General features: G+C 60.2%; 10 protein-coding genes across 15 annotated transcripts in view; 7 read left to right on the top strand and 3 right to left on the bottom strand.

The window, feature by feature from the left end:
* The window catches only part of LOC123350559 (interleukin-11-like), a 30,581-nt gene extending 9,879 nt beyond the window's left edge, over positions 1-20,702 (bottom strand). Inside the window, exon 1 of the mRNA XM_044989191.1 lies at positions 20,610-20,702. Within this exon, the coding sequence (XP_044845126.1) occupies positions 20,610-20,702 (93 nt within the window). The remainder of the gene's footprint in view (positions 1-20,609) is intronic.
* A 4,621-nt stretch (positions 20,703-25,323) lies between these two features.
* Positions 25,324-27,871, top strand: TMEM190 (transmembrane protein 190). 2 transcript variants are annotated; one of them, XM_044988517.1, is made up of 5 exons: positions 25,324-25,778; positions 26,035-26,070; positions 26,325-26,450; positions 26,962-27,046; positions 27,539-27,871. In XM_044988517.1, exons 1-5 carry the CDS (start codon positions 25,703-25,705, stop codon positions 27,702-27,704), a joined length of 489 nt encoding a protein of 162 aa, XP_044844452.1. In that variant the 5' UTR covers positions 25,324-25,702; the 3' UTR covers positions 27,705-27,871. The 2 variants fall into 2 exon arrangements, with proteins under 2 accessions (XP_044844452.1, XP_044844453.1); XM_044988518.1 differs by lacking the exon at positions 26,035-26,070.
* A 270-nt stretch (positions 27,872-28,141) lies between these two features.
* Positions 28,142-31,300, bottom strand: LOC123350558 (transmembrane protein 238-like). Its single transcript, XM_044989189.1, has 3 exons — positions 31,290-31,300; positions 29,770-30,318; positions 28,142-28,443 (listed from the first exon to the last, which is right to left on the bottom strand). The coding sequence occupies exons 1-2, from the start codon at positions 31,298-31,300 to the stop codon at positions 29,772-29,774; spliced, it is 558 nt and encodes a 185-aa protein (XP_044845124.1). The 3' UTR covers positions 28,142-28,443; positions 29,770-29,771.
* A 163-nt stretch (positions 31,301-31,463) lies between these two features.
* LOC123350557 (mucin-19-like) lies at positions 31,464-43,639 on the top strand. Its single transcript, XM_044989188.1, has 14 exons — positions 31,464-31,554; positions 31,900-32,057; positions 32,309-32,496; positions 32,847-33,081; positions 33,293-33,459; positions 34,013-34,062; positions 34,427-34,515; positions 34,865-36,360; positions 36,973-37,022; positions 37,192-37,280; positions 37,644-38,667; positions 38,704-39,325; positions 43,127-43,176; positions 43,411-43,639. Exons 1-13 carry the CDS (start codon positions 31,464-31,466, stop codon positions 43,167-43,169), a joined length of 4,302 nt encoding a protein of 1,433 aa, XP_044845123.1. The 3' UTR covers positions 43,170-43,176; positions 43,411-43,639.
* Positions 43,640-45,386: 1,747 nt separating this feature from the next.
* LOC123350131 (cytochrome c oxidase subunit 6B2) lies at positions 45,387-47,377 on the top strand. Of its 4 annotated transcripts, none has more exons than XM_044988531.1 (4): positions 45,387-45,578; positions 46,436-46,573; positions 46,805-46,875; positions 47,204-47,377. In XM_044988531.1, exons 1-4 carry the CDS (start codon positions 45,575-45,577, stop codon positions 47,255-47,257), a joined length of 267 nt encoding a protein of 88 aa, XP_044844466.1. In that variant the 5' UTR covers positions 45,387-45,574; the 3' UTR covers positions 47,258-47,377. The 4 variants fall into 4 exon arrangements, with proteins under 4 accessions (XP_044844466.1, XP_044844464.1, XP_044844463.1 ...); XM_044988529.1 differs by having other exon boundaries at positions 45,395-45,572; positions 46,805-46,905; XM_044988528.1 differs by having other exon boundaries at positions 45,395-45,578; positions 46,805-46,905.
* Positions 47,378-48,250: 873 nt separating this feature from the next.
* LOC123350556 (ras-interacting protein 1-like) lies at positions 48,251-59,976 on the top strand. Its single transcript, XM_044989187.1, has 13 exons — positions 48,251-48,396; positions 51,100-51,254; positions 51,822-52,399; positions 52,795-52,970; positions 53,023-53,169; positions 54,540-55,160; positions 55,662-55,699; positions 56,038-56,189; positions 56,386-56,501; positions 56,872-57,112; positions 58,762-58,934; positions 59,243-59,390; positions 59,688-59,976. The coding sequence occupies exons 2-13, from the start codon at positions 51,121-51,123 to the stop codon at positions 59,885-59,887; spliced, it is 2,724 nt and encodes a 907-aa protein (XP_044845122.1). The 5' UTR covers positions 48,251-48,396; positions 51,100-51,120; the 3' UTR covers positions 59,888-59,976.
* A 1,911-nt stretch (positions 59,977-61,887) lies between these two features.
* LOC123350083 (MEF2-activating motif and SAP domain-containing transcriptional regulator-like) lies at positions 61,888-72,685 on the top strand. The gene is made up of 13 exons (XM_044988442.1): positions 61,888-62,027; positions 65,349-65,402; positions 65,653-65,711; positions 66,238-66,313; positions 66,677-66,826; positions 67,659-67,810; positions 68,036-68,149; positions 68,570-68,817; positions 69,620-69,746; positions 70,390-70,752; positions 71,312-71,440; positions 71,540-71,594; positions 72,048-72,685. The coding sequence occupies exons 2-13, from the start codon at positions 65,363-65,365 to the stop codon at positions 72,461-72,463; spliced, it is 1,929 nt and encodes a 642-aa protein (XP_044844377.1). The 5' UTR covers positions 61,888-62,027; positions 65,349-65,362; the 3' UTR covers positions 72,464-72,685.
* Positions 72,686-74,618: 1,933 nt separating this feature from the next.
* LOC123350103 (izumo sperm-egg fusion protein 1-like) lies at positions 74,619-79,414 on the bottom strand. Of its 2 annotated transcripts, XM_044988488.1 has the most exons (9): positions 79,180-79,414; positions 78,987-79,061; positions 77,902-77,988; positions 77,709-77,729; positions 77,043-77,123; positions 76,494-76,594; positions 75,592-75,742; positions 75,120-75,300; positions 74,619-74,921 (listed from the first exon to the last, which is right to left on the bottom strand). In XM_044988488.1, the coding sequence occupies exons 1-9, from the start codon at positions 79,412-79,414 to the stop codon at positions 74,846-74,848; spliced, it is 1,008 nt and encodes a 335-aa protein (XP_044844423.1). In that variant the 3' UTR covers positions 74,619-74,845. The 2 variants fall into 2 exon arrangements, with proteins under 2 accessions (XP_044844423.1, XP_044844424.1); XM_044988489.1 differs by lacking the exon at positions 77,709-77,729.
* Positions 79,415-83,713: 4,299 nt separating this feature from the next.
* On the top strand, positions 83,714-117,806 carry LOC123350087 (netrin-1-like). The gene is made up of 7 exons (XM_044988454.1): positions 83,714-83,887; positions 108,833-109,800; positions 110,165-110,353; positions 110,501-110,650; positions 112,000-112,053; positions 113,328-113,408; positions 117,126-117,806. The coding sequence occupies exons 2-7, from the start codon at positions 108,864-108,866 to the stop codon at positions 117,452-117,454; spliced, it is 1,740 nt and encodes a 579-aa protein (XP_044844389.1). The 5' UTR covers positions 83,714-83,887; positions 108,833-108,863; the 3' UTR covers positions 117,455-117,806.
* A 6,632-nt stretch (positions 117,807-124,438) lies between these two features.
* On the top strand, positions 124,439-129,418 carry LOC123350110 (sulfotransferase 2B1-like). Its single transcript, XM_044988494.1, has 7 exons — positions 124,439-124,583; positions 125,222-125,370; positions 126,620-126,828; positions 127,015-127,141; positions 127,384-127,478; positions 128,183-128,363; positions 128,512-129,418. The coding sequence occupies exons 2-7, from the start codon at positions 125,226-125,228 to the stop codon at positions 128,625-128,627; spliced, it is 873 nt and encodes a 290-aa protein (XP_044844429.1). The 5' UTR covers positions 124,439-124,583; positions 125,222-125,225; the 3' UTR covers positions 128,628-129,418.
* Positions 129,419-131,417: the final 1,999 nt, after the last annotated feature.

The raw sequence follows: 131,417 nt of genomic DNA, 5'->3' as shown, positions 1-131,417 counted from the left end.
CCACACCCAAAACAGACAAGACTGTATGTGATCAATATCTGGTACCAGCCACACAGGGGGCAGGGGGTGTGTGGGGATAGATAGATAGATAGATAGATAGATAGATAGATAGATAGATAGATAGATAGATAGATAGATAGATAGATAGACAGAGGGGGTGGCTGGGGATAGATAGATAGATCAGGGGGTGTCGGGATAGATAGATAGATAGATAGATAGATAGACAGAGGGGGTGGCTGGGGATAGATAGATAGATCGGGGGGTGTCGGGATAGATAGATAGAGGGGGTGGCTGGGGATAGATAGATAGATGGGGTGGCTGGGGATAGCTAGCTAGATCAGGGGGTGTCGGGATAGATAGATACATAGATAGATAGATAGATAATGGAGTGGCTGGGGATAGATAGATCGGGGGGTGTCGGGATAGATAGATAGATAGATAATGGGGTGGCTGGGGATAGATAGATAGATAGATGGGGTGGCTGGGGATAGATAGATAGATAGATAGATGGGGTGGCTGGGGATAGATAGATAGACAGAGGGGGTGGCTGAGGATAGATAGATAGATAGATAGATAGATAGATAGATAGATAGATAGATAATGGAGTGGCTGGGGATAGATAGATCGGGGGGTGTCGGGATAGATAGATAGATAGATAATGGGGTGGCTGGGGATAGATGGATAGATAGATAGATAGATGGGGTGGCTGGGGATAGATAGATAGACAGAGGGGGTGGCTGAGGATAGATAGATAGATGGATAGATAGATAGATGGGGTGGGTGGGGATAGATAGATAGACAGAGGGGGTGGCTGAGGATAGATAGATAGATAGATAGATAGATAGATAGATAGATAGAGGGGGTGGCTGGGGATAGATAGATAGATAGATAGATAGATAGATAGATAGATAGATAGATAGATAGATAGATAGATAGAGGGGGTGGCTGGGGATAGATAGATAGATAGATAGATAGAGGGGGTGGCTGGGGATAGATAGATAGATAGATAGATAGATAGATAGATAGATAGATAGATAGATAGATAGATAGATGGGGTGGCTGGGGATAGATAGATAGATAGAGGGGGTGGCTGGGGATAGATAGATAGAGAGATAGATAGATGGGGTGGCTGGGGATAGATAGATAGATAGATGGGGTGTCTGGGGATAGATAGATAGATAGATGGATAGATAGATAGCAGGGGTGGCTGGGGATAGATAGATAGACAGAGGGGGTGGCTGGGGATAGATAGATAGATAGACAGGAGGTGTCGGGATAGATAGATAGATAGATAGATAGATAGATAGATAGATGGGGTGTCTGGGGATAGATAGATAGATAGATAGATAGATAGATAGATAGATAGATAGATAGATAGATAGATAGATAGATAGATAGATAGATAGATAGAGGTGGTGGCTGGGGATAGATAGATAGATAATGGGGTGGCTGGGGATAGATAGATAGATAGATAGATAGATAGATAGATAGATAGATAGATAGAGGGGGTGGCTGGGGATAGATAGATAGACAGAGGGGGTGGCTGAGGATAGATAGATAGATAGATAGATAGATGGGGTGGCTGGGGATAGATAGATAGATAGATGGGGTGGCTGGGGATAGATAGATAGATAGATAGATAGATAGATAGATAGATGTGGTGGCTGAGGATAGATAGATAGATAGCAGGGGTGGATGGGGATAGATAGATAGATAGATAGATAGATAGATAGACAGAGGGGGTGGCTGGGGATAGATAGATAGATAGACAGAGGGGGTGGCTGGGGATAGATAGATAGACAGAGGGGGTGGCTGGGGATAGATAGATAGATAGACAGAGGGGGTGGCTGGGGATAGATAGATAGATAATGGGGTGGCTGGGGATAGATAGATAGATAGATAGATAGATAGATAGATAGATAGATAGATAGATAGATAGATAGAGGGGGTGGCTGGGGATGGATAGATAGAGGGGGTGGCTGGGGATAGATAGATAGATAGATAGATAGATAGATAGATAGATAGATAGATAGATAGAGGGGGTGGCTGGGGATGGATAGATAGAGGGGGTGGCTGGGGATAGATAGACAGAGGGGGTGGCTGGGGATAGATAGATAGATAATGGGGTGGCTGGGGATAGCTAGATAGATAGAGGGGGTGGCTGGGGATAGATAGATAGATAGAGGGGGTGGCTGGGGATAGCTAGCTAGATGGGGCTGTCAGAGGACAGATCGATCAATAGGGCTGCACGTATCATTCGAACACAAGCACCTACTCTGGATGAAACCCCTCCCCAGATACAGAGTGGGCCAGGTCCCAGCCCTCTCCGTAGCTTCGTCGGCTCACACCGGCCGAGGAGGAGCTGGTCCACCCAGCTACGAGCCGCGTATCTGCCCACGTTGGTCCGGCCCGAGCGTTTCCCCGGCCTGCCCCCCAGCGCGGGAAATGGACCCAGCAGGCTACTCCATCAACACGCCGTGCCCCTCGGTGAGCCAGCCACATCTATGGGGCAAGAAACTGACCCACCGCGCGTGACCCATAGAGCGTGTCAGATCTGCATGGCGTGGGCCTGCAGACATATATATACGCAGCCATCGATACAGGAGGCGAATCTGTCTGTGCATTAAACATACCCTGAGCCGTACAGAGGAACAATAGGCCCAGGAGACCCACACAACATGCTGGCAATAGCATCGCTATAGACGAGGGCTGGGCAAACGTTTTGGCCTGAGGGCCACATCTGGGGATGGAAATTGTACGGTGGGCCATGAATGCTCACAAAATTGGGGGTTGGGGTGCAGGAGAGAGTGAGGGCTCCAGCTGGGGGTGCAGGAGGGTGGGACCGAGGGGTTCGGAGGGCGGGAGGGGGATCGGGGCTGGGGCAGGGCTTTGGGGTGCAGGAGGGGGTCAGGGGTGCAGGCTCTGGGTGGCGCTTACCTCAAGCAGCTCCTGGAAGCAGCGGCACATCCCATCTCCGGCTCCTATGTGGAGGCGCAGCCAGGTGGCTCTGCACGCTGTCCCATCCGCAGGCGCTGCCCCTGCAGCTCCCTTTAGCCCTGTTTGCTGGCCAAAGAGAGCTGCAGGGGTGGTGTTTGGGGCAGGGGCAGCGTGTGGAAGCCCCTGGCTGTCCCTACGCATAGGAGCCGGAGGGGGGACTTACCGCTGCTTCCGGGAGCCGTGCAGAGCAAGCCCCTGACCCTGCTCCCTGGATTTCATCTCGACGTATTTCCCCCCCATTTAAATTTGCACGGCTGTGCACAACGTTGGGGCTCAAGCATCTTTGAAATCCGTTTCACTATTCAATAGTCCCAGTCGTAGGACATTCCCGCAGGGAGGAGACACTAGACATTTGATAACAGAGGCCTGCGGGATCCCAAAAGCGAACGCCTCATCACACAAATTGTCCAACGCCCGAAAAATACGCCCAGCAAATACCCTTAAATCAAACTCGGCTACGTTCTCAAGCAGAAGTTTTCTGACTTTGCTGTCAAGTTCAATGGCTACCAATGGAAACATTTTTTGGTTAATCCCGGCATTTACTGATAACAATCCCATCCTCCCAAGTCTCCGCAGAGACAGATTGCCAACGTAGCGCAACGGATACACGACCGGCTTCAGATAGACACAGCATGCTAATAATATGCATACAGAGAGAGACAGAAGCATCAATCTATGCATTAACCATCCACCTACCGATTGCAAATGATCAATACAGATACCGCCTCAGACATGCCCAGGGCGTGTCCATACACACGCCTGCGCATAAAACACACCATCGAGCGGTACATCAAGCCATTGTAACTGATCAGCACAGCCCATGAAACATACAAAGCACATGCATCTTGAAAGCTCGAGATCCATGTGCACACAGGTATCGCTCCGTGCACACACAGGGTCTAGTTACACGGCTCGGGCTAGAAAGAAAGAGAATTGTAAAGGAAGAAATTACTTCATGAAGGAGGAAGAAAAAAAAGGCAGCAACATTTTTGGAAATTGAGGCAAAAAGGAAAAAAAAAACAGCAAAAAATCAGAACTTACTTTTCATGTTTTTAGGGTTGGCCGGGCTGAGTGGCTTTGAGGCTAAGGTGATTTTGTGGGGTCCCTGAGTTTTAACGCTTTCTTCTCCCGCAATATTTTGTCCTTTCTTCTGCTTTGGATTTTAAAGTTTGTGGTTCGCTTTGCTTTGCTTTGATTTTTTTTTTTTTGGTCAGTTGCTTTTTGCATTTGTTTGTACAGTTGGGTGATGGCTTTTTTCTCTCTCTCGCTCTCCCACTTTGGTTGGGTTTGGGGGCAAACGTATTTTCTTCGCGGCCACCTGCTTTCCAAAAAAATCCCTGGGCTTTTTTGATTACTTTTTTGAGGTAGATTGGAAAAAAAAAAAAGGGATCGTTCCCCTACACTTTCTCTACCAACACACACACACACACTCACACATACACGCAAAAAAATCAACACACGCACACACCCCCCCCCCCGCCCTCCCCCCCCGCAGGTGAAAAAAAAAAAGAAGTGCCACACAACCTCTTCCCTGTACTTTGTGTGTGTGTATGTGTGTGTGTGTGTGCGTGCATGTCACACCACTACAAATTGCTCTTTATATACCAGGCGCAGGGCCCTCTCTGTAAGTGTGTGAATGTTTTTTCAAAGGATGACACATCTTGACTCATTCCTTTCCATTCATAAAAAAAAAAAAAAAAGCAGCGCAAGAGGGAGAGGGAGAGATCACCACTCGAAAATCTCTTCCTCTGACTTGCAGCGCACGTTTGAAGTGGGTGGCGTGCAATAGGGCAAGAGATGACACACATCTCTAGAATGCATTGCCAGCCGGCGCGCTCTCCCTTTAAAAGTTTCTTGGGGGGAGGGAAAGGGTGATGAAGTCATGCTCAAATCCCACCGCTGCCACCACCACTACCGCTGGGGTCTCTGGGAGAGGCGTCACCCCCCACCACACACACACACACACACACACACACACACACACACACACACACACACTGGTGAATTTCTTTTCTTCCCCTTCATGCACACACCTGAGAGGAGAGCTGGCTGCTGGGGAGACTTTGGGAAGGATGAAGGGGTATGAAAAAAGAAGGGGGGGAGGTGACTGAGAAAGAAAGAAAGAAAGAAAGAAAGAAAGAAAGAAAGAAAGAAAAAGATGCAGAGGACCAGCCAGAGATATGGCTATCGCAATAGCTAGTGACTGACGCAGGCTGACACAACGGAGATCTGGCTGCTCCTAGTTGTTTTAAGCCCAGTCGAGTGAGCCAGGCCGCAGTGGGGATCTGGCCCTGTATCTCTGGCACTCTGGGGAACCGACTGACCCAGTGCTGCTGGACGCCCATTATAGGCTGGCTGGGAGACGTGTGATGCACTGGCTGGCTGCGGTCACTGGAATGCAGTGGGGGTGGGGGGGGGTGAGATAACCTCCCCCATAGCCCCAGAGGGACAGCCGTGAAATTGATGACCAGTGTCCTTGGGACAGTGCTACAGCAGGAACCGTCACCCCATCTCCACTGGCAGTGATGGTCCAGGGTCTGGGGCACAGCGGGGTCCCCATGAAGGGGCTCACACTGCATCACTGGGGCACGGCGGGATCCCCATGCTGGGGCTCACACTGCATCACTGGGGCATGGCGGAATCCCCGTGCCAGGACTCGCACTGCATCACTGGGGCATGGCGGAATCCCCGTGCCGGGACTCGCACTGCATCACTGGGGCATGGTGGAATCCCCGTGCCGGGACTCGCACTGCATCACTGGGGCATGGCGGGATCCCCGTGCCGGGACTCGCACTGCATCACTGGGGCACAGCAGGGTCCCTGTACCTGAGCTCTCACTGCATTACTGGGGGCACAGAGGGGTCTCTGTGCCGGGGCTCACACTGTGTCACTGGGGGCACAGTGGGCTGTCCGTGCCGGGGCTCACACTGCGTCACTGGGGCGTGGCGCGGTGTCCGTTCCCGGGGATCGCGCCGCGTCACTGGGGGCACAGTGGGGTGTCCGTGGAGGCTCCCTCCGCGTCACTGGGGCGTGGCGCAGTATCCGTGCCGGGGCTCGCACTGCGTCACTGGGGGCACAGTGGGGTGTCCGTGCCGGGGCTCGTGCCGTGTCACTGGGGCGTGGTGGGGTGTCCGTGCTGGGGCTCGTGCCGCATCACTGGGAACCGGAGCTCCCTCTCCCCTGGGTCCGGCTCTATTATCTCCAATGCTCCCCTGGGCTTTCAGGGGAATTTTGGTGAAATCTCCTTCCTTGTTTGCCTCTTAAGCAAGAGCCAGGCCCAATCGATCCTCCCACACATCCGGCTCCCCCACCCTGGGCCGAGCTGCCCCTCCCCCCCGGCTGCTCAGGGGGTGAACAAGGGACAGCAGGGGGCCCCCAAAACACTTCCGAAGGCTCTTCGGAAACTTAGTGTATCCTACAGCACCAATGCGGCCCCTCTGGGGTGGAGCGCGGGGGTTGGTCATGCAGGGAACCTCTCACGCAGTGCTGAGATGCAGCCCCTCTGGGGTGGAGCGTGGGGGGCTGTTTAGGATGGAGCCACGCACTGGGGCATGGGAGCCAGCACTGATGGCTAGGGGAGAGCCCCTCCCTACTGAGACCCCGCCCCCAGCACAGCACCCCCCTAGCGCCGCACTGGAAAAAGCACCCCAAGACCTGACTCCCAGCTCCCCCCAGCTCTAACCACTAGACCCCATGGCCTTGGGGGGGAATAGACAATCAAGGAAAATCCCCCCCAGAGCCTCAGGTGGGGTCACTGCACTGAACTGAAAGTTGGGCTTTTCAGGGTTAAAAGGATTTTTTGGTTCCTTTGTTTTCCTCATTACATGTGTCCGTCTGGCCCCAAAGCTACCTGGGAAGGGGAGCCAGGACTCCTGGGTTCTATCCTGGCTCTGGGAGGGTCTAGTGGTTAGAGCAGGAGGCTGGGAGCCAGGATACCTGGGTTCAGACTCAGCCCCACGTAAGAGCCCAAGTGGGGGGGCGCCCCCTAGGTCCCCTCCCCGGTGCATTGTGGTCTGGTGGCCAGGAGATGAAAGCTTTGGCCTTCTGCTGGCTTGGGAGACGCTGACTGTGCGGCCCGGGGCCCTGTGTGGATTTCACAAGCCCCCCCAGCCCAGGTGTGGCCCCCCTCCCCCGCCGGACTGAGAGCTGAGTCAAAGCCACGCTGGTCAGTTCGGAGTCACCCCTGGAGCCGCAGCTGCCGTCAAACTGGACTTGACACGCTCCGAGCCCCCTGGCTTCCGTCTCCTCTGTGGCTGATGTGTCAGCCGGCCCTCCCCGCTCACAGGCACCATCGCCTGGGGCCCCGACTCAACCTCCAGCCCCCACTCCCCTCCCAGAGCTGGGGGAAGAACCCAGGAGTCCTGGCTCCCAGCCCCCCTGCTCTAACCACTAGACCCCCCCTCCCCTCCCCTCCCCTCCCCTCCCAGAGCCAGGGAGAGAACCCAGGAGTCCTGGCTCCCAGACCCCCTGCTCTAACCACTAGACACCCCTCCCCGTCCCTCCCCTCCCAGAGCCAGGGTGAGAACCCAGGAGTCCCAGCTCCCAGCCCCCCCCCCCGCCCCCCACTGGCCTGCTCTGACCCACACTCCTCCCAGGGGAGGGTCCCCTTTGCCTGCTTTCTGCCTTCCCAGGCGCCCAGCGGGCAGCCGATGACTCTGTGTCTCTCCCTAGCCGGTGTGTGTCACTGGCGCCCCGATTTACAACCCTCCGGTCCGTCTCCAGGCTGCCCCCCCACCCCCCGCCCAGCCTGTGGGGCAGCTGCTAGGCCAGAGCAATGGAGAAGTGAGAGGGGAGCTCACTTTTCTCCCCCAGAGCTGCCCCCCTGAGGGTTGCCCCCACGCCTGGGGTAGCTAGGGGATCCTATACCCACCAGATGGCTCCCAGCCCCCGCACTCTCCTCCCATAGCTGGGGAGAGAACCCAGGAGTCCTGGCTTCCCGACCCCCCCCCTTGCTCTAACCACTAGACCCCACTCCCCTCCCAGAGCCAGACACCCAGGTGGCCGGGTCCGGCCCCTCTGTGACCCCAACTCTATGGGAGCCGAGCTCCCAGCCCACAAGCCCCATTGACAACCCGGCAGTATAAGGGCCCCACTTCACAGCTGCTGGGAAGGCCGCCCCCTCGGCCTGCTGGGAAAGCCAGCCCGGGGCCGGGGGAAATATAGGCCCCATTGTGTCTGGCCCTGACCTCACAGGGCCATGGCCCCCAGGGGGCTATCAGCTGTGTGTGTGTGTGGGGGGGTGCCCCGGTTATCCCAGCCCCTCCTTTCCCAGCAGGGGGCGCTCTGGGGCATGGGGCAGGGGCTCTAGCTGGGGGGGTCCCAGCTACCCCAGTGCCTCCTTTTCCAGCAGGGGGTGCTGTGGGGCATGGGGTGGGGGCCTCCTGGCTACCCCAGCCCCACCTGTGCCAGCAGGGGGCACTGTGGGCAGGGGGTGGGGGCTCCTGTTGGGGGGGGGCTCCCAGCTACCCCAGCCCCACCTGTGCCAGCAGGGGGCACTGTGGGGCATGGGGTGAGAGCTCCAGCTGGGGGGGGGCTCCCGGCTACTCCAGCCCCACCTCCGCCAGCAGGGGGCGCTGTGTGAGCCTGGAGTCGCTGGGAGCTGTCCCCTGCCCCGCTCCCTCCAGCGCCCCCTGGTGGGACAGGCCAGCCTTGCAGCTCCTCCGGGTGGGGGGGCGGGTGGGAAATGAGCCTTTTCTGCGTTAAGCAGCAGCGTATCCGGCAGGGCCGCGGCCCCGGGCGGCGTGTGAATGGGCCCAGTGTGCGCCGGGCTCGGTGCCAGCTCCCTCGCCATAGAAACCCCCAGCCGCAGCTGTAAACAGGCCATCAGAAATTCCCCTCCCGTGCCCGAGGGGGGGGGGGGCAGCGCGAGCCAGTGGAGGGAGCGGGGAGAACAGGAGGCAGGCAGGGCGAGGAAAGGTGCTGCCGGGGGGAGGGACAGGAGGGGGCCGGGCTGCCAGGGGTGGGAGGATGGGGAGATGCCCCCAGAAGCCAGCTACCAGGCTGGGCTTTAGCCTGCAATATCTCCGCCCAGCGCTAGGGGGCGCTGCCCTCCATTTCCCCCCCCCCCCAGCAGTGCCCGGTCCCCACCCCCTTGCCGGGGATTGGGAGGGGTTGGACACACTGCTGCCCTCTGCAGGATGCACTGAGAACTGCCCTGTCAAGGCCTCGTTAGCACTAAGACAAGATTCCCCAAACCATGGGGTGTGTCCGCCTGGGGTGGGTGCAAAGGACTGTTGGGGGGGGCGCAGCTGGGGTGCAGGCCAGCCGCCTTCGGGGATGGGGAGGGAGCCCCACCCAGCTCTGCTCCCAGCCCTGCCCCCACCCGCAGCCCCCTTACCCCATCTGCGTCCCTCCCCCATGGAGCCGCAGCCCCACTCCCAGACCCGGCTGGGGGGGCGGGGAACTCAGACAAGGTGGGGGCGTGACCCTGAAAAGTCTGGGGACCATTGCGCTAAGAGCTGGGGAGAGAGTTAGAGAAACCTGTTTTACCAAAGACTGGGAAACTGAGGCACAGTGTAGGGAGAGTGATGGACTGAGATCACATGGCAAATCAGAGGCAGAGCAAACCCAGGAGTCCTGGCTCTTAGGCCCCTGCTCTAACCACTAGACCTCACTGTCCTCCTAGAGCCAGGGAGAGAACCCAGGAGTCCTGGCTCCCAGCCCCCTCTTCCCACCCCATCTATGTGTCTGGCACGATGGGGACAGGACTCTTATCCTAATGCACTTCACGAGACCTTTACTAGCTCAGGAGTGAAAAGCTCCGTTACTCGTTTTTATTCACTCTATTAACCCGGGAACATTAACATGGCGAAGGGGAAATATTCTTCTCTGATATGGAGCCAAGGGCTAAATGACTGGGGTAGATGGGCCTGTGGGATCTGATACGGGGGATGGCACGATACCGGGGTAGATGGGCCCGGGGGCTGATCCGGGGGGATGGGAGGAGGCAGGATACCGGGGTAGATGGGCCCGGGGGCTGATGCGGGGGGATGGGAGGAGGCAGGATACCAGGGTAGATGGGCCCGGGGCTGATCCGGGGGATGGGAGGAGGCAGGATACCGGGGTAGATGGGCCCGGGGCTGATCCGGGGGGATGGGAGGAGGCAGGATACCGGGGTAGATGGGCCCGGGGGCTGATCCGGGGGGATGGGAGGAGGCGGGATACCAGGGTAGATGGGCCCGGGGGCTGATCCGGGGGGATGGGAGGAGGCAGGATACTGGGGTAGATGGGCCCAGGGGGCTGATCTGGGGGCAGGGAGGAGGCGGGATACCGGGGTAGATGGACCTGGGGGCTGATCGGGGGGGGGAATGGGAGGGGGCAGGATACCAGGGTAGATGGGCCCGGGGGCTGATCCGGGGGGGGGGAGGGGAATGTTTCTCAGCCGGTTCCCTGCCAGGGTGATGAAATTCTGGTATTTTCAGGGACAGCCCCGGCCGGTCAGTTCCTGTCCCCCTCCCCCTTGCCATCCCCCCCCCCACACACCGGTTTACAAAACAAACACTTGGAAATCCTGACCCGCGTCCAAGACAGGAAGGTCAAAGGGGGGGGGGCGAGGCGGGGGCGGGCTGGGGGCCGCGACTCACGTCAGCACCTCATTGTAATGGAAACCGGGGCTGGGCCCGCAACCACCACAGGCCTCACCGGAATAACACCCCTCCCCCCCCAGTGCCCCCCCGGCCCCCCAGCCAGTGCCCCCTCCCCATGCCCCACAGTGCCCCCTGCTGGGACAGGCTGGGGTGGGGGCAGGGCTGGGGACGTGTATCCCGGCTGGGGGGGTACAGGGTGGGGGGGGTCAGGGCAGGGGACGTGTATCCCAGCCGGGGGGTACGGGGCTGGAGGGGGCAGGGCAGGGGACGTGTATCCCAGCCAGGGGGTATGGGGCTGGGGGGGGCATAGCAGGGGACGTGTATCCCGTCTGGGGGGTACGGGGCTGGGGGGGGCAGGGCAGGGGACGTGTATCCCGGCTGGGGGGTATGGGGCGGGGGGGGACAGGGCAGGGGATGTGTATCCCAGCGGGGGGGTATGGGGCTGGGGGGGGGCAGAGCAGGGGACGTGTATCCCGTCTGGGGGGTACGGGGCAGGGGGGGCAGGGCAGGGGACGTGTATCCCGGCTGGGGGGTATGGGGCTGGGGGGGGCAGGGCAGGGGATGTGTATCCCGGCTTGGGGGGGAGGGGGGGCAGGGCAGGGGATGTGTATCCCGGCTGGGGGGGGGAGGGGGGCAGGGCAGGGGACGTGTATCCCGGCCGGGTGGGCACGGGCGGGGGGGCAGGCCAGGCTGGGTGTGGCTGTGCCTGGAGCCGGGACTCTCCCTCCTGCCCCGTCCACACGCAGCAGCAGCAGCCAGGCTGGGCGGTCGGTTTCCCTGCGTGACTCAGGACAGACAGACAGACAGACAGTCTCAGCCCCAGGCCAAGGTGTGTGTTGTGGGGGGAGGGGAAGAGGGAATTGGAATGTTGGGATCAGCTGTTCAGCCCCCCCCCTCGCCCCCTCCCGAGAGCTCTGACATCAGGACGGGTCACATCCTGCCCAGCCTCCAAGGGGCTGCGGGTCACTGTCTCAGGGGATGGGGACTGGGCCCCCTGTGTAGCCCAGGGTGGGGTCAGGGCTGGGGGGGGCAGGGATCAGTCCCCCTGTGTAGTCCCAGGGCGGGGACACTCGGGGGGGGGGCAGGGGTTGGGTCCCCCTGTGCACTGAGGTTGCTGGAGGCACCGGGCAGGGTGCGGGGGCTGCCAGGCTGGGATCTGCCTGCGTGGACAAGTGAAGACAAAGCCGGGGAAGGAATGTGGTGCTGGGGGGTGGGGGGGGGGCTTGCTGGTGCCAAGGAAAACAGCCGTTGGAAGGGTAAATATTTAGCTCCAAGGTGACGGGGGAAGCGGCTTGGCCCTGGCTCCCCGCCCGAGGCCTGTGCAGCCTCACCTGACACCGGGCTGGGGAAGGTGAAAGCGTCGCAGTGCCGGGCGGTTCCCCCTTCCCGCCAGTGCCCCGGGGCCGTCCCCACACCTCCAGCTGCCCCAGGGCGGGCGGGCAGGGCTGGGGCTGGCAGGGCCTGGAGAGGGGCATGGCTAGGGGACTGGGACAGAGACACACGGCTCGGGGGGCCCACTGCGCTGTTGTGCACCCTGTGCACTGAAGACGTACACTGCACAGCTTCGCACACTGCATAGATTCATTGCAGGGCTCTGCACATTGCATAGATGCACTGCATGGCTATATACACACACCGCACACTGCAGGGCTATGAACACTGCACACTGCATAGACACACTGCATAGTTCTGCATACTGCATTGTTATACTGCAGGACTATACATAATGAACACTGCAGGGCTCTGTGCACCACACAGATACACTGCAGGGTTACACACTGTATAGATACGCCGCAAGGTTCTGTTCACTGCATAGGTACACTGCAAGGCTATATACATACTGCAAACTGCAAGGCTACACACTGCGTAGATACACTGCAGTGCTATCCACACTGCATAGACACACCACAATACAGTGCACTGCATAGATACACTGCAAGGCTATACACACCGCACAGATACACGGCAATACTGTTCACTGCAGAGATACACTGCAAGGCTATACACACTGCATAGATATGCTGCAAGGCTATATACATACTGCAAACTACAAGGCTACACACTGCATAGATACACTGCAGGACTATCCACACTGCATAGATACACCACAGTACGGTGCACTGCATAGATTCACTGCAAGGCTATACACACTGCATAGATTTACTGCAAGGCTATACACACTGCACACTGCAGGGCTATACACACTGCATAGCTACACTTCAGGGCTTTGCTCACTGTCACTGCACAGCTCTGCACCCTGCACAGCTCTGCACACTGCACATTGCATGGCTCTCTGCACTGCGTAGCTGTGCCGCACACACTGTCCCTGCACACGGCCAGGCTATAGACCCTGCCCAGTTAGCCACGCCGCGTACATGCACTGCACACACTGCCCAGCCCTGCACACGGCCCGTATAGCCCCTGCTCACTGCCCCACCCCACACCCCGCATGGCTCTGCAGGCTGCTCACTGCAAGGCAGTGGACAGTGTGTTAACAGGCCGTGGTGCACACACAATGCCCACCACATGGCCTTGCCCACTGCACCTTGGGGTTCAGTCCGCCTTGGGGTCCTGCCCCAGCAGCTGTCACCTTCTCAGAGGCCACCAAGGTCTTGGCCTCTGGCTGGTCTGTGCCAGGGAGCATGAGCCAAACAGCTCGGGATGGGCCGACTCGGGGAGAGTGTCTTCCCCAGGAGCCTGTTTGATGGCGAGTGTGTGTGTGTGTGTGTGTGTGTGTGCGTCCTGCTGCCCTGGCTGGGCCCTGCGCTGTGTGTGTGTGTGTGTGTGCGCGTCCTGCTGCCCTGGCTGGGCCCTGCGCTGTGTGTGTGTGTGTGTGTGTGTGTGTGTGTGTGTGTGTGTGTGTGTGTGTGTGTGTGTGTTGAGGCCAGCAGAGACCGCTAGATTAGTCTGTCCTCCTGTCTTGCACAGGCTGTTACATTTCACCCACACACCCCTCTGGTGAGTTCAACAACAGGTGTTTAACTAACGTATCTTCCAGAAAAGCATTGTCTCCTTGGGCTCTGTGTGTGTGTGTTGTGTTGTGTATTACTGTGTGAGTGTAGATGTGTTGTATGTTCTGTTGTGTTGCATGTGTTGTGTGTGTGGTGCGAGTTATGTGTGTAGCTGGGCTGTGTCTGGTTTGGGTGCATAGGCCGGGTTGTGTGGGTTTTGGGTTGCTGTTTTGTGTGCATAGCTAGGCTGTGTGTGTTGCGTGCTGTGTGCCTATTGTGTTGTTGTTCTTTGTGTAGCTGGGTTGTTGTGTGAGTGTTGCAGAGCTTTGTGTGTGTTGGGTGTGTGGTATTGTGTGTTGGGTGTGTGGTATTGTGTGTTGCATGCCTATTGTTTGTGGTTGTGTCTGTGTGTATCTGGATGTTGTGTGAGTGCAGCAGGATTGTGTTGGGTGTGTGTGGTGTCCCTATTATTATGTTGTGTCTTTGTGTAGGTGGGTTGTTGTGAGTGTAGCAGGGCTGTGTGTGGTGAATGCATGGTGTTGCTTGTTGCATGTTGGGTGCCTATTGTAGTGTGGTTGTGTCTGTATGTAGCTGAGTTGTTGTGTGAGTGTAGCAGCATGGTTGCATGTGTTGTTGTGTGTTGCATGCCTGTTGTGTGGTTGTCGGTGTGTAGGTGGGTTGTTGTGTGAGTGTGACAGGTTGTGTGTGTTGCGTGTTGTGTGCCTGTTGTGTTGTTGTGTCGGTGTGCAGCTAGGTTGTTGTGCGAGCGTAGCAGGGCTGTGTGTGTGTGGTGTGTGTTGTGCGAGTGTAGCAGGGCTGTGTGTGTTGTGTGTTGTTGTGCGAGTGTAGCAGGGCTGTGTGTGTTGTGTGTTGTTGTGTTCTGTGCTCAGTGCCCCCCCCCCGTATTTTGCCCTCCGGGCCCCTGGTTTTCACAGCAGCGGCTGTTTCCTTAGTAACTCCGAACCCCCTCCCCCGCGGGGCTGGGGGGGGAGGGAAGGCGCCTCCATGCCGCCTTTGCTGGGGGGTGCACCTGCAGCTCTGCCGGTGCCCCTCCCTCCCGGCCGCGGCTGGGGGGTGGCACTTCGCCCCCAGTCCACCCTTGGTGCCATTAGAAACTTGCTGGCCAGAGCCATGGACGGAGCCTTTGGGTCGGGGCAGCGTCAGACTTGGGGTTCTCGCTCCTTCCCCCCCAACCACACTCCCGAGGGCTCCCCCTCCCCTTCTCTGCCCCACAGCAGCTTTCTAACCCTCCCACGCCCCTCCCCCAGTCCAGTCTAGAGGGAAACTGAGGCACGCGGTGGCCTCATGAGACAGAGGGTTCCCACTTCATCACAGGCTAACTCCCCTGGGGGGTGGCGGGGTGAGGTGGGGGGAAGGGAGAGGCAGATGAGGGGATGTTGGAGGGTATCGGGGGGAGGGTTATTCCAAGCACAATTAGTTCAGGGCGCTCGTCCAACCCCCTCCCCCCGAGGCCCCACACGCTTCCATGGGGCAGGCCAGTGGCCTCCACAACTCCGAGACAGCCCCCCCTCCCCGCCCCCCCGCGGCTCCCTGGGGCGAAGCCGGGCCCGTGGGAGGCTGGCCCAGGGCCCAGCTCCAGGATCCGCCTGGCCTTGGACTGGCACAGATTGGGGGCACCACGCGGCCACGGCCCCCAGCTGCGGCTCCGTCTCCTCTCCCCCCCTTAGGACAGCCCTTACCCCAGCCCCCTTGGGGCTCCGGCTCCGGCTCCGGCGCCCCTCGCTCAGCCCTCAGGGGACTCCCCACATCCGGCACCTGGGGGGCTCCGTATCTGCCGGTGGATTTGAGCTCTTCTCGCTCTGACGCGGCTGGAGACCCGGCCTTTCGCCCCCCAGGCTCCCAGGGCTTTAAGGCCCCGCTCCCCATTCGGTCTCCGCCGGCGCCCCCCAGTGGCGGGGCTGGTGGTGGTTTCCCGGGGTGCCTCTCCGCCAAGGCATTAGGCCTATGCCTCTTCCCTCCTCGCCCCGGCCCACCCTGCTCTCACCCTCCTGGCTTTATAATCCCCCCTGCCCCCCTGCAGTGGGGCATCTTCCGCAGCCATCCCGCCCTGGGACCGTAACTGGCCTCCCAGCCCCACCTGACCCCCTCCAGGGCCTGTATGAAGCAACCCCCCCCCATCACAGCCAGTCATTCCCCCCAAGCAGCGGGGTGACCCCCCCACCCCCGCCAGGTCTCCTGGGCGGCTCCAGGAGCAACGTTCAAGGCTTCGGCACCCACCGGGCAGCCGTGCAAAGTGCAAAGGGAAACTGAGGCAAGCACCGGCGTCATCAAAACATTACAGAAAATTCCCCCTATGTCACAACCCCTCCCCCCCCGAACCCCAGCGCCTCCCTGAAGCATCGGGGCTGGGACTGGCGCCAGGGAGAGTGTCCCCTGCCGGGGCCCCACCCCGATCCTCGCAGCTCAGCGCCCCCTGCCGGGGGCCCACCCCGATCCCCGCAGCTCAGCGCCCCCTGCCGGGGCCCCACCCCGATCCCCGCAGCCCAGCGCCCCCTGCCGGGGCCCCACCCCGATCCCCGCAGCCCAGCGCCCCCTGCCGGGGCCCCACCCCGATCCCCGCAGCCCAGCGCCCCCTGCCGGGGCCCCACCCCGATCCCCGCAGCCCAGCGCCCCCTGCCGGGGCCCCACCCCGATCCCCGCAGCCCAGCGCCCCCTGCCGCGCCCCCCCCCCCGATCGCGCAGCTCAGCGCCCCCTGCCGGGGCCCCACCCCGATCCCCGCAGCCCAGCGCCCCCTGCCGGGTCCCCACCCCGATCCCCTCAGCTCAGCGCCCCCTGCCGGGGCCCCACCCCGATCCCCGCAGCTCAGCGCCCCCTGCTGAGCCCCCCACCCCGATCCCCGCAGCCCAGCGCCCCCTGCCGGGGCCCCACCCCGATCCCCGCAGCCCAGCGCCCCCTGCCGGGGCCCCACCCCGATCCCCGCAGCTCAGCGCCTCCTGCCGAGCCCCCTGCCCCCTCCCAGCAGCCCAGCGCCCCCTCCTGACCCCCAACCTCACTCCCCGCAGCCCAGAGCCCCCTGCCGAGCCCCCTGCCCCCTCCCTGCAGCCCAGCACCCCCTCCTGACCCCCAACCTCACTCCCCGCAGCCCAGAGCCCCCTGCCGAGCCCCCTGCCCCCTCCCTGCAGCCCAGCACCCCCTCCTGACCCCCAACCTCCCTCCCCGCAGCCCAGAGCCCCCTGCCGAGCCCCCTGCCCCCGCCCGGCAGCCCAGCACCCCCTCCTGACCCCCAACCTCACTCCCCGCAGCCCAGAGCCCCCTGCCGAGCCCCCTGTCCCCTCCCAGCAGCCCAGAGCCCGCTGCTGAACCCCTGCCCCCTCCCTGCAGCCCAGCATATCCCAGTGCCAGCTGAAGGGTTTTTCCCTCTGGAAATTCATGTATGTCGCAAAGGGTTTCTCAATAATCTTTGTCGGCTGAGTCGCCCCAGCTGGGGTCATTGTGCAAGGCAGAGAAAACCAAGCCGAGCTCACAAGCGAATCACACAAACGCAACAAAGGGCAACCGGACGCAGGGCGCGGCAAGGAAACCGGGTGGCGCCGAATCTCCGGCAGGAACGTGCCACGCGATGGGGCCAGAGAATGCAACCCCAGTGCAATGCACTAGCCCAGGGGTCGGCAACCTCTCAGCGGTGCTGTGCCGAGTCCGCATGTCCACGTCCTTCGCCTGCCAGTCATGCACTTGAACGGTTTTCAGACGGTCTCTCTGTAAGTCTATAATATAGAACCAAACTACCGTTATATGGCAAGTAAACAAGGTTTTCAAAATGTTTCAGAAGCTTTAGTTAAAATTAAATTAAAATGCAGATCTTAGTTTAGTGTGATCCTTGCCCTCGCTGAGTTTTCCAATGCCTGGCGGCAGGTATTTGGATACTTTATGCTGCACACAGGCTCCTGAGTTATGTTGATAACCGGCTGGCAGCAGGGCCGCCCACAGGATTCAGGGGGCCGGGGGCAAAGCAATTTCGGGGGCCCCTTCCATAAGAAAAAGTTGCAATACTATAGAATACTGTATTCTCGTGGGGGCCCCTGCGGGGCCCGGGGCCTGAGGCAAATTCCCCACTTAATCCCCCCTAGGCGGCCCTGGCTGGCAGGAGGTCAGCGGCTGGAGCCCCAGATCGGCAGCTGAGGTGAGTGGAGCTGGCGGCTGGTAGGGCAGAGCAGGGCTGGAGGCCTGGATCCTGTCTGGCAGGAGGCCTGCGCTGGAAGCAAGGTGAGTGGGGCTGCGGCGGGGACCCCAGCTGGCAAGGGGCCAGCAGCGGGAACCCCAGAGCGGCGGTGAGCTGAGTGGCTCAGCCTGCCCCGCGTGCCGTCAAAAATTGGCTCGCGTGCCACCTTTGGCACGCGTGCTGTAGGTTGCCGACCCCTGCAATAGCCGTCAGTGCCATGAAACGGGACAGAGAAAACAGAGGTGAACACAGCGCTCTGGCAGGTGATAACGCCCAGGCCAGAGAGCGCCACAGAGTCTGACATCGAATGCAGAGGCAAATTACGTCCGCGAAGAGAACGCGAGAGCGCCGGAAAAGCACTGCTACCCCCAGGAATACCGCGACACACTGCGCGTGCAATGCAATCGGAAGTCACGCAGTAAAACGTGTGAGGAAAATGTCCCATAATATAAAGCACCACCATGCAAAACCGCAACGAAATGTCTATTGCGATAGGGTGCAACAGAACGTAACGCACTGAACTGCAAGAGAGCAGGTGGGAGGAGACAGGAACGCAAGGCCACGCCAGGCGATAACGCAGGACAATCGAACGCGAGAGACCACAGCGCAAGGCATCGCAGTATCACACCACAGAATATTTGCCACAGTGCAACCGAATGTGATGCCGTCCGAGGCTCCGATGCAATATTATCACTACAGCACACCCCACCCTGCCCCTGTGACATCACCAACGCCCGTGCCGTACGGGAACCTCGCACGGGCCGTGCACCAGCCCCATGGACTCAGGCACCCCCCGCCGCACGAATCCAGGACCCACCCACACGGCGCAGGGCCGGTGACTTGACACATCCCCAGAGAGCGGGGCCCAGCCCCTCCAGCAGGGGGCGGCAGGGACACACACACACACACACACACACAGAGGCTGTGCTGGGTTGGGGGAGGCTGCTCCTCGGCGGCGGGGGGGGTGTGTCTGTCTCCGCTGACACAAGGGTTGGAATGCAGGCATCGCAGGCCGGCTGGGGGGGTGGGGGGTGTCCAGTCTTGCACCACCCCCCAGGGGGGGAATTACCAGGAAGCGGCTGCAGGTGCAGGCAACTGGCCCAGCCAGGTCTGGCTTAGAGGTATGAGTCAGACAGGCCTCCAGCCGGCAACCCAGCCCCCACGCCTGACCCCCAGCCCCCTGCTGGCCCCCCAGCTCTGCCGGTGCCCCTCACTCCCGACCCGCAGCCCCCGCTAGCCCACCAGCTCTGCCAGTGCCCCTCACTCCCGACCTGCAGCCCCTGCTAGCCCAGCCCTGCCTCCCCCAGCTCTGCCAGTGCCCCTCACTCCCGACCCACAGCCCCCTACTAGCCCCCCCCCCCCAAGCTCAAATAACAAAGGTGTCGGGTCGGCCCTGACACACAGATTCCTGGGGCGGCCGGGACAGCGGCGGAGCCGGCGCTGGAGCTTAGACAAACACATGGTTCATATCCTCGCCCCCGCCCGTCTGCGCGCACACTCACACTCTCTCTCTCTCTCTCACACACACACACACACACACCCGCTGAGTACACAGGAAGCCGGGGTCCCCCTGCGTGGGGCCAGCCTTTGACGCAAACGCCCCGTGTCACGGCAAGCCCAGGCAGCCGCAGTGCGGTGGGGCTGGCACCGGGCCCGGGCTGCGGTCTGGCTGGGCGCACGGGCAGCCGGAGGTGGGAGCGCGGACGCACAGACAGAGGGGGCAGTGATCCACACGGAGACACTGACACACACACGCACCGCGGCAGCCTGGAGCACGGACACGCGCCGCGTGTGTGTGTGTGTGTGTGTGTGTCCCTGCCGCCCCCTGCTGGAGGGGCTGGGCCCTGCTCTGTGTGTGTGTGTGTGTGTGTGTGTGTGTGTGTGTGTCCCTGCCGCCCCCTGCTGGAGGGGCTGGGCCCTGCTCTGTGTGTGTGTGTGTCCCTGCCGCCCCCTGCTGGAGGGGCTGGGCCCTGCTCTGTGTGTGTGTGTGTGTGTGTGTGTGTGTGTGTGTCCCTGCCGCCCCCTGCTGGAGGGGCTGGGCACCAAACAGCTCGGCTCTGCTCCGGCTCCTACACGCTCCAATGGGAGCTGCAGGGGCGGTGCCTGCGGACTGGGCAGGGCGCAGAACTGCCTGGCCGCGTCTCCGCGTAGGAGCAGAAGGGACATGACACAGCTTCCAGGAGCTGCTTGAGGTAAGCGCTGCCTGGAGCTTGCACCCCTAAGCCTCTCCCCACGCCCCAGCCCCCTGCCCCAGGCCTGATCCCCCCCACACCCTCCAAACCTCCCGGTCCCAGCCCAGAACACCCTCCTGCACCCGAAACCCCTCAGCCCCAGCCCCACCCCAGAGCCCGCACCCCAACCCCAATTTTGTGAGCATTCATGGCCCGCCGTACAATTTCTATTCCCCGATGTGGCCCTCAGGGCAAACTGTTTACCCACCCCTGGCTGGGCATGTGTGTGCGCGTGCGCGCTGCCCCCTGCTGGAGGGGCCGGGCCCTGCTCTGCGTGTCAGTCTCATGGGTCCTGTGCCCTAGTGGACCAAGAACCGGCCTGGGCCTCAGGACTCCTGGGTTCTATCCCAGCTCCAGTGGGTGACCTTGGCCAGGTCCCTTCTTTGTTGGGTGCCTCAGTTTCCCCACATGTGTGCAAGGGGGAGGGTGCCCCAGCCCCTCCCTTTGGCGAGCCCGGTGAGCTGTCGGGGGTTGAGCACCCGGGATTGTGGGTATTAGAGGGGCTGGGGGGAATCCTGGGGCAGATCCCGGGGGGGGGTCCCCAAGACAGACAGGGGCCCAGGCAGCTTCTCCTGTTTCAACCACTGTGTCAATGACGCCTGGCTCAGCTGGGCATCGGTCCGGCAGGGGTCAGGGGTCATGAGGAGGGCAGGGGTCACGTACAGAGTTCACAGTGGGGCCTATCCACCTGCTGCTATAGGCCCAGAGATCGGGGTCATGGTGAAGGTTAAAGGTCATGTGGAAGTTGAGGGTCATGCACCCAAGGTCAGGGGGTCACTGGGGGGTCAGAGGTCACTGTTATTTCCTGGAGGACTCCTCCCAGGATCCTTTGCAAGAAATCGCCAAGGCTGTACGGGGTGGGGTGATGGGGCAGGGTGACGGGACGGGGGTGACCAGGCAAGGGGTGCCTGGGGGGCTATACGGGGCAGAGGCTGTACAGGGCAGGGGGACGGGGACGGGGCTGTATGGGGTGAGGTGACGGGGCGGGGTGATGGGGTGGGGGCTGTACATTGAGGGGGATGGCCAGGCAAGGGATGCCCGGGGGGGCTATACGGGGACGGGGCTGTATGGGGTGAGGTGATGGGGCAGGGGCTGTAGGGGGTGGGGGCTGTACGGGGTGGGGTGACGGGGCAGGGGCTGTACAGGGAGGGGGCTGTATGGGGTGAGGTGATGGGGCAGGGGCTGTAGGGGGTGGGGACTGCATGGGGCGGGGTGACGGGGGCTGTACAGTGATGGGGGTGACCAGGCAAGGGGTGCCCGGGGGGGCTATACGGGGATGGGGATGAAACGTGAGTGGTGAAGGCGATGGGGCTGTATGGGGCGGGGTGATGGGGCAGGGTGACGGGGTCGGGGCTGTACAGGGAGGGGGGTGACCAGGCAAGGGGTACCCGGGGGGGCTATACGGGGATGGGGCTGTATGGGGCGGGGGGACGGGGCAGGGGCTGTATGGGGTGAGGTGACGGGGCAGGGGCTGTAGGGGGTGGGGGCTGTATGGGGCGGGGGGACGGGGCAGGGGCTGTAGGGGGTGGGGGCTGTACGGGACGGGGATGGGAGCTGTACAGGGAGGGGGGTGACCAGGCAAGGGGAGGTAGCTGGCTCTGGGCGGGGGCACTTGGCACACGAGGCAGCAGGGCCGGGGATCGGGCCCCCAGGGCAGACCCAGGCCGCTCCGTGGCTCCAGCCCTGCGGGCAGAGGCGGGGCCGGGGGAATCCCAGACAGGCCGGGGGAAGCCGGCAGCGTCTGGCGGGCAGGGCGGGCGGGCGGGCGCTGCCCTCCTGGCTCTGATGAGTCGTTCTGGCTGAGCTGGGTCATTTCACGCTGGGATCTGGTGGCTGGGAAAGATTGGACGCAGGTGGGGGAACTGAGCTCCAGGAGAGGCAGGGAGAGAACCCCGACCCCCCAGCCCCAGCCCCCTCCTGCTCTAACCACTAGACCCTACTCCCCTCCCCGAGCCAGGGAGAGAACCCAGGAGTCCTGGCTCCCAGCCCCCTCCTGCTCTAACCACTAGACCCGACTCCCCTCCCCGAGCCAGGGAGAGAACCCAGGAGTCCTGGCTTCCAGCCCCCACCTGCTCTAACCCACTAGACTAGGGGTGGGCAAATGTTTTGGCCCGAGGGCCACATCCGGGTCTGGAGATTGTACGGCGGGCCATGAATGCTCACAAAATTGGGGGTTGGGGTGCGGGCTCTGGGATGGGGCCAGAAACAAGGAGTTCAGGGTGCGGGAGGGGGATCCAGGCTGTGGCAGGAGGGGGTGAGGGCTCCAGCTAGGGGGGTGGGCTCTGGGGTGGGGCTGTGGATGAGGGGTTGGGGTGCAGGAGGTTGCTCCAGGCTTGGATCGAGGGTTTTGGAGGGCGGGAGGGGGACCAGGGCTGGGGGGTTGGGGTGTGGGAGGGGCTCTGGGGTGCAGGCACTGAGCGGCGCTTACCTCAAGCAGCTCCCGGAAGCAGCAGCACGTCCCTTCTCCGGCTCCTACGCGGAGGCACGGCCAGGTGGCTCTGCGCCCTGCCCCGTCCGCTGGCGCTTGGGGTGGGGGCAGCGTGCGGAGCCCCCTGGCTGCCCCTGCACGTGGGAGCCGGAGCGGGGACGTGCCACTGCTTCCGGGAGCCAAGCGGAGCAGGACAAGCCCCGGACCCTGCTCCCCGGTGAGAGCTCGGGGGCCGGATTCAAACGTCTGAAGGGCCGGATGCGCCCCCGGGCCGTCGTTTGCCCACCCCCGAGCTAGACCCCAAGGGACACTCACTTTGCTGTTGTGTGTTAACCAGCCCGACTCCTGTCTTACTACGTTCGTCCTTTGACGCCGGAGCCCCCCGATTCCCTCCCGGCCCCCCCCGATTCTCCCCGCCCCCAACCCCCCGATTCCCCCCCGCCCCCCGATTCCTGCCCCGTTCCTGACCCGAGGGATCTTCCCACCGTGGAAATGCAACTGACAACCCCCCCCCCCCGGCCGTCCCACAGCGCCCCCTGCTGGGAGAGGTGGGGCTGCGGTAGCCAGGAGCCCCCCCCAAGCCTGTGCTGCCCCCCCCCCCGCCGCTGACCCTGCCAGGGCCTTGTGGCTGCCTCTCCCCTCTCAGTGGCCCGGGCTGCCCGGCCCTGGCGGGTTTGTGGCCAGCCTGAGACATGACGCCGAGGCCACCCCAAAGCCCTGGGCTGCCCCCCACCCCCACGCCGTGCAGCTCCCCCGCCACTGCCCCACCGCAGGGAGGGCGGGACGCCCGATGAGCTCAGGGCCTGAGACAGAGCCCCTGGGGGGGCAGCTGGGGAGTAAGGGGGGATCTGGGGCATTTGGATCCTCCGCCTCCCGCCCCCAAATGCACTGGGGGGATTCCAGACACTGAATCAGATCTGGGGGTGCCCCCCCACCGGAACCCCCCCAGATTCCCACCCTTCTCCAACCCCCCCATGGACTCCTGGGGTCCATCTGAGCCCAGAGATCCCAAGTGGCCCCTGATTTCCCTGGGGGGGATGTTGGTCCATGGAGGGAGTGGGGGGGACTGAGTCACCCCCCCACAGCCTTTGTCCCCCCTTTCTGGGGCTCAGCTTCCCCTGGGGTTGGGGATCCCCCATAGCACCTCCCAGAGGCGGGGCCAGTGCGCGCGCGAACACACACACACGCACCCCAGAAGCCCCCTCTCCCCCCATTTCACAGCTGAGCCCATTCACAACCATTCTGAGGTTCAGAGAGGAGCTAGGTGGGGGGTGCTGGGCAGAGCTACAAACACACAACGCAACACAACACAACTCAGCGCTGCATGCAATGCAACACAACACAATGCTGCACAATGCAACACAGCACTGCATGCAACACAATGCAGCACATTACACCACAACACAGCACTGCATGCAACACAACACAACACAGCACAGAGCTACCCAGTGGGAAACGACACACCATAATGCAACTCAACACAGCATTGCCCACTGGGAAACAACACAATCCAATGCCAGATGCAACACAAATCAATATAACACAATATGTCTTAGCACAACAGCGCAACATGGGACCAACACAATCCACCGTACCCCTGGCTAAGAGGCCAGTCACCAGCCACATGGCACCGCATGGGACAACTTCAGGTCAAACACAAACACAACACAACTTGGTTTGGGGTGAGAGTTTTCCACCCACACTCTACCCACCCACAACGCTTTAGGAGAGATCCAGATAACACAACACAACTTGGTGTTGTGCAGGCTTTTCCCTGCTCGCTGACCCTCCCCTCCCAAAATACCCTTCACAAACTGTGCACAACACAACTCAACACAACAGGGCTTGGTCTATGGTCTGCCGCCCCCCCCCCCCCCACACACACACAAGAAGCGAGTCGGGCTGGATCGCGGGTTGCAAAGGAGACGGCTCTCGCCCCGTGGGGGCGCAGAATGTGTGTGTTGTGTTGTGTTGTGTTGTGTTATCTCACACAACAGCGCTGCTTTGGCCGCGCAGCAGCTGGGGAAAAAGAAGCAAGCGGCGCCCTCTGGTGGCTGCAACCTGGAACTGCAGCCTGCGCAAAATAACGGGGGGCTGGTTGAGGGTTGGTTTATAGGGGGGTTGGGAGGGACAGACAGACAGCGGGGACACGCACTTGGTTTGATATTGTAGGGTCTCTCCGGGGCGCCGGGGGCTGCCCGGGCCTGTTTGTTATTGTAGGGCCCCAGGAAAACACCTGGTTTCCAGGCAACACTAATAACTGAAAGGATTCCAGCTTCACTGGGGCTTTGGAATGAACCAGAGATAAAGAAACAGGAGGCCAAAATATCCCGCTCTGGGAGCAGTGGGGGGAGGCCAGGACTGGGCTAGCAGGGTGGGAGTGTGGGGCACCGGAGGGGCCAGGGGCTGCGGGGCAGGAGTGTGGGGCACCGGGGGGGCCGGGGGCTGCGGGGCAGGAGTGTGGGGCACCGGGGGGGCCGGGGGCTGCGGGGCAGGAGTGTGGGGCACCGGGGGGGCCGGGGGCTGCGGGGCAGGAGTGTGGGGTGCCAGGGGCTGGGGAGCAGGAGTGTGGGGCGCCGGCAGCGCTGGGGGTTGCGGGGTGGGAGTTAGGGGCGCCGGCAGGGCTGGGAGTGTGGGGCACCGGGGGGGCCAGGGGCTGCGGAGCAGGAGTGTGGGGCACCGGGGGGGCCGGGGGCGGGAGTGTGGGGCACCCTCTGGGCTCTGTCCAGGAACACGTTCAGCAGTTGCAGGTTCCCAGAAATCCTGTGAGTTCATCACCCGAGACAAGAGACGGCGGCTGCGGTTTGGGGGGGGGGGGGGGGAGGCCGTGGGAAATGTGCAGCACCCGGGGGGGGAGGGGCAGTTAATAGCCCCAAATGTCACAGAGGCTGAGAAAGGGGCGAAGGCTGGGCCCTGCCCCCAGCATTTCACCTGGCAGGGGAGGGGGGGACAGGCTGGCTCAGGGGGGCAGGGAATGAGACACGGGCCCTGTCCCCTCTAGGGGCACCAGCTCCCATCGGGCCCCAGGTCCGTGAGCTGCTTCCCCCCAGCTCTGCCAGTGCCCCTCACTCCCGACCCGCAGCCCCTGCTAGCCCAGCCCCCCACTCCCACGCCCTGCTCGCCCGGGGGCTCTAGAACGCCTGGGTTCTGTGAGGCGGGTTCCAGAACGGCCGAGCCCCTGGCCCTGCCCCACCGCTTGGCGCCCCCCGGTGCGCACAGCCTGCCCGCCCGGTGCTGAGGGTCTCCGCCGTGTGCTCCCTGCAGGGGGCGCTCCTGGCACGGGGAGGGAGCTGCCCCCACCCCTGCCCCTGCCTGCCCAGGGCTCGGGATGAAGACGGGCTCGGACCCCCGCCCGCCCCTGCCCCTGCTCTGCCTCCTGCTGGTGCTGAGCGTCGGGGGGGCTGGTGAGTGGGGGGCTGGGCCCTAGGGATGGGACCCAGGCATCCAGGACGGCAGCATGAGGCACTGGTCCCTGGGGGACCCCGCAGCTCTGAACCTGGGGGCAGGACGGGGGCGGGGGGAGACAGCCAGGGAGCCTGTGCAGGGCTGCCCCCAACCCCAAAGAGGGGAGTGGGGAAGGGACGAGCGAGAGGGGATGGGGGGACCCAGGCATCCGGGAAGGCTCAGGGCCCGGCTTAACTCTGCCCCTCCCCCCGACAGGTGCCACAGGGATAGGCAGCTTCTTCAGACCCCTGAGTGAGTAACTGCCCCCCCACTGCCCCGCCTCCTCCCCTCCCTCCATGCTGCCCCACAGCCCCCCCACCTTTCCTGCCCCCCAACTCCCATCTGCTTCCCTCGCCTACTCCTCAGCCCCCCATCACCCCCCATCCCCTGCTCTGGGCTAGAGCAGACCAAGGGATGACCAGGACCCCAAACCGGGGGGGGACACGTGGCCTGGGAGGATGGGTGGAGGCGGGGAGCCGCTGGCACTAACGGGGGTCCCCCCTCAGCCTGCGCTCAGCACCTCTCCCTGCGGCGGCCCTGCGGCGGGAACCCCGAGAGCTTCTACGCCAGCCAGTGTCTGCAGAGGAAATGCTGCCACGACAACGGCACCTGCTACCACCGCGCCATCGACGGTGAGCGGCCCACAGAGCCAGCCGCATCCCCCCACCCCCCAGAGCCGGCATTTCCCCCACACCCCACCCAGAACCAGCCGCATCCCCCAGAGCCGGCGCCTCCCCTGCACCCCCCCAGAGCCCGTCACATCCCCCAGAGCCAGCCACATCCCCTCTGCCCCCCAAACCCAGCTGCATCCCCCAGAACCGGTGCCTCCCCTGCGCCCCCAGAACCAGCCACCTCCCTCGCGCCCCCCAGAGCCGGCCACATCCCCCCACCCCACAGAGCCGGTGCTTCCCCCACAGGGAGCTTTGTACACTCAGCCCCCACACCCCACCCAGAACCAGCCGCATCCCCCGCGCCCCCCAGAGCCAGCCGCATCCCCCATTCCCTAGAGCTAACTGCTGCCCTGCATGAGGCTCTATATACCCAGCCCCCGCGCTCCCCCCCCAGAGCCAGCCGCAGCCCCCCCTCCCCCCCCGAGGCAGCTGGCAGGTGCCGGGCTGCCCCAACCCTCCCTTTCTTTGGCAGCACCGCGCCAGCGCCGGAACGCCGGGATCCTGGGGGGGGTCTGTGTGGGGGCCGCCGGGCTGTTCCTCTGCGTCTGTGTCGCCTGGTAGGTACCGGCTGGAGCAGAACCGCCCTGGACTCCGCGGCCCCGGGGGGAGGGGGAGGGAACCAGAGCCCTGGGGTCGGGCGGCTGCAGCGTCCCACGGGCACAGACGGGGCTCAGACTCCCCCCGGACTCCTGGGTTCTCCAGCCTCAGCGCTGGAATCAAGCCAGCTTCCTACATTGTCCAGTCCTGGCTGAGAGCTCAATGGCTGAGCCCAGCAAAGGACCCGGGGGGCGCCAGCTGCCATGCGGCCCCAGGGCAGGGACTGGCTGGCTCAGGGGGGGCAGGGGATGGGGCACGGGACCTTTCCCATTTGGGTCACTAGATACCCCAATCCACTCCCTTCCCAGAGCCCGGGAGAGAACCCAGGAGTTCTGGCTCCCAGCCCCCCCCCCCCCCACTCTAGCCACTAGGCCCCACTCCCTTCCCAGAGCTGGGGAGAGAACCCAGGAGTTCTGGCTCCCAGCCCCCCATTATCTCTCTTCTCCCCGCAGCAGACTCAAGGGCACCCGGGCAGCAGGGAAGGAGACAGGGGAGCCGAAGTCGAAGTCGGATGCAGAGGTGGCTGATTATCTGACGAAGCTGCTGGAGGAGAGCGACCAGGAGGAAGAGAAGGGGATGGAGCCCAGAGAGGAAGAGCCAAAAGAGGGGGGGGAGTAGGGACAGGCTGGGTGACCCCCCACACACACAGCTGGGCTGCTGCATCCCTCACACAATAAAGGGTTAATTTCCCCCCCCATTTCTTTCCTGATCAGCTGGGGGGTGGGGCAGATGCTGTTCCCACATTCCCTTCCCCCATCTGGATCCCTGTATACACAGCCCCCACGCTCCACCCCAGAACGGGGGCAAGGAATGGGACACGGGGGCTTTCTCCTCTAACCACTAGACCGCACTCCCCTCCCAGAGCCAGGGAGAGAACCCAGGAGTCCTGGCTCCCAGCCCCCCTGCTCTAACCACTAGCCCCCACTCCCCTCCCAGAGCCAGGGAGAGAACCCAGGAGTCCTGGCTCCCAGCCCCCCTGCTCTAACCACTAGACCCCACTCCGCAGCGTGCGACGCAGGACAAGGAAGCACAGAGCAGTGGGTCTGAGACACGAAGTGTTTTAAATACAAATGGCACTTCCCTGCGACAGACAGACAGACAGACGCCCCTTCTCTGGGTCAGGGGAGCCAGCACCCAGCCTCCAAGCTCTGCCGTCCCAGCGCCGGGCGAGGGGTCCCCGGATACCCAGCCCCACGCTCCACCCCAGAGGGGCCGCGTCTCTGTCCCGGGGCTGGATCAGTCTGTCTGTCTCGCAGCCCCGCGGGTGCTCTCTGAAACAGCGAGGTGGGGGGGGGCTGGTCCCAGACAGATTCCCCCGTGCGACTCGCCCCCGCCAGGGCTCTGTCCCAAAAGGCATCTGGAAGAGACGGACAGTCAGTCAGAAGCTACGGGGGGCTCTGAGTTGGGGGGATAATTGTATCGGGGGGGCCCTGCCAATGCCCCCCACCCATCAGAATGGCCCATCCAGCTGTTTCACACCCCTCGGTTAAGCTGCTCTCCCCTGGACCCCCAGAACAGCATCCTAATCCCAGTGACCTGGTTCCCCTGCCCCCCCACCAGGGCCTGGGGTTCCCCTGCCCCCCCTCCCCACACCAGCCCCCCCCTCCCCACACCAGGGCCCGGTTCCCAGCCACAGTCATAACATTTGATGATGATGGGGAGAAGGAAGGGGGGGAACGTGGCACTAGAGGGCGCTGTGCTGGTGGGAGGGGAGGTTGGGGGTCCCTCTTGGCCCTTTCCCAGGGGGCAGGGTTTGGGGAGAAGAGCAATGTCAGCGGGGGGCGGGGGGGGTGGACAGGGTTTGGAGGGACCCGAGGGGGTGGGGTTTGGGGCACAGGGGGTGCAAGGTTTGGAGGCAGGGCTTAGGGGCAGAGGGGGCAGGGCAGCGGGGATAGGGTTTGGGAAGCAGGGGACATGGTTTGGGGGCACAGGGGATAGGATTTGGGGACAGGGCAGCAGGAGGCAGAGGGGACAGTTTGGGGACACAGGGGGAAGGGCAGCAGGGACAGGGCTTGGGGAGCACAGGGGGCAGGGCTTGGGGGGCAGGGTTAGGGGGCACAGGCAGAAGGGACCGGGTTTGAGGGGCACAGGGGGCAGGGCAGCAGGGACAGCGTTTGGGGGGCACACGGGGCAGGGTTTGGGTGGGCAGGGCACAGGGACAGCAGGTGGGGGGCACAGGGGGAAGGGGGGCAGGGTTGGGGGCACACTGGGCAGGGCTGCGGGGACAGGGTTTGGGGGCAGCGTTTGGGGGCACAGAGCAGGGTCGGGGGGCACACGGGGGGCAGGGTTTGGGGGGCACAGGGGGAAGAGCATTAGGGGCAGGGTTGGGGGCACACTGGGCAGGGCTGCGGGGACAGGGTTTGGGGGCAGGGTTTGTGGGGGCACAGGGCAGGGTTTGGGGCACACGGGGGACAGGGCTTGGGGAGCACAGGGGGCAGGGCTTGGGGGGCAGGGTTAGGGGGCACAGGCAGAAGGGACCAGGTTTGAGGGGCACAGGGGGCAGGGCAGCAGGGACAGCGTTTGGGGGGCACACGGGGCAGGGTTTGGGTGGGCAGGGCACAGGGACAGCATTTGGGGGGCACAGGGGGAAGAGCATTAGGGGCAGGGTTGGGGGCACACTGGACAGGGCTGCGGGGACAGGGTTTGGGGGCAGGGTTTGTGGGGGCACGGGGGGCAGGGTTACCTCTAGACCGTCTCCCGGGGCGGGGGCCCCTGGCTGCCCCGGACGGGGCCCAGGGCCAGCGGGCCGGGCTGGCGCCGGGACCAGCGGCGGGAGATCTTGCGGGCGAGGCGGGCCAGGGTGCCCCCCTTGGCCCCGTAGTCGCGCCCCAGCTCGTCGGGCGCCAGCTCCAGGTTGCCCGTGTACCAGAGCACCCAGCCCAGCAGGCTCAGGAAGACCAGCACCGCGCCCGAGTAGATCAGCAGGTCCCCGAAGTCCTGGCCCCGCACCCGCAGCCGGGCGAAGATGCCCGTCAGCAGCGCCCCCATGCCCGCCCCGTCCAGCAGCAGCGCCAGGCCCAGCGCCAGGCGGCACCGGCCCAGCCCCCCCGCGGCCATGGCGGGGGGCAGGTCCCGAGGGGTCCGGGGCGGGGGGGGCACAGACCCAGCAGGGATCCGGGGCGCGGGGGGCACAGACCCAGCAGGGATCCGGGGCGCGGGGGGGGGGGCAGGGATCCGGGCTGGCGCTGGGCAGGGAGGCGGCGGCCAGGTGCGCTGAGAACCGGCCCGGCTGCTGGAGGGGAGGGAGGGGACAGGGCGGGACCCAGCAGGTATCGCTCCCTGCCCGGGTTAACCCTTCCCTGCCCGCCACAGGGCAGGGCTGGGATGGTCACGCGGGCTGGGGAGAGAACCCAGGCGTCCTGGCTCCCAGCCCGCCTCCCCCACTTCTAACCACTAGACCCCGCACCCCTCCCAGAGCCCGGGAGGGAACCCAGGAGTCCTGGCTTCCTCCTTCTAACCACTAGCCCCCACTCCCCTCCCAGAGCTGGGGAGAGAACCCAGGCGTCCTGGCTCCCAGCCCCCACACACAATGGTGGGCGGGGCCTGGCTCGGTCACCGGGGTCACTCAGATTCGCTCTACCTGCTAAGATCAAAGGAGACGCTGCTTACCCCTAAGCCCCGCCCCCAGGTGTGCACTATCCAATCAGCTGTGCTGCACGCTCCCCTCTTCCTGCTCACCTTTACCTGTCCGACCAATGAGAGCCCAGAGGGTGGGGAAGGCCTGGGGGAGGGTGTCTTTAACCCATTCAGAACGGGTACGGGCCGCTGAATGTTATAAACCCAGCATGGGTGAAACCTCTCCAGAGACAACCCTGGCTGCCCCCCCAGACCCCACTCCCCTCCCAGAGCTGGGGAGAGAACCCAGGAGTCCTGGCTCCCAGCCCAGCTCCCGCTCTAACCACTAGACCCCCTCCCCTCCCAGAACTGGGGAGAGAACCTAGGAGTCCTGTTCTAACCACTAGACCCCACTCCCCTCCCAGAGAACCCAGGTGTCCTGGCTCCCAGCCCAGAAGAAGGGGTAGCCCTGTTTTTCTGGACACTAACTTGGGCTGTGGGACACCCCCACCAGACTGAATTCCCTGCCCATCCAGGCTGGTCACTTAACCTCTCTTGGCCTCAGTTTCCCCATCCCTACAATGGGTAGAGCACCCTGCCCTGCCTTGCGGGTGGTGGGGGGTAAATAGCCTGCGGCTTGTGAGGCACCCAGAGGCCATGGTGATGGGGGCCGGAGGAAGCCCTGGGGCAGGGAGGGGCCTGCTGATATCACAATGCCCGGCCCCAGGTCAGAGGTTCCGGGCTGACCCAGAGCAGCATGGGGCAGTGATGCTGCCTTGCCAGCAGCGGGCACTGATGCTGGGAGCACCCTGTGCTGGGGCCATGGGCCCCCGGGCACTGGCAGTCACGGACCCCTGCTGCTGCCATGACGTGCCCCACGATCTCAGCCTCCTGGGACCCCCAATCCCGACAAGTCAGGCCTGACCCAGCTAGCTGGCCATGCTGATGTATCCACCAGGTGGGCTGAGGATGGGGACTGGTGTGTAAGGGGGGGCAGGACTCCTGGGTTCTCTCCCCAGCTCTGGGACGGGAGTGGGGTCTAGTGGTTAGAGCAGGGGGGGGCTGAGGGCCAGGACTCCTGGGGTCTATCCCTAGCTCTGGGACGGGAGAGGGGTCTAATGGCCAGAGCAGGGGGGCTGGGAGCCAGGACTCCTGGCTTCTATCCCTGGCTCTGGGAAGGGAGAGGGATCTAATGGCCAGAGCAGGGGGGCTGGGAGCCAGGACTCCTGGGTTCTCCTCTCGCTGGCTTCCCCCCTAGGTATTGTGCGGAGGACTCCGCACCCCTTCCCCGAATGCATCAGCGACTTCGCCTTCGCCGGGTGGATCCCGGTCATCGGGGAGCTGCAGAAGCTGCTGGCACGGGGGGAGTACAAGCCCTTGTGCCCTGCCCCCCTCTTTGAGAGCAACTTCCTGCAGGTGAGTGCTGCCCCCTGCTGGTGGGGGGGAGCGGGGCAGCTTCAGGGCACCCTCTCTAGGCTGCTCCTTGCCCCCTCCCTGCACCTTGGCTGGGCTCCGTCAGGCCCAGGGCCAAGGCCTCTCCCTGGTGGGGCCGGAAGCCGCGGGTTCTAGTCCTGCTGCCTGGGGAGAGGGGGGGTGTGATCCAGCGGGGGGGCGGGGGCTGGTGCCTGGGACCCCCCACTAAACCTCCCCTGCCCCCTGCCTTGCAGGTGACCAAGCAGGGCGAGCTGGTGGATCTGCACAACCGCGCCAGCCTGGTGACCCTGGGCATCGCCGCCACCAGCCCCGCCCTGCTCCTGCCCGACGTCATGATCATCGCCCGCCCCACGGAGAGGCCCCAGGGGGAGCCGTTGGGCCCCAGGGGGGCTCACGTCCAGCCGGGGCTGGAGCTGACCCGGTGAGTGCCAGCAGGGGGCGCCCTTCGCAGCAGTCAGGGTGGCACTAGGGGACGCCGTGCTGGAGCCGGGTCTGGTCTGGGAGTCAGGGGCAGGAACAGCTCTGCGCTCTGCTAACGGCAGCTGCATGAACAGCCCTGGCGCCCCACCCCAGAGGTGGCTGCATCTCAGTGCCCTGTGAACAGATTCCAGGCCTCTCTGCTCTAACCACTAGACCCTATTTCCCTCCCAGAGCCAGGGAAACAACCCAGGAATCCTGGCTCTCTGCCCCCCCAGCTCTGACCACTAGGCCCCCCCTCCCTGATCGGGGCTGGAACCCAGGCGTCCGGCTGAGCCCCCCCACCCCCGGCAGGCTGATCCCGCTGGAGCTGGTGAGCATCTTCCTGCATGACCTGGGGGAGCAGCGGCTGAAGCTGCGCCTGGCCACGGGGCGAGTCTACTACCTGCAGCTCTGCGCCCCCCGGGGGGAGGAGCGCCCACTCTTCGCACGCTGGCTGCGCCTCATCTACCTGCTGAGGGCCCCCCCGGACAGCTGGGCCAGCGTCCCCTCCTGGCACGCCGCCGACCTGCGTGGGCGCAGCGCCAAGGTCAGCCGGGGGCAGTATGGGTGGGGGGGATGCTGGGCACCAGGGGGACCCAGCTGGGCAGCGAGGGGGGGTGAGGGGCATGGGGTCAGTGGGCAGGGGGCAGCACTGTGTGGGGAGTGCAGGGCAACATAGGGGGCACAGGGTGGGGGGGGCAGATCCTGTCCTGCTGGGCTGACCTCATCCCTCCATCCCTGCTCCCCCATCTCTCCAGCCGCCCCCCAGCCAGCGGCTGCGGCCCATCCAGGAGGAGGAGGAGCCCAGGGCCCTGAAACCCCAACTTGGGGAGCCCCCGGGCAGCGGGAGCCGGACCCCCAGCCAGGGGCAGCTGAGCGGGAGGCAGCGCCCAGCCAGCCCCACCAGGGGGCAGCAACCCTCCACGTAGGTACCGCTGGGCCAGCCGGAGACTGGGGGAAGGCGGGAGGGAGCCAGGACTCCTGGGGTCTCTCCCCAGCTCTGGGAGGGGAGTCTAGTGGTTAGATCAGGTGGGTGGGAGCCAGGAGTCCTGGGTTCTATCCCCGGCTCTGGGAGGGGAGTGGGGTCTAGTGGTTAGAGCAGGGGGGCTGGGAGCCAGGACTCCTGGGTTCTCTCCCCAGCTCTGGGAGGGGAGTGGGGTCTAGTGGTTAGAGCAGGGGGGCTGGGAGCCAGGACTCCTGGGTTCTGCCTGCGGCTCTGGAAGGGAGGGGAACATGGCCCGTGGTTAGAGCAGGGAGGTCTTTCCAGCCCATAGATCCCCTATGTCCCTCTTGAGCCTGGTGCAGGGAAGCCTGGAGGGGCGGGGCTGGGACACAGGGGGGAGATCAGGGAGGGTTTGGGGGAACCCTATATGTGGGCTCTGAGATCTGCAGAGGATCCCAGCCGGGCCGGGGGCTGCCCCTGCCATCCTTCCTCCCCCCCAGGTCAGGCGGTTCTGATCAGGGCTCTCTCTCTGCAGGCAGAGCGTAGGGGGACGGGGGTCCAGATGCCCCGCATCACCCAGCATAGGTAGGTACTGCACAGGCTGGTACAGGAATCAGGGCACCCCCACAGCGCCCCCTGCTGGCAGAGGTGCAGCTGGAGCAGCCAGGAGCCCCCCAGCCAGCACTCTCTCCCCACTCCCCACAGCGCCCCCTGCTGGCAGAGATGGGGCTGGGGCAGCCAGAAGCCCCCCCACCCCAGCCAGCGCTCTCTCCCCACTCCCCACAGCGCCCCCTGCTGGCAGAGATGGGGCTGGGGCAGCCAGGAGCCCCCCCACCCCAGCCAGCACTCTCTCCCCACTCCCCACAGCGCCCCCTGCTGGCAGAGATGGGGCTGGGGCAGCCAGGATCCCTGCCCGCTCCCAGCCCCTCACTCCCCTCCTGTTTCCCAGCAGCCCCGGTGAGACGCTCCCCCAGCACCACTCAACTCCTTGATGGTCTTTCCGAGTCCCGGGCAAAGGTCGCCAGCCCCTGGACGCAGGTGAGGGCTGACGGGTGGGGGTCGCAACCCTTAACCTAGGGGGCTGAGGGGGGCTGTGACTTGGGCAGAGGACCCCCATCTCCCGGGAACGGGGAGTCCTGGGAAAGGGCGTTTTCCCCCAACACTAGCCCAGAGGAGTTCCCCGCCTGCCCTGCTCTTCACCGGGCCTAGGGGGCACTGCTGAGCAAGGAGTGATGCAGCCGGTGGCTGCCGGACAGGTGTCAATGCAGTCTAGTGGTTAGAGCAGGGCGGGGGCTGGGAGCCAGGACACCTGGGTTCTGTCCCTGACTCTGGGAGGGGAGTGGGGTCTGGTGGTTAGAGCTGTCGTTACCCCAGGGTCCCTCCACAGCAGGGCCCAGTGTCCGGGGAGCCGAGCGCAGAGAGGAACCGTGGCCAGCTGAGCCTGGACATCCCCCCTGGTTCCCGGAGCCCGGCAGGAACCCCGAGCCAGCGTGGATCTAGTGCTGGCTCCAGAGCCACCACGGCTCCTGGCTCCCCTGAGCGATCCAGAGCCTCCGTGGGCGTGGGGCGCTCGGCGGTGGGCACGGCCTCCGTGGGCGTGGGGCGCTCGGCGGTGGGCACGGCCTCCGTGGGCGTGGGGCGCTCAGCGGTAACCACAGCGTCGGCAGCAGCGGGTCCATCCAGGCCAGCCAGCACCCAGCCCTCGGGGATGGGCAGAGAGATGGAGCCGGGCGAGAGATCCAGGGAGCCCAGCACGGAGAGGAGCCGAGCCCCGCTGGGCCACGCCAGCCCCTCCACGGGGCAGGGCAGGTCCCGTTCCCAGAGCCAGCGTGAATCTAGTGCAGCATCCAGAGCCACCACGGCTCCCGGCTCCCCTGAGCGATCCAGAGCCTCCATGGGCGTGGGGCGCTCGGCGGTGGGCACGGCCTCCGTGGGCGTGGGGCGCTCGGCGATGGGTACGGCCTCCATGGGAGTGGGGCGCTCGGCGGTGGGCACAGCCTCCGTGGGCGTGGGGCGCTCGGCATTAGCCACGGTGTCGGCAGCGGCAGGTCCATCCAGGCCGCCCAGCGCCCGGCCCTCAGGGATGGGCAGAGAGATGGAGCCGGGCGAGAGATCCAGGGAGCCCAGCACGGAGAGGAGCCGAGCCCCGCTGGGCCACGCCAGCCCCTCCACGGGGCAGGGCAGGTCCCGTTCCCGGAGCCAGCGTGAATCTAGTGCAGCATCCAGAGCCACCACGGCTCCCGGCTCCCCTGAGCGATCCAGAGCCTCCGTGGGCGTGGGGCGCTCGGCGGTGGGCACGGCCTCCTTGGGTGTGGGGCGCTCGGCGGTGGGTACGGCCTCCGTGGGCGTGGGGCGCTCAGCGGTAACCACAGCGTCGGCAGCAGCGGGTCCATCCAGGCCGGCCAGCACCCAGCCCTCGGGGATGGGCAGAGAGATGGAGCCGGGCGAGAGATCCAGGGAGCCCAGCACGGAGAGGAGCCGAGCCCCGCTGGGCCACGCCAGCCCCTCCGCAGAGCAGGGCAGGTCCCGTTCCCAGAGCCAGCATGAATCTAGTGCGGCACTTGGACCAACCGGAGCCACCGTGACCCCCAGCTCCCACGAGCGGCCCAGTGGCTCCAGGGCTCTCAGCTCTCCGCAGCCAGCCAGCTCGCCCATAGCTGCTGCTGCACCTCCGGAGAGATCTCAACTCTCCGCGGGCGTGGGGCCTTCGGAGGTCACCACGCCGGCCCTGGCCGTGGGCCCCTCTGGGCAGAGAAGCCGGAGCAGCTCCCGGTTGGATCGAGCCAAGAGACAGGGCACGAGATCCAGGGCGACAGTTGGAGAAAGCAGCAAAGGCAAAGCCCGGTCCAGCTCCCGCAGCGCCGGCCAGAAGAAGCCGTCCAAGTAGGTGGGGTATCGGTTAAACAAATAACCAGCCTCCGGGCCCCACCCCAGAGGGGCTGCATCAGGGGTCTCTGTATGACCAGCCCCAGTGCCCCACCCCAGAGGGGCAGCATCTCAGCACTGAGTAAAAAGATCTCCTATAGTCTGTATAATCAATTTGGTTAAGGAGCTTTGGGATCCTTATTGAAACCTGCTGTGTGTGTGTGTGTGTGTGTGTGTGTGTGTGTGTGTGTGTGTGTGTGTGTGTGTGTGTGTGTGTGTGTGTGTGTGTGTGTGTGTCCCTGTTGCCCCCTGCTGGAGAGGAAGAGTCCTGCTCCGTGTGTATGCGTGAGCACATGCAAACTATCTGCCCTCTGCTGGCTGCAGTCGGATCTCTCTGACGCTGTATCCTATGCACCGTACTGCTCCAGACTGAGGGGGATTCTCTATTCACCTAAAGGGCAGGGGCTGGAGCTTTACAAATGGGAGGCAGTGGCCTGTACCCCAATGTCGCTGAGCAGGAGGTGGGAGGGGGATGGTACCGTCACCCCCACCTGAGGCCCTAACGTGAATATCCCAGGATATTTGGGCCCCCGGGTCACCAGAAGCTGAACTGTGGATCTTCCTCCGCAGGGAGAAGAGATTGGAGTCGAAGGGGAAGTTGAAATCAGCCCTGAGTTCAGGTACGGAGGTAATTCTCCTTCCCACCGCAAGGGAAGTTCCCACCCCATGCCCCACAGTCCTCCCCGCTGGGAGAGGTGGGGCTTGGGGAGCCGGAAACCCCCCCCCGCCCCATGCCCCACAGCATCCCACGTGGCTGCCTCGTGTCTCATCACTCTGTCACCCCCTCAGCCAGGCACAGGAGCAGCCTCACGTTCGTGACCATCTACAGCGCCCTGTCGAACTCGCTGGACAAGCTGACGGGAGGGAAGCTGAGACAGGTAGGGGGCGCCAGGGGGCCGGGCTGCAATGGACGGGGGGCAGGTGAGGATGGGTGGGGGGATGCAGGGGCTCAGCCAGGCGAATCTCACGTGGGATCCGGCCCCCTCCCATTCGGCCTCCCTCAGTGTGTCGAGTTTGCCGGTCCTTGGTCCCCGGCGCCGGCCAGCTGCCCTGGGGAAGCGCCAGGCAGGCCACGGAGCCTGAGCCCACGTCTGCTTCCTGCGTAGGGCCCCCAGGGCAAGGGGACTGTATGTGCTGGGGGAGGGGGGCTGGCACCATTCCCATCCCCCATAATCCCCTGCAGCGCTCGTGCCCTGAGCCCCCGAGCCCCGTCTGATTCTCCGTGCCCTCCCTCCCCAAAGAGAAGGAGCCAGGAAGATGCCAAGACGCAGTTGTCTTCGAAGCCCTCCAAGCGGGTCACCATCTCGGGCGTGGTGCAGCTGTCGGGCCAGGGCAGCCAGGAGACCAGCTCCGTGCCACCCTCAGCTATGGAGAGCAGCGGGGAGCAGGGCCCGGCTGGCTCCAGGGCGGCTCCACAGCGGGAGAGCGGCCCACTGCCGAAGGCGCAGTCTGGGGGATCCAGAGCCGCCACAGTTCCCAGCTCCCCCGAGCGATCCAGAGCCTCCGTGGGCGTGGGGCGCTCGGCGGTGGGCACGGCCTCGGTGGGCGTGGGGCGCTCGGCGGTGGGGCGCTCGGCGGTGGGCACGGCCTCCGTGGGCGTGGGGCGCTCGGCGGTGGGCACGGCGTCGGCAGCAGCGGGTCCATCCAAGCCGGCCAGCACCCAGCCCTCGGGGATAGGCAGAGAGATGGAGCCGGGCGAGAGATCCAGGGAGCCCAGCACGGAGAGGAGCCAAGCCCCGCTGGGCCACGCCAGCCCCTTCACGGAGCAGGGCAGGTCCCGTTCCCAGAGCCCCAGAGGGAGACCAAGCCAGCTGGGGTCTAGCGCCGTGTCCAGAGATTCTAGAGCAGCTGGGCCTTCAGAGCGATCCAGAGCCTCGGTGGCTGCCGGCCCTTCAGAGAGATCCAGAGCCTCAGTGGCTGCCGGCCCTTCAGAGATGGCCACGGTGTCGGTGGCCGTGGGTCCGTCCGAGCTGGGGCCATGGAGCAGCGCCCGGCCCTCGGGGAGGGACCAGCTGAGCCTGCCAGGCAGGGGATCTAGAGAGCGCAGCAAGACGGGGAACCAGAGTGGAAGCCGAATCAGTTCCCCGAGCTCCATCAGGGAGGCTGGGACCCCCGGCACTGTGGCAGCCCTGGGCATGGAAGGCGATGATGTATCTAGAGAGACATCCAAAAAGTCCAGAGCCTCTGTGGTTCCAAGCTCGCCAGAAAGATCGAGACCCATTTCTCCAGGTGCTGCTGAGAAATCCAGAGCGTCGGTGGCTCCAGGTTCTGCTGAGAAATCCAGAGCGTCGGTGGCTCCAGGTTCTGCTGAGAAATCCAGAGCGTCGGTGGCTCCAGGTTCTGCTGAGAAATCCAGAGCGTCGGTGGCTCCAGGTTCTGTGGGGAGATCGAGAGCGTCGGTGGCACCAGGTTCTGCAGAGAGATCCAGAGTCTCGGTGGCCGCTGGCCCATCAGAGAGATCCAGAGCATCCGTGGCCGCCGGCCCTTCAGAGCTGGCTACGGTGTCGGTGGCCGTGGGACGGTCCGAGCCAGGGTCTCTCAGCAGCGCCAGGACCCCGGGGACAGGTGCTCAGAGGGCTCCCCACGCCGGGAAGAGTCCGTGCTCTGGGGCTCCTCTGGGGACGGAGGCTGGCGACGCATCCCCGGGCAGTGCCTCTCTGGGGAGATCCGGGGAGCAGAGCCGAAGCCAGGCCAGGGAGGAAGGAGGGGCCCGTTCCCAGAGCCCCTCGAGGCAGGCGCCCCATGCGAGAGCTGCAGTCTCTGTGACCCTGGCTCCCTCCAAGGACCAAGGGCCCAGCAGCACCCGGCCCTTGGAGCTGGACAGACAGCGGGAGCTGGGCTGGGGATCCAGAAAGACGAGGAGCCGGAGCAAAGGTCAGCAGGAAGACAAGCGGGACCCCTCTGTGGGGCACCCCACCAGCAGGTAGGTGGGGCTGGAGCATGTCACGTCAGCTGTGCATGTTCAGCAGAGGCCGCTTCCGCAGGACTCCTGGGTTCTATCCCCGGCTCTGGGAAGGGAGTGGGATCTAGTGGTTAGAGTGGGGGGGGCTGGGAGCCAGGACTCCTGGGTTCTCTCCCTGGCTCTGGGAGGGGAGTGGGGTGTAGTGGTTGGGGAGTGGGGACATTGGGAGTCAGGACTCCTGGGTTCTCTCCCTGGCTCTGGGAGGAGAGTGGGATCTAGTGGTTAGAGTGGGGGGGGGGGCTGGGAGCCAGGACTCCTGGGTTCTCTCCCTGGCTCTGGGAGGGGAGTGGGGTCTAGTGGTTGGGGAGTGGGGACATTGGGAGTCAGGACTCCTGGGTTCTATCCTCGGTCTGAGACTGACTTTCTGTGACCCTTGGTCAAGCCTAGTGCCTCAGTTTCCCCCACTACATGGTAGGGCTGTGCTTCCTCCCTGCTGGGCTGTATAGGGGAGCACTGCGCTCCCCGTGGGGCCTGGGGGGGGCTGCAGAGGGATAGGAGGTCCTAGAGATCCTGACTGGATGCTCTCTACTCTCTCTAGGACAGGCAGCCGTGTTTCCTGGGGGCTCAACGGTCGCCCCCATTCCTCCTACCCCCTGCTCCTGAGACTCAAGACTTCCTAAGCTTAGCTCAGGTCTGGGCCATTGCCAGGAGCTTCTCTCATCAGGCCTGGAGGGGAGTGGGGTCTAGTGGTTAGAGCAGGGGGCACTGGGAACCAGGATTCCTGGGTTCTTTCTCTGGCTCTGGGAGGGGGTCTAGTGGTTAGAGCAGGGGGAGCTGGGAGCCAGGACTCCTGGGTTCTCTCCCCGGCTCTGAGAGTGGACGGGGTCTAGTGGTTAGAGCGGGGTAGGTTGAGGGAGGGGGCAGGACTCCTGGGTTCCATACCCAGCTCGGGCTGGCCGGACCAGCCTTCCATTCCATGAAACACGGGGGCATTTTGAGATTTGCTTCCCCGCGACGCTGAACAGAGACGAGGCCTGTTGACCCCGTTCCCTGGCCAGCCGGGACCTGGGGGCGCTCTCCTGCCGTGGCCACCTGCCCATCACCAGGGCACAGCCCTGCCATGGGATGCCCCTGCTCTGCCCCATTTGGGTGAGGGACCTGAACCAGGGCGTGGCACTGCCCGGGGGCTACCCAGGGCTGTGATGGACCCACTTACCCTGAGTGCTCTGTGGGGGGGGGGGTCTGCTCCCCAACTCCACAGGAAAAGCAAGCCCGCCCAGACCCATACAGGGCAGCCCTACAGGCACACCCCAACCCTCACGTGTCCCCCTGCAGCCTCTAGGCCCCGGGCACCCTGGTTTACCAGCCCCCCTCCGCTCCCCACGCTGCATTAACCCCCAGCGTTTGGCCCCACGTCTCGTGAGCCCCAAACCACGCAAGGTTTCGTGGCACTAGACTCAAGCGGTCTCGGCCCTCCTGCCCCAGTCCTGCCAGCCTGCCTGGGACCCCCCTTTCATGAGACAGGCCCGCGAAGGATCCTGGCGGCGCATCTCCACCAGCTCAAACTCCTGCGTTTGTGTTTCTTGCCAATTGTTGGTCAACATTAGTTTCGATTTTCAGCCATTGTTTTAGGGGTTTTAAGGCCAATTTTTTTGTTTGTTTTTCAGTTTTCGGTCAAAATTAGGGCTGTTGATTAATCGCAGTTAACTCATGCGATTAACTCCAAAAAATGAATCACAATTAAAAAACTTAATCACACGCTGTTACACAATAGAATACAATTGAAATGTATTAACTATTTTTGGATGTTTTTCTACATTTTCAAATATATTTATTTCAATTACAACACAGACTACAAAGTGCACAGTGCTCATTTTACATTCTTATTTTTATTACAGATATTTCCACTGTAAACATGATAAACAAAAATAGTATTTTTCAATTCACCTCATAAAAGTACCGTAATGCAATCTCTTTATCAGGAACGTGCAACTTACAAATGTAGATTTTTTTGTTGTTGTTATGTAACTGCACTCAAAACCAAAACAATGTAAAACTTTATAGCCTACAAGTCCACTCAGTCCTACTTCTTGTTCAGCCAATCGCTCAGACAGACGTTTGTTTACATTTATGGGAGATAATGCTGCCCGCGTCTTATTTACATCACCTGAAAGTGAGAACAGGTGTTCGCATGGCACTTTTGTAGCCGGCATTGCAAGGTATTTACATGCCAGATATGCTAAACGTTTGTATGCTCCTTCATGCTTCAGCAATCATTCAGAGGACATGCTTCCATGCTGATGATGCTTGTTAAAAAAATAATGTGTTAATTAAATTTTGATTGAACTCCTTGGGGGAGAATCATATGTCCCCTGCATTCTGCCATATATTTCATGTTATAGCAGTCTCGGATGATGACCAGCACATGTTGTTCATTTTAAGGACACTTTCACCACAAATTTGACAAAACGCAAAGAAGGTACCAATGTGAGATTTCTAAAGCTAGCTACAGCACTCAACCCAAGGTTTAAGAATCTGAAGGCAGGGGACTGGACTCGATGACCTCTCGAGGTCCCTTCCAGTCCTAGAGTCTATGAATCTGTGAAGTGCCGTCCAAAATCTGAGAGGGACGAGGTGTGGAGCATGCTTTCAAACATCTTAAAAGAGCAACACTCCAATATGGAAACTACAGAACCCGAACCACCAAAAAAGAAAATCAATCTTCTGCAGGTGGCATCTGACTCAGATGATGAAATTGAACATGCATCGGGCCGCTCTGCTTTGGATCATTCTCGAGCAGAACCCGTCATCAGCATGGACGCATGTCCTCTGGAATGGTGGTTGAAGCATGAAGGGACATATGAATCTTTAGCGCATCTGGCATATAAATATCTTGCAACACTGGCTACAACAGTGCCATGCGAACGCCTGTTCTCACTTTCTGGTGCGATGTAAACAAGAAGCAGGCAGCATTATCTCCTGCAAATGTAAAGAAACTTGTCTGTCTGAGCGATTGGCTGAACAAGAAGTAGGACTGAGTGGACTTGTAGGCTCAAAAGTTTTACATTGTTTTATTTTTGATTGCAGTTATTTTTTTGGTGCGTAATTCTACATTTGTAAGTTCAACTGTCATGGTAAAGAGATTGCACTACAGTACTTGTATAAGGTGAATTGAAAAATACTATTTCTTTTGTTTTTTACTGTGCAAGTACTTGTAATAAAAAAATAAATATAAAGTGAGCACTGTACACTTTGTGTTTTGTGTTGCCATTGAAATCAATATATTTGAAAATGTAGAAAACATCCAAAAAATGTCAATAAATGGTATTCTATTATTGGTTAACAGTGAGATAAATCGCAATTAATTTTTTTAATCGGTCGACAACCCTAGTCAAAATTTGTTTAATTTTTCAGCCATTTCTTGGGGAGGTTGGCTGGTTGGCCAATTTTTATAGCCCAAATTTGGTGGATTATTTTCAACTACCCCTTTTTTTAGCCCATTTGTTTTGCAGCTGTTTGTATTATCTGGCAATTTTTTCATGATTTTCCACTGTTTCCTGGGTGGTTTTTTGTTAGCTAAAGTCAAAATTTAGATGGAAATGGAAAACCATTGGGTGGGTTGTGATTTGCTATGGAAAATCCACCCCATTTTCCAATCAACTCTAATAACCGAGTTCTGCTTAATAGCTTCTCTTGACTTGCCTTTCTGCGGAGCGAGGCAGTTGGGGGATATTTTCTCTTGTGCAGAATCAGGTGTTTCGATCACGACATTGGGGGCGGGAGGGTCCCAGCTGATCACGGCATGGGTGTTTGTCTCCACAGAGGCGGCAGTGAGCAGGCTGCAGTCAGAATGAAATCCCAGTAGAGGCCAGGTAAGGGCTGGCAGAGCTCCATCTCCGTGCACTTGCATGTTAGCCGCATTCAAATCTTCACCCTATTCTGCGTGTTATGGTGGCGCATCAACACGCTGAGATCAGGGCCCAGGTTGTGCCAGGTGCTGTACAGACACAGAGCAATCCCCACGCCCCACAGCGCCCCCTGCGGTGGGGTGCAGTAGTTGGCAGTACGTTCTCTGCCCTACGTGACGACAGTTTCTCTTCCCGCAGGCCGGACACAGCCAGAGCTGGAGGAGAGGATTTGTCGCCCGGACCAGGGAGTCTCTCAGGGACAGGACGTCTGGAGGGCCCAGGCTGGGGGATCGGGGCGGGGAGCAGCTAGGACGCCCCTCAGTGGCCGGCCGGCCAGGAGCACGGGGCAGCGAGTGTCACGGCTTTCCCAGCTTTGCCTATTAAAATTTGCAGTGAACGTTGGGTCAGGGTCGTGTGTGCAATTGTCCCTCCTCCACAGCAGCCAGTGACCACCAAGGCTCAGGGCTGGACCCCTGCCCTAGGGTGGTGCTAGGGGGCCTGGGCTGCAGGGAGGGGGCTGAGTGGGGGGGGTCAGTGTCAGGGGATGCTGAGTGCGGGATTGTGGGGGGGCATTCAGGACGGTGATAGGGGAGCAGTGTGGGGGGATGGGATCCGGGGGGGGCGTTCAAGAGGGTGGGGAGAGCAGTGTGGGAGGGTTCGGGGGAGGCGTACGGGAGGGTGGGGGGAGCAGAGTGGAGGGGACTGGGTCGGGGGCATTCAGGGGGGTGGGGAGAGCAGTGTGGGAGGGTTCGGGGGAGGCGTACGGGAGGGTGGGGGGAGCAGAGTGGAGGGGACTGGGTCGGGGGCCTTCAGGGGGGTGGGGAGAGCAGTGTGGGAGGGTTCGGGGGAGGCGTCCGGGAGGGTGGGGGGAGCAGAGTGGAGGGGACTGGGTCAGGGGGCGTTCAGGGGGGTGGGGAGAGCAGTGTGGGAGGGTTCGGGGGAGGCGTCCGGGAGGGTGGGGGGAGCAGAGTGGAGGGGACTGGGTCAGGGGGGCATTCAGGGGGGTGGGGAGAGCAGTGTGGGAGGGTTCGGGGGGGTGTACGGGATGGTGGGGGGAGCAGAGTGGAGGGGACTGGGTCAGGGGGGCATTCAGGGGAGTGGGGAGAGCAGTGTGGGAGGGTTCGGGGGGGCGTACGGGATGGTGGGGGGAGCAGAGTGGAGGGGACTGGGTCAGGGGGGCATTCAGGGGGGTGGGGAGAGCAGTGTGGGAGGGTTCGGGGGGGTGTACGGGATGGTGGGGGGGAGCAGAGTGGAGGGGACTGGGTCAGGGGGGCATTCAGTGGGGTGGGGAGAGCAGTGTGGGAGGGTTCGGGGGGGTGTACGGGATGGTGGGGGGAGCAGAGTGGAGGGGACTGGGTCGGGGGGCATTCAGGGGGGTGGGGAGAGCAGTGTGGGAGGGTACCGGGGGGTGTACGGGATGGTGGGGGGAGCAGAGTGGAGGGGACTGGGTCAGGGGGGCATTCAGGGGGGTGGGGAGAGCAGTGTGGGAGGATTCGGGGGAGGCGTACGGGATGGTGGGGGGAGCAGAGTGGAGGGGACTGGGTCAGGGGGGCGTTCAGGGGGGTGGGGAGAGCAGTGTGGGAGGGTTCAGGGGGGCGTTCGGGATGGTGGGGGAGCAGAGTGGAGGGGACTGGGTCAGGGGGGCGTTCAGGGGGGTGGGGAGAGCAGTGTGGGAGGGTTCGGGGGGTACGGGATGGTGGGGGGAGCAGAGTGGAGGGGACTGGGTCAGGGGGCGTTCAGGGGGGTGGGAGAGCAGTGTGGGAGGGTTCAGGGGGTGTACGGGATGGTGGGGGGAGCAGAGTGGAGGGGACTGGGTCAGGGGGGCATTCAGGGGGTGGGGAGAGCAGTGTGGGAGGGTTCGGGGGGGCGTATGGGATGGTGGGGGGAGCAGAGTGGAGGGGACTGGGTCAGGGGGGCATTCAGGGGGGTGGGGAGAGCAGTGTGGGAGGGTTCGGGGAGGCGTACGGGATGGTGGGGGGAGCAGAGTGGAGGGGACTGGGTCAGGGGGGCATTCAGGGGGGTGGGGAGAGCAGTGTGGGAGGGTTCGGGGGGGCGTACGGGAGGGTGGGGGGAGCAGAGTGGAGGGGACTGGGTCAGGGGGGCATTCAGGGGGGTGGGGAGAGCAGTGCGGGAGGATTCTTATTGGCTGAAAGGCCTCCCCTCCCCCCACATTTCTAGAAGGTTCCATGGCAGTTGCTCCTAACTGACATGTGGTGGGGAGGGGCCAGGCCCCGCCCTTTGCTCCCATTGGCCAGAGCCTTCCACGGCGGGGAATGTTCCAGCCAATAGGAACTCAGGGGGCACTAAGTCCCCTGCCCCCTCAGAGTCTTTGGGGCGCAGTTCTGACCCACAGTCACACTGTATGGGTGCGGGCAAAGGGAGCGCAGGCTGGGGGAGGGGTCGGGGAGAGATCCTGGCAGCAGGGGGGGCAGCGAGGGGAGCACCGGCTGGGGGAGGGGTCGGGGAGGGATCCTGGCAGCAGGGGGGGCAGCGAGGGAAGCACCGTCTGGGGGAGGGGTCGGGGAGGGATCCTGGCAGCAGGGGGGGCAGCGAGGGGAGCACAGGCTGGGGGGGGTCAGGGAGGGATCCTGGCAGCAGGGGGGGCGAAGGGAGCTGTGGGAGGGGTCGGGATCCCAGCAGCAGGGGGTGGGGCAGCGGCAAGGGGAGCGCAGGCTGGGGGTGGGAAATCAGGGAGGGATCCAGCAGTGGGGGGGGCGCAGGTTGGGGGGGTCAGGGACAGATCCCAGCAGCACCCCTGGGGGCCAGAGGGAAAGGTCACCCCCACATTTTATTCTTTCTCCCTTTAGAAGCCCAGAGCAACTGAATTTACTAGCTTGGGGCACTGGGGGTGAGACACAGGTGAGACCAAGCTCTGGGAGGGGAGTGGGGGCCAGTGGTCAGAGCAGGGGGGCTGGGAGCCAGGACTCCTGGGTTCTCTCCCTGGCTCTGGGAGGGGAGTGAGGGCCAGTGGTCAGAGAAGGGGGGCTGGGAGCCAGGACTCCTGGATTCTCTCCCTGGCTCTGGGAGGGGAGTGGGGGCCAGTGGTCAGAGCAGGGGGGCTGGGAGCCAGGACTCCTGGGTTCTCTCCCTGGCTCTGGGAGGGGAGTGAGGGCTAGTGGTTAGAGCAGGGGGGCTGGGAGCCAGGACTCCTGGGTTCTCTCCTGGCTCTGGGAGGGGAGTGAGGTCCAGCGGTTAGAGCAGTCCAGCCTCTCCACTTTCACAGGAATGCAGAGCTCATATGGAGCCGGTGGGGGGGAGAAGGGCGCCCCCGAGGGGTCCCGGGGGTATTACCGCACAGCCCCCTTTGACCCCCGCTTCCCCAACACAAACCAGACCCGCAACTGCTACCAGAACTACCTGGGTGAGTGGCAGAGGGCCCTCAGGGGAGGGGGGACTAGGAGCCAGGACTCCTGGGTTCTCCCCCTGGCTCTGGGAGGGGAGTGGGGTCTAGTGGTTAGAGCAGGGGGGCTGGGAGCCAGGACTCCCGGGTGGGGTAGTGATGAGGGGTTGGCTATGGGGGGCAGGGCGGTGAGGTTGGATCACTGGCGCCTCCTTGTGGTGGCAGAGGATAACATGTGCTGTCTCCCTGCAGACTATTACCGCTGCCTGAAGACACTGGGGGCGAAGGGAAAGGACACCAGGCCGTGCCAGTGGTACTACCAGGTCTACAAGTCCCTATGCCCCATCTCCTGGGTATGTGGGGTGCCAGGACCCCGGGGGTACCCCCCACTCTGCACTCAGTGGGAGAGGAGGGGAAAAGGTCCCATGCCCTGTTCCCTACCCGGCTGAGCCAGTCAGTCCCCTGCCCTGGGGCTGGACGGGAGCCGGTACCCCCAGGGGAAAGGGCCCCTGCGGGGAGGGGGGCTGGGCCCTGCTCTGTGGGGGGGTGGGGGGCCCTGCTGCCCCCTGCTGGGAGGGCTAGGCCCTGCTCTGTGTGGAGCTGCCCCTCTGGGTGTGACCCCCACCCCTAACCCCGTTTCTCTCCCCCCAGGTGAAGCGCTGGGACGAGCAGCGGGAGGACGGCTCCTTCGCTGGCAGGATCTAGGCCCAGCTGCTCCTGGGGGTGCTGGGGGGGGGGGGCAAACCCACAGGCCCTGCCCTGTGGCGAGGCCCTGCCCCCTCCGGCACATCCTCGCTGGCTCCTCACAGACCCACAATAAACCTGCTTCTTGCATAATTTGGCTCTGGAGTCCAAGTGTCCTAGTCCCCATAGTGCTCCCTCTGAGGAGATCCCCCGCGAGCCTGGGGGCTGGGTTTGGGGAGCCCCAGGCGCTGAGCCCAGAAAGCCCTAGGGGGGACGCTGGCTGGCACAGGCCCGACCAGTCCCACTGCATCCCCTCCTTGCCCCCCCCCACACGCTGCCCCCCAACTGCATCCCTTCCCCCACTGCCCCATTCTCCCGACACTGCCCGCTCCCTCCCACCCACTGCCCCCACATCCCGTGTCCTCCCCTCCCCCCTCATGCCCCTCCCCCTACATTTGCTGCCCCACGGTGCCCCTCCCCCATGCATTGCTCCCCATATCATGCCCCTGCCCCCGCACAGCGCTTCCCTCTGCCCCCTCCCACACACCACGCTCCCTCCCCCACTCACGCCTCCCCCATCGCACCCCTACCCCCCATTGCACCCCACTGCCCCCCTCGTGCCCCCTGCCCTGACATACACCGTTCCCCCTCCCCCACTCACAGGCCCCCCCACATTGTGCCCCTCCCCCACCCATGCCTCCCCACCGCACCCCTTCCCCCCACATTGCATCCCCCCACTACCCCCTCGCGCCCCCTCCCCTCATGCTGCCCCCAGACACCCCGCCCCCACTCACTGCCCCCCCACCACGCCCCCTCACCCCCCAACCGCTCCCTCTCGCTTGTGGCCCCGCACCCCCTTTGCTCTGCCCCTCCCCGCCCCCCAGCTCCGTGTCCCCCGCCCCGTCGGAGGGGCCCCGCTTCCTGGCCCGGCTCCTTTTCCTGCCCCCCCCCCCGCCCAGCACCGGCCGGGCGGGGGCGGGGGCCATCCGCGCTCAGTGACTCCGGCCCCGACTGGCAGCGGGCTGGCCGCAGAGCTGGGGCTGGGCTGGGGGTCGCGCCCCACCGAGGGGCCATGGGGCGGGCGGGGCAGCCCCCAGGCTGGAGCTGAGCGCGGGAGCGGAGCCCAGGAGAGGAGACGTCCGGCCCCCCGACGGGACTGGGTAACCCCCCCCCCCCCGCTTTCCTCTGGGGCAGCAGCTGGGGAAGGGTCGGGTGAGGAGTGGGGTGATCGGGGGCCAGCCGCGGGGAGGGTCAGAGTGGGGTGATCGGGGTCAGCCAGCCGGGGTGGGGAGTGGGGTGATCGGGGGCCAGCCGGGGGGAGGGTCGGAGTGGGGTGATCGGGGGCCAGCTGGGGGGGGGGGTCAGAGTGGGGTGATCGGGGTCAGCCAGCCGGGGTGGGGAGTGGGGTGATCGGGGGCCAGCCGGGGGGAGGGTCGGAGTGGGGTGATCGGGGTCAGCCAGCCGGGGTGGGGAGTGGGGTGATCGGGGGCCAGCCGGGGGGGTCAGAGTGGGGTGATTGGGGGTCGGGGTGGGGAGTGGGGTGATCGGGGGCAGCCAGCTGGCCCACAGCCTCCCCCCTCCCCCCTCTGACCACTAGCCCCCACTCCTCACCCAGAGTGGGGGCCGGAACCCAGGAGTCCTGTTACCCCAGCCAGGCTCCTTACAGCTTTGGGGCCTGGGGGTCTCCCCGATGTGGCGCCTCTGTCCTGCGCCCTGGGGAGGGGGAAGCATTTGAACCAATAAAGGGCCTCGAAAGACAGCGCGAAATGGCCCTGGGCTCCCTCCAATTCAATGGATCCCAGCTCCCCCGGCCCCCTGCCCCCCCAATGCCGCTGGCTCTGGGGCGGAGCGGGAGGGGGGCTGGTAGCCAAATCTAACTGGGTGGAAGTCACTGCCTGTGCACTGGCAGGACCAGAGAGAGAGCTGGCCCCCAACCTACCCCCTTCCCCACTCACCCCAACATCCCAACCCCCAACCTACCCCCTTCCCCACTCACCCCAACATCCCATCCCCCAACCTACCCCCGTCCCCACTCACCCCAACATCCCATCCCCCAACCTACCCCCTTCCCCACTCACCCCAACATCCCATCCCCCAACCTACCCCCTTCCCCACTCACCCCAACATCCCAACCCCCAACCTACCCCCTTCCCCACTCACCCCAACATCCCGGCCCCCAACCTACCCCCTTCCCCACTCACCCCCAACATCCCATCCCCCAACCTACCCCCTTCCCCACTCACCCCAACATCCCAACCCCCAACCAACCCCCGTCCCCACTCACCCCAACATCCAACCCCCAACCTACCCCCTTCCCCCCTCACCCCAACATTCCCTCCCCCAACCTACCCCCTTCCCCACTCACCCCAACATCCCATCCCCCAACCTACCCCCTTCCCCACTCACCCCAACATCCCATCCCCCAACCTACCCCCTTCCCCACTCACCCCAACATCCCTTCCCCCAACCTACCCCTTCCCCACTCACCCCAACATCCCATCCCCCAACCTACCCCCTTCCCCACTCACCCCAACATCACCTCCACAACCCTACCGCTTCCCCACTCACCCCTACATCCCAACCCCCAACCTACCCCCTTCCCCACTCACCCCAACATCCCATCCCCCAACCTACCCCCTTCCCCACTCACCCCAACATCCCATCCCCCAACCTACCCCTTCCCCACTCACCCCAACATCCCATCCCCCAACCTACCCCCTTCCCCACTCACCCCAACATCCCATCCCCCAACCTACCCCCTTCCCCACTCACCCCAACATCCCATCCCCCAACCTACCCCTTCCCCACTCACCCCAACATCCCGGCCCCAAACCTCCCACTTCCCCACTCACCCCAACATCCCAACCCCCAACCTACCCACTTCCCCACTCACCCAACATCCCATCCCCCAACCTACCCCCTTCCCCACTCACCCCAACATCCCGGCCCCCAACCTACCCCATTCCCCACTCACCCCAACATCCCATCCCCCAACCTACCCCCTTCCCCCCTCACCCCAACATCCCATCCCCCAACCTACCCCCTTCCCCACTCACCCCAACATCCCGGCCCCCAACCTACCCACTTTCCCACTCACCCCAACATCCCATCCCCCAACCTACCCCCTTCCTCACTCACCCCAACATCCCAACCCCCAACCTACCCCTTCCCCACTCACCCCAACATCCCAGCCCCCAACCTATCCCCCAACCCCCACATCCCAACCCCCAACCTATCCCCCAACCCCCACTCACCCCAACATCCTGGCCCCCAACCTACCCCCTTCCCCACTCACCCCAACATCCCAACCCCCAACCCCCCCCTCACCCCAACATCCTGGCCCCCAACCCACCCCCTTCCCCACTCACCCCAACATCCCAGCCCCCAACCTACCCCCCTCCCCACTCACCCCAACATCCCAACCCCCAACCTACCCCCCTCCTCTCTCCCCCCAACATCCCGGCCCCCAACCCACCCCCTTCCCCACTCACCCCAACATCCCAGCCCCCAACCTATCCCCCAACCCCCACATCCCAACCCCCAACCTATTCCCTAACCCCCACTCACCCCAACATCCCGGCCCCCAACCCCCCCCTCACCCCAACATCCCATCTCCCAACCTACCCCCCATCCCCCACTCACCCCAATATCCCATCCCCCAAACTACCCCCATCTCCCACTCAATCCAACATCCTGGCCCCCAACCTGCCCTTCCCCCCTCCCCAGCAGCTGCAGCCTCCCGGCCCCTCACCAGTGCCCTCTGCCGGGTCTGGCTGCCGGCTCCCATCCGCTCTGGCTAGGCCCCTGCCCTGGCACAACTGCCCCGCTCCTGCCAGCGCTCTGCCATGGCCGTGTCCCCCCAGGTGCCCGGCGCCCCCGACACCATGTTCTCGGAGGAGCGGAAGGAGGGCAGCCCCCGCTTCGGGAAACTCCACTTCCCCGTCGGCCTCTGGATCAACTCGCCCAAGAAACACTTCGTCAAGATGAGCCGTCGCTGGCCCAGCGTGGGCTCCGTCAGGTACCGGCCCCCTGCCCCCTGGAACGACCCCCATCCCTCCTGCCCCCTGGAACGGCCCCTCCCCTCCTGCCCCCTGGAACAGCTCCCCTCCCTCCTGCCTCCTGGAACGGCCCTCGTCCCCCCTGCCCCCTGGAACAGCCCCCCTGCCCCCTGGAATGGCTCCCCTGCCTCCTGCCCCCTGCCCCCTGGAACGGCCCCCATCCCTCCTGCCCCCCCGGAGTGCCCCACAGCCCTCCTACCCTGGTATCCAGCCCCCTGGATCAGCCCCACGGGCCCATCTACCCCTGTATCCAGGCCCCTCCTGCCCCCAGATCAGACCTGTGGGCTCATCTACCCCAGTATCCCTCCCTCTCCCTGCCCCCCAATCACACCCACAGGCCCATCTATCTCAGTATCTTGCCTCCTTCCTGTCCCCCCAGTCAGTCCATGGGCCCATCTCCCCCATTATTGCCCCCTTCCTGCCCCCCAGGCCAGCCCCCCAGACCCCTCCAGCCCACCCTCCCAGCCTCCCCGCTCCGCTCAGAGCAATGGGCCCATGTAACCCGGCCTCCCGCCTTCCCTCCCCAGGTCCACCTCCTCGGACACCGCCAGCCGGGGCAGCGAGCCGGTGGAGCTGCGGCCCCCCGGCAAGGCGAAGGCGGGCCGCCACCCGCGCCGCCCCACCCGGTTCCCCCGCAGCACCAGCAGCGGGGCGGGCGTGGGGGGCGGGCGCTGGGGCAGCGAGAAGAAGCTGGCGGATCTCATCGACCCAGTGCCCGAGGACCTGGTGGAGCTGTCCAGCCAGCCGCAGCTGCCGGGCATCCTGAAGATCTTCGGGGGCGCCATCTCCCGGGGCGCCAACTACAAGAGCGTGCTGGCCACGCCGCGCTCCACGGCGCGCCAGCTGGTGCGGGAGGCGCTGGAGCGCTACGGGGTGGCGCCGGAGGAGGAGGAGGGGGGCTACGTGCTGTGCGACGTGGTGGGCCGCTTCGAGGGGCCCGGTGGGGCCTGGCAGGCCGAGCACCTGCGCCCCGTGGGCGACACCGAGCGGCCCCTGGTGCTGCAGGACGTGTGGAAGCCCAAGGCCGGCCTGTCGCGGCGCTTCGAGGTGCGGCGGCGGCGTGACGTGGAGAGGGTTGGAGAGGCCGAGGATAACGAGACGGCGGGTGAGGCTGCGGTGGGGGCTGCCCCCATCCCCTAGGTTGTCCCAGGCCGGGAGTCATGGGTCCCCTGGGCATGCTAGGCTGGGAGCCACGGGACCCCCGGGCATGCCAGGCCGGGAGCCACAGGACCCCGGTCATCTCCCAGCCAGAAGTTATGGGGTCCCCCAGTCATCGTCCATCTCAGAGACATGCCCCCTCATCTTCCTGCAGCCAGGAGCCACGGGACTCTCTGTCGTCCCCAAGTTCGGAGCCATGGGGCCCCCCCAGTTATGTCCTGCCTTGGAGCTACAGGCCTCAGGTTGTCCCCGGGGGTGGGGAGTCGGGTTGGGGATCCCTGAAACCCCTAGAGTGGGGAGCCGGACAGCTCCCTCTGAGGCTCCCCCTTCTCGCCCCCCCAGGCATCAACGCCCAGGCGCGGCGGCTGCAGAAGAGCCGCTCACGGGCGGCCTCGGGGGGCCCGGCCCCCAAGGAGCGGGCCGACAACTTGTCCCTGCGCCGCAGCATCAGCGACATGAACCTGAGCGCCCGCAAGCGGCGCGAGCGCAAGGCCGTGCTGAGCGTGGCGGGTGCCGAGGTGGGGCCGGCCGGCCGGCGAGGAGCAGGAGGGGGAGGTGGCCCCGGCCCAGGAGGCAGAGCCAGCGGACGGGGGCGCAAAGTCCGGGGAGGCTGAGGACTCGGTGGACGGGGCCAACCTGGAGCAGCTGTCCCAGTGCCTGATCCAGCCCCCCACCCAGCACCCCTACTTCCTGCTGCTGCTCGGCTGCGACAAGCAGGTAGGGCAGGGGGCTCTGTGGGGTGCTGGGCTGCAGGGAACGGGGTGGGGGTCAGCAGGGGGCGCTGGGCTGCAGGGGGCAGGGGCTCTGTGGGGTGCTGGGCTGCAGGGAGTGGGGCAGAGGCTCAGCAGGGGGTGCCAGGCTGCAGGGAGCAGGGTAGGGGGCATTGTGCTGTGGGGGGCACCAGGCTCGGGGGGGCAGAGTGGGGGCTCGGAAGGGGGCGCTGGGCTGCGGTGCAAGGTCAGTAGGGGGTGCTGACTCCAGCCCCCAAGACCATTTCCTCCCCACTATGGTTCAGCAGAGAGCATGCTGGGAGCATAGCTTTCCCATAATGCTTTGCACCCTCTGGGTCAACCTTGGGGGAGGGAAGGGTTGGTGGGAGCGCCCCAGGGTATGGGGGAGAGTGCAGTAATGGAAGAGCCCATTTTAACATAGGAAATAGGGGGCTTCCCAGAAGAGACAATTTTAGCCAACAAAAATGGGGGTGCAACAGCAGGATGGCCCATTTTCTCACAGAAACTGGGGGTGGGGCAAAAAGGGTAGAACCCATTTTATCATAGAGGGGATTCCTGGGAGAGCCCCCCGCCCTCCAAGAGTGGTGGGGTGCCACAGTGGGAGAGAGCCCACTCCCCCCTCCCCAAGGCCAGGGGTGGTGCAGCAGGAAAGCCCATTCCCCCCCAGACAGTGGGTGTTGTGCGGTGGGAGAGCCCATTCCCCCCCAGAGGGCAGGGATGGCATGGCAGGAGAGTCCATTCCCTCCCAGAGGGCAGGGGTGGCATGGCAGGAGAGTCCATTCTCCCCCAGAGGGCAGGGGTGGCATGGTGGGAGAGCCCGTTCCCCCCCAGAGGGCAGGGGTGGCATGGCGGAAGAGCCTGTTCCCCCCCAGAAGGCAGGCTGATGCTGTAGGAGAGCCCACTCCCCCCAGAGGGCAGGGGTGGCATGGCGGGAGAGTCCATTCCCTCTAGGGTGACCAGACAGCAAGTGTGAAAAATCAGGACGGGGGTGGGGGGTAATAGGAACCTATATAAGAAAAAGCCCCAAATATCGGGACTGTCCCTATAAAATCGGGACATCTGGTCACCCTAATTCCCTCCCAGAAGGCAGGGGTGGCATGGCGGGAGAGTCCATTCCCCCCCAGAGGGCGGGGTAGTGCTGTAGGAGAGCCCGTTCCCCCCAGAGGGCAGGGGTAGCATGGCGGGAGAGTCCATTCCCTCCCAGAGGGCAGGGGTAGCATGGCGGGAGAGTCCATTCCCTCCCAGAGGGCAGGGGTGGCATGGCGGGAGAGTCCATTCCCCCCCAGAGGGCGGGGCAGGCCCGCTTTCGATGGCACTCCCGTGTTTTGACGCCATTTTCCCCCCGTCGCCCCCCAGGATTTTGTGATCTATGTGATGACTCGGCGCCGGCACGTCTTCGGGCGCCGCCCCCAGCCCGACAAGGGGGGCTACGTGGACACCTTCCTCTGCGCCCCGGACATCCTGCCCCGCCACTGCTGCGTGCGGGAGGCCGAGCCGGCCCCGGGGCCGGCCCTGGTGCGGCCCTTCCGGGGGGCGGCCGTCACCCTCAACGGGGGGGCCCTGGTGCGCGAGGCGGCGCTGCACCCCGGGGACCTGCTGGGGCTGGGCCAGCACTTCCTCTTCATGTACAAAGACCCCCGGACCCCCCAGCCCCGGCCGGCCTGGCTGCCCCGGCCCTGGGTCTCGCCCGGGCTGGCGGGTGCCTTCTCGTGCCAGGCCTGCGGGCGCTCCCTCCAGGAGAGGCAGGACGCCTTCCAGGCCTACGTGGAGAGCCGGGAGCCCGAGCTGCGCTACCGGCCCCAGGAGGAGGAGGCGCTGCTGAGGGAGATCGTCCGGCTCCAGGGGGCCACCGCCTTCAACCTGGCCCCGGCCTTCCTCCTGGGCCTGTGCCTGGAGCACTCCACCCGCGTGCTGGAGCCCAGCCACTTCCCCCGCCTGGTGGCCAGGATGGCCCAGCTGATCAAGGAGGCCGTCTGGGTAACGAGAGGGGGGTGGGACAGGGGATCGGGGCTGGGGAGCAGCAGTGGTGGACTAGCCACTGGGACAACGGGGCCCTGTGCCCAGGCTCCCAGCCAATTGGGGGGCCCTGGAAAAATGGGGGCCCCAACCCGCTCTGCCCACCCACCCAGCGCTCCTACCAGGGGCATGGGGGCTTGGAGTGCCGGGTGGGGGACCCCATGTCCCCAGCAGCAGCACACGGGGGTGGGGATGGACTGCAGGTAGAAGGGGTGGGGAAGGGGCCCCACTTGGTCTGGCCCAGGGCCCCACAAAACCCCAATCTGCCCCTGGGGGTCAGGGACTCCTCCCAGAGTGGGGGAAGGGCAGAGAGAAGAATGGCTGGGGGCAGGGCCCCCTGTGTATCCCAGGGTGGGGGCAGGGCTGGGGGTGGGGGCCCCCATGTGTATCGGGGGGCAGGGCTGGGGGAATGTGACGGCAGCCCCAAGGCCCGTTCCGGATCAGCTCTTTCTTCCCTGCCAGGAGAAGATCAAGGAAGTCGGGGACCGGCAGCCGGAGAAGTGAGTGAGACCCCAGGACCCTGGCCACACCCCACCCTGGGCATGGGGGCTCCCTGTCTCGCCCCCCTCTGCGGCAGCGGCCAGGGTGGGGGGAGCTCTGTCCTCGGACTCCAGCCCCACGCCAGAGGGGTTGTATCTTAGTGCCGGGCGAGGGGACCCCAGATACCCAGCCCCCGCACCCACCCCAGAGGGGCAGTTAACCCCTTCAGAGCTGAGTATGTCCCATTGGAAGCTGCTAAGAATTGGACAGGGTCCCAAAGGGCCTGGGGAGGGGGGAGGGTGTCCCAACAGCTCAGATGATCCCCCAGTCGCTCCCCCCACCCCTCTCTCTCCTCCAGCCAGCAGGACAAGGGCCTGGTGGGGGTGCTCAGCATCGAAGAGGTGGCGGCCGACTTGCGCCCCCTGATGCTCTGGATGGCCAACGCCATGGAGCTGCTCAACCTGGTCCAGAGGAAAGTGCTGGACATGGAGAAAGAACTCGACCTGGAGGGTGAGCAGGACGCCTGGGTTCTCTCCCCAGCTCTGGGAGGGGAGTGGGGGCTAGTGGTTAGAGCGGGGGGGGGGGTTGGGAGCCAGGGTTCTCTCCCCCATAGGGGATGGTGGGGTGAATCCCACAGGGATGGGATGAGCTCGGCAGCGAGCGCAGCTCACAGAGCCCCACGTCCGACCCCCTTTGTCCTCTCCAGGAAGTTCCCATGATGCTTTGCTGTCCAGCGACCTGGAGACCTGCGACGAGGCCATGGCGGTGCTGGACGAGGTCATCATGTCCACGTTCCAGCAGTCGGTGTATTACCTGACCAAGGTGAGCTCAGCCCCCCTGCAGCCCAGCGCCCCCTAGTGCAGCCCTAGGGCATGGGGCCAGCCCTGCCCGGCCGGGGAGAGCCCCCTGCTGAGCCCCCCGCTCCCTGCAGCCCAGCGCCCCCTAGTGCTGCCCTAGGGCATAGGGGCCCATCCTGCCTGCCTCGGGAGAGCCCCCTGCTGAGCCCCCTGCCCCGCTCCCTGCAGCCCAGCACCCCCTAGTGCTGCCCTAGGGCATCGGGGCCCGTCCTGCCTGCCTGGGGAGAGCCCCCTGCTGAGCCCCCTGCCCCGCTCCCTGCAGCCCAGCGCCCCCTATAGCCCTGCTGGCTCATTGCCGCCCATGCCCCGTGTTTAACCCTTTCCTTTCTGGGCAGACGCTGTACTCGGCCCTGCCCGCCCTGCTGGACAGTAACCCCTTCACTGCCACGGCGGACCTGTCCCACGCCCAGGAGCTGAGCACCATGCCCCAGGGCATCCGTGGCACCCTGGCCATCTACCAGGCCACGCTGGAGCTGACCCGGGAGTGTGAGCTACACCCCGACCTGGTATCCCAGACCTTCGGCTACCTCTTCTTCTTCTCCAACGCCTCCCTCTTCAACACCCTCATGGAGAGAGGTGAGGGGCTGGGGGCCCGGACGCCTGGGTTCTCTCCTGCTCTGGGAGGGGAGTGGGGTCTAGTGGTTAGAGCAGGGGAGCTGGGAGCCAGGACTCCTGGGCTCTCTCCTGCTCTGGGAGGGGAGTGGGGTCTAGTGGTTAGAGCAGGAGGGGCTGGGGGCCAGGACACCTGGGTTCTTTCCTGCTCTGGGAGGGGAGTGGGGTCTAGTGGTTAGAGCAGGGGAGCTGGGAGCCAGGATTCCTGGGCTCTCTCCTGCTCTGGGAGGGGAGTGGGGTCTAGTGGTTACAGCAGGGGGAGCTGGGAGCCAGGACTCCTGGGTTCTCTCCTCGGCTCTGACAGAGGCTCTGTTCTCATGAGCCAGACTCAGTGAATCACAGGCAGCCCGAAATCCCAGCCACCCTCCCCCTGTTTCCTCCCATTGTCCCATCCCCGGATCAGCAGGAAGGCAGCTCTTTCCTGGCCATGGGCCCCGGGGCGGAGCAGGGCAGGAAATGGGTCCGTGCCAGGAACCGGGGCAGGAGGGGCAGGAGGGCAGGGGGCTCAGTCAGTGGGGGGCCAGGAACCACTGTGGGGTTGGGAAAGTTTGATCAGAGGGGTATTGGGGGGGTTGCTGGGGCTACCCCAAATCCTGACTCTGAGGCAGGGCACCCAGCTGTGTCTCTTCCCCCAGTCTCAGCCCCTGGCTCCCTGCCCCCCACCTCTCCTCCACCCCCACCGACCGTTGCACCCCCGCCCCCACATCACAGTCTGCTTCACCCCCTGCCCCCTCGTACCGCTCATGTCTCATGGTGGGTGAGTGGTCAGGACACGGGGATGGGCGGGGGTGGGTGGGTGGATGGATGGATGGAGGTTGGGAAGGTGGATGGATGGGAGGAAAGGCGGGAGGACGTCTGGGAGGGAAGGGGGGGATGCCCGGGATGGGAGGTGGGGGGACGGATGAGAAAGAAGGTTGGGGGGTGGCCGGTGGGAAGGTGGGGGGACGGCTGGGGAGGAAGGTGGGGGTGTAGGTGGAAGGGAAGGCTGGGGGACGTCTGAGAGGGAAGTGAGGGGACGCCCGGGAGGGAAGGCGGGGGGATGGATGGGAGGGAAAGTCGGGGGACTGGCCCGGGGAAAGGTGGGGGGACGGATAGGAGGGAAGGTCGGGGGTGGCCGGGGGAAAGGTGGGGGGACAGATAGGAGGGAAGGTCGGGGGTGGCCGGGGGAGAGGTGGGGGGACACCCGGGAGGGAAGGTCGGGGGTGGCCAGGGGAAAGGTGGGGGGACGCCCGGGAGGGAAGGTCGGGGGTGGCCGGGGGAAAGGTGAGGGGACGGATAGGAGGGAAGGTCGGGGGTGGCCGGGGGAAAGGTGGGAGGACGGATAGGAGGGAAGGTCGGGGGTGGCCGGGGGAAAGGTGGGTGGATGGATAGGAGGGAAGGTCGGGGGTGGCCGGGGGAAAGGTTGGGGGACGCCCGGGAGGGAAGGTCGGGGGTGGCCGGGGGAAAGGTGGGGGGACACCCGGGAGTTAAGGTGGACAGATAGATGGACGGGTGGGTTGGAGGGCGGATGGGTGGCTGGATCTGCCCCAGGGTGGGGCCGAGGCCCAGCTGCCCTGGGGGTCCCATCCAGCCCCACCCTGCCGTGACTGTGGGTCTCCTGCTCCCGGCGCCAGGCACCGGGGGGCCCTTCTACCAGTGGGCAAAGGCCGTGCAGATCCGCACCAACCTGGACCTGGTGCTGGACTGGCTGCAGGGCGTGGGGCTGGGCGACATCGCCGCCGAATTCTTCCGCAAGCTCTCCACCACCGCCAACCTGCTCTGCGTCCCCAAGACCAGCCTGGTCAAGGTGAGGGGCCGCCTGCAGGGGGCGCCGCAGAACTGCACCAGTGGGGAATGGGGTCCGGGACCTGTCCCCTCTAGGGGGCGCCAGCTCCCATCCGGCCCCAGGGCGGGGACTGGCTGGCTCAGGGGGGCGGGGAATGGGGCCCGGGGCCTGTCCCCTCTAGGGGGCGCCAGCTCCCATCCGGCCCCAGGGCGGGGACTGGCTGGCTCGGGGGGCGGGGAATGGGGCCCGGGGCCTGTCCCCTCTAGGGGGCGCCGGCTCCCACCCTCCTGCAGCTCCCAGGGATCTCACCGTCTCTCTGCTCCCCCCAGGCTACCTGGTCCCGGCTGCGCAGCGACTACCCGGCCCTGACGCCCGCCCAGCTCCACCATGTGCTGAGCAACTACCACCTGGGGCTGGGGCGCCCGTACCCCGAGGGCTGGAGCCCCCCGCCCGAGGAGAGGGAGGAGATGGCGAACAGTGAGTGCCAGTCCCCCACCAACCCGCAGCCCCTGCCAGCCCTGCCCCCCAGCTCTGCCAGCCCCCACCACCCCTGACCCGCAGCCCCCACCACCCCAGCCCTGCCCCCCGCCCTGCCAGCCCCCCTCTCCCGACCCGCAGCCCCCGCCAGCCCAGCCCTGCCCCCCAGCCCTGCCAGCCTCCCCCACTCTGACCCACAGCCCCCGCGAGCCCAGCCCTTCCCCCCCCAGCTCTGCCAGCCCCCCTCACTCCTGGCCCGCAGCCCCCGCCCGCTCTCACCCCTCTCCCCTCCCCCAGGCGAGATCTTCGAGAGTTTCTCTGACCACCCGCCCCTGATCCTGCCCAGCGAGGGGTTCCGGCTCTGCCCCGCGGCCCCGGTGACGGACGACGCCCTCCACCACCAGCTGTGCCGCCTGCGCCGCTTCCTCTGGGACCTGGAGCAGGCCTCGCTGCCAGCCAACCAGCGGGCGGCCCATGGGCTGGAGGGCGGCCAGTGAGCGAACCTGGCACCGAGCGCCTGCCGACGCCCCCCCCACCTTCCCGGGCTCCCCGGCGGGGGACGGGGGTGTCAGACATCGTAGGGCCTGGACAGCGACGGGGGGGCGTCACCCAAAGTGTCTCCCCTCCGGGAAAGCGGGGACCCCGATGGGATCCCCTGGTGCTGGGCTTGGAACGAACTGTGTATTCCAATAAACCGCGTCTCTGTGTCAGCACCCGTCTCTGCCAGCAGGGGGCGCTGGGGGCGTCTCCCTGCAGGGGTGTCTGAGGGTGTCAGCCAGAGCCCAGTGCTGCCCCTGCTGGTGTGTTTGTGGTGGGGGCTGGGGGCCAGGACTCCTGGGTTCTCTCCCTGGCTCTGGGAGGGGAGTGGGGCCTAGTGATTAGAGCATGGGGGGGGGGGCTGGGAGCCAGGACTCCTGGGTTCTCTCCCCGGCTCTGGATGAAGAGTGGGCCCTAGTGGTTAGACATTGGGGGGCCTGGGAGCCAGGACTCCTGGGTTCAGGCCCTGGCTGGGGAAGGGGAGTGGTGTCTAGTGGTCGGAGCGGAGCTGGCCCAGCTGGGTCTATATTTATCAATGGCGTCAGTCCCGAGCGTGATTTAATCCTGGAAACTTTAGCTGGGGAAAGACGCATGAGCTCATCTCGCCCGGCTGCAGGCCACCCCACCTCCCAGCACCCAGCCCTGCCCCCGAACCGCCCATCAGGCACCCGGGGGGGGATCAGTCCCCCAAGAGGTGAAGGGAAAGAACCCCGGAGTCCTGGCTCCCAGCCCCCCTGATCTACACCCTAGACACCACGTCCGTCCCCCGTCCCCCCGGCCAGAGCTGGAGATGGAACCCAGGAGTCCTGGCTGCCCCTCCCCTCCCCACCCCACACTCCAGTAGGGGGCAGAGCCCATCTCACCCCCACCCGGTTTTTCCCTGGAGCTGGGGTTGGGGGGGAACATGGGGGTACAGGGCCAGGCAGATGTGGGGTCCAGGAGTGGGGTGGGAGGGACCGTGGCTGGGGGCAGGGTGGGCATCAGGCCGGCTTTAAATACCTGCAGCTGAAACCGATCCGCAGCGTCAGTGAAATCCAGCTCGGCCCAGACAGCCAGAGACAGGTGCCACCTGTCGCGGGATCCCCCAGCGCCCCACTGCAGCCGCCGGCAAAGGGCAAAGGGCACCCGGCGCGCTGGTCCCTGGCTCGCCCTCCGCACGGCCCCACAACCGCCCTCCGCACGGCCCCACAGCTCAGCCCCAGCTCCCAACACGTGTGTCCAGGCCACACCTACTGCGACAGGGCCCCGATCTCAGTGACTCTGTGTCTGGGCAGCGCCCGGCCCGACGGGGCCCCGATCTCGGTGACTCTGGGTCTGGGCAGCGCCCGGCCCGACGGGGCCCCGATCTCGGCGACTCTGTGTCTGTGATTTGGGTGAGGAGTTCAGGTGCTGAGCCAGGAATAGGACCCAGGAGTCCTGACTGAAGGTGCAACAGTCACATCCCCCTCTAGTGGCCAAACCTAGGACGCCTGGGTTCTCCAGGCTCTGGGAGCGGGGTGGGGACTAATGGTTAGAGCAGGTGGGGGGAGGGAGGTGCCAGGACTCCTGGGTTCTCCGGGCTCTGGGAGCGCGGTGGGGACTACTGGTTAGAGCGGAGAGGAGGGCGGTGCCAGGACTCCTGAGTTCTCGGGCTATGGGAGGGGGATGAGGACTACTGGTTAGAGCGGGGGGGAGGGAGGTGCCAGGACTCCTGGGTTCTCTCCCCGGCTCTGGGAGGGGGGTGAGGACTAATGGTTAGAGCGGGGGGGAGGGAGGTGCCAGGACTCCTGGGTTCTCGGGCTCTGGGAGGGGGGTGGGGTCTAGGGCCAGCCCAGGGGGCGGGTCCCTGCTGAGCCAGCAGCGCGTTCCTGCCCGCGAGTGGCGGTGTCCGGTGACCGGCAGGTGGGGCCTTTTCACACGGGGGGGGGGGCAGGTGGCAGCTGCCGCCCCCCCCATGGGGGCAGCTGTGACATCACCGGCCCGAGGTCCTCCCGCCCCCCAGCCTGCAGAGCCCGCCCGTGACCGGCCCCAGCACCCCCCACGCAGCCGGGCCGGGACCCGCGGGGAGAGACCGACCGAGCCGGGCCGGACAGCGACCGGGACAGTCACCGCGCGGCGCTGGTGGGTGGGACCCCGAGCCCCCAACCTTCCCTCTGGGGCTCCCGAGCCCCCCAACCTTCCCTCTGGGGCCCCCGACCCCCCAACCTGCCGCCTGGGGCCCCCGAGCCCCCAACCCGCCCTCTGGCCCCCGTAACCCCCCAACCTGCCATCTGGGACCCTCCGATCCCCCCAACCTTCGCTCTGGAGTCCCCTGATCCCCCACAACCCACCCCCTGGGGCCCCCGACCCCCCCAACCCACCCTCTGGCCCCCGTAACCTCCCAACCTGCCATCTGGGACCCCCAACCTGCCCACTGGCCCCCGTAACCCCTCCAACCGACCATCTGGGGCCCTCCGAACCCCCCACCTGTATTCTGGGCCCCCTGATCCGCCACAACTCGCCCCCTGGGGCCCCCGATCCCCCCAACCCTCCCACTTGGGCCCCCGATCTCCCAACCTGCCCCCCAGTCTCTCCAACCCATCCCCTTGAACTCCCAATCCCCTCAACCCGCCCCCTGAAGCCCCAGATTCCCCCGAGCCCACCTCCTGGACCCCCCAACCTGCTCTCTGGGTTCCCATGATGGACTCAGCCTGCCCCCTGGGTCCCCAGATCCCCCCAAATCACCCCCTGGGGCAGCCAATCTCCCAACCTCCCCCCTGGAGCCTCCAACCTGCCCCCTTGAGACCAGATTCCCCCAACTTGCCCCCTGCAGCCCCTGATACCAGCAATCCCCCCAATCTGCTCTCTGGGGCCCCAGATCCCCCAACCTGACCCCTGATACCTCCAACCCACCCCCTGGGCCCTGCTATCCCCTCACCTGCTCTCTGGGGCCCTGTCATCCCCAACCCACCCCCGGGGGCCCCCTGATCACCCAACCTGCCCCCTGGGGGCCCCATCCTGCCTCCTGGAGCCCCCTGATCCCTCCAAACTGCTTCCTGAAGCCCCCAATCCCCAAACCTGCCCCATGGGGCCCCCATTCTCCCAAACCTGCTCCCAGGAGCCCCCCAAATCCCAAACTTCTCCCCAACCTGCCCGCTAGAGCCCCCAATCCCCACTATCCACCCCTTGGGGCCCCCTGATCCCCCAACCTTCCCCCTGGGCCCCCCCGATCCACACCTTGGCCCCTAGGTCCCCCAACTGGATCCCCCAAACCTGACCCCATCCTCTCCCCAATCCTGACCCCCCCCAGTTGATCTCCCTTCACCCAGTCCTGCCCCAGCCCCCCGCAATCTGCCCCTCAAGACATCCCTGCCCTCAAACCTGTCCCAATCCCTTTTCCCAAAAAATCTGATCTCCCAAATCTGACCCCCTATAGCCCCCCTGAAATCTGACCCCTAGATCCTCATGTCCCAGAATGTGCCCCACCAGATCCCCCCAAACCCCACTGCCTGACCCCCTGCCCCATCCCCCCAAATCTGCCCCCCAGATAGGCCTCCCTCTTAACTGTCCCATCCTGCCCCCCAAACTCCCAAAATTGGCCCCCGGATCCCCCCATCCCTTTGTTCTGCTCCCCCTCCAAACAGAGCCCCCTAGATCTGTCCTCCCCGCCCCAGCTCCCCACCCCCCCAGCAAGGAACCGGGGTGTGGGTGTCTAGAATTAAAATGACCCCCTATGCAGGGAATAATCTGTCCCAACAGGATTAGAGCTGGGGGCGGGGGGCTGGGAGCCAGGACTCCTGGGTTCTATCCCAGCTCGGGGGGGACTGGGAGCCACTGAGTGGAAGTTTTTGAGAGTTCCCTGCCCCCCATTATCCAGCCCTGGGGCATTTCCATCCCCCTCAACTTATGGGGGCCCCTCTCTCAGGGGAGGGGTTGTTCAGTCACAAGCTCCATCTGTGACCCCCCCGTTCTCCTTCGGTCTCTCCTCCCTGCTGGATTGTTTTGGGGTCCCCCCAGGCCAAGGTGGCCGGCCAGGTGTCCCCCCCTTCGCGCTTGACACCCCCAGCCCAGACCATGACCCTGTTGGCCTCCGAGCGCTCCATGCTGATCCGCAGCAAGTTCCGATCCGGTGAGTGGGGCTGGGGAACGGGCCCCCCAGCGCAGGGGCTCGAGGGGCAGATGGTAAAGCGGGGGGCTGGGAGCCAGGACTCCTGGGTTCTCTCCCGGCTCTGGGAGAGGAGTGGGGTCTAGTGGTTAGAGCAGGGGGGCTGGGAGCCAGGGACCCAGGCGTGCCAGACAGCAGATCCCCTGGGTCTCCAAGGCCTCCTTCTGGCCTACCTGAGGTCCCGCCTCTGCCCGGATGCCTGGGTCCCAGAGCTGAAGGGATTCTCCAGCTGGGGGGAGGGGGGTGTCTGTGAGCAAAACAACCCTGCCCCCTCCCGGCTGCTGCACAGCCCAGGCCCTGGTTTAGCCACAAAGGGTGGGGAAGGATGGGGGGTGAATGGCACCAATGGGGAAAGGGGGCAGCATGATTCCCCAACCCCCATGGTCATAACTGCCCCCCTCCCAAGCTCTGTGCTGCAGCTCCCCTCCCACCTCCCAGCCCCCTCTGCTGGGAGATATTAGCCAGCCCTGCGGGGGTTAATGAATCAGGATTCCCCCCACCCCGCGACGCCTGGAAATGAGCTGCTTCACTTCCTGTCCTAAATCTCCTCTTGGCTGCCTGTTCAACAGCTGGCTGCAGCCACCCCAGAGCCAGCCGCAGCCCACGGGATCAGAGCTAGAGTCTGCAGTTTAGCGCCCTCTGCCGAGCCCCCACCCCACCCCCTGCAGCCCAGAGCCCCCCGCCGAGCCCCCCGCCGAGCCCCCCGCCCTGCTTCCCGCTGCCCAGCGCCCCCTGCTGAACCCCCACCCCACCCCCTGCAGCCCAGCGCCCCCTGCCGAGCCCCCACCCCGCTCCCTGCACCACAGGCCCCCCCGCTGAGCCCCTGGGGGTATTCCATTGGTGGGGGGCTATATGGGGTGGGGAGAGGGTGGTTCTGTGGGGGGCAGGGGGGTCTCATGTTACCAGCTCCCGAAATAGCTCTCACTCCCCTCACCCCAGCTGCCACCCGCCAGACACCTGCTGGGGGGGGGGGAGGGACAAGAATAGATGGGAGCACCACGCCCCTCCCCCTCCTCTGCCTGCTCCCCTCCCGTCCCTCCTCTTCCCCCACCTGCCCTGCCTTCTCTCCACCCCATCCTCTGCTCCCCCCACCCCATGCACCCCAATCCCATACCCCTCCCCCCGTTTCCCCCCATCCATCCTGAATGGGACCTGAGAGACAGCGGGGACTGGTGGAGGGTGAGGGGGGGCTGCCCAGGATTGTGGGGTTGCAAGCAGAGCTCTGGGGGGGAACCCCTGGGACGTGGGCGATGGGGCTGGTGGTCTCACCCCCCCTGACTGTGTCCTCCCTCCCCCAGTGCTGCAGCTCAGGATGCAGCATCGCAGATCCCAGGAGCAGCATCTCCTGACACGTGAGTGGGCCCAAGGAGGAGGAGCTGGTAAGGGGGGGCCCAAGGAGGAGGGGCTGGCAAGGGGGGACCCCAGAAGGGCTGGTAAGGAGGGGGTCGATGGGGGAGGGATGGGGGGAGCAGGGAGATGGTGGGTAACCAAGCACAGCATATCTGGGAGGGAGGGCCCCCCCACTCACAGCCATCCTTGGCTTCCAGGGACACTTCTCCTACTGAGGGTGACAGGCTCTAACCTTCCCATCTCTCCCTGCAGCTCTGACCAAGCCCCCCCCAACCTACGTGGAGGTGAACGGAACCCCAGAGCAGAGCCGGGTGAGCAAGCGGGGCAGCCTGGGGGCAGGGGAGGCTTGTGTGGCTATGTTGCTGCTGCAAGGCAGGCTGGGTAATGGAATATGCAAATCATCCCCACCCACTGGAGGGTCTTAGAGTGCTGGAGACACATTCAGGTGGATGGGAGTCAAACTCCCAATTGCGCAGAGCGGGAAACTGAGCCACAGAGCGGGGAAGGGACTTGCAGGGGAGAGAACCCAGGAGTCCTGGTTCAAATACCCCCACACACTCTAACCACTAGACCCCATTCCCCTCCCAGAGCCAGGATAGAACCCAGGTGTCCTGGTTCCCAGTCCCCCTTCCCCGCCCCCAACCACTAGACCCCACTCCCCTCCCAGAGCTGGGGAGAGAACCCAGGAGCCCTGGCTCCCAGCCCCCACTGCTCTAACCACTAGACCCCACTCCCACCCAGCAACCAGCGCTCCTGCCCTGCTCCCCCCTGAGCACCCCGATACCCCCCCTCTTTGCTGCTCCAGGCTGTTCTGACCCCCGGTCCCGCCCCTTACAGGCTGACGAGACCCTGAAGGTGAAGGTCCAGACAAGAACCCACAAAGTGGGAGCTGCCAAGGGCCAGTTCACAGAAGGTAGGTGCCACCCGGACACCTGGGTCCCCAATCCCATGCTCCGGCTCACCTGGGGTCCCCCCCCACCAGGACACCTGGGTCCCCAATCCCATGCTCTGGCTCACCTGGGGTCCCCCTCATCCGGACACCTGGGTCCCCAATCCCATGCTCTGGCTCACCTGGGGTCCCCCCCACCAGGACACCTGGGTCCCCAGTCCTTTGCCCCAGCCCATCTGTGGCTCACCTGCCTGGCCGCCGGGGTACCTGGTTCCTTCTCCCAGATGGTTGGGTCCCATGACTGGCACAAACAGATCAGTGCATGGTACTTGGGTCCCACCCCCCATGGCCTGTGACCCCCATTCACTCTGTGCCCCCCCCCAGCAGAGTCTGGGGGGGACCCCTCAGAGCGGAAGGAGAAGAAGACGCGTCTGGCCGAGGATCTGAAGGAGAAACTCCTGCAACGGCCGGGGCCACTGGAACTCGTGACGAAAAACATCCTTTCCCTGGACGCCAGCCTCAAAGATGCTGTGAAAGGTACGGCAGGTGCCAGGACTCCTGGGTTCTCTCCTTGGCTCTGGGAGGGGAACGGGATTTAGTGGTGAGAGCAGGGGGCTGGGAGCCAGGATTCCTGGGTTCTCTCACCGGCTCTGGGAGGGGAACGGGGTTTAGTGGTGAGAGCAGGGGGCTGGGAGCCAGGACTCCTGGGTTCTCTCACTGGCTCTGGGAGGGGAACGGGGTTTAATGGTGAGAGCAGGGGGCTGGGAGCCAGGACTCCTGGGTTCTCTCACCGGCTCTGGGAGGGGAACGGGGTTTAATGATGAGAGCAGGGGGCTGGGAGCCAGGACTCCTGGGTTCTCTCCCCAGTTCTGGGAGGGGAGCGGGGTGTAGTGGTGAGAGCCGGGGGCTGGGAGCCAGGACTCCTGGGTTCTCTCCCCAGCTCTGGGAGGGGAGCGGGGTCTAGTGGTGACAGCAGGGGGGCTGGAGGCCAGGACTCCTGGGTTCTCTCCCTAGCTCGGGGAGGGGAGCGGGGTCTAGTGGTGACAGCAGGGGGGGCTGGAGGCCAGGACTCCTGGGTTCTCTCCCTAGCTCGGGGAGGGGAGCGGGGTCTAGTGGTGACAGCAGGGGGGCTGGAGCCAGGACTCCTGCATTCTCTCCCTAGCTCGGGGAGGGGAGCGGGGTCTAGTGGAGAGAGCTGAAAGCCAGGACTCCTGGGTTCTCTCCCTGGGTCTAAGGCTCAATGAGTGGCTGAAGGTGGACACGTTCTGGGAATAGGGGGCGCCGGCTCCTATCCCGGGCCAGGGCGGGGACTGACTGGCTCGGGGGGGCAGGTGAGATTTTTGAGACTTCTCTAATTCCCACCCCCCAGCAGCTGATCCTGCCCCTGGGACCTTCCTATTAGAGGAGGACCTCAGCAGCTCTTCATCGTCCTCCTCCTCTTCTTCCCCATGCTTCACCCCGTGCCGGGCGGGGGGACCTGGCAACCCATCCCCCCCCTCGGCCTCAGGGGCCGCTGTCCAGGTGAGATACATGGCGGAGGCCAGAGCTGGGCACAGGAGGGGGCTGCGGGTCGGGAGTGAGGGGCACCGGCAGAGCTGGGGGGGTTCCCTGGGTCTCTGCTGCCATCTGGTGTCTGGCTTTTCAAACTGCAGGTACTGCGCGGGGGTGGGGGGGCTGGGAGCCAGGACTCTTGGGTTCTATCCCGGCTGTGTGACTCCTTGGCTTTCTGGGCCTCTCTCCCTGCAGCCAGAGCTGCTGTCGATCCTGGAGTCCCAGCCCCCCTCGGCGCCTGCCCCAGACCCCGAATCCCAACCTCCTGGGGGTGGCCCCCCGGCTAAGGCCCCGGCCTTGCTGCCCAAGGTAGGTGCTGTGGTGGGGCCGGGAGTGGGGGGCTGTGGGACGAGGGGGGCAGGTCCCCAGCAGGAACTGGGAGGGGAATGTAGGGGGGCTGGAGCTGGGGTGTCCCAGCCAGGGGGTGGCTGTTGGCGGGTGGGTATTGGGGTGTCCCATTGGGGGGGTGTTGGGGTATCCCAGCGAGGGGATGGGGAAGAGGGACCAGCATTAAGAGTGGGGGGCAGAATTGGGGTGTCCCGGGGAGGGGTGGCATGTTGGGGTGTCCCAGCGAGGGGATGGGGAAGTGGGGCCAGCATTGAGAGTGAGGGGGGCAGAATTGGGGTGTCCCAGTGGGGGGGGTGAGGCTGGAGTTGGGGGGATCCCAGTAGGGGGATAGGGAGGGGGCCCCACTCAGCAGGTCCCAGCCACATTCTCCCCCCTCCCCAGGGCCCCCCACGCCCCAAGAAGGCGAAGGACCCCAAGCCCAAGGTGAGGAAGCTGAAGTACCATCAGTATGTGCCCCCCGCGGCCCGGCCCCCCCGGGCCCCGGCCCCCCTGGACGCCGCCTACGCCCGCCTGCTCCAGCAGCAGCAGCTCTTCCTCCAGCTCCAGATCCTGCAGCAGCAGCAGCCGCCGGCCCCGCCGGGGCCCCCCACAGCGCTGTGTGTGCCGGCCCTGCACCCCCTGAGCGCCAGGTACCCCCTGAACCCCCCTATAATCCCTGAGCACCAGGTATCCCCTTGTACCCCCTGAGTGCCAGGTACCCCCCCTGCACCGCCCTGCAACCCCCGAGTGCCAGGTACCCCCCCCTGCACCGCCCTGCACCCCCCAGTGCCAGGTACCCCCCCCTGCACCGCCCTGCACCCCCCAGTGCCAGGTACCCCCCCTTGCACCCCTTTGTACCCCCTGAGCGCCAGGTACCCCCTGAACCCCCCTATAGCCCCTGAGCACCAGGTATCCCCTTGTACCCCCTGAGTGCTAGGTACCCCCCTGCACCGCCCTGCACCCCCCAGTGCCAGGTACCCCCCCCCACACCGCCCTGCACCCCCCGAGTGCTAGGTACCCCCCGCACCCCTTTGTACCCCCTGAGTGCTAGCATTGTACCCCCTGAGTGCTAGGTACCCCCCCCCGCACTGCCCTGCACCCCCTGAGTGCTAGGTACCCCCCTTGCACCCCCCTGTACCCCCTGAGTGCTAGGTACCCCCCTTGCACCCCCTGTACCCCCTGAGTACTAGGTACCCCCCTGCACCGCCCTGCACCCCCTCAGTGCTAGGTACCCCCGCACCGCCCTGCACCCCCCAGTGCCAGGTACCCCCTGAACCCCCCTGCTCCCCCTGAGTGCCAGGTACCCCCCATGCACCCCTGATTGCTAGGTACCCCCCAACTCCCCCTGCACCCACTGAGTGCCAGGTACCCCCACAACCCCCACTGAACCCTCAATCCCCCCTCACTGACTCTGCCCCCCTCTAACTCCTCCTCTCTCTGCCCCCCCCCCAGTATTTCCCCAGATCCAGTGATCAGCTTCGCGGCCCCCCCAATTACCCTGGCAGCCCCCCCCACCCCTCCCACCCCTCCTGTGCCCCCCAAGCCTGAGCTGCTGCCCGCCAACCTGGATGACCTGACAGTGAGTGTGTCTGTGAGGGGGGGAAATCTGGGGGGACCCTGATCCTTCTCTTGCTCCTCCCTGGAGGCAGGGACTGGTGGGGGGCTGCCAGAGTGGAGGAGGAGGAAATGGGGAGTGGGGATGTGGGGGTTGGGAGGGAATGATGGAGGGTCATGGGTGTGGGGGGGTTATGAGGGGGTATTGGAGGGGTGGGGCTGTGAGGGGGGAGGGGTTATTGGAGGGGTGGGGGTGGGGCTGTGAGGGGGTGGGTGGGGGTTATTGGAGGGGTGGGGCTGTGAGGGGGTGGGAGGGGGTTATTGGAGGGGTGGGGGTGGAGCTGTGAGGGGGTGGGTGGGGGTTATTGGAGGGGTGGGGCTGTGAGGGGGTGGGAGGGGTTTATTGGAGGGGTGGGGGTGGGGCTGGGAGGGGCTGGGAGGGGGTTATTGGAGGGGTGGGGGTGGAGCTGTGAGGGGGTGGGAGGGGTTTATTGGAGGGGTGGGGTGGGGCTGTGAAAGGGTGGGGAGGGATAATGGGGGTAGGGAGATTGTGAGGGGCTGGAGGATGGGGGGTTCCCTTCTCCTCTGTCAAGAAGACATTCTTAGTGGGGGGGGTGGAATGGGGACCAAGGCCCCCTGACCCCCACTGACACCCCCCCTCCCCCCAGGTGTCAGAGCTCCGCCAGCAGCTGCGCCAGCGCGGGCTGCCCGTGTCGGGCACCAAGCCGGCCCTGCTGGAGCGGCTGAAGCCCTTCCAGGTGCGGGGGGCCCCGGGGCCGCCCCCCCCGGCCCTGCCCCCCGCCGACCGGGCACTGCGGGAGAAGCAGCGGCTCATCGACAGCCTCACCTGGGAGCTGCAGCGGGAGCAGCAGGAGGCCGACGACCTGCGGGAGGAGCTGCAGCTGCACAAGTGCCGGCGCGGCCGCCCGGAGGGGGAGCCCCTGCCCCCCTCGCCCCCAGCCAGCCACGGCCCCCAGGCCCCCGCCGGGGAGACGCCCGAGGGCACAGCGCCCAGGAGAGAGGGGTTCCTGGTGAGAGCTGGGGGCGGGGCTTGTGTGCCAGGGGTGGGGCATGATCAGGGGCGGGGCTTGTGTGCCAGGGGTGGGGCATGATCAGGGGCGGGGCTTGTGTGCCAGGGGTAGGGCCTGATTGGGGGCGGGGCTTGTGTGCCAGGGGTAGGGCCTGGTAGGGGGCGGGGCTTGTGTGCCGGGGTGGGGCATGATCAGGGGCGGGGCTTGTGTGCCAGGGGTAGGGCCTGATTGGGGGTGGGGCTTGTGTGCCAGGGGTGGGGAATGATCAGGGGCGGGGCTTGTGTGTCAGGGGTGGGGAATGATCAGGGCAGGGAGGATGGGCCAAATGGGAGGGGCATGTCAGGGGGTGTGGCCATACCATAATTGGAGTGGGCGGAGCAGTTGGGGGGCATTCCAGGGGAGAGGCTGAGGGGGCGGAGTCATGACAAGTTGGTAGGGGAGGGGCACTGGGAGGGAGGCGGAGCCATGCCAAGGAGGGAGGGCTATAGGGCCATGTGGGGAGCAGGGGATGAGCAGGGGGAACCTCAAATTTACCCCCATGTCCCTCCCCCTCCCTCAGGTTTTCTGCCCCCCTTCCTGTGAGCCAATCGGGGAGGACCTAGAACTGCCCCTGCAGATCACGGCCAGCCCCGCCCCGGCCCCCCGCTCCCTGGAGGAGGAGCTGCAGGAGGCCATCCAGAAAGCCCAGGTATGGGGGGGTCCCATATACCCAACCCCCGCACCCCACCCCAGAGGGGCCGTGTCCCCGTTTCTGCCCTTCACTCCCTTTCTGTCTCCTCGTCCACAGCTGGTCCCAAGTCAGTCGATCGAAGACATCCTGGAGGAGCCTCTGGCGTGTGCAGGTGAGACCCTGGGTACCCCCACTCCCCTCACCCCCCCACCCCAGTCTGGTGTACCGGGTGCCATGGTGCAGGGAGCGGGCTGGGGGCTCAGCAGGGGGCACTGGGCTGTGGGGAGCAGGGCAGGAGGTGGGGCTGTGAAGGGGTGGGGTAGGGGGCTCAGCAGGGGGCGCTGGGCTGTGGGGAGCAGGGCAGGAGGTGGGGCTGTGAAGGGGTGGGGTAGGGGGCTCAGCAGGGGGCACTGGGCTGTGGGGAGCAGGGCAGGAGGTGGGGCTGTGAAGGGGTGGGGTAGGGGGCTCAGCAGGGGGCGCTGGGCTGTGGGGAGCAGGGCAGGAGGTGGGGCTGTGAAGGGGTGGGATAGGGGGCTCAGCAGGGGGCGCTGGCCTGCAGGGCGCAGCTTGGAGGGGGTGCCATTCAGCATCCCATGTCCATCTAACCCCCCCGCCCCCTCTCCAGGTGATCTGCTCCCCACGGATGCCCCCTTGCTGCTCCCCACGGAGCCGCGCCGGCCCCCCTCGCCTCTCAGCCAGCAGGGGGCGCCCTGCAAGAAGCCCCGTCGCACCCCACCGGCAGCGGCCATCTTGGATTTCCCCAGCCACTACGACTTCCTCACCCCTCCCTCCTCCTCCTCCTCGTCTCCCTCAGACTCCCTGCGTGGGGTCTTCTCCCCGGAGCCCCCGGAGGGGCCCCCGTCACCCAGCCCCCGGCCCGCCTTCGACCCCGTCGATTGGCTGGAGGCCTTGACGTCTGGCCCGGCCTCGGGGCTGGGGCCCGGCACCCCTGGCGGCAGCAGCATCTTCTCCACTGACTTCTTTGACTCGCCCGAACTGAGCGTCAACCACATGATTGACCTGATGGTGGAGCAGTGGTAGGGGGTGCGGGCCCCCCTGGCCCGTCTACGGGGAGCCCCCCACCGCCACCCGAGAGACGCCAACAAAAAACACCAATGCAGGTGCCATCTTGGATGGGTGACGTCAACTCCAGGCACCATCTTGGGAGGAACTATTGTTTGTAGTGACGCCAAAACTGAGCGCCATCTTGGATGGTGGAACCATTGTTCAGGGTGACATCAACTCCAGGCGCCATCTTGGATGGGTGACATCTTGGATGAGTAGAAGCATTATTCTTGGTGACGTCAACTCGCGGCACCATGTTGGATGGGTGGAACCCTTGTTTGGCGCCATCTTGGATGTTTGGAACCATTACTCAGGGTGACATCAACTCTGGGTGCCATCTTGGATAGGTGAAACCATTGTTTGCAGTGATATCAATTCCAGATGCCATCTTGGATGGGTGAAACCATTGTTTGTATTTGACATCAGCTTGGGATGCCACCATTGATCGGTGAAGCCAACTGGATGCTATGTTGGGTGGATGAAACCATTGCTTGGGGTGATGCCAACTCCAGACACCATCTTGGATGGGTGAAGCCATTTTACTGGGTAATGTCAACACTGGATGCCATCTTGGATGGATTAAACCATTGCTCTTTTGGTTGTCAGCCCCAAGGGGCATCTTGGAAGGATCAAACTGTTGGTGTTCAGAGTGATACGGCGGGTGGCTGCCATCTTACATAAATCATACCACAAGTGTTCAGGGTCAACATCAGCTCTTGAATGGGTTAAGCCATTGTCTGGGGGTGATGCCAACTTCCACCCCCATCTTAAATGGATCAGACCACTGATGTTTGAGTCACGTCAGCTCTAGGTGCCATCTTGGATTGGTCCAGTCATTGGGGCTTGGGGGGATGCCAAGGCCAAATGCCCTCTTTATTTGGGCCGTACCATTTAATTGGACCTAAGTGTTTCATTGGCAGGCGGAAGGCAACTCCACCTGTGGGATGCCATCTTGTTTGGGACATACCACCTTTGACTCTGGTGTCTTATTGACCAGAGGGGAGGATGTGGAAACCATCTTAGTTTGGATTGTACCATCTTTGTACCTAGCTGGGTTGGGAGTGGAGAAGCCAACTCTAGACGCCATCTTGGATGGATCATACCATTTTTTTACCTCATGTTTTACTGGCAGAGGGGGGTGGGGAAATGGCAACTGTAGACGCCATCTTGGTTGGACTGTACCATTGCTGAGCCTAGTGTTCTATTGGGGGCTGCCGCACCCCCGGCCCTTTTCACTTCCCCCCACTGGGACCGGATCCCCCCTCCTCCCACCCAGGCTGCCCCCCAGCTCCTGGCCCCCTCCCATTTACACCCAGTCCCCCCCACCCTGCTCATCACTGTGTCCTGCCTGATAATTAAGGGGTGGGGAGACTCTGACCACTGGTGAGGGGGCAGCTCCCTAAGGGGGCTGAGCTCGTGGGGGAGGCGTCATACCATGGGGGGGGGGGGGGAGCTGACAGTGGCCAAAGGCTACTGAGAAATTTGGACCGACTGGGTGACAGGGCACTGCTGTGGGGAAGCTCGCAGCCCTAGAACAGCCCCCTTGGGGCACTGTCATGGGGAAGCTCACAGCCCTTGGAACAGCCCCCTCGGGGCACTGTCATGGGGAAGCTCGCAGCCCTAGAACAGCCCCCTTGGGGCACTGTCATGGGGAAGCTCACAGCCCTTGGAACAGCCCCCTTGGGGCACTGTCATGGGGAAGCTCACAACCCTTTCGGGGCACTGCCATGGGGAAGCTTGCAGCAGGGGAGCTCAACTCCTGTTTGCTCCCCAGAATGGGGGCAGGGACCGGGAGAGCTCCCCCCATCACTGAGGGGGGCAGTGGGGATTCTGGCCTCCCATGAGCCCCGATCCGCAGGGGGGTGAGTAGAAACTCCAACTTATATCCAACCCCCCCGCCCAATTCACCTGGAACTGCCTAGCCTCGTTCCAACTCCCCACCCCAGCTCCACAGCTCTGATGGTTCAGCCCACAAGGGTGGGGGAGGCCCCTCCCACAAGTGCTGGCTGGTGGGGGGGGTCAGTTGAGGGGGGACCCCTGGAAGCCAAGCTGATCCCCCCACACAATAAAGCCCCTTCCCACTGCACCAGCTGCCTCTGTGATTTTTAACTCTGGCTGCGGGGGGGGGGGGGTAGCTGAGGGGTGGTTCATAGGGAGGGAAACTGAGTCATGCTGAGCTAGGAATAGAACCCAGGTGTCCTGGCTCCCAGCTCCGCCCCTCACTCAGAGGCGGGAACAGGACCCAGGAGTCCGGGACGACTGTATTGGCAATAAAATCCTCTCTATTTAAAAATAGCGGGGGGTTGGAGGTGGGAGGAACCAGGGCGGGGGAGGTTGGTTCTGGAGTGGGGGGGCGGGTCACGTCTTCAGCTGCCCCCCTTGGCTTCCACCGTCCTTCTCTGGCATCTCCTGCTGGCGGCGATAGAGCCAGGTGCTGTAAGGGGGGAAGGGGAGGGGGATTAGGGAAAGGAGATGGGGGGAGCTGTCTGTTGAGGGGGGGACAGAGCCAGCACTTGCCCCCCACCCCGGCACAGGCCTTGCCCCCCATCCTCTCCCAGACGTGCAGCCCCTGGCACCTGGGGGCCCTGCCCCCAGGGGGGGGAGGCGGGGGGACCCCGGCGTCCGGACTCACCAGCCCCCGATGAGCAGTAGGACGAGCCCAGCGCTGCTCCCGATGATGACCCAGACAGTCCAGTCTCCAGGGCCCCCCGGGGGGGTCGGGCTCCGTGACGGGGGGGGCAGCGTCAGGGGCCCCAGCAGGGGCGGCAGGGGCGGCACAGGCGGTGGGGTGCTATTCCCTGGCAGGGGAGTCACTGCAAGGGGGAGGGGACAGGGGTTAGAGGGAGGCAGGGCTGGGAGCCGGGACTCCTGGGTTCTCTCCCGGTTCTGGGAGGGGAGTGAGGTGTAGTGGTTAGAGAAGGGCAGGCTGGGAGCCAGGACTCCTGGGTTCTCTCCTGGCTCGGGGAGGGGGGTTAGTGGTTAGAGAAGGGGGGGGGAGGCTGGGAGCCAGGACTCCTGGGTTCTCTCCTGGCTCAGGGAGTGGGGGCTAGTGGTTAGAGAAGGGCAGGCTGGGAGCCAGGACTCCTGGGTTCTCTCCACCTCACCTGTCACCTGGAAGCGCAGCTCGGAGCAGACCCAGCCCTGGGCGTTCAGCATCTCACAGCGGTAGCGCCCGGAGTCGTTCGCTGCCGCCTCCTTCTTCACAAGGAAGGCGTCGGGGCCCGTGACCATGACCTGCTCCGAGCCCCCCACCGCCTGCGGGAGAGACGCAGGGATCTGGGAGGCTGCGGGTCGGGAGTGAGGGGCACCGGCAGGGCTGGGGGAGCCCAGGGCTGGGCTGGCGGGGGCTGCGGGTCGGGAGTGAGGGGCACCGGCAGGGCTGGGGGAGCCCAGGGCTGGGCTGGCGGGGGCTGCGGGTCGGGAGTGAGGGGCACCGGCAGGGTTGGGGGAGCCCAGGGCTGGGCTGGCGGGGGCTGCGGGTCGGGAGTGAGGGGCACCGGCAGGGTTGGGGGAGCCCAAGGCTGGGCTGGCGGGGGCTGCGGGTCGGGAGTGAGGGGCACCGGCAGGGTTGGGGGAGCCCAGGGCTCGGCTGGCGGGGGCTGCGGGTCGGGAGCTAGGGGCACCGGCAGGGTAGGGCGAGCCCAGGGCTAGGCTGGCGGGGGCTGCGGGTCGGGAGTGAGGGGCACCGGCAGGGTTGGGGGAGCCCAGGGCTCGGCTGGCGGGGGCTGCGGGTCGGGAGTGAGGGGCACCGGCAGGGTTGGGGGACCCCAGGGCTCGGCTGGCGGGGGCTGCGGGTCGGGAGTGAGGGGCACCGGCAGGGGTGGGGGAGCCCAGGGCTTGGCTGGCAGGGGCTGCGGGTCGGGAGTGAGGGGCACCGGCAGAGCTGGGGGACCCCAGGGCTCGGCTGGCGGGGGCTGCGGGTCGGAAGTGAGGGGCACTGGCAGGGCTGGGGGAGCCCAGGGCTCGGCTGGCGGGGGCTGCGGGTCGGGAGTGAGGGGCACCGTACCCGGTAGAAGCGGTAGCTTTTGGCACCGTAGCTGGCGCGGTGCCAGGTCAAGGCACAGTCCAGGATCAGGTCGTCGTCCTGCTGCACCTGCAGCCTCCGCTCTGCCAGAGACCCAGAGATCAGAGCCCATAACCCCCCGCCCCTCCGGCCAGGCTCATCCACTCCAGTAACCGCCCCCCCAATCGATCCCAGCAGTGTGCCCTGGGTCACAGCAATGGGCCCATCCACCCCAGCCCGCCCCCGGCATCAGAGTGGGCCCATCCATCCCAGTACCCACCCCTGCCCCCGCCCAATGGGCCCATCCAGTCCAGCTTCTGACAGTGGCCAGAGTTAGATACAGAAAAACCCCTTCATTACCCACAATGCACCTGGCCATGGTGGGGGTGGGGGGAATTTTCCTTCCTGACCCTGCTGGAGAAGCCAGGCCATGGAGCCTGGGAGTGAAACCCCAACACAGGCGGGAGGCCTCTAGACCCCCCCATCCCTTCACAGCCGCCCCTCCCCCCATTCATCTGACCCTCCATCCCGCCCCAGGCAGCCCCCGCTCACCCCCGCAGCGCAGGTCCCGGTTGCAGGAGTAGATCTTGGTACCGCAGGCTCGACAGTCGATGAACTGGTGAACCATGCGCCCTGCGGAGAGGCGGGGGTCAGGGCCGGGGGGGTCAGGTCCCCAAGGAGTCAGAGCCTGGGGGGGAGCTCAGGGACTGGAGGGGGGGCTCAGGGCCCAGGGTTTGTCAGGGATGGGGGGGGTCAGAGCCCAGGGGGGGAGGTCAGGGCCTGTGGGGGAGGTCAGGGCCCAGGGTTTGTCAGGGATGGGGGGGGTCAGAGCCCAGGGGGGGAGGTCAGGGCCCGGGGGGGGGGAGGTCAGGGATGGGGGGGGTCAGAGCCCCAGTAGCTAGGGTGGGGTAAAGGCCCCCTGGGCGTAAGGCTGGTGCCGGTATCCCGGGAGTCAGAACCTGACTTGCTGAGGGAATTGGACCCAGGTATTCCGGGGCTGGTGGGGGGGTGGGAATCACTGGGGGGAGGCCCTGAGGGGCTGCAGGGGGGTGGTAGCATTAGGAGGTCAGGGTGCCCTAGCCTGGAGGGCAGTCAAGGATAGGACCGTCCCAGCACGGGGATCCCTGACCCCCCAGGGAATCAGACACAGGGTCTCTGGACCCCCCCGCTCCCCCAGGATCTGTCCCTTCCCCCCCATCCCCCCTGGCTCCCACTCACCACACTTATTCGGGCAATAAACTGCAAAACAAGAAGGAAGAAGAAGGGTGAGAAACGCAGCTCACCCCCCCCCAATCCCCTGGGGAACAGGGCTACGGGTCGGGAGTGAGGGGCACCGGCAGAGCTGGGGGGGAGCCCAGGGCCGGGCTAGCAGGGGCTGCGGGTCGGGAGTGAGGGGCACCTTCCCGCTCACCCTCTCTCTGGAATCGGGCCATGAGGGTTGTGAAAGTCTCTCTCAGCGCCTGCAGGCTCCACATCACCTCGTTGAAGAGCTGCCCATCTGCAGAGCAACCCGTGCGCTGTGAACACCACACAGGACAGTGCCATGGCCCCATACAACTGGGCAGCCGTGTGGGCGTGGCTGCCGTCTAGCCCCGCCCATATCCCTCAGCCACCCCAGCCCCACCCCTCAGATCCGCACCATGGGACTCAGCAGCGCAGCTCCGGCCCCGCCCCATCCTTAGGTTCAAGAGGCAACAGGGGAATTTAACTGAAAACTAGACGCTCCCCCCCACACCAAAGTGGGGCCCTTCCCCCATATCCCGCCACCCACATTCAGAGCAAACCCTGCCCCCCCCCCCGCGAAAAGACCCTCTCCTAGAATCGACCCACGTCCTCTAAACGGTTCAGGTGTCAAAAGGTTAATCGAGCTTCAAAACCGAAGAGCAGCCAGCAGGGGGCGCTGCCACATTGGCAATGGGGAGGGGGAGCCAGGGCTGGGCTGGCAGGGGCTGCGGGTCGGGAGTGAGGGGCACCGGCAGAGCTGGGGGGGAGCCCAGGGCTGGGCTAGCAGGGGCTGCGGGTCGGGAGTGAGGGGCACCGGCAGGGCTGGCGGGAGCCCAGGGCTGGGCTGGCAGGGACTGCGGGTCGGGAGTGAGGGGCACCGGCAGGGCTGGGGGAGCCCAGGGCCGGGCTAGCAGGGGCTGCGGGTCGGGAGTGAGGGGCACCGGCAGAGCTGGGGGAGCCCAGGGCTGGGCTGGCAGGGGCTGCGGGTCGGGAGTGAGGGGCACCGGCAGGGTTGGGGGAGCCCAGGGCTGGGCTGGCAGGGGCTGCGGGTCGGGAGTGAGGGGCACCGGCAGGGCTGGGGGAGCCCAGGGCCGGGCTAGCAGGGGCTGCGGGTCGGGAGTGAGGGGCACCGGCAGGGCTGGGGGGAGCCCAGGGCTGGGCTGGCAGGGGCTGCGGGTCGGGAGTGAGGGGCACCGGCAGGGCTGGGGGGAGCCCAGGGCTGGGCTAGCAGGGGCTGCGGGTCGGGAGTGAGGGGCACCCTGGGGCTGGTACCTTTGAAGTCATTCTCCATGATTCGGGTCACGGCCCGTCTGAAGTGGGCGGCGGCTTCTCCCATCGTCTTCTCGTCTGGGGGGGGCGGTGACATGTTAGTGGGGGGGCAGCAAAGGGAATGAGACCCAAAGCTCTGGGATCCCGCCCCCCCCGGGCTGTATTGGGGTGGTGGGGGCGGGGGGGCCCTGCGCACCGATGACCCCCATGTAGCTCTGCTCCCCGATGGGCAGCTCCGCCAGGCCCTGGAGGCTGCGCTCGAGCAGGGCCTCCAGCCGCGCCCGCAGGCCCGGGTCCCCCCGCAGCTGCCGGCCCAGGTAGGGCCCCTTCAGCTCCCGCAGCAGCCGCATGGAGCCGGGGTCGCAGCGCAGGCAGCCCCGGGCCCCCGGGCCCCCCAGCACCCACAGCGCCAGCCACAGCGCCCAGGCCATGGCCGGCCACCAGGGGGCGACCTCGTGCCACCCCGCCTCGCGGCCAATCGCCTGCGGCACCCACCCCCGACATCACAATGGCCTGGCCAATCACGTGCCAAGATTAAACCCCGCCCACCCTGACCTGGGCGAGGGGGTCCCCATATACCCATCCCCATGCCCCACCCCAGAGGTGGCTGCTTCTCAGTGCCAGGCGGGGGGTCCCTGTATACCCAGCCCCCGCATCCCACCCCAGGGGGCCGCGTCCCAGCGAGGGGTCCCCATATACCCAGCCCCCGCCCCACCCCAGAGGTGGCTGCTTCTCAGTGCCAGGCGGGGGTAAGGTGACCATTTTTTTCAAATTTAAAACCAGGACATTTAAAATAGCTCAGCCAGCATGAGTAATAGAATATAAGTTGAAAAAATATTGCGGAGTATGCTTATCTTTTTTTTTCTTTAAGTGAAAGAATACAATAAAATGTACTTCTTTTATTTATATTATATATTATGAAAGTAATTTTGCGGAAAAAAAATTTTGATATGGGTAGATTAGTACATAATTGTATACTTAGGATTTTGGGATCCAAGTTATAAAGAAACAAGTGTAGCAGTAAAACAAAATGGTTTTAATAAAAAATGGTACAAAAGTACTTAATCTACATTCCTAATTTTGCTTCTTATATTTTTGTGAAGAGTGGATTGATTTTAATAATAATTCGTTTTCCTGGATGTTTTTATAAAATTCCATGCAAGTTTGGTTAAAATTATATTTAGTAATTAGCAAACATTTCAAAGTTTCAACATGTAATTGAGTTTTATCACTGGACCAGATATTGTTCATCAAAGAAAAAAAGACGTTCGGCAGGTGCATTGGTTCCTGGTAAACAGAGACAATATTCTACCAATTTGCCAATATTTTTGTAGGAAACATCATTTTCACTGAAGGCTTTGAATATTTCAATCCATCTGTTCGATAGTGGTACAGAATTTTGTCTCCAGTGAGTAATTTTTTCATCTGTAATGTAGCGCAGGACAAAGCAGGTTTCATCAAACAGTTCATCTTCTACTAAATTGATTTCAGAAAAATACTGAAGAATGTAATCACTGCAAACTTGAATGTTGTCATGGGTGAGTTTAGTGTTTAACAAAACCCAATTGAATTTTTCGGTATGCTTAATAGGTCCTTCCCATTCCTCTAGATATTGAATACATGTGTCATAAAATTCTACCACTTTTTCTTTGAAAATAGCAGGTTTTAATATGCCTTCTTCCTCAAGCTGCTTCAAATTTTGCTGCACCTGTAACGGCAAGAAAACGTTTGCTTTTCTGTCAGCTAATTTTGTTTTTAAGTCACTGTAAATATTGCTAGTTTCTATAATAGAAATCTCCTGTCCTTCTATTTTCAAAATAGCATTGTGGAACATTGATGACACGTTATGCAAAAAGTAAAGCCAAGACTCTGTCTCTGAATTATCAAAATAATTTGTGATAATTGTGGGGCTCTTCTCGTTTGAGGCAAAATATGATTTTAAGGCAGGATATATTTGTAGGACGCGCTCAATCGCGGGTCGTAACGCCAACCATCATGTGACACTGTATCCCAAGACTTTCTTATATTCGATGTCCACGAATTCACAAAATTCTTTCAATTCATTAACGCGCACTGTATATATATAAAAGTATGAATAAATCTTGGTGATGAAAGTTTGCACATCAATTGGTACACAGTCGGCTGCAGTTTGTATAGCATTGTTCAAAATACGAGCGGCACAACCAATTCCCACAAGCTCTCTTCCACCCAAATTTGATTTCAGCTTGGTAAAAATGTTATTTTTCCCACTTCTTCGCATTCCTCCAAAGTTAGTATTGGTGTTGTCAGCACAAAATCCAAGTACCTTGGTATCTAAACACTTTTTTAACACTTCCAAAATATAATCAGTAACTATGTCAGATGTTTCGCCTGGCAAATCTCTTACTTCCAAAATTTTGACGTGTATTCCAGACTGGTATGAAAAATATCTTCTTATTATGGGAATCAACTTTACTTCCTTGTGGTCTGATGCATCCGAATAAATAGAAATAAAATGTGCAGCATCTAAATCCTCTTCCAATAACTGTTTCGCATAAGGCACCAGCACATCGGTAACTATTGCCTCGCATTTTGTTCTAGAACATGTAAACCTGGCATCAAAACATGTTTTAATCGGTTTGCAGGTACAATCCATTGATCAGAATGAGTGATTTGCATTACTGTGTGGTACGCCCATAAACCTTCAGCTGCAGCTAGTTTTCTTTCAGCATCTTCAAATTGTTTTTTCTTAAAATATGATGTCACACTCGTACTTGCAATTGCTGCAGACACGGCCCATTTATGTTTGACTGTTTGTATGCGGTTTTCAATGTCAGTTTTTCCACTGTTTGCAATAGAAAATAGACTTCTGCATTTTACACATTCCACCTCACTATTGTCATTATTAGTACTTGCTTTGATGAATGTATATTTCGATTTTAACTCATCATTGAAGACGCACTTTTGTCGTTTTGGCGCCATGGGTGTCCAAAAATAAACAATTATTACAAACTTCGTCGGATGTCGGTCTTGGTCCGAGGGGGCGAAGTCACCGGTCCAGGATCGAGGGGGGCAAAGACGCTGGTCCTGGTCCAAAGGGGCGAAGGTGTCGATCCTGGTCCAAGGGGGCGAAGTCATCGGGTCCTGGCGAAGCAGCGAGGTGCGCCGTGAAAACGGCAGAGCGAAAAGCTCGAGTAACCGAGAGAGCGCGGAGCTCTGAGGGCCAGTGTCACGGTCCGAAGATGCCAGATCACTGGTGCCTGTCCTGTGCTGCGGAGGGCCTTTTATAGTCCGAAGCTAACACCGAATTGGTCGATTTTGGCGGGCTCTGTGTGATGACATCATCATCGAGTTCCCACGGTCGGGCTGTACGTAATGCGTGGGAGTATTATCGAAGAGTCGCCGCGGCCACAATATAGTGAGAGTGCGTGTGCTGAATGCTGAGTATTGCCGAGATCCAACGACGAGAACCGTCATGTAAAATAAAACTAAAACTAGGATAAATTAATAAAATTGATTTAGGCTGGTTTATCAAGGATTGATTTGATGTACTCAATCTTTTGATAAATTAATAATTTTTGATTTTGTAGTCCTAAACTGTACTGGTTACATCTCACGACTAACCAGACCAATGTCCAAAAAACCAGTACTGTACTGGTAAAACCAGTACGTATGGTCACTTTAGGCGGGGGGGTCCCTGTATACCCAGCCCCCGCCGTGTCCCAGTGCCGGGCGAGGGGTCCCCAGATACCCAGCCCCCGTCCCACCCCAGAGGGGCCGTGTCCCAGTGCCGGGCGAGGGGTCCCCAGATACCCAGCCCCCGCATCACACCCCAGGGGGCCGCGTCCCGGCGCCGGGCGTGTGAAATCCAAGCTACTTTAGGGCGACAGGCGTCTCTGATTCGGGGTTAATCCCACCTGCCTTTCCCTCCCCCCTCCAAGCTGAGTCCCAAATGGTTGCCGTGTCCCCCCAGCCCCCCGCTGAGCCCCCGGCCCCTTGGCAGGGCCGGGGCCCTGTTGGTCTTTCATAACGGCTTGTGTGTCAGGGCTGGGACCACCTGCCCGGGCGGGGGTCAGAATAACTCTGGACACGGTCTGCTTCGGATTAATTAACCTTTGATCCGAATGGGCAACCCGGGGCGGGGGCGGAGGGGGGTCATAAAACCAGCATCGAGATTGATGGCTGCTTTCATCAAGTGAGGGACAGAGCCAGCCAGCTGGGAATGGGAGGTGGGGCTGCGCGTCGGGAGTGAGGGGCACCGTCAGAGCTGGGGGGGGGGAGCCCAGGGCTGGGCTGGCAGGGGCTGCAGGTCGGGAGTGAGGGGCACTGGCAGAGCTGGGGGGATCCCAGGTCTGGGCTAGCAGGGGCTGCGGGTCGGGAGTGAGGGGCACCGGCAGAGCTGGGGGGCAGGGCTGGCCTAGCGGGGGGCTGCAGGGTGGGAGTGAGGGGCTGGGGGGGAGTCAAGGGCCCCATTGTGCCGGGTGCTGCAGAGACCCAGAGACAGCCCCTGCCCCATGGAGCTCCCACTGTGATTAGACCTCAAGAGAATCCTTCTCCCCACTTTACAGCCGTGGGGCAGCTGAGGATAAAACCACGTCCCTCTGCCCCTTGTGCCCCATCCTCGCCCCCCCAAGCCACACAGTCCCTGCCCTGGGGCCGGATGGGAGCCGGCGCCCCCTAGAGGGGAAGGTCTGAACCCAGCCATGACCCAAGTGCTTGTCTGGATCCCTCCATCCAGTGGGTCTCAGCCAGGAGGCCGCGTTTCCCGGGCGTCCGCCAAGGTCTTCCCGGGGGTCCATCAACTCATCCCGAGAGTCGCCTGGTTTTACAGCAGGGGACAGAAAAAGCACCAGCGACGTCCGTACGAACGAACGTTTTGTGCAGACAGTGAGTGGTGCCGACAGCTCCGTGTCCTGTCCCGGGGGGTAAGTTCAGGATTTCTGTCCCAGGTGGTTTGTTTGATAATCATACGGTAAAACGGCGAGAGGCGGCAGGTTTTCAGTAACACTGTGGCTGGGGCACGGTTGTATTTTTGGGTCTGATTTTGGAAGCAGCTCGTTTGTGAGCGAGGCGAATCTTGGGGGTACACAAGACATGAAAGGGGTACAATGGTCTGGAAAGGTTCAGAGCCGCCGGCTCCATCCTCTCTGCAGATTCCTTCCTTTGCTCCCTCTTCCCGTCCCGCCCCCGCCCCTCCTTTTCCCAGCCCCACACGCCTCTCCCCACAGCCGGCCCCTCTGGCGTGCCAAGCCCTCCGCAGCTGGGGTGGGCTGGAGGGCTCAGTGGGGGACACCGGCCGACCCCAGCCTCTGCCTCGTCCCAGGCTCGCCATTCCTGTCCCCTGCGTGGAGATTCCGGGGGGTCTGGCTCGTCTTTCGGGGAGCGACCGTCTCCCCCATGGCACGGTGAGTCCGAGCGAGTCCGGGGGCCGTCCCAGCTGTATCAGTTTCATAGTGAGACGTGTGAATCTGACTGGCTGTGGGAGGGACACCCCCCTCCCCGGGGAGAGAACCCAGGAGTCCTGGCTCCCAGCCCCCTGCTCTAACCACTAGACCCCACTCCCCTCCCAGAGCCGGGGAGAGAACCCAGGAGTCCTGGCTCCCAGCCCCCTCCCCCAACTGCTAGCCCGCACTCCCCTCCCAGAGCCGGGGCTAGGACTCCTGGGTCCCATAAATGGGGAGGGATCAGATCCAGAAGCCCCAACACACGATTCGGGGCTGGCTGCTCGGGGTGAGTTGGGTATCGACTCCGGATGGGAGCGGAGTGAGGGATGAAGGAGAAATGGAAGGTGGGCTTGCCTGGGGAATGTGCGGGTGAATGAGAGAAAGAACCAATGAGGAAATGGGGAAATCAGAGAACAGAATGAATAAATTAATTAGCACAAAAAGATGATTAAAACCGAGAAGAAAGATTGAGAGGGAGATTGACATGAAAAACAGCTATGAATGAATGACTTGAAAAAGCGAAAAGGAGATGAAAAGTGAGAATGAATCAAAAAATTGAAAATAATGAAAATGGCAAATGAAAAAATAAATTAGCTAATGGATGGAGACAAGAATGTGTTAGAAAACCAAAAATGGGGAAAAGAGAGCAGGAAGAATAGAAAAGAATTAATGAAAAAGAAAATGGATGAGTGAAAAAGAGAGAAAGAATCAAAACTAGAAAAGAAAGAATAAATGAAAGAAAAAAGAATGAATGAAAAATAGAAAAGAAATATAGTGTGAATGAATGAAAAAGAAAAATGAGGAAATTAACTAGACAATAGGGAATGAATGAAAAAGAGAAAATGAAAAAGAGAAAGAATAAAAGAGTGAATGAAAGCAAGAAAAAGAATTCATGAAAAACTGAAAAGAAATGAATGAATGAAAAAGAAAGAACTGAAAATAGAAAAGAATGAAAGAGTGAATGGATGAAAGAAAAAAGAATGAATGAAAAATAGCAAAGGTAAAGAATGAAAAAGAAAAATGAAAAACTTAACTAGCTAATGAATGATAAAGTGAATGAAAACCAGAAAAGAATGAATGAAAGCAAAAAAGAATGAATGGAAATTTGAAAAGAAAGGTTGGATGAAAAAAGAAAAATGAAGAAATGAATGAGAAATTAGAAAATGAATGAAAAAGAAAGAAAAATTTGAAAATAGGAAAGAAAGAATGAAAGCAAAATAGAGTGAATGAAACAGAACTGAAAAGAAATATCAAATGAATGAACGAAACAGAAAAATGTGAAGACACTAACTGGAGATTAATGCAAATCAGAAAAGAATGACTGGAAAAGAGAAAGCGAACACATGACCCAAGGAAGGTGGAATGGAAAACTGAAAAGAGAGGATGAAAAGGGACAAGGAATGAATGAACGAGAGACGAGAGGGAATGAAAGACTGAAAAAGGAAAGAACGAATGCAGTAAAACAGTAAAGGGGGGAAGGGAGAGGATGAAAAACAGAACATTTTGGATGGGAAAGAAGAAGAGAATGAGTGGGAAATGGGAAAGAAAGAAAGAGAATCCATGTGCTGGGGGGGTATTACAGTGTAACCCCCCCCCACACACACACACGATGTCTTTGCCAGCTGCCGGGGGCGGGAGGGGGGGACGACGCCGGCAGATCAGGGTGGGGGCCCAGAGGCACCATTTGCTCGTATTTTAACACTCGAGGGTCAGCTGAGCTCACGGCATCCCCCAGGGCTCTGTGCACCCACCAGCCCCTGGGGGCCACCCTCCTGGCCCCTGCATTTGAGGGACTTCCCTGCACCCCCCATCTGCTCCCCCTCGTGTCAGGGGCTCTGGGTGCTCCCCGTTCCTCCTCCCCCTGTGCCCGGGGCCCTGTGTACCCCCTCCCCCCATGCCAGGAGCTTTGTGCCCCCTCCCCCATGCCAGGGGCTCTGTGCCCCCCACCCCTTGCGCCAGGGCCCCCATTCTCCTCCCTATGCCCGGGGCTCAGTGTGTATCAGTACCTGGGTATTAGCTGCATCAGGCTCAGGATGTTAGTACCAGGGCTTGGGCATTGACAGCAACATACTGGGGATTTTACCATCAATACTGGGGTATTAGCTGAACCTGGCGCAGGGTGACAGTATCAATACTGGGGTATTAGCTCTAGGACGCTCAGGGTGACAGTATCAATACTGGGGTATTGGCTGGAGCAGGCCCAGGGTGTTAGTATCATTACTGGGGTATTAGCTGTAACAGGCTCAGGGTGACAGTATCAATACTGGGGTATTGGCTGGAGTAGGCTCAGGGTGTTAGTATCATTACTGGGGTATTAGCTGGAGCAGGCTCAGGGTGAGAGTATCAATACTGGGGTATTAGCTGGAGTAGGCTCAGGGTGTTAGTATCACTACTGGGGTATTAGCTGTAACAGGCTCGGGGGTGACAGTATCACTACTGGGGTATTAGCTGGAGCAGGCCCAGGGTGGGTTGGGGCGGGGTAGGAAGGGAGAAGATATTCATGGCTGGAGGAAATAAGGCGAGCGGGAGCCATCCGAGCGAGGGTGGGAGCTGGGCCGAAGGTGAGAACTCAAAGGATGGTTTTGGCTAATGCTGTAGGAAGGGGTTAAAAAGTATGTTATCCCTTGGTCTAAACCCTAGAGCCTGCTCCCCTTCTAAAGCCAGGGATAGAACCCAGGAGTCCTGTCTCCCTCTGCCCCCGCCTGCTCTAACCAAAGAGAGTGGGGGCCAGTGGGGGGTGGGGCTGGGAGCCAGGACTCCTGGGTTCTATCCCCGGCTCTGGGAGGGGAGTGGGGTCTAGTGATTAGAGCAGGGGTGGGGCTGGGAGCCAGGACTCCTGGGTTCTATCCCCAGCTCTAGGAGCGGAGTGGGGGCTAGTGAGAGCGGGGGAGGGCTCTTTAGAAAACAACATCCAATTTCACAGCTCACCCGGCCGTTTCCCCGTCTCCCGTCGGAGGTTGAACGAATCGGAGCCGCGCGGAGGTAATAAAACTCTGATTTCAGCAGGGCCGTCGGCTCCTGTGGAGGCCGGGACCCCGGGGCTTGTAAACTGGGCAAAGGGGCAGGACGGTGGGGTCTCGTAAACCCGGGACCTAATTGAAAGCAAACAAACCCCGGGTGATCCGAGGGCTGCGCAATCTGGGCCCTGGGGGGACAGGCCCCAGGCGCTGGCCTGCTTGGGGAGCGCCTGGCGAATGCCATGGAGAGGTGAGACGCCGGCGTGGATGCATTTGGGGGTGGGGGGTCGTGCCGTGACTTTTCCGGGCTGGAATGAAGCAGGAACAGGGGCGGGAGGCAGAGGTGCTGGAACGGAGGGTGCTGGGGGGCAGACGGCCCTCCTGGCTTGCAGTGGTTTCCATCATACCCAGGGTTTGCAATTTGGTTCAGTGGCTCCCCGCACCCGGTGGGGGAAGGGCTGGGTGCTCGCGGTGAGCGGGCAGGTGGGGACGGCAGAGCATGACCGACCGCCGGCCCGAGCTGGGTGCGCTGTGGACGCAAGTCCAGGTTTAAGAGCGTTTGCACGGGGGAAAAGCCAATGGCCTGGAACGGCTCGTAAGAGCGACCGAGGAGCGCGTCGAAAGGGGAGTGAATCAGCAGAGTCTAGAGGTGGGAATATTAACAAATAGTAACACAGAGCAGCCGAGATTCGTTAATAATGATTATTAAATACTGAGCAGCAACTTAACGTTGTTAATGACATAAAGCTTAGCAGTCTGCAACGTGCATGAACATAATTAATCCTGTTAAAAAACTCCATACGGGCTAACAATAGTGATCATCCAGCGAGCCGAGTATTCATAACACCTGAGAAATGTATATTAATAATGACAAAGACCGAAAACATGTAATAATAACAGTATAAGAAAACCTAAGTGAATATGAACAATATTAAATAACCTAGAATTGTTCATAATAGTGATGATGATGATTATTAGACTAATAGTAATAACTAATACACACCAGAAAACACATAATATGACTAATAAATAACCTAAAATTGTTAATAAGAATTATCATTAGCATTAGACTAGAATTCTTAATAATAATTGAACTGTTAATAGGAATTATTGTGGTTCCACTAGCATTCAGAACAAGTAATTAATGAATTAATAGCCTAGAATTGTTAATAAGAACCATTATTGGTAGACTGGAATTCATAATAATCGATCAATAGTTTAGGCTTGTTAATAAGAATTCTTATTAGATTAGAATTAATAATAAATTCATGAATAGTTTAGAATCATTGATAATCAGAATGATGATTAGTCTAGAATTATTATTACGACTTATTTGTAATAAATATCCCAGAAATGCTAATATTAATAAATGAGCTAGAATTGTTAATATTAGTTATTAATAAGCTACAATGATTAAGTACTTATCGTTATGTATTGATATATGATTATCACATTATTATTTTACTAACTTAAGATGAGTACTTATTATTTATTACTAATGTAGAATGATATTAATAAGTAATTGATGGCATATATTTGTTAATAACAAATCATAGCGCACGATGGTTAATACATAATTAATAGTCAGAGTAGAATGTAATACATTTATAAATATTTATTAACAGCATTGAGCTATTATTAATAATAAAAAATAGCTTAGAATCGTTCATAATAATCAACAATCACTTTAGATAGTTAATAATAATAATAATAATAATGAGAGAAGAAGAAGAAATGCCTGTGATGGTGGTTACAAATTTGGAATAAACAGTAATGTGAGGTCAGAACAGTGCCAATAATTAATAATCCATTTGCTAGGAATAGCAACGAGTTATTGTACTTTAAGATTTGTATTAATAAATTATATTTTAGAATGTTTATTAAGCTTAATAAAAGAGTAGCCTAAGCTAATTGGTAGTAGAAATAATGGATTATAATAAATAATTGGATTATTATGTTTAGTAATAACATCTATGCATAAGTGATTATAAAAATATTATGAATAATAAATAATTAGCCCATGATTTTTAGTAATAATACTAAGAATTAGTCTAGAGGGTTAGAAACTGCATTAACAAATAGTGGTGTATGATTGTTTATAAGAATAAATAGCTTTTGATGGTAGGTAAAAATATTAATGCATAAGAATTGAACATAAGTAAGTAACTATCGCTTATATTTGTTAATAATAAATTAATAAGTAGTGAATAATTAATAATTAGTAATAGGCATTGGTAGGTCATAGAATATTCATCTGTAATAATTTAAGATTGTTAGTGATATAAATTATATCTGAGTTGTTAATAATAATACATTAAAATTAGTTAATACTTATAAGCGATAATAAATTACCTCTGATAGTTCAGAAATCAAACATTTAATATATAATAATTTACATTTCTTAGTAATAAAAGTAATACATTATCACTTACAGTTGTTAGTAATACACTAATAATTAGTTATAATTAATAGCCTCTGATAGTTCCTAAACATTACTCTAGCATCATTTCAGTTAGCTCGTAATATTAATAAACTATAACTTATACTTGTTGATAAATTAATAATTAGTTTGTAATAGTAATTAGTAATAATAGTCACAGATAGTTAATAAAATATTACTCTATAATGTAAGGTTATTAATAGTATTTCTTATCTTTAACAGTGTTAATTATAATTAATAAATAACCCTTGGTAGTTCATAAAATAATAATCTATAATAATTTGATTGTTAGTAATAATATTAATAAACTATAGCTTAGAGTTGTTAATAATGAATAATTAGTTCTAATAATTAATAAATGTCCTCTAAGATACCATTACATATTAATCTACAATAACTAAAAATTGTTAGTGACAATGTTAATAAATTGTATCTTAAAATTGTTAATAGTCACACTTGAATAGTGAATAGTTAATTAGTTAATAAGTATTTATACATTGGTGCTAATATTATTAATGAATAGCTTACTGTTTCCGGGGCTAATACTCAAGCCATAGCTTATTTCATGTAGTCAGATGTCTACAAATTGCTTAGACTCGCTAATTGCAGTAATTACACATCCTGCTCTGTCCTTGTTTCATATGTGCCCTGTTCAGCAGAGACTCTCCCCCGCATGCCCCCGTGTGGAGCCCAAAGCTTGGAGGTAGAACAAAGCGCCGCAACCTTGGGGTGGGGGCAGAAACGTTGGCAAGACGTGGGCACAGAGCAAGAGAGACGGCCACTGCGCCGAAATCACAGGGGGAGCTTGCTTGTAGAACCAGCGCTGGCTCCCCACTGAGAACGGGGCTCAGGAATGTCTTGTGTCATCATAGGATGTTGAAATTGTCGTCGGTCATACGGGCGATACGTCGTGACATGATTCCTCCCTGGTATTGTTTTCCGTTCTTACGTGGCATCTCCCTTCCTGGAGGTTTGCAGCCAGGGTGGGGTCTGTTCTGTGCCATCCTCTGCTCATCTCTTTGGGGATGACGGGTCCTTGGAGCCATCCAGGGCACCACGTCGGTCATCCGACGGCTTCTTTTTCTGCCGCGTGTTCTTCTCCCCTCGATTTCCGGTGCCTGTCAACGCGCCTCGCCCGCCAAACCTCGTAAAATGGGCCCAGCAAATCAAATCTTTCCTCTGCTAAGATCTCTGGTAGCGTTCGCCGAGTCCCAGGCTTCTCCCGTACTTGTTCGTCAGCTGCTCCGTCCGCCCGTAATATTTGCAGAATTCACCGATAGCTCTATAAGTCGACCGATTGTAACTGCTTTGGTGTCATTTATTTGAATGTCCCTGTTTCACGGCCGTGATTTCAGTTTGACCAATTTATTTATATTCAGTGTTTCATATGACCAACAATTATTTGAGATAATGTATTAGTTAATTTACATTGATAATACAGGGAATACATAATTCCTTACGATTTCTCATGGCTGTTATTATCTTATATCACCCATAACTACTTTATATCATTTATTATTTAAAGTGTTTCTATTATTAAACTATTATTGGTCATACAAAGATACATAATTGCTAATGATTCATTTTAATTTATGTTCTCGATACTTATTATTATTTTATGTACTTTATTATTCATTGGCATGATTGTTGATTAAAATGGGTAGTAGTGGGTGCTATGCTTAATTGCTTTTAAATAAGCTAAAATCAAACTTTACTAAGTTCTTAAGCAACATTTTTCTTACCTTGTTTCTGTGTGATGGGGCCCCGATCTCGGTGACTCTGTGTCTGGGCAGCACCCGGCCCGACGGGGCCCCGATCTCGGTGACTCTGGGTCTGGGCAGCGCCCAGCCCAATGGGGCCCCAAATCCGATCTCAGTGAGTCTTTATTCGATGTGCTAGTCCAGAGCAGGAACTGAGAAGCATCAGAGCACGGCCACTAGCGAGTTACCACGAGACGATCCCCAGAGAGTTCGGGCAGCGCAGAACAATGTTTATCTTTCCCTCAGCAGGGGTAAAATTCTCACTGGAGCGCTGGGAAACGTGACCCTGTTAGCTCGTGGAGCCGAGGAACCAGTTGGTGCTTTGAAGATTTAAAGCATTCGGAGACCAGACGCGCAGCAAGTGTCACTCGGTCGTAGCGCCACTGGGGTCACTGGGGCTGCTTGACCCTGGCTGAGGATCTGTGACAAAGCTGTTCTCCAGAGAACAACTGGGCACGGTCCCTGTGCTCTGCTGAATGTCTCCGGTCCTCAGAGTGGGGCCAGGGCAGCCGGGTTAGAGCGGGCAGCGGGCACGGAACAAATCCAGGGTCTGCACCCGCAGCTTTCACCCCCAGCCCAAAGTCCGAACCTCAAGAACTGAGTAATGAGGAACTATTCACTGGACGTATCAGTCAGTACTGGACGTATCAGTCAGTGCTGGGCAGTTGTTACCGAGCAGCAGTTTTATTGTTCTGCTTATGTATTTACGTGATTCAGTCAGTCAGTCTGTCTGTCTGTCTATCTATCCCGACACCTCCCTATCTATCTATCTATCTATCTATCTATCTATCTATCTATCTATCTATCTATCTATCTATCTGTTGTGCCTACACTTGCCCCCTATACTCACCTGTGGATGTTGGCTGGAAGGGGGTGTTTGGGAAGTTGTGGAGGGGCCTGTTGAGGGATGAGTGGATGGAAGGCGGGATGTGGATGGGTGGTGGGTGGATGGATGGAAGGCGAGATGTGGATGGGTGGTGGGTGGATGGTTGGATGGAAGGCGGGATGGGTGGTGGGTGGGTGGATGGAAGGCGGGATGTGGATGGGTGGTGAGTGGATGGATGGAAGGCGAGATGTGGATGGGTGGTGGATGGATGGATGGAAGGCGGGATGTGGATGGGTGGTGGATGGATGGATGGAAGGCGGGATGTGGATGGGTGGTGGATGGATGATGGAAGGCGGGATGTGGATGGGTGGTGGATGGATGGATGGAGGGTATGTGAGGAGATGGATAAATTAAATAGAACCTCCCTAGAGCCACTAACCACTGGGGAAACTTGTTGGTTTCTGATCTCAGCTCCCCAGGGTCAATCAGGAGTTGCCCCAATTGCAATGGGGGCAGGGCCGGATTCTGATCTCAGCTCCCTGGGGTCAATCCGGAGTCACCCCAGTTGTAATGGGGGCAGGGCCAGATTCTGATCTCAGCTCCCTGGGGTCAATCCGGAGTCACCCCAGTTGTAATGGGGGCAGGGCCGGATTCTGATCTCAGCTCCCTGGGGTCAATCCGGAGTCACCCCAGTTGTAATGGGGGCAGGGCCGGATTCTGATCTCAGCTCCCTGGGGTCAATCCGGAGTCGCCCCAATTGCAATGGGGGCAGGGCCGGATTCTGATCTCACTCCATAGCGGAACAGCTTCTGATTTAAATTCGGTCGAAGGGATCCAATCCTGCTAACATACAGGGCGTAAACCAGATCCCTTCCTTCCTAAATCTCTCCCCTGGAACCTGCCTCTGAAAACTTGACCCCCTAATGCTGGGGAGGAGAAGCTGCAACATTTTTTCAACCAAAAAAATTTTTTTGCGAGGGGGCAGGGGATGAGAAGCACAGCTTTGGTGCCATGGAAACAATTTGTGGATTTGGGTCAATTTCACTCAATTCTTCCGGTCCAAGAAAAAAATGGAAAAAAAAAATTCTCCCTCCCCCCCAATGATTTGTTTAGACATTTTCTAACCAAATAGTTTTGTGTTTTTCAATTGGAAGCATCTCTTCCTTTAGACATCGCCTGGTGCTTTTAAAAACGCTCAGCATTGCAGCGAGTCGTTTCCTTCGACCCGAATCAAAACCAATTCCAACTTGTGGGTGCAATCAAAATGTCACCAAAAAAGATTATTTTTTTAACTAAAAATGAATTCCCCCCCTCACCCCCGATTTATCAGAAGAACCAGAAAGTCTGTTTGTCACCCAGCTCATGAGAGGCACAAATGCGAAAGGTCCTAGCACAGTTATTCTCATCCAGGAGTACACAAACCCCGGGGGTACACGAAGCTCTTCCAGGGGGTACATCAAGTCATCCAGAGATTTACCTAGTTTTACAACGGGCGGCAGAAAACGCCCTAGCGAAGTCAGTGCAACTAACATTTCATACAGACAATGACTTATACAATATTTATATTCCAGCTGATTGGTTTTATAACGATATGGTAAAAAGCAGAAAGGCAGCCGGTTCCCGCTAACCGTGTGGCTGTGCCGCTTTTGTGTTCTTAGCTCTGATTTTGGAAGCAGGTCGTTTTTAAGTGAGGGGAAACTTTGGGGGCGTGCAAGACAAATCAGACTCCCGAAAGGGGTCCCGTCATCTGGAGACACTGAGAGCCTCTGGCCTAGCTCATGGGATTTTCCGTAGGCCTGGGAGTGATCTTCTGCCAAGTTGAACAAAGAGAAGGCTGAGGTGTGACTTGATCCTAGCCTAGAACTGCCGACATGGGGACCAAAGATTGGATAAGGGGCTTGTCGATCTAGCACAGGTCTAACGTGGCTGGAAGCGGAAGCTGCACAAATTCCGACTGGAAATAAGGTGGATTAAGGAGGGCGATTAGCCATTGCAATTGGAACAATTCTCCATGGGTTGTGGTCCGTAGCGTAGCTAGCGGGGTTCAGGGGAAGCAGCCGCTTCCCCTCAGCACGTTTTCAAAAAGCAGCGCCTTCCAGGCCGGCGCCGGCGGCAGCACGGCCGGAGGAGCTAAGGGGGGGTGGCAGGCGTGGCCGGAGGAGTGAGGGGGCCGGCTCCTCGGCCATCGCACCCCACGCTCAGCACGGGGGCGTGGCCAGAGGAGGAGCCGGGGGAGACGCCTTTTTTATATTTGCACCCCCTACACTTAAAACCTGGCTACGCCACTGGTTGTGGTGGATTCTCCGTCACTGCCAAGACGGGATGTTTCTCTAAATGCTCCGCTCTAGAGAACGTTCTTGGCCCTGCGTTAGCCAGGAGGTTGGAGTTGATCACAATGGTTCCCTGGAGTCTATGATGGTTTTTTGCTGGTGGTGGGGGGGGCGTTGGGGGACTGTTTCTAAAATAATTTATGCTCCCCGTGGCTCTGCCCGACAGGGGGGCCCTGGAACATCTGGTTCGGGGCGAGGGGGAACATTTCGGTGTCGGAGCGTGAAATGGAAAGGCAGCAGGGGAGCTGATGTGAAATTTGCTCCTTCCCCACGGCTCATCTTTCTTTCGAGGCGCCAGGCCAGTCATTAGCAATCCACTTGCCGGTTCCTTCTGGCCCAGGCCCGAGGTTAGAACCAGGTTGGGCGGGTAGGATTCTGCTCTCACTAACTCCGGGATTTCTGGCAGCGTAAATGAGAAGAGAATTGGGCCCAAAGGAAACCAAGCACAAAGGTCCTCAGCTGGTTTGGAAACGTATCATTTCATGCCTGGAGAAAGTTAACTGGAATGGGGGAACGGGGCACATTTTTTTAGCTGACACGAGTCTTTTTTCTCCCTGCGAAAGTCAGTGGATCTACGTCGATTTACACACGGCTGACGATTTCGCCCGGTCTTGGTGGCCGAGAGGAGAAATAGATTTAACTCGGCCATCGGTTGTGGTTCTCGTGCGTTAACTGTAACACCGGCAGGTACAGCAGAGTGGGGAGGAAGTGGGTTTTGTCTCTGTGAAATCCAAGAGGCCTGTTCCTTAAAAAAAACCCAAAAAAAAAGGCCAGCTTAAAAAAAGCCATCTTCCCTTTTTGTGGATCAATGAACATGATTTATGGGGGCGATTTTCAGAAGTGGAAATTGAGTGTCTAGCTGCTGGTTGCACCTGTGATAACCCTCTGCTGTTCGGAGGTGTTTGATCTACCCCGGCTGAAGATCTGATTCTTTTTAAACGACTTTAGCGGCAACAATCGGTTTTCACTCCGCTGCATGGCAGTCTGATTTCCAGGGCTGGTTGGGAACGGGACTTTGGTTTGTGGGAGATTCTGACATCCGGGGGAAAGCGAGGCGGGGCGGGGAGGGGGGAGCCTGTTCGGCGTCTCAACCAAAAGCTGAAACTTTGAAATTTTCCACAAAACACAAATTCTGGATAATGTCAATTCCAGGCCCAGGCGGATGATTTGTTTTGAAACTTTTGATTTTTGATAAGGTTAAAACTTTCCATATTGATGTGATTCTTTTGATTCGTTTTGTTTGGACTTTGGTATTTCGATTCAGTCTTAAATATCTGTTCTGGAGATTACATCTTAAATATATACATAGTCTATATATTACTTTAGATCATATATATATAAAATTTTAGAGCTTAACATATATAATATTAGAGCTTAACTATATTTATTTGTATATATAATCAGATCTTAAATATGTATATTCTATATATTAGATCTTAAATGTATATGTAATATATCGTATATATGTTCTATAGATTATATTTAAGATTGTATGTTAAATATGTTAGATTAAATATATAAAATATAATATTAAAACAAACAGAAGGCTGAGAGGGGACTTGATCACAAAGTGCAGGTACATGAAAGCTTGTTACAAGGAGGAGGGAGAAAAATTGTTCTCGTTAACCCCTGAGGAGAGGACAAGAAGCAAGGGGCTTGAATTGCAGCAAGGGCGGTTTAGGTTGGACATTAGGAAAAACTTTCTGTCAGGGGGGTTAAGCACCGGAATAAATCGCCCAGGCAGGTTGTGGAATCTCCATCACTGGAGATTTTTAAGAGCAGGTTGGACAAACACCTGTCAGGGATGGTCTAGATAATACTTAGTCCTGCCCTGAGTGCAGGGCACTGGACTAGATGACCTCTCGAGGTCCCTTCCAGGCCTACGATTGTATGATTCTATGAATACTACAGTATCATGTAAACATAATAACAATATATTAAAGCTAAAACAAAATGCACCAAAATAAACTCAGAACGTTTCAACTTTACCAGAACATACCGAGAAAGCTGAAACAATTCGCGTGGGCGTCTCCCGGTCTAAAATTTCCTTGAAATTGACACATTCCCCCACAATAATTTCGATTTCCACAAAACTGCAATCTCCAAGAGAAAACGGATCTGGTGGAAAATATTTGTGACCCTTTCTAACGGCAAGTGTGTGTTGTTCTGATAACAAAAGTGAAGACTCACGCGGGTGTTTCGTTTCTTAAAGGATCCATTTTTTAATTTAATTCTACCACGTAAACAAATTAAGAGATTTCAGTGGCGCGCCTCAGGAAATCCATCCTTTCATCACAGCAGAAGCACTGACGCTTTGAGAAGGGGACGTTATATTTTTCCTACGTAGCAAAGAGCTTGAATCTGCGCTTTGGGGGCACAATTGGAGTTCATCTTTTACTCTGGAGCCGTGACTTGTGCTTGCATCGGAGCAAAAAATATATTTAACGCCCCCGCCTTACACAAGTCCTGTGATTGTGAGTGGGACTTGCCATGAAAACAGGTGCAAAAATAGTCAGAACTAATGCGGCGGTTGAGTGGCGGGTGTTTTTCGTAAAATCCACGCTGCCTGTTGCTAAAAAAATGGCGGCAAATTTCAAATATTCTCTTGCAGTTTGTGCGGTCTAGACTGCTGCCTTATCACTGATGCTTTAGAAGGAGCTTACTGATTCATCCTCATTCCCCACAGCTGAGGGTCTGGTCCTGTAGACTGGAAAAAAAACCGTGCATTTAACTTTGAATTCTGAAATGGGACAGCAAGTCCCAAGAAAATTCAGACAGAAGCGTCTTTGCTGAGTGAATCCCCGATCCTAAAAACTGATCGCAAACTTGGGCACAGTGTTTCAAAGCACCTGTCTGGTTCGTTGGTTTTTTAGAAGCCCGAGTTTGAGGATTTAGGTATTTTTGAAACCCCCGGCAAATAAAAACCTCGCCTTCCTGTTTTGAATCCCTGGATGTTATCCAGACTCTGATATGTTGGGGTAGCTTTTAACAGAAGGCCGTCCTGGTTTCCTTTCGCTTGATTTCTATATACGAGGCAAGTATCGGGGGTAGCCGTGTTAGTTTGTATCCACAAAACCAACAAGGAGTCCGGTAGCCCCTTAAAGACTAACAGATTTATTTGGGCATAAGCTTTCGTGAGTAAAAAACCCTCACTTCTTCAAATGCATACAGGGCTCTGTCATGTTATTTGAAAAATATCTCTCTGCCTACAGGAGGTTCTTCTTAACAGCCTTCGGTGATGGCAGATGGTGAAACAGAAGGAAAATCTGGAGTGGTGATGGGGGGAGGTGAAGGTTACGGGAGGAGCGGAAAATCGAATTTGGAAAGTTCCGATCATTAGGGAGGAATCAGAGGGAAAGGGAGGGGGTTTTTCTAGGGGGGGGTTGCTTTTTTTTTTAAAGGAGAAGGGTTTTAAGAGAGAAGAAGACAAGACAAATGAAAGATGAGGGGGGAAATTCTAAGTGAGCGAAGAAAAGTTTAAGTAAACGGAAAGAGGCCTTTTCAGGTTGTAAAAGAAACTCCACCAGGGCCTGGTTCCCAGCGAGTGGAAATCCAAGGACGCGCCGTTCGTTGATACGGTGACACCTTCATCAGGCAGTGCAGTTCTGATTGCGTCCTGGCGGATTTTTGAGAAAGAGAGCAGGGCAGTATTTTCAAAAGCACTTCAGCTTCGTGGGAGCCTTCGGTCCCGCCGAAAATCAGAGGGACCAATTTCCAAAAGTGTTTAGGAGACTGTGGAACATTTGAATCCCGGCTTTGATTTTAAACTCCCCCTGCGCGTGCGTTTTGACAGGGCTGTTTCTGGTCTGTGCTGGCGTTGGAGAGAGAAGAGTCAGAGCCCCCCTCCCTCTGCGTCTTTGATACTCTCTGTTGGGCCCCTATCTCTTCGGAGAGTGAAAATAATTGAGTCGGTTTCACCTGGGCATCTTGTCAATTTCACACACACACACACACACTCTCTCTCTCTCTCTCTCTCTCTCTCTTTGCTCTGGTCAGTTTCCCTCTCTGGGTTTTTCTAGGCCCCTGGCCCACAGCCATAACGCTGATGGCTACGCGGCCCCGGATCCTGACGGGGCTAACAGAGCTCAGCACGGGAGCTCCTGGGAATACACCTCTGCCATGGGCCCGAGCAGATGTGCGTGGTTCTCGCACCTTCATCTGAAGCAGTGACGGGCTCAGCCTGCGGCTCGCGAGCTGCCGGTGGCTCTTTCACGTGTCTCCTGCGGCTCTTTGAGCACATGATATTAAACCAGTGCGTGATTTAATTATTGACCAATCTAGATTATTAACGCATCTGGATGCTTTTACTGTGTTCTCAACCAGCGAAGTGAGCAACTGGCACTAAGTTAGTAACTCATTTGCTGCGAGAATTATAGATCTCTCTATATAAACTTAAATATTTCCCCGTCGGACTGTTTAAATGTGAATAGTTCTGTAGTAAATGAAACAATGAGTTCACACAGCTGTGGCTCCTTCGGGTAATGCTGATTCGGCTCCTGACCCCGAGGGCTGAGTGTCACTGATCAGCATCAGCTCTGGCCATGGTCAGGGCCGGGACAATGGGCTCGACTCGCCTTGGGTCCGATCCTGTTTCTCGGATTGCCCTGGTGGGGATCGGGTCCCATTGACTCCAATGGAGCTACGGCTGATTGACGCCAGCTGGGAATCTCGCCCAGTAGTAGCCGGCTGCTGATCTGGCAGGTCACGGGGTCGGGCCCCTCGTCCCCACATGCCTCCCGGCGGCAGAGCTGACAGCGCTGGCGAGGCGCGTGCGGATCGGAGACATTAGCAGCAGAGACAGGACGCTGAGCAGCCGATCTCACTGCGGAGCAGCGAGGGGGACTCCAGAGTTTGCTGTAGGTGTCTGTCTGTTTCCTCCGAGGATTATCTCTTTGTCTGCCCCCCAGGAGGGGCAGAGGGGAATCCGTGAGCGCAGGGTCTAGGAGGCCTGGCCGAGATGAGGGCAGCCTGGATCCCCGGGCGCTGGCTCTGAGCCGCGCGGGGAAAGTTTCAGGATAGGCAGGTGCTTGTCTCAGGTGGGTGGGTTTCCTCTTGGTTTGAAAGAAAGAGCCCTCCAAAAAAGTTTGGGGGGGGGGTTGTTTTGCTTTTGCTTGGGTGGTGGTTTTGGTGTGCTGGGTGGTTGTTGTGTGTAGGTTTCTGTGTGTAGGTTTGTGTGGGGGTGTGTTTTTGCTTGGCTGTAGGTTTTTTTTGGGGGGGGAGGAGGGTGTTGGTTTTAACTGTCTGCTTGGTTTTTTTGTGACGAGTGTCTGTCCTGTGTAGGTTTGTGTGTGCTGTATTGTGTGGTGTGTTTTGTGTGTACTTTTTCGGGGGGGGTATGTGTGTGTTGCTTTTTTGCTGTCTAGTTGCTTGGGGAGGGTTGTCATGTGTAGGTTTGCGAGGGGCCATATGGTTCTTTTTGCTTGTGTGTCATTTTTGGTGGGTGGGTATGTATGTGTCTTGTTTTGCTGTGTGGTTATTTTGGGACATGGGTGGGTGGGTGCGGTGAGTATAGTTTTGGGTGGAGGGATTGCTCTGTGTGGGTGGTTTTTGGAGGTGTGTGCTTGGGTTGGGGGGTGGGTGGTTGTTATTTGTGGCGTGGTTGCGTAGGGTGATGAGTTGTTGGTGTGTTGTGTTGTGTTTGGTACGGGTGGGTTTGGTGAGTGTGTTGCTGTTGGTTTGTGTGAATTTGGGGGCGGGATTGTTCTTTGCTGTGCGTTTGTGTTTGGTACGTGGCTGTGTGCGTGTGTTGGCTCGGGGGTTGTGTGGTGGTTCTCACTGCGCGTAGGCTTGGCATCTGAGTTCGGTGGGCGTGTGATGTGTGTGAGTGTGACTTCGGGGGGGGTGTACATGTGTGATTGTGTACCCAGACCCGTGTGCTTGGCACATCTGTGCGTTGACATTTTGCCAAGCAGCATTAGTGCCTTTTGGTGTCCTTGGTTTTTGCATCTGTGCGTGTGTGTTGATTTGCATCCTTGCGGAGTTGTGAGATGCCACAACCTCACCTGGGCCCGTCCTTTTCTTCCACCCCTCGGGAAAGACACTCTGGACTGGAAAGATTTATTGAGCTGCTAATCGAACGAGGGCAGCTCCCCTGTGCGGTTCGTTAGTGCAGAGACAACACCCTGCTGGTCATTTATGGAAACTGGGGGGGAAGGGGGGGCTTGGAGGAAATCCCACAGAAGAGCAAAAACCCCATGAATTCCTGATCCGGAGCCCTCAACTGCCATGTTCCCTGTCCCATTCCGGCACGCTGGAGTCAGAGAGCCAGACCAAAATACAGAAGGGTTTCAGGGTATCGTTTACAGACCAGTATAAACAAGTCACTGTCTGTAGGACATGTTAGTTTGTCCTGACTTCGCTAGGGCTTCTTCTGTCACCTGTTGTAAAACGAGGCAAATCTCTGGATGAGTTGATGTACCCGCTGGAAGATCTCTCTGTGCCCCCAGGGGTACATCCCTGGGTTGAGAACCTCTGCTTCAGATCCCCCAGCCAGCTGTATAACCCAGATAATTCAGCGTCACCCACTTACGCCCTGTGTCTCTCTCCCCCACGTTGCAATCTGTAACTCCGTTATTAAGGGGTTTTTAGGCACCCCCTGAACAGCGTTTAAAGATTTGTAAGTAACGGAGAGCAAGGTGAGATTTTTCCAGTGGTCAGTGGTTGCTTCTCTGCACAACGGATCGCTAAGATGAATAGCGTTTAAAAGTTAGTTATGAGTAAAGATCAGGGCTAACGGAATAATAATAATAATCGCCCACATGATTACAAATCCTAATCGGTTGTAGATATTAGTTATTAACAAACAGCAACGCTAGGTTTTAATAATGTGTCACGATTGTTGCTCTACATAAATGGTTGCAAAGGGGAATAGAGTTTAAAGATTAGTTAGTCATAAAGATCAGGAATCAATTTGATAAAGACTTAATAATTACACACATGATTTACAAATCGGAATGGATTATAAATATTAGTAATTAACAGAGAGCAAGGATTGGTGCTCATGATTAATAATGGCTGCCACACGTGAACAATTGCTGACATCATGAACATCTTTTCAGTATCCCCACGAAAGAGCAATGGTCGGTTTTAATAGTAATATTTGCCGTTGGTTATACACAAACGATTGCTGACGAGCAGAGCTTTTAAACGTTCATAATAAAGAGCAATTATAGGGTCTAATAATAAATAATTGCTACCCATTACACACTAATTGCTACTCTCATTAATAGAGTTTGGATAGTAGGTAGGTTTTAATAATTATCTCGACTTTGGTTGTACACAATTATTAATCATATGAATTGCTTTTAAATATTTCTAATAAAAGGGCGTGGTGAGTGAACGCCAGGTTTTAATAACAATTGATAATTACTGTCCGTTAGACATCGATTATATGTATATATTATATTATACACTAATTACTGTCAGGAATAGGTGTAATATTTAATAATCGTTACTGAATATGACATTGTTAATCATGTCAATTTTATGGTGTTAATATGAATTTCCATTAATTTTTGTTTTCGTCATTCATAACACATTAGTGATAATTAGTGCAGATCTATTAACAATGATTAATAGCACCAATTTATTGACATTTGGTAACTGTAATTGATTATTTGTTATTTGCTGTTATTCCATTTATTAATTAATATTATTATAGTTAATTGTAGACAATCAGTCATTGTCTTCAATTATTTGTTAATATTTGTTATTAATCAAATATTGATTATATATAGCTCATTTCCCATGTGCTATTCATTATTTGTTAATATTTAATAATAGGACTAATATAACTACTTGTAACTTATAATAATTATTATTATATAATTATTTGCCAGTAATTGTGATAGGTTCTTTATTATTAATAATAATAATTGATTATTAATAATCAATGTTTATTAGCTGTTATTAATTGCAAATTATTTGTTATCTAGTAATTGTCATGAAATGTTCATTAGTAATTATAGATTATTGCTAGTATTATTGATTGCTAATTATTAGACATTAGTTGTCATTATTTATTAGTAAGTATTGTCATTAACTATTAGCAATTGTCTATTGCTAGTTAATTGTAAGTAATTATTAATGATTGCTAATTATTTGATAACATGTATTGTCACATTCATTAGCAATTATGAATTATTACCAGTAATTATATCTGATTGCTTAATTATTTGTTAGCGGTTAGTTGTAATTATTAAGTAGAAAATATTAATTGCCACTAATTAAATATTTGGCAATTGTCTATTGCTAATTAAGTGTTAGTAAATCTTACTGATTGCTAGTTATTGGTGATTAATTTTTTTAGCAATTAGTACCATTAATTAAATATTAATTTTCAATTATAAATTATTATAAGTATTAATTAGCCATGTTAGTATATATTAATCATTCCTAATAATCTGATTATGGATGGCCATGTGTTATCAACACTGATGCATAATTAGTAATAAATATGTGCTGGCTAGTAATATCACTTATGCTTTTAGCCACTAACAATTTATGCTAATCATCAATTCATTATTAATAATCATTAATGATTAGAGAGCCATTATTACCCACAGCCCTGTAGCCCCCAGGACTAAGGAACAACCTCCCCCCCCCAGCAGCCCCCCCAAAAACCTAATGCCTACAGCTCCTCCCCACCCCAATCTCCCCTGGCCCAGTATAAACTGCTCCCAACTGGCGGCCTCCTGCACTTCTCCACTGGCCTCCGCGTCTTTCCCTCCTTCCATCGCTTTATTCGTTCCTCTTTTCTTCATTTCCTTCTGTCTTCATGTCTTTTGTCAGTCTTTCCTCGGCTCTTTCCTCATCCATCCATCCATCCTTCCTGGTGTCTCCTTCACTCCTCCTTCTCCCGTCAGTTCCCATTGGTTCATCCTCTAGTTAATTCCTTCCTTCCGTTCCTTCCTTCCTTTCTTTGTTTCTTCCCCTCCTCTGGTCATTCTTTCCTATATGTTTCCTTCATCCTTTCCTTCACTCCTCTGTCATGCTTTCGGGTGCAGTTTCTTTCCTTCATCCATTGGCTCTGTCCTTTATTTCTTTCCTTCATTCCTGCGTTTATTCTTTCAGTCACACTTTCCTTCATCCAATATTTCTTTCTTTCTTTCTTTCTTTTCTCCCCTCTGAACCTGAAATCAAATACAGACAAAACCGGCAAGAGTTCCAGGACGCTCCAGCAAAGAGGGAGCTGAGAGACCTGTTAAACCCTTCGCTTAGCTCATCCCTCACCCGCTGGGTGCCTCTGTTAGCCACCTGTCACAGCCCATCTGATGCCTGGGTCTGCTCTCATGATGGTGTCTGGGCAGCGTCCAATGTGAAGGGGCCTCGATCTCAGTAACTCTGGGTCTGGGCAGCGCCCGGCCCGACGGGCCCCGATCTCGGCGACTCTGTGTCTGGGCAGCGCCCGGCCCGACGGGGCCCCGGTCTCGGTGACTCTGTGTCTGGGCAGCGCCTGGCCCGACGGGGCCTCGATCTCAGTAACTCTGTGTCTGGGCAGCGCCCGGCCTGACGGGGCCCTGATCTCGGTGACTCTGTGTCTGGGCAGCGCCCGGCCCGACGGGGCCCCGATCTCAGTGACTCTGTGTCTGGGCAGCGCCCGGCCCGACGGGGCCCCGATCTCGGCGACTCTGTGTCTGGGCAGCGCTCGGCCCGACGGGGCCCCGATCTCGGCGACTCTGTGTCTGGGCAGCGCCCGGCCCGACGGGGCCCTGATCTCGGTGACTCTGTGTCTGGGCAGCGCTCGGCCCGACGGGGCCCCGATCTCAGTGACTCCGTGTCTGGGCAGCGCTCGGCCCGACGGGGCCCCGATCTCGGTGACTCCGTGTCTGGGCAGCGCTCGGCCCGACGGGGCCCCGATCTCGGTGACTCCGTGTCTGGGCAGCGCTCGGCCCGACGGGGCCCCGATCTCGGTGACTCCGTGTCTGGGCAGCGCTCGGCCCGACGGGCCCCGATCTCGGCGACTCCGGGTCTGGGCAGCGCCCGGCCCGACGGGGCCCCGATCTCGGCGACTCCGGGTCTGGGCAGCGCCCGGCCCGACGGGCCCCGATCTCGGTGACTCCGGGTCTGGGCAGCGCCCGGCCCGACGGGGCCCCGATCTCGGCGACTCCGTGTCTGGGCAGCACATAATAATAATGATCAGTGTGAGGCCAGCATGTCCCAAACTGAGAAACGATTGGATGATGTTTGCGTTCAGGGTGGTCACTGGGATTTTGTGGGGAAGGTTCAGGGACATGAGGGTGAGTTTAGGGGGAAGGTTCGGGGGGAGGCTGGCAGCGAGTTTTGGTGGGCCAGGGGAGATAGGGTGCTTAGAAAGGGTCCCACCCAGCCGCCTCTGCCCTCCCATGCTCCCGCGCCATGTCCCATTATACTGTAGGTCCTACCCAATGATAGTATCCACTCCCTGGCAGCCCAGGCACTCCCGGACCTGGTCTGGCTGCGGCCTCGGATCCAGGCTCAGTAACTCCCAACCCGGAGAGGCCGGGGGCTGGCGCTCGGGGTGGGACGGGCCCCAGGAGTGGGAAGACAGAGACCTCTCAGCCCTGCAGGAATGTTAACAATTAGCGCTGACCTCAGCAATTAGCAATCGGGGAAATCAGAGCTGGGCACAGACCCGCGGCTCCCAGCACGTCTGCCCCCCCCGGGGAGCTTCTCACTAGCTCCCACTGCCCTCCCAGTGCAAGGGGAGAGAACCCAGGTGTCCTGACCCCCAGCCACTCCCCTGCTCTACCCACTAGCCCCCACTGCCCTCCCAGTGCTGGGGCTAGAACCCAGGAGTCTTGGCTGTGAACCAACACCTCCCTCTCCAGACCTGGGGGAAGGTGTGGCCAGGAGGTTTTTCCCACACTCCACCGGGGTGATAAATAGCTGGAGGCAGCAGCAGGATGGGCCCCAGTGTAAAATCCCAGCTGCCATGAATCAAACAGAAGATCCTGCCGGACATGAAAGGGGCTGTGCTGGGGGGCGGGGGAGCTGGGCCCAGCACTGGAGGATGCTGGCAGCAGTGAGATCTTGAGAGAGAGAGCGGATGGGACAGGAGGATGTGCAGAGCACTGCTGCGGGGAAGCTCACAGCACTGGAGTCCCTGGCTGGGGCACTGCTGCGGGGAAGCTCGCAGCACTGGAGTTCCTGGCTGGGGCACTGCTGCGGGGAAGCTCGCAGCTCGGAGAAGCGCACTCTCAGCAGGGAGCGGTTCCCCACACTTTGTATATTTTCCTACCCTGGAGGGGTGGGGGCTGAGTTGGGGGGCGGGGGCCCAGATGGGGGCGAAGGTGTTTACTTAACATGGAGCGCAGGAACGCAGCGAAAATCAAGAATTCGCGACGACCTAATCCCAGACTTAGCACCCCTGAGTCATCGATCAGTGTCCAAGAGACACAGGGAGGCAGAGACAGGTGTCTGGCCGGGCTAAGGCAGAATAAGAGAATTTCCTTCTGGTCACAATCAGGCATCCATCGCGCCGGGCGCTGCCCAGACCCAGAGTCACCGAGATCGGGGCCCCGTCGGGCCGGGCACCGTCCAGACCCAGAGTCACCGAGATCGGGGCCCCGTCGGGCCGGGCGCTGCCCAGACCCGGAGTCGCCGAGATCGAGGCCCCGTCGGGCTGGGCGCCGCCCAGACACATAGTCACCGAGATCGGGGCCCTGTCGGGCCGGGCGCTGCCCAGACCCAGAGTCACCGAGATCGGGGCCCTGTCGGGCCGGGCGCTGCCCAGACACAGAGTCACCGAGATCGGGGCCCCATTGGGCCGGGCGCTGCCCAGACACAGAATCGCCGAGATCGGGGCCCGTCGGGCCGGGTGCTGCCCAGACACAGTCACCGAGATCGAGGCCCCGTCGGGCCGGGCGCTGCCCAGACACAGTCACCGAGATTGGGGCCCCATTGGGCCGGGCGCTGCCCAGACACAGAGTCGCCGAGATCGGGGCCCCACTCAGGGCTTTACAGATGCACACAGAGAATCCAAGTGGGAAACAGGCCCCAGGAGCCCTCACTATTTTATCTCTGCAAATTTGTGGCTGCATCAGAACCAGTTCTCTGTGTGGGGTGAAAGGCCCCTGCCCCATTCCCCATCCCTGGGCCACCTGGGCCCCTGCCCTGGGGCCACATTGCCGCTGGCGCCCCCTAGAGGGGAAAGGCCCCATGTCCCAGCCCGGGTCCCCTGAGCCAGCCATCCCCACTGGAGATCGTTTGGGGCTCTCCGTTCAGTGGATGGGGGGGGGTGTCCTTTACCCCTCCAGGCCGCCTGAATCCTGCATTGACTCCAGCTGCCAGCGGACCCTCTCTCAGATCCACCCCTTCCCCATCGGCCCTGCCAGGGAAAGGAGAAGGGGGCTTGGGTGGGTTGCAGGGGGAGCGGGAATCAGGACAGAAACAAGCTGATGAGCCCTTAATAACCGTGAGAGTCTGGATTTAAAGGGCCTCTTCTCACAGCAGTCACGCACCCGGATTAGCGCCGAGCTGGGGCTGCCGGGGTGGGGGGCTGTTAACCTTTTCCAGGCTGGCCGCAGCCAGGCCCGGGGCAGGTTGGAGCAAGCCTGGGGCGTGAGATGCCTAGATCCTAGGGGGACCGGCCGCCGGTCAGTTCCACCCGGTCCCTTACCCCTCTGGGAAGCCTGGAGATTGGCCTGCGATCAAAGCGACCTCCTGGGCCAGGGGCTGAAAACGGGCGTGTCCCAGAGCGGCAAAGGCTGGTTCAGGTGAGCCAGCCCCAAATTCCAGCGTCCCCGGGCGGGCGAAAGGACCGGTCGGGGGAGGACCAGCAGAGAGGGGTGGGCAGGATTAGCCCGGCTGAGAGGGCTGGGGGGCTGGATCCCAGCTCAAGGAGGGTGTAGGGAGGTTGGGATCAGCTGGGCTCCACATGGCACAGAGACGGGCTGGGGGTCTGTTCCCGGCGAGCTAGATCTAGGGTGGCTATTAAGAGGGGGCTGGCAGGGGCCGGAACAGGCGGGACGAAGCCTCATTGGGGTGGGCTCGAACACCACGGGTCTGGTTCAGCGCAGGTGGGGCCGGACTGGCCGCGCACCCGCCGTTGCAATGAGCCCGGCTGTGTGAGCTCTGCCCGGTAGGAAGGAGCCTTTCGCCCCAACCCACTGAATTCCCAGACAAGCTGAGCCGGGAGAGAAATTCATCCCTGCCCTGCTCACCCCAAATCTGCTGAGCATTTAGAGCCTATGTGTGACACCTCGGTCAGGAAGCTAGAAAGAGAATTCTCCGAGCACCAGTCCAAGCCGGACTCTGAGAGAGGAGTGGGGGCTAGTGGTTAGCGATGGGGGCCCTGGGAGCAAGACTCTTGGGTTCTCTCCCCAGCTCTGGGAGGGGAGTGGGTCTAGTGGTTATAGCGGGGTGGGGGAGTTGGGAGTCAGGACTCCTGGGTTCTATCCCTGGCTCTGGGAGGGGAGTGGGGTCTAGTGGTCAGAGCGGTGTGGGGGGATTGGCAGCCAGGACTCCTGGGTTCTATCCCTGGCTCTGGGAGGGGAGTGGGGTCTAGTGGTCAGAGCGGTGTGGGAGGATTGGCAGCCAGGACTCCTGGGTTCTATCCCCAGCTCTGGGAGAGGAGTGGGGTCTAGTGGTTAGAGCTGGGGGGGGGATAGGCTGGGAGCCAGGACTCCTGGGTTTGGGAGGCTGCATGGTGGTGTATGCAACACACTGACTATGTATGTTCTGTAGCCCTTTTGTGTCTGGTTTAGCTCGAGGGTAACACCCTACTACAGCTGACTGGAGCTGGCAAATGGAGCTACTCCACTAGGTCATTGAGCATAAGCGCTGGCTTTGGCACCCCAGGAGCAGCGTTCTGCCCAGGGTGGGGAAGGTGTTAGTTGGAGCAAGTGGGTCAGAGATGGTCCCTTGGGTCCCTCCCACTTCAGCGCAGAACACGTGGGGCACGACAGCGAAGGAGATCCAGCCGCTGAGTGGTTTAGCCTGTGGAACTCACCACCACTGGATATGGCTGGGGCAGAGTCCTGCCGAGCGACGGCTGTTTCTGTGACCCACCGCAGTCAGGGGAAGGAATGAGAAGCCACCTGCTTTCTGGCAAGCGGGCGGGCCTGGGGCTGGCCACTGCAGGCTGTCTCCTGCCTGGCCTTCCCCTCACCCTCTCCTCTTTCTGTCTCTCCAGGTGATGCCAGCCCGGCACTGACCACCTGGCCATGCCTGGCCTCTGGGGGGGCCTGGGGGTGCTGCTCTCGCTCCAGCTGGCCCTGCTGGCCCTGGCCTCCGACCCCTGCTACGATGCCGCCCGGCGGCCCCGCTACTGCCTCCCGGAGCCGGCCGACCTGGCCGCCGGGCGCCCCGTCCAGGTCTCCGCCACCTGCGGCCGCCCCCCGCAGCGCCTGTGCGCCTTCCGCCCCCCGGGCGACGCCTCGTCCCGCCGGTGCCGCCTCTGCGACGGGGCCGACCCTGCCGCCGCCCACCCCGCCGCCTACCTGACCGACGCGGGCGGCGAGGCCACCTGCTGGCAGTCGGGGCCGGTGGCCAACGCCAGCCTGACCCTGGCCCTGGGGGGCCGCTTCGAGCTGCTCTACGTGGCCCTCCGCTTCTGCTCCCCCCGCCCCCACTCCCTGGCCCTCTACAAATCCACCGACCACGGCCACTCCTGGACGCCTTTCCAGTTCTTCTCCGCCCGCTGCCGCCAGGCCTACGGGCTGCCCCCGGCCTCGGCCGTCAGCAAGGCCTCGGAGCACGAAGCCATCTGCACCGCCGCCCAGACGGACCCCACGCCGCTGGTGGGGGGGCTGGTGGCTTTCATGCCCCTGGCCGGCCGCCCCTTGGCCCGAGCCTTCGAGTACAGCCCCGTGCTCCAGGACTGGGTGACGGCCACCGACCTGCGGGTGGCCTTGGACCGCAGGCACCGGGGGCTGGGGCTGCGGGGCCGGGAAGCCTCCTACGGGGTGTCGGAGCTGCAGGTCGGGGGCCGGTGCCGGTGCAATGGGCACGCTGCCCGGTGTGGGGCCGCCGGGCCCGGCGGCGCCCCCCAGTGCCAGTGCCGCCACAACACGGCCGGCCCCGAGTGCGAGACCTGCAGGGCCTTCTATTGCGACCGGCCCTGGCAGCGCGCCACGCCCAGCGATGCCCACGAGTGCGTGGGTGAGTGACAGGGGGTGCCTGGCTGCTAAGGGGGGGCACCCGGGCAGCCCCAGGGTGCTCCCCTCAGGCTGGGATAGCGGGCGGGAGGGGGGTGGGCACTGCAGGTCAGGATTGGGGGGCACTGGCAGAGTTGGGGCGGGAGGGTGGAGAGCCCAGGGCTGGGCTGGCAGGAGGCTGCGGGTCGGGATTGAGGGGCCCAGGGCTGGGAGAACCGTGCGCGGGGGGGGGAGGCTGCGGGTCGGGATTGAGGGGCACCGGCACCTGCGTAAAGGATGGGCTGGGTTTGCCGGTGTTTGAGGCGCCCCCTGCTGGGCATCACTGGAACGACGACTCCCCCACCGCCACCCCAACTCTATCTCCGCAGCCTGCGAATGCAACCGCCACTCGCACCGGTGCCGCTTTAACATGGAGCTGTACAAGCTGTCGGGGCGCAAGAGCGGGGGCGTCTGCCTGAACTGCCGGCACCACACGGCCGGGCGGCACTGCCACTACTGCCAGCCGGGTTTCAAACGTGACCTGGCTCGGCCCATCACCAGCCGCAGGGCCTGCAAGGGTGAGCAACACAGGGCACTGCTGCAGGGAAGCTCACAACTTTGGCATCCCCGTCTGGGCACTGCTGTGGGGAAGCTCGCAGCACCTCCCCACCCCTTGTGAGGCCTTCTGCTGGGATAGACATTAACCCTGCTTGTTTCCTTCCCAGCCTGCCAGTGCCACCCCACTGGAGCTGTCGGCACCATGTGCAACCAGACCACGGGGCAGTGCCAGTGCAAGATGGGTGTCAGCGGGCTCACCTGCAACCGCTGCGCCCAGGGCTTTCAGCAGAGCCGCACGGCCCACATCCCCTGCATCCGTAAGTCTGCCCCTTATACATACTGGCTGGGTATAATCCCCTAGACAGAGCTCATGTAGGCTGCTCAATATGGTAACCAGGCTGGGCCCATACATTCTGCTCAATATGGTAACCAGGAAAGGCCCATATATTCTGCTCAGTACGGTAGCCAAACTGGGCCCATATATTCTGCTCTATACAGTAACCAGGAAAGGCCCATGTATTCTGCTCAATATGGTAACCAGGAAGGGCCATTTATATTCTGTTCAATATGGTAACCAGTCAAGCCTTTTATACTCCCTTTAGTAGGGTGACCAGACTATCTTGATATTAGGGGCTTTGTCGTACATAGGCAACTGAAACTCACCCACCCCCCAAAAAGTGCCTCTATTTGTCACATTTGCTATCTGGTCACCCTCGTTAGGTGCAGTAAACAAATTGGGACCTGTATTCTGTTCACTAGAGTAACCAGGAGAGGCTGTATATTCTGTTCAATATGGTAATTAGACAGAGCCCATATATTCTGTTCAATATGGTAACTAAATTGGGCCCATATATTCCATTCAGTTTGGTAATTGGGTTGGGCCCATATATACTGCTCAATACGGTAGCCAGGCTGGGCCTATGTAGTCTATTGAATATGGTAACTGCAGAGCTTTCATTTTCTGTTGAATACTGTAAAGAGGTGGGGTCCCTATACTCTGTTCAATAAGATAACCACTTGTAACATATTAATCCACCAATCAGATCCTGCCCAGAAAGCCCCGCCTCCTGGGAGTTTTTCAGGGGAGGGGGATAAAATAGATGCTAATTCAGGAAGTGAGCTCATATCTCTGGATCTGACCTCTGGTTAGGGCACTTCAGGAAGTCCCGCCTGTAGGGGAGGAGCTCATTCGAGAAGTGACCTCATAGCTCTCCAGAGGTGTGGTATGTGGTGTAATGCACTCCAGGAAGGCCCACCTCTAACTGGGCCTGGGGGGGCGGGCATTGTTAATTCAGGAAGTGACATCATGGAACTGGCACTGTCGCCTGGCATGTGGCACTCCAGGATGTCCCACCTCCGGTGGTGGAAGGGGAGAGAGAGACATTGTCATTCAGAAAGTGACATCATAACTCTAGAAGTGAGTCATCCATCCAGGAAGTGCAAACACTAATTCAAGAAGTGACATCGTAGCTCATGACTTCAACCTGTCCTGGCAAATGGGCAAGGATCACGCGTGGAACATGCTTAGTGGCAGCCTGAGTGCATGAGTGAACCTTGCTCTCTACACGCATGAGATGATGAGGGGGTGGCAGGATCACGCTTATTGACTCCACACGTCTCTCTCTCTCTTTCTCCCTCCCTCCTTCCCTCCATCCCCCTCTCCCAGGCGTTCAAGAGGTGATGACCACCACGGCTGCCTACCCCCTGGAGTGGAACACAGGTGCCTGGGGCAGGATGAGCGGGATCAACAGTTGGGCGTCGTCCCCCCACTCCCATTTCCCAGCCTCAGGATGGAGCAGTCACCCCCACTGGTGCAAGACTCTGTAGGGAGGATGACTGCCTACTACTGCTGCCAGCTAGGGAAAGCCGCTCCTTTAGCGCAACTAACAGAGAGCCATGGCTTTGGGGGGAGGGTTCAAATCTTGCTGGTAAGACTCAGTGGAGGCCAAGCTGCAATGCTTGGCCGCCACTGTGGGTCATGGAGCCTGCAGGTTCATGGCATGAACCAGCCAAATATGCTGGCTCTGGTGGAGGGGAATTTGGGGGTGGGGGTGCCAAGGAAGATGGGCATTTAGCAGATGGGGATGGAAGTGAGGCAGGCAGGAGAGGTCGGAAGAAGGGAATGGGAGGAGGAGGACAATGGGAAGAGGAGGGGAATATTAGGAGGGGGGTATGGCTGAACACATTTGTTGGGGTACATATAAAGAAGACCCTCCCCCAACAGAGTTTCAAGGTTCCAGGGGCTGTAGGCAGGAAGTGATGTCATAGCTAGTGCCCCATGATATATGGCACTCCAGGAAGTAGAAAATATAATTCATAGACCTGGAACTGTGACACAGTGTAGGACAATCCAGGCAGGCCCGCCTCCAAAGTGGGGGAAATGCTTATTGAGGAAGTGACATCGTAGCTCTGGAGCTGTGCTGTAGGGTAAGACATTCCAGGGAATCCCTTCTAAAAGGTGGATGGTGAACACAAATTCAGGAAGTGACATCATAACCGCAGAATTATGTCCTCTACCTGGCACTCTAGGAAGTCCTGCCTCCAAGGAGGGAGGCATGCTAGTTCAGGAAGTGACATCATAGCTCCAGAACTGTGCTGTATTATGGCATTCCAAGAAGTATCGCCTTTGGAGGGGAGGGGGAAATGTTACTGCAGGAAATGACATCATAGCTCTGGAGTGGTGCTATAGGTTCCACCTCCAGCGGGGGTGACACATGTAATTTCAGGAAGTGATGTGATAGCTTAATAGCTGTACCATGGAGTTTCAGCCCTGCAGGAAATCCTGCCTCCAAGGAAGCAGGAATGCTAATTCAGGAAGTGACATCATAGTGCTGGAGCTGGAGGTCCCGCCTCCAGGCCTGGAGCAGCAGTTGGGGGGGGTCAAAGGCATGATTTGGGATGGATCCTGGTTTGTGAGAAGCAGGATGGGGTGAGGAGCCGGGGACGGGCTAACCCCACTGTACCCATGTGCCCCCATCTGTGCTCTCCCCCTAGGCACTGAATGCCAGACTCACTGCAGCCCCTCCCACGGCCGCGTCCACATGAACCTGCGAAAATACTGCAAGAAGGATTACGGTAACATTGACCTAACATCATTATCTATCTATCTATCTATCTATCTATCTATCTATCTATCTATCTATCTATCTATCTATCTATCTATCTATCTCCAGACAGTCCCTCTATCTATTCATCTGTCTATCCCATCCACCTATCTGTCTCTCTCTCCCCATACATGTCCATCCTGAAGCTGGGAAATGTTATATTAAAGAAAGAAAGAAAGAAAGAAAGAAAGAAAGAAAGAAAGAAAGAAAGATGTGCCATGAGGATAGATAGATAGATTGATAGATAGATAGACAGACAGACAGGGGGTGTCGAGATAGATAGATAGATAGATAGATAGATAGATAGATAGATAGATAGACAGGGGGTGTTGGGATAGATAGATAGATAGATAGATAGATAGATAGATAGGAGGTGTTGGGATAGATAGATAGATAGATAGATAGATAGATAGATAGACAGGGGGTGTTGGGATAGATAGATAGATAGATAGATAGATAGATAGATAGATAGATAGATAGGAGGTGTCGGGATAGATAGATAGATAGATAGATAGATAGATAGATAGATAGATAGATAGATAGATAGATGGGGGTGGATGTGGATGGATAGATAGATAGATAGATAGATAGATGGGGGGTGGATGTGGATAGATAGATAGATAGATAGATAGATAGATAGATAGATAGATAGATAGATAGATAGGAGGTGTCGGGATAGATAGATAGATAGATAGATAGGTAGATAGATAGATAGGTAGATAGATAGATAGATAGCTGTGTCCCGAGATGGATGGATATGATTTATTCCCCAGCAATGCTCTGTTCAGGATCTGGTCCCTGCCCCCTGCCCTCGCTGTGACAATTGGCCGGCAGAGAATTCTCCCGCACTGCGGGGTTGACCCTGAGCTGGAGGCCGGGCTCAAGGCACAAAGGGCATTAGGAGTCTACGTGGTTTTTCGCCCAGGGATTAGGAAGGGATTATCCAGATGAGCCGCCCACTGCCCCTGGCCCCGGCTCCTGTGAGCAGCCAAAGAGCAACGGATCACACACACTCTGCACAAAGGATAGTGAGAGCCCAGCCTGCCCCACTCTGCCTCCACCCCCCACCTGTGTGTCCATCCCCCCGCAACCACCTGTGTCCATCCCCCCTCCTCCACCACCCTTCCTCACTTGCTCTCTCAGGATCAGGCCCTGAGTGCCAGAGCCAAAACACCTTGGCAAGTCTGGGTGGCCGGCCCACTGGGCATGGCCAGGCACCATTCGTGGGAGAGTGGGGCTTTCTTTGGGGTGCTTAGAATTGCTGGGCATAGCAGGGTCTGATTGCTGTTCCTGGGTAGGAGTTGGGGCCACTTGAGGGTTTTATGGCATATATCACTGGGTATTAATCAGCATCAATTGGTATCTGTGGACATCACTGGGTGTTATTGGGTATCAGTAGCTATCACCGGCTAGCACTTCATATTGTTTGGGTATCAATGAGTATTGTTGGGTATCACTGAGTATCATGGTATTGTTGGGTTTCACTGGGTATCGATCGATATCACTGGGTATTGTTGGTTTCAGTGCGTATTGCTTGGTATCACTGGATATCACTGGATATTGGGGTTCAATGGCTATTGTAGGGTATCACTGAATATCACTGGATATTGGGGTTCAGTGGCTCTTGTTGGATATCACTGGGTATTGTTGGTTTCAGTGCGTATTGCTGGGTATCACTGGATATTGGGGTTCAATGGCTATTGTAGGGTATCACTAGATATCACTGGATATTGGGGTTTAGTGGCTATTGTTGGGTGTCAGTGGATATTGTTGTTATCAGTGGGTATTGCTGGGTATCACTGGATACTGTTGGGTTTCAGTGGGTATTGCTGGCAGAGTTGGATATTGGTGGGTATCACTGGATATTGGTAGGCACTCTTCGGTATCACGTATTGATGGGCATTGGTGAGCACTGGGCATGATGGGCACTACTGCGGATTGGTGGGTAAGTTTTACTGGGTACTGGAGTGCACTGTTGGTCATCGATGAGTAACGCTGGGTATTGGTGAGTATCATTGGGTATTGGTAGGCACTGTTGGGCATCATTTGGGATCACTGAGTTTTGCTGGGTATCGCTAAGTATTGGTGAGCATCAGTGGGTATTGATGGGCATTGGCATTATTTGGTAATGTTGGGTGTTGATACATTTAATTGAATATGGGTGAGTGTTGGTATCATTGGGGAATGTTTGACGTCAGTGGATAATGTTGCATATTGGGTCTCATTGGATATTGGTGGGCACTGTTGGGCATCATTGGGTTTTGGTGGATATTGGTATCAGCATCATTGGCTAATCATAGAATATCAGGGTTGGAAGGGACCTCAGGAGGTCATCTAGTCCAACCCCCTGCTCAAAGCAGGACCAATCCCCAACTAAATCATCCCAGCCAGGGCTTTGTCATGCCTGACCTTAAAAACCGATAAGGAAGGAGATTCCCTAGGTAACCCGTTCCAGTGCTTCACCACCCTCCTAGTGAAAAAGTTTTTCCTAATATCCAACCTAAACCTCCCCCACTGCAACTTGAGACCATTATTCCATGTTCTGTCATCTGCTACTACTGAGAACAGTCTAGATCCATCCTCTTTGGAACCCCCTTTCAGGTAGTTCTCTTCTGCAGACTAAACAATCCCAGTTCCCTCAGCCTCTCCTCATAAGTCATGTGCTCCAGCCCCCTAATAATTTTTGTTGCCCTCCGCTGGACTCTTTCCAATTTTTCCACATCCTTCTTGTAGTGTGGGGTCCAAAACTGGACACAGTACTCCAGATGAGGCCTCACCAGTGCTGAATAGAGGGGAATGATCACATCCCTCGATCTGCTGGCAATGCCCCTACTTATACAGCCTAAAATGCCATTAGCCTTCTTGGCAACAAGGGCACACTGTTGATTCCTATCCAGCTTTTCATCCACTGTAACCCCTAGGTCCTTTTCTGCAGAACTGCTGCCTAGCCATTCGGTCTCTAGTCTGTAGCAGTGCAATGCTCATGTTGGGTATCATTGAGTATCATTCGGTATTGTTGAGTATCATTGGGTATTGATATAATTATCTATTGAGTATCATTGGGTATTGGTATGGTCTAATGCTGAATATCACTGAGTATAGTTGGGTGTAGGTATCATTGGCTAATGCTGAATATTGCTGAGTATCGCTGAGTATTATTGGGGATTGGCTGAGTATTGTTGAATAACATTGAGTAATGCTGGGTGTTAGTATCAATGGCTAGTGTCGATTACCATTGAGTATCATTGGGGAAAGGTGAGGTTTGGTATCACTAGATACTGTTGAGTATTATTGTGTATTGTTGGGTATTGCTATAATTGACTAATGTTGAGCATCGTTGAGTATCATTGGGGAATGGTGAGGACTAATGAGTATTGTTGAATATCATTGGGTATTGGTATCATTGACTAATGGGTATTGTTGAATATCATTGGGTATTGTTGGGTATTGGTATCATTGACTAATGGGTATTGTTGAATATCATTGGGTATTGTTGGGTATTGGTATCATTGACTAATGGGTATTGTTGAATATCATTGGGTATCGGTATCATTGGCTAATGTTGAGCATCGTTGTGTATCATTGGCTGATGAGCATTACTGGCTATCATTGGGGACTGGCATCACTGGCTAATGTTGGGAATAGGAGAGTATCCTGCCCCTTCCTGACCTCTGACCTCCCCCTGCAGTGCTGCATGCCCAGCTGCTGGCCATGGTGGAGTCGGGCGAGTGGTGGCAGTTCACGACCTCAGTGCTGGCGGTCTATCGGCAGCGCCAGGTGCCCATCCGTCGGGGCGAACAACCACTCTGGGTGCCCCGGCAGGACCTGGCCTGCGGCTGCCTGCGCCTCCAGGTTGGCAAGGCCTACCTGGTGATCGGGAACGATGCGGAGTCGCCCGACCCGGCGCGCCTGGTGCTGGACAGGAACAGCCTGGCGCTGCCCTGGCGCGATGTCTGGGCCCACAAGCTCCGCCGCTTCCAGCAGCAGAACCGGCGGGGCAACTGCCGGAGCCCCTGAAACCCAAGGAGGCGGGATGGAAATGCCGGGAACCCCAAGGCCGGGGGAGGGGGCGCGCCAGGCACCCCAAGACCTGGGGCAGGGTCTGTAACACCTGGTGCTGCTCCTCCAGGGGCTGAGATCCCCCACTGATCCCTGAAACTGGGCCCATATCCCCTCCTCAATCCCCTAAACTCCCCCATATTCAGACCCTGCCCCCCATGCAGGGCCCAGTCCTACCTCCCCTCATCCAGCCCTACAGGGGAGCCCATCCCCACCCAGCTTCCTGCTGCCCCCTCACCCCACATTTTTATAATCAGGTTGGGGGGGAAGGGGAGGAAATACCAAAGACGACCTTTGACCACTGACCTACAGCCTGCTCTGCTCTTGCACTTGTACAAACGATGAATGGAATAAAACGAGAAATTATTTTACTCACTGGAGAGTCTGTTTATTGGGAGGGGAGCGGGGTCCTGGTTAAAGTGTGTGCGTGTGGGGGGGGGACAGGGAATGGGGCTTGCGGCCTCTCCCCTCTAGGGGGCGCCGGCTCCCATCCGGCCCCAGGACAGGGACTGGCTGGGGCGGGGGGGGGGGGGGGAATGGGGCCTTTGATGTGCAGGTTCCCAGCTGCCCCGTCCCCACTGGGGTGGGGGGCACATCCTGCCTGAACCCAGCCTTGTTGCCATTGACCAGAACCAATCGCTGGGCGCGGGTGTGAAATCGCCATCTGTGCCAGAGGGTCCTGTTACTGCGGGGGGGGGGGGGGGGGAGTGCACGTCCACCCCCACACAACCCCCCCCGCCACTTCACACCTTCCTGCCCCTTCACTCTGCCTGCCAGCCTCACTCTGCCCCTGGCTGCGTGGGGCCCTGCACCCGTCTGTTCCCCCAGGCCCCTCTCCCCAGAGCCCTGAGCTCCCCAGCTCTGAAGGGAACCCCCAGCACCCAAAGCCCCTCCCCCACGAACACCAGAGATACGCACTCACAGCCCCATCTGGCCGGCTGGCTGGGACTCTCTGGCCCACTGTGTCTGCTGCACACACCCGTCTCCAACCCTCTACCTGTCTGTCCCTCCATCCCCCTCACCCCGTCTATCCATCCCTCCATCCCCCCGCACCTCCCATCTACCCATCCCTCCATCCCCCCGCACCTCCCATCTATCCATCCATCCATCCATCCCCCCGCACCTCCCATCTACCCATCCCTCCATCCCCCTCACCCCGTCTATCCATCCATCCCCCTCACCCCGTCTATCCCTCCATCCCCCCGCACCTCCCATCTACCCATCCATCCATCCCCCCGCACCTCCCATCTACCCATCCCTCCATCCCCCTCACCCCGTCTATCCATCCACCCCCCCGCACCTCCCATCTTCCCATCCCTCCATCCCCCTCACCCCGTCTATCCATCCATCCCCCCGCACCTCCCATCTATCCATCCATCCATCCCCCCGCACCTCCCATCTACCCAACCCTCCATCCCCCTCACCCCGTCTATCCATCCACCCCCCCGCACCTCCCATCTACCCATCCCTCCATCCCCCTCACCCCGTCTATCCATCCATCCCCCCGCACCTCCCATCTATCCATCCATCCAGCCCCCCGCACCTCCCATCTACCCATCCCTCCATCCCCCTCACCCCGTCTATCCATCCACCCCCCCGCACCTCCCATCTATCCATCCATCCATCCCCCCGCACCTCCCATCCACCCATCCCTCCATCCCCCTCACCCAGTCTATCCATCCATCCCCCCGCACCTCCCATCTACCCATCCCTCCATCCCCCTCACCCCGTCTATCCATCCCTCCATCCCCCCGCACCTCCCATCTACCCATCCCTCCATCCCCCCGCACCTCCCATCTACCCAACCCTCCATTCCCCCAACCCCCTCTATCCATCCATCCCCCCGCACCTCCCATCTACCCATCCCTCCATCCCCCTCACCCCGTCTATCCATCCATCCCCCCGCACCTCCCATCTACCCATCCCTCCATCCCCCCCCCCCCGGCCATCCAACCACCCCCCCGCACCCCCCATCTACCCATCCCTCCATCCCCCTCACCCCGTCTATCCATCCATCCCCCCGCACCTCCCATCTACCCATCCCTCAATCCCCCTCACCCCGTCTATCCATCCATCTCCCCACACCTCCCATCTACCCATCCCTCCATCCCCCTCACCCCGTCTATCCATCCCTCCATCCCCCCGCACCTCCCATCTACCCATCCCTCCATCCCCCTCACCCCGTCTATCCATCCATCCCCCCCGCACCTCCCATCTACCCATCCCTCCATCCCCCTCACCCCGTCTATCCATCCATCCCCCCGCACCTCCCATCTACCCATCCCTCCATCCCCCCTCACCTCCCATCTACCCATCCCTCCATCCCCCGCACCTCCCATCTATCCATCCCTCCATCCCCCTCACCCCGTCTATCCATCCATCCCCCCGCACCTCCCATCTACCCATCCCTCCATCCCCCTCACCCCGTCTATCCATCCATCCCCCCGCACCTCCCATCTACCCATCCCTCCATCCCCCCGCACCTCCCATCTACCCATCCCTCCATCCCCCTCACCCCGTCTATCCATCCATCCCCCCGCACCTCCCATCTACCCATCCCTCCATCCCCCGCACCTCCCATCTACCCATCCCTCCATCCCCCTCACCCCGTCTATCCATCCCTCCCCCCGCACCTCCCATCTACCCATCCCTCCATCCCCCTCACCCCGTCTATCCATCCATCCCCCCCGCACCTCCCATCTACCCATCCCTCCATCCCCCTCACCCCGTCTATCCATCCATCCCCTCTCACCTCCACTCTACCGATCCCTCCATCCCCCTCACCCCGTCTATCCATCCATCCCCCCGCACCTCCCATCTACCCATCCCTCCATCCCCCTCACCCCATCTATCCATCCATCCCCCCGCACCTCCCATCTACCCAACCCTCCATCCCCCTCACCCCTGTCTATCCATCCATCCCCCCGCACCTCCCATCTACCCATCCCTCCATCCCCCTCACCCCGTCTATCCATCCATCCCCCCGCACCTCCCATCTACCCATCCCTCCATCCCCCTCACCCCGTCTATCCATCCATCCCCCCGCACCTCCCATCTCCCCAACCCTCCATCCCCCTCACCCCGTCTATCCATCCATCTCCCCACACCTCCCATCTACCCATCCCTCCATCCCCCTCACCCAGTCTATCCATCCATCCCCCCGCACCTCCCATCTACCCATCCCTCCATCCCCCTCACCCTGTCTATCCATCCATCCCCCGCACCTCCCATCTACCCATCCCCCTAATCCCGTCCATCCATCCATCCACCCGCCTCGCACCTCCCATCTACCCATCCCTCCATCCCCCTCACCCCTGTCTATCCATCCATCCCCCCGCACCTCCCATCTACCCATCCCTCCATCCCCCTCACCCCGTCTATCCATCCATCCTCCCGCACCTCCCATCTACCCGTCCCTCCATCCCCCTCACCCCTGTCTATCCATCCATCCCCCCGCACCTCCCATCTACCCATCCCTCCATCCCCCTCACCCCGTCTATCCATCCATCCCCCCGCACCTCCCATCTACCCATCCCTCCATCCCCCTCACCCCGTCTATCCATCCATCCCCCCGCACCTCCCATCTACCCATCCCTCCATCCCCCTCACCCCGTCTCTGATCCCGGATGGGGGAGGCAGGAGTCGGGGGGGAGGCTGAGTGGGATGCTCTGTGGGTACCTGGGGGGCGCCAGGGGGCTGGGGGAGGGGTGCTGCTGGCAAGGCCTGGCACAGACCCTCTGTATGGGGCACAGCGCCCCCAAGGGGCCTCAGAGCCAGCCCCCCCCCACTCCAGTCCCCTAAGCGGGGCCCATCGCCAGGCACAGCCTGCCCGCCCCACCTCCATTTCTAGAGCCGCGTCGCCCCCTAGTGGCCGGTTCCCCGCACGGCAGCAGCACACTGGTGCAGGGGTTATTTGCTAGTGACAGGCCGCGACTCTGCAGGCGATACGGGGTTAATCCAGGAGAGGGGGGTTCGGCCCCGTTCCGCAGAGAGGGAAACTGAGGCACCGATGCTGATGAACCCAAATGGCAGGAGCGTGACAGAGGCCAGGAAGGACTCCTGGGGTCTCTCCCTGGCTCTGGGAGGGGAGTGGGGTCTAATGGTTAGGGAGGGGGGGGGGCTGGGAGCCAGGACTCCTGGGTTCTCTCCCCAGCTTGGGGAGGTGGGTGAGGATCAGGAGACTGGAACTGGTGCCCCCTCCCCCTGCTATCTCAGCTCCACGCCCGAGGGTCTGTGCCGCAGCCCCTTATCTTTTGGGTGGTGACTTCCCAGGGCAATTCTGTGCTGTGCCTGACCCCCGGCCCCGCTCCATGTGGGAACCCACCTGCCAGCCCCTGGCACAAGGGGGCCCTGTGTGAACCTGGCCGGGCGCACAAGGAAAGTCCAAAGCAGACTGAGGCATCACACAGGGATTCCCAGGGCCACAAAACAGCAGCTGCAATGCGATGCTGAGAAACGCAAAGCAACGCCCATTGGGAAAACATAATCCCGACTATTCGTACAGAACGGTGGGGTCTGAGTTAGCCGGTTCCCCCCCCCCCCAAGAGAGAGCTCTTGGGGTCACTGGGGAGAGGTCTCTGAAAACATCCGCTCAATGTGCAGCGGCTGTCAAAAACCGAACAGCCTAGTGGGAATTGTTAGGCAAGGGAACGATCATAAGATAAAAATATCCTAATGCCGCTATATAAATCCCTGGTCCGCCCACCCCTTGAGTCCCGCGTGCAGATCCGGTCACCCCAGCTCACAAAAGGTATTCATTGGAATTGGAAAAGCTGCAGAGAAGGGCAACAAAATGATCGGGGGGCTGGAAAGGCTCCGTATGAGGCGAGATTAATAAAACTGGGACTTTTCAGCTGGGAAAAGAGACGACTAAGGGGGATATGATGGAGGTCTAATGAATCCTGACCGGTGTGGAGAAAGTAGGGTGACCAGATGTCCTGATTTTATAGGGACAGTCCCAATTTTAGGGTTTTTTTCTTATATAGGCTCCTATTACGCCCCACCCAATTTTTCACATTTGCTGTCTGGTCACCCTAGGAGAAAGTGAATCAGGAAGTGCTATCGACGCCTTCTCGTTACACAAGAACAAGGAGTCACCCAATGAAATGAAGAGGCAGCAGGTTTAAAACAAGCAGCAGGAAGTATTTCTTCACCCAGCGCCCCGTCAATCTGTGGAACTCACTGCCAGGGGAGGTTGTGAGGCCAAAAGTATAACTGGGTTCCAAAAAGAACGAGACACGTTTCTGGAGGACAGGTCCATCAGTGACTATTAGCCAAGATTAGATAGATAGATAGATAGATAGATAGATAGATAGATAGATAGATGGGGTGGATGGGGTTAGACAGATAGATGAGATGTCTAGGGATAGATAGATAGATAGATAGATGGGGTGGCTGGGGAGAGAGAGAGAGAGAGAGAGTGGCTGGGGATGGATAGATAGATAGAGAGAGAGGGTGGATGGGGATGGATAGATAGATATTTAAAAGTCCTTCCCATACTCCTACGCAGGCTTAGAAGGTTTAGGATTTTTATGGGTGAATGTCAGTAAACATCAATTTCACTGCGCACACCAGAAAAATATTTCCATTGATATTATAAAATCATGACTAGAGAAAGTAAATCAGGAAGTGCTATTTACTCCTTCTCGTAACACAAAAACTAGGGGGCACCCAATGAAATGAAGAGGCAGCAGGCTTCAAACAAACCACAGGACGTATTTCTTCACCCAGCGCACAGTCAAGCTGTGGAACTCACTGCCAGAGGATGTTGTGAAGGCCAAGACCATAACAGGGTTCAAAAAAAGAACTAGATAAGTTCATGGAGGACGGGTCCACCAATGGCTATTAGCCAGGACGGGCAGGGATGGTGTCCCTAGTCTCTGTTTGCCAGAAGCTGGGAACAGGCGACAGGGGATGGATGAGTGGATGATTCCCTCTGGGGCACCTGGCACTGGTCACTGTCGGCAGACAGGACACTGGGCTGGATGGACCTTTAGTCTGACCCGGTCTGGCCGCTCTTAACTTCCTGCATCTCCCCATCTGCTGTCATGTCACAGTTCTCATCTGACCTCTCCATGGCCTGGCACCACCCCCATCATTTTGCACATCTCTCAATAGTTCAATGGATAAAAATGCTCAAACCGCATCATTCTGTGCCACTCTGGCCCTTTCACTCACCACAAATCTCCTGTAGGTGCCTGGAGCCCCTGCCTGGCCCCTCCCAGCACCTCTCCAGCAGCGCAAGAGGGGAAATGCCGGACAGTAAACACTGCTGTGACCCGTGGGGATTGTTAAGCAAGAAGTGAAGCGCTGCCGAGCGCCGAGGGGCTGGAAATGCCCGGCTGGCCCGTGCCGCAGAAGAGCCCCGGCTGGGGGGGCACCCACCGATTTCCAGTCGGGTCGGTGCCGGGAGCGCGCAGGGAGCTCGCCCGGGACGGGACCAGCTGCAAAGTACCAGGACCCGGCCTCCTTCCCATCACCTGAGCCCTGGGGAGCGTCTCATGCTGCCCTGGGCTGGGGGCAGCCAGCAGGGGGCAGCGCTGCACACACACACACACACACACACACACACACACACACCAGCAGGGGGCAGCGCTGCACACACACACACACACACACACACACACACACCAGCAGGGGGCAGGACACACACACACACACACACACACCCAGCAGGGGGCAGCGCTGCACACACACACACACACACACACACTCACACACACACACACCAGCAGGGGGCAGGACACACACACACACACACACACACGCACCAGCAGGGGGCAGGACGGACACATGCGCGCGGGCTCCCCGGGGGGGCGGGAGGCACCAGCTGTTCTCCCCGGACCCCATTGTGGGGCAGCCCCCCCCCCCTCCCGCGGGATCCCCCCGCCCACGTCACTGCCCAGCGCGGGGCCCGGCTGGGGCTGCCCTGGGGGAGGGGGAGGAGGATCCCCCCACCAGTGACCCGGATTCACACAACGCCCCCATTGTGCGGGGGAACCCACGTGGGCCCTGTGGGGCGGGGCCGGGCCGTGGGAACGGGACACAGACGGAGCCTGGAAAGACCCCGGCCCGGAGGGTGACCTGGGTGAGGCGCAGCCCCCCAGGTGCCCCTCACTCCCCACCTGCAGCCCCCGCCCCCCCCAGCCCCGCCGGGGCCCCCCCCCGGTGCCCCTCCCTCCCGACCTGCCGCCCCTGCCCCCCCCCCAGCCCCCCCGGTGCCCCCCCCCGGTCCCCCTCCCTCCCCACCTGCAGCCCCCGCCCCCCCCAGCCCCTCCGGTGCCCCCCACCGGTGCCCCTCCCTCCCGACCTGCAGCCCCTGCGCCCACTCAGCCCCTCCGGTGCCCCCCACCGGTCCACCTCCCTCCCCACCTGCAGCCCCTGCCCCCCCCCCAGCCCCACCTGTGACCCCCCCCGGTGCCCCTCCCTCCCCACCTGCAGCCCCTGCCCCACCCCAGCCCTGCCGCTGCCCCTGACTTCAACTTTTCAAGTCCGGACTGTCCTGCCCCTCCCCCTCCCCCTCCCCCTCCCCCCTCCTGCCCTGCCCCAGAGGGTCCCTAGGGGGCGATTCCTGCCCAGGGTGGCGGTTGGGAATTGGGGGGCTGGAGGGGGAGGGGCTCAGAGGTGGGGATGGTGACACGGGGGGGGGGATTAATGCGGAGGGGGGACCCAATAACACAGGGCTGGTGCTGCCCGTTGCTGAGGGTCCCCCCGTGTCCCCCCCAGCTCCATGGCTGACCCCGGCCCGCGCTCGCTGCTGTACGAGGGGCTCATGCTTCCGGCCCTGGTGCACAGCGAGCAGAGCCTGCGATACGCCCAGTTCGGCTTCCAGGTGCGAGACAGCGACGTCTTCAGTGTCACCTACCCCAAATCGGGTGAGAGTCCCCCCCAACCCCCCTCTGCACTCTCATATCCTCCTTACCTGCCCTGCACCCCCTGAACCGCCTACATGCCCAATACCTCCCCTGTACCCCCATGTCCCCTGACAGTCCCTGAGCCCCACCCCATATCACCAGAGCCCCCCTCTGCCGGCCATACCTCCCCTGCACCCCCACACCTACCCCCAAATTGTGTGAGGTCCCCTCGGACCTTCCCCTGGAGACCCCCACTGCACTCCACACCTATCCCAGCGCAGATGAGACCCCCCAGTTCCTGGGATCCCCCATTCCTCCCCATCCCCGGTGCCCCCCATACTGCTTCCCCCATCTCTTCCCCCCCCCAGGCATCCACATACCTCCATCCCATCCCTAGCTCCTGCTACTAACCCCCCTGCACCCTGGCCCCTGGGATCCCCCTCACAGCCTCCCCCAGGATCCCTATTGCACCCCCCTGTGACGAAGTGGGACTGGTCGCACTGGGGGCTGGGGACACTTCCTAAGTATCTAGCAGCAAAAGGCCATGCAGGCAAATGCCTGACACTCTGTCTCCTAGCAACGGATGGCCGGGCCCCTCCCTGCAAAGGTGCGGGCTAGAGGTGTTGGAGACAAAGGGGTCAGGTGACCTCCTGGCCCGGGAAAGAGGCAGAGCAGAGAGGAGGGGCCGGAGGGGGGCTGGGAAGTTTGGAGTTGGCTGGAGAACAGAGGGGAGGCAGGGAGACCGGGCTCTGATCCCCGAGGGGGCTGGGAGGCCCCCAAGATGGACCTACTGGGGGGATCCGGTTATCTGGGCCTGCAAGACCTGTGTTGGACTGTGTTCCTGTCGTCTGAATAAACCTTCTGCTTTACTGGCTGGCTGAGAGTCCTGGTGAATCGGCAGGGAGCCCGGGGGTGCAGGGCCTGACTCCCCCACACTCCGTGACACCCCCGAACCCCAGCATCTGCACCCCTCAAACTCCACTTACATCCTCTGAACCCTGGCACAGCCTTTGAGCACCTGGCCATCTCACCTACCCCCTGGGTCTCCCCACCTCCCCTAACCCCTAACTCCCCCTCCAACCCTCTGACCCCCAGGATCCTAGCTTCCTACCCCATCGCCCTGCGCCCTGGGGGTCCCCTCCTTTGTACTCCATTCCTCCCCATGCTTCCCCCACTCCTGGCTCTAACCAACCCTACTACCACTCCCTGGGGCCCCCTCCCCCAATATCTACCCAGCCCTCCAGCTCCATCATTCTCCCCCCTCTCCCAGGCACCACCTGGATGCAGGAGCTGCTGACCCTCATTCACAGCGATGGGGACCCCCGGCTGGCGCAGTCGGTGCCTTCCTGGGAGCGGGTGCCCTGGCTGGAGCAGACCACGGCAGCCGGGTTCCTGGAGAACCGGCCCTGTCCTCGGCTCATCTCTTCCCACCTGCCCTGTGGCCTCTTCCCCACCTCCTTCCACGGCTCCAATGCCAAGGTGAGGGGCTGCAGGTCGGGAGTGAGGGGCACCAGCAGGGCTGGGGGGGAACAGGGCTGGGCTAGCAGGGGGCTGCGGGTCGGGAGTGAGGGGCACCGGCAGGGCTGGGGGGGAACAGGGCTGGGCTAGCAGGGGGCTGCGGGTCGGGAGTGAGGGGCACTGTCTCAGTCCCTGTCCCTCTCCCAGGTGATCTATACTGTGAGGAACCCCAAGGACGTCTGCGTCTCTCTCTATCATTACTCTAAAATGGCCTCGTTCCTGGAGTTCCAGGAGGATTTTGGGGAATTTGTGGAGCTCTTCAGTGCAGGCAAAGGTACCAGGCAGCGCGGTGCAGTGGTTAGAGCGGGGTGGGGGCTGGGAGCCAGGACTCCTGGGTTCTCCCCCTGGCTCCGGGAGGGGAGTGGGGGCTAGTGGTCAGAGCAGGGGGGCTGGGGAGCTGTGTGTGCCCAGGCTGTTATACCAAAGGGTTTTCAAACCCAGCCCCTGGGTCCCTCTGTTCGTTTCATACATAAATTGGCATTTTACCCTCGCTCCCTAACCCCACCTTACTTCCAGTGCTGTTCGGCTCCTGGTTCCAGCACGTGAGGGGCTGGCTGGGCCTTAGGGACCGGCTCAACTTCCTCCTCCTGACCTATGAGGAAATGCATCAGGTGAGAGACTAGCACCAGAGAGAGGCGGGGCCAGGGAAATACCCCTCCCCCCACCGCCCTGGGTCACACCCCTGGACTCATCCTCCTTGGTATCTAGCCTCCCCCCCCCCACCCCACTGGATCTGACCCCTGGGCCCAGCCACCCCAATATCCCACCCCCTCCCTGCCACCTGGGTCAGAGCCCCAGCCGGACCCATCTACCCCGGTATCCCGCCCTCTTCCTGCCCCCAGATCAGCCCCCCGGGCCCATCTACCCCGGTGTCCCGCCCCCTCCCTGCCCCCAGATCAGCCCCCCGGGCCCATCTACCCCGGTGTCCCGCCCCCTCCCTGCCCCCAGATCAGCCCCCCGGGCCCATCTACCCCGGTGTCCCGCCCCCTCCCTGCCCCCAGATCAGCCCCCCGGGCCCATCTACCCCGGTATCCCGCCTCCTCCCTGCCCCCCGATCAGCCCCCCGGGCCCATCTACCCTGGGATCCCGCCTCCTCCCTGCCCCCAGATCAGCCCCCCGGGCCCATCTACCCTGGTGTCCTGCCTCCTCCCTGCCCCCAGATCAGCCCCTGGGCCCATCTACCCCGGTGTCCCTGCGCGTCGGTGCGACCTGATCTGCCCCCCGGGCCCATCTACCCCGGGATCCCGCCTCCTCCCATCCCCCCCACAAATCAGCCCCCCGGGCCCATCTACCCCGGTGTCCCGCCCTGTGCCAGGACCTGCGGGGCCGCGTGGAGCGGATCTGCCGGTTCCTGGGCAAGCAGCTGGACGCGCGGGCGCTGGACGGGGTGGTGGCGAACGCCTCCTTCCAGGCCATGAAGCAGAACAAGATGTGCAACTACAGCCTGGTGCCGGAGAACATCATGGACCAGCGGGTCAGCCCCTTCCTGAGAAAAGGTGGGAGGGGGCAGTGCCCCTGCCGGGCAGCAGGGGGAGCTGTGTGTGTGTGTGGGGGGGGGGGCTCCCAGCTACCCCAGCCTGGCCTCTCCCAGCAGGGGGCGCTGTGGAGGACTCCCTGACCCCCTCCATTCTCTGCTTCCCGCAGGGGTCCCTGGCGACTGGAAGGGGCACTTCACGGTGGCGCAGAGCCAGGCGTTTGACCGGCTCTACCGGGAGCAAATGCAGGATGTGGGCGTCCGATTCCCCTGGGACGAGGCCTGAGGGGTCGCCGGCCCCCTCCACCGGACAGCTACAGTCTGTAGGGACCCCTAGATCCGTGTGTGTGGGCACTTGAATAGTCTGCAGAGCAGGGGCTAGAACCCAGGAGTCCTGGCTCCCCCCCCAACCCCCGCCCTGCGCTAACCACTAGACCCCACCCGCTCTCCCAGAGCCAGGGATAGAACCCAGAAGTCCTGGATTCTGTTCCTGGCCTCTGTCACTCTACAGCCGTTTGGACTCATCAGCATCTGTGCCTCAGTTTCCCTCTCTGTGGAATGGGGCCAAACCCCCCTTCCCGGGCCCTGGATTAATCCTGTAGCTGCGTGTCACTAACAACCCCAGCACGAAAGTGTGCGGCTGCTGTGTGGGGAACCAGCCACCAGGGGGCGAAGCCTCTCCAGAAATGCGGGGGGAAGCTTTTCCTGGCAATGGGCACTGAGGCCCCTTGGGGGCGCTGTGCCCCATACAGAGGGTCTGTGCCAGGCCTTGCCAGGGGCACCCCTCCCCCAGCCCCATAGCGCCCCCCCAGGTACCCAAAGAGCATCCCATTCAGCCTCCCCCTCCCCACCTTCCTCAGCCCCCAGCACCTGCCCACACCCCTCCCCCTCCTAGCTCTGTAAGGGGTTGGGGGATTAGCTGGGCTCGGGGTGACGAACCCAATGTCCCTCCATCTCCGGCAGGGGCTGCAGCCTGGAGTCCCCTTCCTCCATCCCTGTCCCCCGGATCAGCCCCCTGGCCCATCTACCCCGGTATCCCGCCTCCTGCCTCCCCCCGGATCAGCCCCCTGGCCCATCTACCCCGGTATCCCGCCTCCTGCCTCCCCCCAGATCAGCCCCCGGGCCCATCTACCCCGGCATCCCACCCCCTCCCTGTCCCCCGGATCAGCCCCCTGGCCCATCTACTCCAGTATCCCACCTCCTGCCTCCCCCCAGATCAGCCCCCGGGCTCATCTACCCTGGTATCCCACCCCCTCCCTGTCCCCCGGATCAGCCCCCCCCGGCCCATCTACCCCGATACCCCACTGTGACCCTTTCAGGGTTCTCCAGGGGTACAGGGTGAATCAGCAGTGCCAGGCCACCACCTCTGTGCTCACGGGGGGAAACGCGAGCCCCCACTCCGGGCCCCACCAGCCTGTCCCAGGAGGGGGCGCTGTGGTTTGCCTACACCAGCCCTTAGGATCCTGGAGCGGATCCTTGGGGCAGAGCTAAATCTATGGAGATAGTTACCCGCCCCCCCAGCTGCCCCGAGGTCTGCTCTGTCCCTGGGGCACTGGCCCCTCCAGCCTGTCTGTGCCCAGCCCCTCAACTGCTGGGGGGGGCACTTTGCACTCGGATCGGCTGCCTCTGTGGGAGCCGGGCCCCCCTCTTAACCACCGTCCCCTCAGTCCAGCCTTCTGCCGAGCACCCGGGCTGGGGTCGTGTCTGCAGCGAAACCAAGAGCCAAACAGAAGCAAGTTTAAGGCTGGGAAAGAGAGACAAGAAAATACAAACCGTGGGGTAGGGTCTGCGCTTATTCCTAGTAAATAAGCAGGGTAGGGTCTGTGCTTATTCCTAGTTAATAAGCAGGGTAGGGTCTGCGCTTATTCCTAGTTAATAAGCAGGGTAGGGTCTGCGCTTGTTCCCAGTGAAACTGGCACTAGAACCCATAGTTATTACCAGTTAATAAACAGTCTGGAAGGTGTAGTAATTACTAGTTAATAAACGAGCAAGAGTCACAAACACAGTCCGAGCCTGAATTTATTCCCAGTGTCCTTTCCTGGCCAAGAAGGTGTTTCTTCCCCGTTGGTCCGCCCGGCTTACCCTGGCAGGGTGTCTTCTCCGTAACAGAGCCCATCCGGGGGCTGGCGTCCCCCCCATACGCGGTTCCTCCACTTTTCTCCCGGGTTGCCCAGAGGCGTTTTGTTAATTCGCTTCGCCCCAATGGGCCTCCCCACCCCCCACTCAAAGCCTTTCTCTCGGGCACCTCATCTAGGGCGTCCGCACGTGGCTGGGCTGGGCCCCAGATGTCCTCGCTCCTGGGTGAGTTAGTGGCCAGGGTCACACTCCCCTCCCAGAGCTGGGCAAGAACCCAGGAGTCCTGGCTCCCAGCCCCCACCCCCACTAGACCCCACTCCCCTGCCAGAGCCAAGAAAGAACCCAGGAGTCCTGGCTCCCAGCCCCCCCCCCCCCAACCACTAGACCCCACTCCCCTGCCAGAGCCAAGAAAGAACCCAGGAGTCCTGGCTGGATGGTGGGGGGGGGTCCCCAAATGTGTCCAGTGCCTGAATCCCGGCGCCAACCCCCCTCATTCTTCAGTGGGGAGCAGCACAAGGGGGTTCTGTTATATTGGGGGAGGGTCTTTTCTTAGCAACCCCCCCCACCATTTCCCTTCTTCTCTTACAGTGGCTGGCACATAGGGCCCCTGGACGCCAGCCAGCAGCCCCCAGCTCCAGCCTCCCCACAGACCGTGCTCCAGGACCCCCTCCCGTGGGGCATTCCCCCCTCATTCAGGGGAATCCCCGCCCCCAGGAAAGCTGCAGCATTCGGATCACTGGGGGTGGAGGGGGGTGGAGATCGTTTGGGGTAAGCCCTGCAGGCCCCCTTCATCTAGCCTCTGAGAGGCCATACCCCAAGATTCCTGGAGCCCCGCACAGACAGCCCCCTCTCTCCAGATTGCTGCACCCCAAGACTGGGGAGAGAGATCCATACCCCAAGAATTCCATCTAGATGGATTTGTGGGACCCCTTAACTGTCCACTCAGGACACCCCAAATCCTCCCCTACCTCCTGGAAGAGGGAGCCTCCCTAGTTGGTCC

This window comes from Mauremys mutica, chromosome 15, assembly GCF_020497125.1.
Source record: "Mauremys mutica isolate MM-2020 ecotype Southern chromosome 15, ASM2049712v1, whole genome shotgun sequence".
NCBI lineage: Eukaryota > Metazoa > Chordata > Testudines > Geoemydidae > Mauremys > Mauremys mutica.
The sequence above is the reverse complement of the archived record's forward strand: the minus strand, read 5'-3'. Positions and strand labels throughout refer to the sequence as shown.

Bases quoted from the DNA above. Each gene is read 5' to 3' on its own strand.
- TMEM190 (XM_044988517.1), top strand. From the start codon at position 25,703: ATGAAGACGGGCTCGGACCCCCGCCCGCCCCTGCCCCTGCTCTGCCTC. The intron at 26,451-26,961 runs GTGAGCGGCCCA...TTTCTTTGGCAG, and splicing joins CTACCACCGCGCCATCGACG to CACCGCGCCAGCGCCGGAAC. The intron at 27,047-27,538 runs GTAGGTACCGGC...TTCTCCCCGCAG, and splicing joins CTCTGCGTCTGTGTCGCCTG to CAGACTCAAGGGCACCCGGG.
- LOC123350557 (XM_044989188.1), top strand. From the start codon at position 31,464: ATGGGCCCCCGGGCACTGGCAGTCACGGACCCCTGCTGCTGCCATGAC. The intron at 32,058-32,308 runs GTGAGTGCTGCC...CCTGCCTTGCAG, and splicing joins TTGAGAGCAACTTCCTGCAG to GTGACCAAGCAGGGCGAGCT. The intron at 37,023-37,191 runs GTACGGAGGTAA...TCACCCCCTCAG, and splicing joins GAAATCAGCCCTGAGTTCAG to CCAGGCACAGGAGCAGCCTC.
- LOC123350131 (XM_044988528.1), top strand. The intron at 46,574-46,804 runs GTGAGTGGCAGA...GTCTCCCTGCAG, and splicing joins CTGCTACCAGAACTACCTGG to ACTATTACCGCTGCCTGAAG. The intron at 46,906-47,203 runs GTATGTGGGGTG...CTCTCCCCCCAG, and splicing joins CCCTATGCCCCATCTCCTGG to GTGAAGCGCTGGGACGAGCA.
- LOC123350556 (XM_044989187.1), top strand. From the start codon at position 51,121: ATGTTCTCGGAGGAGCGGAAGGAGGGCAGCCCCCGCTTCGGGAAACTC. The intron at 55,700-56,037 runs GTGAGTGAGACC...TCTCTCCTCCAG, and splicing joins GGGGACCGGCAGCCGGAGAA to CCAGCAGGACAAGGGCCTGG. The intron at 56,502-56,871 runs GTGAGCTCAGCC...CTTTCTGGGCAG, and splicing joins CGGTGTATTACCTGACCAAG to ACGCTGTACTCGGCCCTGCC.
- LOC123350083 (XM_044988442.1), top strand. From the start codon at position 65,363: ATGCAGCATCGCAGATCCCAGGAGCAGCATCTCCTGACAC. The intron at 65,712-66,237 runs GTGAGCAAGCGG...CGCCCCTTACAG, and splicing joins GAACCCCAGAGCAGAGCCGG to GCTGACGAGACCCTGAAGGT. The intron at 66,827-67,658 runs GTACGGCAGGTG...CCCACCCCCCAG, and splicing joins CCTCAAAGATGCTGTGAAAG to CAGCTGATCCTGCCCCTGGG.
- LOC123350103 (XM_044988488.1), bottom strand. From the start codon at position 79,414: ATGGCCTGGGCGCTGTGGCTGGCGCTGTGGGTGCTGGGGGGCCCGGGG. The intron at 77,730-77,901 runs GTGAGCGGGAAG...CTTGTTTTGCAG, and splicing joins GGCCCGATTCCAGAGAGAGG to TTTATTGCCCGAATAAGTGT. The intron at 74,922-75,119 runs GTGAGTCCGGAC...CCCCCCTTACAG, and splicing joins CTACTGCTCATCGGGGGCTG to CACCTGGCTCTATCGCCGCC.
- LOC123350087 (XM_044988454.1), top strand. From the start codon at position 108,864: ATGCCTGGCCTCTGGGGGGGCCTGGGGGTGCTGCTCTCGCTCCAGCTG. The intron at 110,651-111,999 runs GTAAGTCTGCCC...CCCCTCTCCCAG, and splicing joins GGCCCACATCCCCTGCATCC to GCGTTCAAGAGGTGATGACC. The intron at 113,409-117,125 runs GTAACATTGACC...CTCCCCCTGCAG, and splicing joins ATACTGCAAGAAGGATTACG to TGCTGCATGCCCAGCTGCTG.
- LOC123350110 (XM_044988494.1), top strand. From the start codon at position 125,226: ATGGCTGACCCCGGCCCGCGCTCGCTGCTGTACGAGGGGCTCATGCTT. The intron at 125,371-126,619 runs GTGAGAGTCCCC...CCCCTCTCCCAG, and splicing joins TGTCACCTACCCCAAATCGG to GCACCACCTGGATGCAGGAG. The intron at 127,142-127,383 runs GTACCAGGCAGC...CCTTACTTCCAG, and splicing joins GCTCTTCAGTGCAGGCAAAG to TGCTGTTCGGCTCCTGGTTC.